The 142,865-nt window shown below is 45.9% G+C and overlaps 5 protein-coding genes across 8 annotated transcripts in view; 1 reads left to right on the top strand and 4 right to left on the bottom strand.

The window, feature by feature from the left end:
• Positions 1 to 17,930: 17,930 nt before the first annotated feature.
• LOC142890683 (cholecystokinin-like) lies at positions 17,931 to 21,239 on the bottom strand. The gene is made up of 4 exons (XM_076029890.1): positions 21,094 to 21,239; positions 20,398 to 20,521; positions 20,148 to 20,297; positions 17,931 to 18,410 (listed from the first exon to the last, which is right to left on the bottom strand). The coding sequence occupies exons 2-4, from the start codon at positions 20,519 to 20,521 to the stop codon at positions 18,283 to 18,285; spliced, it is 402 nt and encodes a 133-aa protein (XP_075886005.1). The 5' UTR covers positions 21,094 to 21,239; the 3' UTR covers positions 17,931 to 18,282.
• A 30,823-nt stretch (positions 21,240 to 52,062) lies between these two features.
• Positions 52,063 to 87,627, bottom strand: trim71 (tripartite motif containing 71, E3 ubiquitin protein ligase). Its single transcript, XM_076030380.1, has 7 exons — positions 85,615 to 87,627; positions 71,183 to 71,350; positions 65,304 to 65,438; positions 61,197 to 61,439; positions 59,997 to 60,494; positions 59,510 to 59,650; positions 52,063 to 57,795 (listed from the first exon to the last, which is right to left on the bottom strand). Exons 1-7 carry the CDS (start codon positions 86,359 to 86,361, stop codon positions 57,223 to 57,225), a joined length of 2,505 nt encoding a protein of 834 aa, XP_075886495.1. The 5' UTR covers positions 86,362 to 87,627; the 3' UTR covers positions 52,063 to 57,222.
• Positions 87,628 to 89,470: 1,843 nt separating this feature from the next.
• Positions 89,471 to 101,494, bottom strand: topaz1 (testis and ovary specific TOPAZ 1). Of its 3 annotated transcripts, XR_012927162.1 has the most exons (21): positions 100,659 to 101,494; positions 97,347 to 99,996; positions 97,217 to 97,266; positions 96,882 to 96,982; positions 96,529 to 96,578; positions 96,379 to 96,440; positions 96,217 to 96,275; positions 95,784 to 95,870; positions 95,460 to 95,517; positions 95,230 to 95,381; positions 94,018 to 94,110; positions 93,844 to 93,944; positions 92,990 to 93,053; positions 92,731 to 92,902; positions 92,556 to 92,656; positions 92,236 to 92,401; positions 91,350 to 91,502; positions 91,003 to 91,206; positions 90,694 to 90,880; positions 89,983 to 90,239; positions 89,471 to 89,786 (listed from the first exon to the last, which is right to left on the bottom strand). XR_012927162.1 is itself a non-coding variant. In XM_076030378.1 (19 exons), exons 1-19 carry the CDS (start codon positions 101,338 to 101,340, stop codon positions 90,041 to 90,043), a joined length of 5,304 nt encoding a protein of 1,767 aa, XP_075886493.1. In that variant the 5' UTR covers positions 101,341 to 101,493; the 3' UTR covers positions 89,471 to 90,040. The 3 variants fall into 3 exon arrangements, 2 of the variants coding, with proteins under 2 accessions (XP_075886493.1, XP_075886494.1); XM_076030378.1 differs by lacking the exon at positions 95,784 to 95,870 and having other exon boundaries at positions 89,471 to 90,239; positions 100,659 to 101,493; XM_076030379.1 differs by lacking the exons at positions 95,784 to 95,870; positions 96,217 to 96,275; positions 96,379 to 96,440; ... (3 more) ...; positions 97,347 to 99,996; positions 100,659 to 101,494 and adding an exon at positions 95,648 to 95,712 and having other exon boundaries at positions 89,471 to 90,239.
• Positions 101,495 to 123,681: 22,187 nt separating this feature from the next.
• Positions 123,682 to 127,349, top strand: LOC142890986 (1-acylglycerol-3-phosphate O-acyltransferase ABHD5-like). 2 transcript variants are annotated; one of them, XM_076030375.1, is made up of 7 exons: positions 123,682 to 123,806; positions 124,499 to 124,581; positions 124,980 to 125,382; positions 125,463 to 125,614; positions 126,398 to 126,509; positions 126,592 to 126,772; positions 127,020 to 127,349. In XM_076030375.1, exons 1-7 carry the CDS (start codon positions 123,763 to 123,765, stop codon positions 127,152 to 127,154), a joined length of 1,110 nt encoding a protein of 369 aa, XP_075886490.1. In that variant the 5' UTR covers positions 123,682 to 123,762; the 3' UTR covers positions 127,155 to 127,349. The 2 variants fall into 2 exon arrangements, with proteins under 2 accessions (XP_075886490.1, XP_075886491.1); XM_076030376.1 differs by having other exon boundaries at positions 123,686 to 123,806; positions 124,980 to 125,370.
• A 7,350-nt stretch (positions 127,350 to 134,699) lies between these two features.
• The window catches only part of LOC142890983 (SNF-related serine/threonine-protein kinase-like), an 18,338-nt gene continuing 10,172 nt past the window's right edge, over positions 134,700 to 142,865 (bottom strand). The window contains exons 5-8 of the mRNA XM_076030370.1: positions 140,360 to 140,501; positions 139,433 to 139,645; positions 139,001 to 139,135; positions 134,700 to 137,826 (exon numbers count right to left, since the gene is read on the bottom strand). Of these exons, the coding sequence (XP_075886485.1) occupies positions 136,503 to 137,826; positions 139,001 to 139,135; positions 139,433 to 139,645; positions 140,360 to 140,501 (1,814 nt within the window). The 3' untranslated portion in view covers positions 134,700 to 136,502. The remainder of the gene's footprint in view (positions 137,827 to 139,000; positions 139,136 to 139,432; positions 139,646 to 140,359; positions 140,502 to 142,865) is intronic.

Here is a 142,865-nt window from a genome sequence, read left to right as displayed (position 1 = left end):
CCACAGCAAATTTGGGGCTTCTAGTACTTGAGGAACCCTAACCCTAACCTTAACCCTAACCCTAACCCTAACCCTAGCTTCAGCCTTATTTCAATGCAAGTCTAGGGGTGAAATTTCAACTTTGTCCTAGAGACATGGGGCCACTTGCTCATCAGGAGCCCCCAAGAAGCGCCCACAGCAAATTTGGGGCTTCTAGTACTTGAGGAACCCTAACCCTAACCTTAACCCTAACCCTAACCCTAACCCTAGCTTCAGCCTTATTTCAATGCAAGTCTATGGGGTGAAATTTCAACTTTGTCCTAGAGACATGGGGCCACTTGCTCTTTCATCAGGAGCCCCCAAGAAGCGCCCACAGCAAATTTGGGGCTTCTAGTACTTGAGGAACCCTAACCCTAACCTAACCCTAACCCTAACCCTAGCTTCAGCCTTATTTCAATGCAAGTCTATGGGGTGAAATTTCAACTTTGTCCTAGAGACATGGGGCCACTTGCTCTTTCATCAGGAGCCCCCAAGAAGCGCCCACAGCAAATTTGGGGCTTCTAGTACTTGAGGAACCCTAACCCTAACCCTAACCCTAGCTTCAGCCTTATTTCAATGCAAGTCTATGGGGTGAAATTTCAACTTTGTCCTAGAGACATGGGGCCACTTGCTCTTTCATCAGGAGCCCCCAAGAAGCGCCCACAGCAAATTTGGGGCTTCTAGTACTTGAGGAACCCTAACCCTAACCTTAACCCTAACCTAACCCTAACCCTAACCCTAGCTTCAGCCTTATTTCAATGCAAGTCTATGGGGTGAAATTTCAACTTTGTCCTAGAGACATGGGGCCACTTGCTCTTTCATCAGGAGCCCCCAAGAAGCGCCCACAGCAAATTTGGGGCTTCTAGTACTTGAGGAACCAACCTTAACCCTAACCCTAACCCTAACCCTAGCTTCAGCCTTATTTCAATGCAAGTCTATGGGGTGAAATTTCAACTTTGTCCTAGTGACATGGGGCCACTTGCTCTTTCATCAGGAGCCCCCAAGAAGCGCCCACAGCAAATTTGGGGCTTCTAGTACTTGAGGAACCCTAACCCTAACCTTAACCCTAACCCTAACCCTAACCCTAGCTTCAGCCTTATTTCAATGCAAGTCTATGGGGTGAAATTTCAACTTTGTCCTAGAGACATGGGGCCACTTGCTCTTTCATCAGGAGCCCCCAAGAAGCGCCCACAGCAAATTTGGGGCTTCTAGTACTTGAGGAACTCCTAACCTAACCCTAACCTTAACCCTAACCCTAACCCTAACCCTAGCTTCAGCCTTATTTCAATGCAAGTCTATGGGGTGAAATTTCAACTTTGTCCTAGAGACATGGGGCCACTTGCTCTTTCATCAGGAGCCCCCAAGAAGCGCCCACAGCAAATTTGGGGCTTCTAGTACTTGAGGAACCCTAACCCTAACCTTAACCCTAACCCTAACCCTAACCCTAGCTTCTGCCTTATTTCAATGCAAGTCTATGGGGTGAAATTTCAACTTTGTCCTAGAGACATGGGGCCACTTGCTCTTTCAACAGGAGCCCCCAAGAAGCGCCCACAGCAAATTTGGGGCTTCTAGTACTTGAGGAACCCTAACCCTAACCTTAACCCTAACCCTAACCCTAGCTTCAGCCTTATTTCAATGCAAGTCTATGGGGTGAAATTTCAACTTTGTCCTAGAGACATGGGGCCACTTGCTCTTTCATCAGGAGCCCCCAAGAAGCGCCCACAGCAAATTTGGGGCTTCTAGTACTTGAGGAACCCTAACCCTAACCTTAACCCTAACCCTAACCCTAACCCTAGCTTCAGCCTTATTTCAATGCAAGTCTATGGGGTGAAATTTCAACTTTGTCCTAGAGACATGGGGCCACTTGCTCTTTCATCAGGAGCCCCCAAGAAGCGCCCACAGCAAATTTGGGGCTTCTAGTACTTGAGGAACCCTAACCCTAACCCTAACCCTAGCTTCAGCCTTATTTCAATGCAAGTCTATGGGGTGAAATTTCAACTTTGTCCTAGAGACATGGGGCCACTTGCTCTTTCATCAGGAGCCCCCAAGAAGCGCCCACAGCAAATTTGGGGCTTCTAGTACTTGAGGAACCCTAACCCTAACCTTAACCCTAACCCTAACCCTAACCCTAACCCTAGCTTCAGCCTTATTTCAATGCAAGTCTATGGGGTGAAATTTCAACTTTGTCCTAGAGACATGGGGCCACTTGCTCTTTCATCAGGAGCCCCCAAGAAGCGCCCACAGCAAATTTGGGGCTTCTAGTACTTGAGGAACCCTAACCCTAACCTTAACCCTAACCCTAACCCTAACCCTAGCTTCAGCCTTATTTCAATGCAAGTCTATGGGGTGAAATTTCAACTTTGTCCTAGAGACATGGGGCCACTTGCTCTTTCATCAGGAGCCCCCAAGAAGCGCCCACAGCAAATTTGGGGCTTCTAGTACTTGAGGAACCCTAACCCTAACCTTAACCCTAACCCTAACCCTAACCCTAGCTTCTGCCTTATTTCAATGCAAGTCTATGGGGTGAAATTTCAACTTTGTCCTAGAGACATGGGGCCACTTGCTCTTTCAACAGGAGCCCCCAAGAAGCGCCCACAGCAAATTTGGGGCTTCTAGTACTTGAGGAACCCTAACCCTAACCTTAACCCTAACCCTAACCCTAACCCTAGCTTCAGCCTTATTTCAATGCAAGTCTATGGGGTGAAATTTCAACTTTGTCCTAGAGACATGGGGCCACTTGCTCTTTCATCAGGAGCCCCCAAGAAGCGCCCACAGCAAATTTGGGGCTTCTAGTACTTGAGGAACCCTAACCCTAACCTTAACCCTAACCCTAACCCTAACCCTAGCTTCAGCCTTATTTCAATGCAAGTCTATGGGGTGAAATTTCAACTTTGTCCTAGAGACATGGGGCCACTTGCTCTTTCATCAGGAGCCCCCAAGAAGCGCCCACAGCAAATTTGGGGCTTCTAGTACTTGAGGAACCCTAACCCTAACCCTAACCCTAGCTTCAGCCTTATTTCAATGCAAGTCTATGGGGTGAAATTTCAACTTTGTCCTAGAGACATGGGGCCATTTGCTCTTTCATCAGGAGCCCCCAAGAAGCGCCCACAGCAAATTTGGGGCTTCTAGTACTTGAGGAACCCTAACCCTAACCTTAACCCTAACCCTAACCCTAACCCTAACCCTAGCTTCAGCCTTATTTCAATGCAAGTCTATGGGGTGAAATTTCAACTTTGTCCTAGAGACATGGGGCCACTTGCTCTTTCATCAGGAGCCCCCAAGAAGCGCCCACAGCAAATTTGGGGCTTCTAGTACTTGAGGAACCCTAACCCTAACCTTAACCCTAACCCTAACCCTAACCCTAACCCTAGCTTCAGCCTTATTTCAATGCAAGTCTATGGGGTGAAATTTCAACTTTGTCCTAGAGACATGGGGCCACTTGCTCTTTCATCAGGAGCCCCCAAGAAGCGCCCACAGCAAATTTGGGGCTTCTAGTACTTGAGGAACCCTAACCCTAACCTTAACCCTAACCCTAACCCTAACCCTAGCTTCTGCCTTATTTCAATGCAAGTCTATGGGGTGAAATTTCAACTTTGTCCTAGAGACATGGGGCCACTTGCTCTTTCAACAGGAGCCCCCAAGAAGCGCCCACAGCAAATTTGGGGCTTCTAGTACTTGAGGAACCCTAACCTTAACCCTAACCCTAACCCTAACCCTAGCTTCAGCCTTATTTCAATGCAAGTCTATGGGGTGAAATTTCAACTTTGTCCTAGAGACATGGGGCCACTTGCTCTTTCATCAGGAGCCCCCAAGAAGCGCCCACAGCAAATTTGGGGCTTCTAGTACTTGAGGAACCCTAACCCTAACCTTAACCCTAACCCTAACCCTAACCCTAGCTTCTGCCTTATTTCAATGCAAGTCTATGGGGTGAAATTTCAACTTTGTCCTAGAGACATGGGGCCACTTGCTCTTTCAACAGGAGCCCCCAAGAAGCGCCCACAGCAAATTTGGGGCTTCTAGTACTTGAGGAACCCTAACCCTAACCTTAACCCTAACCCTAACCCTAACCCTAGCTTCAGCCTTATTTCAATGCAAGTCTATGGGGTGAAATTTCAACTTTGTCCTAGAGACATGGGGCCACTTGCTCTTTCATCAGGAGCCCCCAAGAAGCGCCCACAGCAAATTTGGGGCTTCTAGTACTTGAGGAACCCTAACCCTAACCTTAACCCTAACCCTAACCCTAACCCTAGCTTCAGCCTTATTTCAATGCAAGTCTATGGGGTGAAATTTCAACTTTGTCCTAGAGACATGGGGCCACTTGCTCTTTCATCAGGAGCCCCCAAGAAGCGCCCACAGCAAATTTGGGGCTTCTAGTACTTGAGGAACCCTAACCCTAACCTTAACCCTAACCCTAACCCTAACCCTAGTTTCAGCCTTATTTCAATGCAAGTCTATGGGGTGAAATTTCAACTTTGTCCTAGAGACATGGGGCCACTTGCTCTTTCATCAGGAGCCCCCAAGAAGCGCCCACAGCAAATTTGGGGCTTCTAGTACTTGAGGAACCCTAACCCTAACCCTAACCCTAGCTTCAGCCTTATTTCAATGCAAGTCTATGGGGTGAAATTTCAACTTTGTCCTAGAGACATGGGGCCATTTGCTCTTTCATCAGGAGCCCCCAAGAAGCGCCCACAGCAAATTTGGGGCTTCTAGTACTTGAGGAACCCTAACCCTAACCTTAACCCTAACCCTAACCCTAACCCTAACCCTAGCTTCAGCCTTATTTCAATGCAAGTCTATGGGGTGAAATTTCAACTTTGTCCTAGAGACATGGGGCCACTTGCTCTTTCATCAGGAGCCCCCAAGAAGCGCCCACAGCAAATTTGGGGCTTCTAGTACTTGAGGAACCCTAACCCTAACCCTAACCCTAGCTTCAGCCTTATTTCAATGCAAGTCTATGGGGTGAAATTTCAACTTTGTCCTAGAGACATGGGGCCACTTGCTCTTTCATCAGGAGCCCCCAAGAAGCGCCCACAGCAAATTTGGGGCTTCTAGTACTTGAGGAACCCTAACCCTAACCTTAACCCTAACCCTAACCCTAACCCTAGCTTCAGCCTTATTTCAATGCAAGTCTATGGGGTGAAATTTCAACTTTGTCCTAGAGACATGGGGCCACTTGCTCTTTCATCAGGAGCCCCCAAGAAGCGCCCACAGCAAATTTGGGGCTTCTAGTACTTGAGGAACCCTAACCCTAACCTTAACCCTAACCCTAACCCTAACCCTAGCTTCAGCCTTATTTCAATGCAAGTCTATGGGGTGAAATTTCAACTTTGTCCTAGAGACATGGGGCCACTTGCTCTTTCATCAGGAGCCCCCAAGAAGCGCCCACAGCAAATTTGGGGCTTCTAGTACTTGAGGAACCCTAACCCTAACCCTAACCCTAGCTTCAGCCTTATTTCAATGCAAGTCTATGGGGTGAAATTTCAGCTTTGTCCTAGAGACATGGGGCCACTTGCTCTTTCATCAGGAGCCCCCAAGAAGCGCCCACAGCAAATTTGGGGCTTCTAGTACTTGAGGAACCCTAACCCTAACCTTAACCCTAACCCTAACCCTAACCCTAGCTTCAGCCTTATTTCAATGCAAGTCTATGGGGTGAAATTTCAACTTTGTCCTAGAGACATGGGGCCACTTGCTCTTTCATCAGGAGCCCCCAAGAAGCGCCCACAGCAAATTTGGGGCTTCTAGTACTTGAGGAACCCTAACCCTAACCCTAACCCTAGCTTCAGCCTTATTTCAATGCAAGTCTATGGGGTGAAATTTCAACTTTGTCCTAGAGACATGGGGCCACTTGCTCTTTCATCAGGAGCCCCCAAGAAGCGCCCACAGCAAATTTGGGGCTTCTAGTACTTGAGGAACCCTAACCCTAACCTTAACCCTAACCCTAACCCTAGCTTCAGCCTTATTTCAATGCAAGTCTATGGGGTGAAATTTCAACTTTGTCCTAGAGACATGGGGCCACTTGCTCTTTCATCAGGAGCCCCCAAGAAGCGCCCACAGCAAATTTGGGGCTTCTAGTACTTGAGGAACCCTAACCCTAACCTTAACCCTAACCCTAACCCTAACCCTAGCTTCAGCCTTATTTCAATGCAAGTCTATGGGGTGAAATTTCAACTTTGTCCTAGAGACATGGGGCCACTTGCTCTTTCATCAGGAGCCCCCAAGAAGCGCCCACAGCAAATTTGGGGCTTCTAGTACTTGAGGAACCCTAACCCTAACCTTAACCCTAACCCTAACCCTAGCTTCAGCCTTATTTCAATGCAAGTCTATGGGGTGAAATTTCAACTTTGTCCTAGAGACATGGGGCCACTTGCTCTTTCATCAGGAGCCCCCAAGAAGCGCCCACAGCAAATTTGGGGCTTCTAGTACTTGAGGAACCCTAACCCTAACCCTAACCCTAGCTTCAGCCTTATTTCAATGCAAGTCTATGGGGTGAAATTTCAACTTTGTCCTAGAGACATGGGGCCACTTGCTCTTTCATCAGGAGCCCCCAAGAAGCGCCCACAGCAAATTTGGGGCTTCTAGTACTTGAGGAACCCTAACCCTAACCTTAACCCTAACCCTAACCCTAGCTTCAGCCTTATTTCAATGCAAGTCTATGGGGTGAAATTTCAACTTTGTCCTAGAGACATGGGGCCACTTGCTCTTTCATCAGGAGCCCCCAAGAAGCGCCCACAGCAAATTTGGGGCTTCTAGTACTTGAGGAACCCTAACCCTAACCTTAACCCTAACCCTAACCCTAGCTTCAGCCTTATTTCAATGCAAGTCTATGGGGTGAAATTTCAACTTTGTCCTAGAGACATGGGGCCACTTGCTCTTTCATCAGGAGCCCCCAAGAAGCGCCCACAGCAAATTTGGGGCTTCTAGTACTTGAGGAACCCTAACCCTAACCTTAACCCTAACCCTAACCCTAACCCTAGCTTGAGCCTTATTTCAATGCAAGTCTATGGGGTGAAATTTCAACTTTGTCCTAGAGACATGGGGCCACTTGCTCTTTCATCAGGAGCCCCCAAGAAGCGCCCACAGCAAATTTGGGGCTTCTAGTACTTGAGGAACCCTAACCCTAACCCTAACCCTAGCTTCAGCCTTATTTCAATGCAAGTCTATGGGGTGAAATTTCAACTTTGTCCTAGAGACATGGGGCCACTTGCTCTTTCATCAGGAGCCCCCAAGAAGCGCCCACAGCAAATTTGGGGCTTCTAGTACTTGAGGAACCCTAACCCTAACCCTAACCCTAGCTTCAGCCTTATTTCAATGCAAGTCTATGGGGTGAAATTTCAACTTTGTCCTAGAGACATGGGGCCACTTGCTCTTTCATCAGGAGCCCCCAAGAAGCGCCCACAGCAAATTTGGGGCTTCTAGTACTTGAGGAACCCTAACCCTAACCTTAACCCTAACCCTAACCCTAACCCTAGCTTCAGCCTTATTTCAATGCAAGTCTATGGGGTGAAATTTCAACTTTGTCCTAGAGACATGGGGCCACTTGCTCTTTCAACAGGAGCCCCCAAGAAGCGCCCACAGCAAATTTGGGGCTTCTAGTACTTGAGGAACCCTAACCCTAACCTTAACCCTAACCCTAACCCTAACCCTAGTTTCAGCCTTATTTCAATGCAAGTCTATGGGGTGAAATTTCAACTTTGTCCTAGAGACATGGGGCCACTTGCTCTTTCATCAGGAGCCCCCAAGAAGCGCCCACAGCAAATTTGGGGCTTCTAGTACTTGAGGAACCCTAACCCTAACCTTAACCCTAACCCTAACCCTAACCCTAGCTTGAGCCTTATTTCAATGCAAGTCTATGGGGTGAAATTTCAACTTTGTCCTAGAGACATGGGGCCACTTGCTCTTTCATCAGGAGCCCCCAAGAAGCGCCCACAGCAAATTTGGGGCTTCTAGTACTTGAGGAACCCTAACCCTAACCTTAACCCTAACCCTAACCCTAACCCTAGTTTCAGCCTTATTTCAATGCAAGTCTATGGGGTGAAATTTCAACTTTGTCCTAGAGACATGGGGCCACTTGCTCTTTCATCAGGAGCCCCCAAGAAGCGCCCACAGCAAATTTGGGGCTTCTAGTACTTGAGGAACCCTAACCCTAACCCTAACCCTAGCTTCAGCCTTATTTCAATGCAAGTCTATGGGGTGAAATTTCAACTTTGTCCTAGAGACATGGGGCCACTTGCTCTTTCATCAGGAGCCCCCAAGAAGCGCCCACAGCAAATTTGGGGCTTCTAGTACTTGAGGAACCCTAACCCTAACCTTAACCCTAACCCTAACCCTAACCCTAGCTTCAGCCTTATTTCAATGCAAGTCTATGGGGTGAAATTTCAACTTTGTCCTAGAGACATGGGGCCACTTGCTCTTTCATCAGGAGCCCCCAAGAAGCGCCCACAGCAAATTTGGGGCTTCTAGTACTTGAGGAACCCTAACCCTAACCCTAACCCTAGCTTCAGCCTTATTTCAATGCAAGTCTATGGGGTGAAATTTCAACTTTGTCCTAGAGACATGGGGCCACTTGCTCTTTCATCAGGAGCCCCCAAGAAGCGCCCACAGCAAATTTGGGGCTTCTAGTACTTGAGGAACCCTAACCCTAACCTTAACCCTAACCCTAACCCTAACCCTAGCTTCAGCCTTATTTCAATGCAAGTCTATGGGGTGAAATTTCAACTTTGTCCTAGAGACATGGGGCCACTTGCTCTTTCATCAGGAGCCCCCAAGAAGCGCCCACAGCAAATTTGGGGCTTCTAGTACTTGAGGAACCCTAACCCTAACCCTAACCCTAGCTTCAGCCTTATTTCAATGCAAGTCTATGGGGTGAAATTTCAACTTTGTCCTAGAGACATGGGGCCATTTGCTCTTTCATCAGGAGCCCCCAAGAAGCGCCCACAGCAAATTTGGGGCTTCTAGTACTTGAGGAACCCTAACCCTAACCTTAACCCTAACCCTAACCCTAACCCTAACCCTAGCTTCAGCCTTATTTCAATGCAAGTCTATGGGGTGAAATTTCAACTTTGTCCTAGAGACATGGGGCCTTCTAGTACTTGAGGAACCCTAACCCTAACCTTAACCCTAACCCTAACCCTAACCCTAACCCTAGCTTCAGCCTTATTTCAATGCAAGTCTATGGGGTGAAATTTCAACTTTGTCCTAGAGACATGGGGCCACTTGCTCTTTCATCAGGAGCCCCCAAGAAGCGCCCACAGCAAATTTGGGGCTTCTAGTACTTGAGGAACCCTAACCCTAACCTTAACCCTAACCCTAACCCTAACCCTAGCTTCTGCCTTATTTCAATGCAAGTCTATGGGGTGAAATTTCAACTTTGTCCTAGAGACATGGGGCCACTTGCTCTTTCAACAGGAGCCCCCAAGAAGCGCCCACAGCAAATTTGGGGCTTCTAGTACTTGAGGAACCCTAACCTTAACCCTAACCCTAACCCTAACCCTAGCTTCAGCCTTATTTCAATGCAAGTCTATGGGGTGAAATTTCAACTTTGTCCTAGAGACATGGGGCCACTTGCTCTTTCATCAGGAGCCCCCAAGAAGCGCCCACAGCAAATTTGGGGCTTCTAGTACTTGAGGAACCCTAACCCTAACCTTAACCCTAACCCTAACCCTAACCCTAGCTTCAGCCTTATTTCAATGCAAGTCTATGGGGTGAAATTTCAACTTTGTCCTAGAGACATGGGGCCACTTGCTCTTTCATCAGGAGCCCCCAAGAAGCGCCCACAGCAAATTTGGGGCTTCTAGTACTTGAGGAACCCTAACCCTAACCCTAACCCTAGCTTCAGCCTTATTTCAATGCAAGTCTATGGGGTGAAATTTCAACTTTGTCCTAGAGACATGGGGCCACTTGCTCTTTCATCAGGAGCCCCCAAGAAGCGCCCACAGCAAATTTGGGGCTTCTAGTACTTGAGGAACCCTAACCCTAACCTTAACCCTAACCCTAACCCTAGCTTCAGCCTTATTTCAATGCAAGTCTATGGGGTGAAATTTCAACTTTGTCCTAGAGACATGGGGCCACTTGCTCTTTCATCAGGAGCCCCCAAGAAGCGCCCACAGCAAATTTGGGGCTTCTAGTACTTGAGGAACCCTAACCCTAACCTTAACCCTAACCCTAACCCTAACCCTAGCTTCAGCCTTATTTCAATGCAAGTCTATGGGGTGAAATTTCAACTTTGTCCTAGAGACATGGGGCCACTTGCTCTTTCATCAGGAGCCCCCAAGAAGCGCCCACAGCAAATTTGGGGCTTCTAGTACTTGAGGAACCCTAACCCTAACCTTAACCCTAACCCTAACCCTAACCCTAGCTTCAGCCTTATTTCAATGCAAGTCTATGGGGTGAAATTTCAACTTTGTCCTAGAGACATGGGGCCACTTGCTCTTTCATCAGGAGCCCCCAAGAAGCGCCCACAGCAAATTTGGGGCTTCTAGTACTTGAGGAACCCTAACCCTAACCCTAACCCTAGCTTCAGCCTTATTTCAATGCAAGTCTATGGGGTGAAATTTCAACTTTGTCCTAGAGACATGGGGCCACTTGCTCTTTCATCAGGAGCCCCCAAGAAGCGCCCACAGCAAATTTGGGGCTTCTAGTACTTGAGGAACCCTAACCCTAACCTTAACCCTAACCCTAACCCTAGCTTCAGCCTTATTTCAATGCAAGTCTATGGGGTGAAATTTCAACTTTGTCCTAGAGACATGGGGCCACTTGCTCTTTCATCAGGAGCCCCCAAGAAGCGCCCACAGCAAATTTGGGGCTTCTAGTACTTGAGGAACCCTAACCCTAACCTTAACCCTAACCCTAACCCTAGCTTCAGCCTTATTTCAATGCAAGTCTATGGGGTGAAATTTCAACTTTGTCCTAGAGACATGGGGCCACTTGCTCTTTCATCAGGAGCCCCCAAGAAGCGCCCACAGCAAATTTGGGGCTTCTAGTACTTGAGGAACCCTAACCCTAACCTTAACCCTAACCCTAACCCTAACCCTAGCTTGAGCCTTATTTCAATGCAAGTCTATGGGGTGAAATTTCAACTTTGTCCTAGAGACATGGGGCCACTTGCTCTTTCATCAGGAGCCCCCAAGAAGCGCCCACAGCAAATTTGGGGCTTCTAGTACTTGAGGAACCCTAACCCTAACCCTAACCCTAGCTTCAGCCTTATTTCAATGCAAGTCTATGGGGTGAAATTTCAACTTTGTCCTAGAGACATGGGGCCACTTGCTCTTTCATCAGGAGCCCCCAAGAAGCGCCCACAGCAAATTTGGGGCTTCTAGTACTTGAGGAACCCTAACCCTAACCCTAACCCTAGCTTCAGCCTTATTTCAATGCAAGTCTATGGGGTGAAATTTCAACTTTGTCCTAGAGACATGGGGCCACTTGCTCTTTCATCAGGAGCCCCCAAGAAGCGCCCACAGCAAATTTGGGGCTTCTAGTACTTGAGGAACCCTAACCCTAACCTTAACCCTAACCCTAGCTTCAGCCTTATTTCAATGCAAGTCTATGGGGTGAAATTTCAACTTTGTCCTAGAGACATGGGGCCACTTGCTCTTTCAACAGGAGCCCCCAAGAAGCGCCCACAGCAAATTTGGGGCTTCTAGTACTTGAGGAACCCTAACCCTAACCTTAACCCTAACCCTAACCCTAACCCTAGTTTCAGCCTTATTTCAATGCAAGTCTATGGGGTGAAATTTCAACTTTGTCCTAGAGACATGGGGCCACTTGCTCTTTCATCAGGAGCCCCCAAGAAGCGCCCACAGCAAATTTGGGGCTTCTAGTACTTGAGGAACCCTAACCCTAACCCTAACCCTAGCTTCAGCCTTATTTCAATGCAAGTCTATGGGGTGAAATTTCAACTTTGTCCTAGAGACATGGGGCCATTTGCTCTTTCATCAGGAGCCCCCAAGAAGCGCCCACAGCAAATTTGGGGCTTCTAGTACTTGAGGAACCCTAACCCTAACCTTAACCCTAACCCTAACCCTAACCCTAACCCTAGCTTCAGCCTTATTTCAATGCAAGTCTATGGGGTGAAATTTCAACTTTGTCCTAGAGACATGGGGCCACTTGCTCTTTCATCAGGAGCCCCCAAGAAGCGCCCACAGCAAATTTGGGGCTTCTAGTACTTGAGGAACCCTAACCCTAACCCTAACCCTAGCTTCAGCCTTATTTCAATGCAAGTCTATGGGGTGAAATTTCAACTTTGTCCTAGAGCAGTCAGGAGCCCTAGGAACCCTAACCATGCAAGTCTATGGGGTGAAATTTCAACTTTGTCCTAGAGACATGGGGCCACTTGCTCTTTCATCAGGAGCCCCCAAGAAGCGCCCACAGCAAATTTGGGGCTTCTAGTACTTGAGGAACCCTAACCCTAACCTTAACCCTAACCCTAACCCTAACCCTAGCTTGCAAGTCTATGGGGTGAAATTTCAACTTTGTCCTAGAGACATGGGGCCACTTGCTCTTTCATCAGGAGCCCCCAAGAAGCGCCCACAGCAAATTTGGGGCTTCTAGTACTTGAGGAACCCTAACCCTAACCTTAACCCTAACCCTAACCCTAACCCTAGCTTCAGCCTTATTTCAATGCAAGTCTATGGGGTGAAATTTCAACTTTGTCCTAGAGACATGGGGCCACTTGCTCTTTCATCAGGAGCCCCCAAGAAGCGCCCACAGCAAATTTGGGGCTTCTAGTACTTGAGGAACCCTAACCCTAACCCTAACCCTAGCTTCAGCCTTATTTCAATGCAAGTCTATGGGGTGAAATTTCAACTTTGTCCTAGAGACATGGGGCCACTTGCTCTTTCATCAGGAGCCCCCAAGAAGCGCCCACAGCAAATTTGGGGCTTCTAGTACTTGAGGAACCCTAACCCTAACCTTAACCCTAACCCTAACCCTAGCTTCAGCCTTATTTCAATGCAAGTCTATGGGGTGAAATTTCAACTTTGTCCTAGAGACATGGGGCCACTTGCTCTTTCATCAGGAGCCCCCAAGAAGCGCCCACAGCAAATTTGGGGCTTCTAGTACTTGAGGAACCCTAACCCTAACCTTAACCCTAACCCTAACCCTAGCTTCAGCCTTATTTCAATGCAAGTCTATGGGGTGAAATTTCAACTTTGTCCTAGAGACATGGGGCCACTTGCTCTTTCATCAGGAGCCCCCAAGAAGCGCCCACAGCAAATTTGGGGCTTCTAGTACTTGAGGAACCCTAACCCTAACCTTAACCCTAACCCTAACCCTAACCCTAGCTTGAGCCTTATTTCAATGCAAGTCTATGGGGTGAAATTTCAACTTTGTCCTAGAGACATGGGGCCACTTGCTCTTTCATCAGGAGCCCCCAAGAAGCGCCCACAGCAAATTTGGGGCTTCTAGTACTTGAGGAACCCTAACCCTAACCCTAACCCTAGCTTCAGCCTTATTTCAATGCAAGTCTATGGGGTGAAATTTCAACTTTGTCCTAGAGACATGGGGCCACTTGCTCTTTCATCAGGAGCCCCCAAGAAGCGCCCACAGCAAATTTGGGGCTTCTAGTACTTGAGGAACCCTAACCCTAACCTTAACCCTAACCCTAACCCTAACCCTAGCTTGAGCCTTATTTCAATGCAAGTCTATGGGGTGAAATTTCAACTTTGTCCTAGAGACATGGGGCCACTTGCTCTTTCATCAGGAGCCCCCAAGAAGCGCCCACAGCAAATTTGGGGCTTCTAGTACTTGAGGAACCCTAACCCTAACCCTAACCCTAGCTTCAGCCTTATTTCAATGCAAGTCTATGGGGTGAAATTTCAACTTTGTCCTAGAGACATGGGGCCACTTGCTCTTTCATCAGGAGCCCCCAAGAAGCGCCCACAGCAAATTTGGGGCTTCTAGTACTTGAGGAACCCTAACCCTAACCTTAACCCTAACCCTAACCCTAACCCTAGCTTCAGTCTTATTTCAATGCAAGTCTATGGGGTGAAATTTCAGCTTTGTCCTAGAGACATGGGGCCACTTGCTATTTCATCAGGAGCCCCCAAGAAGCGCCCACAGCAAATTTGGGGCTTCTAGTACTTGAGGAACCCTAACCCTAACCCTAACCCTAACCCTAGCTTCAGCCTTATTTCAATGCAATTCTATGGGGTGAAATTTCAACTTTGTCCTAGAGATATGGGGCCACTTGCTCTTTCATCAGGAGCCCCCAAGAAGCGCCCACAGCAAATTTGGGGCTTCTAGTACTTGAGGAACCCTAACCCTAACCCTAACCCTAGTTTCAGGCTCATTGTTAACCCTGGGGTGAAATTTCAACTTTTTCCCTGAATGTAATGTAATTAATAATTCGGTACATTTGTTACAATAAAACAGAAAAAACCTTTGATAGAGTTTTTGTATTTTACTTCAAATTCCACAGTCCTGTCCACAGCTTTGACAGCACGCTCCACTGCATCTTCTATTGCCGGTTTTCTCCTTCTCCTTGCAGACAACACAGGTCCTAAAGCCAAACACAAAAACCATTACAATTTCACATGATATGTCTATTCATTTTTTTTATTTTTTCTTAATTGGATGATTTGCATTATATAACACAGGATCATTTTAAGCACACGCTGTCTTTGTTCGTTTCAAACTCAAGTCAATCAGACAAAATCAAACTCAATGACTAAAACATATTGTATTTTGTATTTCCAAATACTTGGTGAATGGCAATGATTGACTGATACATTTACAATTCCAGTGGAGAAATTACATCTAAATATTTGCTCTAAATTATCAATAAACCTCAGCTGCGCCAGGGGGCAATAATTTAATTTTTCTCTCCTACACCAGAGGAAGTGGTTTCACCTCATGAGCCAGGCTTCCTGCAGAAACAGACACTTCGGCATCGTTCCACTTTCTACGTGGTCAAAAGGAGACCAAAAACAACGTGGTGTCATGGATGCCACAAGAGGAAGCAGTTTCGGAGAAATTATTGCAACGGGAGCAAACAACGTAAAATTAGTTTGAAACTGAAAAGGTGCAATAGTGTTTGCCACATTTTCTTTTTGGCTTTACTACAACTAATGCAACACCTTTCATTTGCTTTTTAATAGGATTTGGAGAACACTGCTGATTTTTTTTTTTTTTAAATGTCCCTTTCTTTGCTTTTACACATCAGTGGTTTTGTTTTTGATGGCAGTGAAAAGGCCTTTGGATTGACTGGAACTGCTCTAAAGTTAAAGAATGGCATTTTTTGGCGGTAGCTAGTCAAGAGAATTAAAGGCAATGTGCGGAGCCAGATCCATGACAACAGCCCTAGAAGTTTCTGGGCCATCTGCTTGTTATTGGAACTTCATTAAAACCACACTCTGGGAGTCTTTTTTGCTTTTTGTAAATTAATGGATATGTGGCTTTAACCCATTAGCACACAGAAGCAGAGCAGTTATACATGTATGAGCTCTCCAACACAGGCACATGAACCGTTGCGAGCGGTGAACTTTTACCGATTTTTTTTCTTTAAATTGCATCACTGAAAATCCTGCAAGATCTCTACGTTCACTGGTAAACACACACACATACACACACACACACAGGAGACATTCAAACAATCTGCTCCCTTTCAGCCTTTCTGAAACCTTTACTGAGCCTTTAGTGCTCAGAAACTCAAAGTTGGAGTCAATTCCCACGGCCCCACCCAGAATGTCAAGTCTCTGTAAATTTCCGATTCCAGTGCGGCCTCAGTCAGGAGGCTTTGAGGCCTGTCACACACGCACGCACGCACACACACACACACACACACACACACACACACACACACACAAACATATTAACACACAGCAAAACCTTCTTTTCCCATAGGGCATCCAGAACTACTTCTCTGAATAATTCACCAGGCCCGCTTTGTTCATCGATCCTTTTCCAACACCCCCCTCTCTTTCTCACTCTCACTCTCTCTCTCTCTCACGCACATACACACGCATGCATCTTTCACTTAACATGCAGGACCTGAAGCAGCATAATATCCTGCTTCATCGCAATTAGCCTCCATCATAGCTTTTCTTTCTCTGTTTTTCGTCGAGAGCATCTACCACTGCAGGACTCTGCACACAAGTTGGGCATTCAGTTGTTTTTTGGGTTGTTTTTTTTATTATTATGTTCAATATATGATTGAACGATGTCATCGAGCCCCTCGGCGGGCCTTTGACAACAGGGAGCAGAACTTTATTTTCGCAGCACAAAACTTCCTCATACCTTTGTTGAGGAAGCACTAACTGGGTTTTTGTAAAACATGTCGACAGAGCAAATCCAAGAGCGTTTTTTTTTTCTTCTTCTTCTGCCGCTTATCCGGGTTTTTTTTTTTTTTTTTTTTTTTTAATTCCACTGGGCGGGTGGGGGAGAGGGGGTGATGTAGTTTGAGCCGGCTTAAATTATTTAATCAATATCAGTTTCTCCAAACGCTTGAAGCTCTTCCAATATTTAGCACACGCATTAAAGCTCCTAATGATCCCGCCGTTCTTTTGAAGATATTTTCGAACACTCCTTGGCCACCTTCCTGAATGATGCATTCACTGACTTTCATCTGCTTCGTGTGGCTGCGCGCCGCCCTCCTTTCGTTCCCTTCCTTCGGCATCAGACGTTTCTCCCTCGTCATCTTCATTGAGGAAAAAAAAACAAAAACAGCCTTGTTGTCAGTGACTTGCCCTTAGCCCAGCTAATCATTGTTGCTCTCTCCCTCTCCAGGCTCGGGACTTCAGGAGAGCCTCTGAACTCGTGGACAGTGTTGTTTCCACAGTGCCTTGTTTTGTAGGCTGAACGCAACGTTGTTTCCTTAAAATGTATTTAATGTCAATAAAAAAGATCAAAAACATCAACATAGCGTTGAGACGGCACACTGAAGACTGATTCTGAACGTTTAGACACTGAATGTGATGCAGACAGCTTTCAGAATTGCACAACACCTAAATATCGCAATTAAAAACTGGAAAGGCCTAAACTTCGGGGAAAAAAACTCCCAAATATGGCTAAAAGGTTTTGATGCTCTCATGAGGTGGTTTTTCACACATATCGATATGGACGTATATTGCAAAAGTGTCATGGAAACAATTTTTTTCGCGTTTACACGTTAGCGGACGGCAACAGCAGTAGTGACAACTGAAAAGGCTGCTCCAAAACACAAAATGTTTTGTACCTCCATCCTCCTCAAAGTGGTCTCATGGGACGAGATTTGATGGGAATTACGGCTTATGCACTTCATCAATGGAAACACCTGTAAATCGCAATTGTACTTTGTCAAAATATTAGAAATATCGCTTTTATTTATGCAAAAAACTGTAATGGAAACGCAGCTATTGATTATTTTGAGACCAAAAGGTGCAAAATCGTACACAACAGGAGTACGACGTTATCAGAACAGGTGGCCCATTTACAACGACGGGAAAAAGCAAAGAAGCTGCTAATGACTGAGCTTCTCTGATTCTGCTTTCCGGTGTCCAGCTGTTCCACATCATGAAATGCTTTCAAGCAGCATTAGATGCTAGTGGGAAGAGTTTCTCTAGTGGAAATATTTAGAATTTCAATTCACAAAGTCAGCTCTTTGGACAAGACAAGATTGCTCATCTGAATCTGGCCTGTAAAATGGATCCATGAGGTTGAAAGCGACAATCAAAATCACTTAATATATGAGATGAGTTACGCACGAGATTATCATATTTTAATCCTCCTGACGGTTGTGGCAGTGGTCAAAGTAACATGGTGAGTGTTGAGGACTGATTTCAATTTTTTTCTTCATTCAGAGGCCTTTTTTTTTTAAACTTTTAATTACTTTCTGCAGGTGCCCAACGAAGATTCCTCTCTTTACGCCCCCTTTTAGAGGAAATGGTTCTAATTGTAGCCAAAAAATTCCATGTGTAGGAAGAATCAGTGTATGCAGAGAGTCACATTTCTCATCTTTATTCAGTCAAAGTCAGTTTCGGAGGATCCTGACACCATTCCAAACTCAACCTTCACTCTATCTGAAATGGACTAAAGAAAAACCCAGAGAAAAAAACGGAAACAAAAACCAACGAGGGACAGTGAGAGCAAAATTTTGGCATATGTATATTGCATCGTTACAATTTTACAAACAAATGTACAACAATTACATCATCAATAAACTCTTGATATGAGACGGTGAGGAGCCAGCTTCGCATGTTAGTCGGGGAGGGTTGGGTTGGTTTTTTTTTTTCATCTTTTTCTTTTGTGACAGTATGGAGGAGTTGTGAGCGGTGGCGGCGGGCAAATTCTTCTCTACGAGGAGTACTCGTACTCCTCTGCGCTGCGGCGGCCGAAATCCATCCAACCCAAGTAGTCCCTGTCCGCTATCCGGTGGTTGGCGCTGCCTCTACTGTTCGCCGTCGAGTTCCTGCGCACAGAGCCTTTGTGGAGGAGAAACAGGGGAGGCGACAGAAGGAGCGGGAAGAGAAGGAGGAGGAGGAGGAAGAGGAGAGCAGAGGAGGACAGCGGATTAAAAACTCTCCAGTCCAACTCTTCTCCTCTATTTTTCTTCAACACGGAGCCAGAGGACTTTGAAATATCTGCACAAGTGAGAGTTTTCTGTGATTGTGGTCGATTTTTTTCCAACTTCAGATCACCGGGACTATTTGCATGAGAAATGTAGCCTGTTTGCAGTTTTCACCATTTGATGCTGATGAAAAGAATCATTTGCAATATTCTGATTGATGATTTTAGACTCTTTTTTTTTTATGTTTCGAGCTTTAATGCTGAGTTTTAGATTAAAAAATGTTATTGCATAAAATCTTATTTTTTTTCAATATTTCTTTGATTTCTTGCTTTTTTGCTTTTTGTTGCCTTCTACAAACCCAATAAGCTACGGAAGACGTTACAACACAAGCTGGACATTATGGTGACAATGTGTAATTAGCCCTTCTTCCGTTGTGTAACAACCCCGTGTTTAAATACACATAATGAGGCAGTCTTTTTCCACGATTCTCAATTTTTTTTCAATGTTTCCCATTTTTTTCATTTTTTCCATTTTTTGAAATTACAGTTTTTGATTTTTTGTTTTGTTTCGTTTTTGTGGGGATTTCAAATGCGGTTAAAACAAGATCACTGTCTGTTTGGGAATCAATCCGAGGGCTCTAACAGGGATGCAGTCTTCACTTCACCCACACCCTCCCACACAACACACACGCAGGCGCGCGCACGCACGCACACACACACACACACACACACACACACACACACACACACACACACACACAGTGTGTTTCAGCTCCCTGGTGTGCCGGGAGGATTGGCTGCAGAAGGCTCAACGACACCTCCTACACCGAAACATGCAAGTGAACAGCGAGTGCAGACTCCCACGATGGGAAAAAAGACATGGACGCGCATGCACTTCGACGTGACTTTTGACATTTTATCGATTTCACTGTCTGAACAAATTCTCAGTCTGTTGTTTTTTCGCCTGGAATGTTTTGTGCTGAAGGTAGTTCAAGAATATTTTCTTTATTTTCCTTCAATGAGAATTAAACTGATAGTGTGAATGCAAAAATGTATTTTAGTGCTAAGTTTAGTGTTAATTAAAGCAAAACCTTTGATCTGGCTGATCTTCACTAAGTGAGACTTATAAATCAGCCATTGACGAGACAAAAGTTATCTTTTTTCTGGACTTATTTCTACTGCCAAGGAAAATGTTTGCTGCGCAAGTGTTGGGTTGGTTACCTTCACACCCCAGTTATTTCTTTCCTATGTCGAAGGAAGAACAGCAGGTCGAGGGTTCAAAAAAAGGGATAAATTAGGCACCTCGGAATGGGAAAATCAGGAAAATAGCCAAACAAAACGTGGCAACAAAAGATGCCCAGAAGGCTGCACATTGTCATACTCGCACTTCCAAACCACAAAAGCTTTCCAGAGCCACTAACTCGTTTTACAAAGCAGCCGTGCACTGATTCCAGTAATTAGCAAAACCGAGGGGAGGAAATGGCGGGGGAAAGCACTCGTCTCGGGGAAGAAAAAAAAAAACAGGGTTGCAAATGCCGTCGTTGATGACTCCTCTCCCCGAGCTCGCTCTTATCCGTCTGTGCGAAAGGGGGATAAATGAGGGGACACGCAAATACACACACACAGACACGCACACACGTCCTCACGCGCACCTTTCCTGGAGGAGATGAGTCTGGCCAGGAGCTCGCTGAGGTTGGCGCGGGAATCGGCGTCGTCCAGAGGAAAGGCTTTCAGCTGGGGGGCAGAGCGTCTGTGCTGGACGTGGGACTCCTCCACAGTGTGGACGTCCGCCTCCAGGAGAGCTGCTCGGCGGAGAGAGGACAGAATTTTATGGAGGGGAGAAAATTAAGAGCAATTAGGAGGCGGGCGGCATCTCTCTGTGGGTTCCTCCTGGTCTCTTACCTTCAGAAGGGGCTGAGGCGGAGCGCTGGCCGGCCCCGTGGAGCTGGGTGGAGGAGAAGGGGAGCCCGAGGCAGCTCGCGCACAGGACCGCCAGCACGACACACACACACAGCCCGGCAGTCATCTGTAATCCATGGGGGCGCACGCACAGGCACAGGCAGAAGGAAGCACAGAAAAGTTGGATGAGAAGGACGACGGGACAGCGTTCAGCCCCGAGTTCTCCGACATACAGCGTCCATGGCGAGAAAGTACAACAGAGACCATCTGCTGGGCAGCTACCACTGCTACCCCGGCTGGAGGGAGGCAGAGGACGAGGCTCAGCGCCACCATCCTGAGGACGCAACAGCTCCCTGACAGACGGAGACCCAGGAGACTCAGCAGACCCAGGAGCCCCAAGAGCTCAGGAGCTCAGGACCAACAACTGACTGGGCTCCCTGAGGAGAAATGTTCTCATTTCCACTGTCACGTCCATTAACATTTCCAGAAATGCATGCGCGAAGCGGAATAATAGTTTTGGGAAAATAAATGAACAGCCAAACATTGAACATTTAAAAAAACTACAAGAATACAACCAAGAATACAACCTTTGTCTTTCTCCTTTCAAGGTTAATTTCCCTTCCCAATATTGAAACTAAATCTGTTGCACTTTGTTTTTTGTATAAAGTGAGTATCATCAAATATATGTGGTTTTCTTACCTTGAGGAACGAGGTTTGACGTGTTCGAGGAGTGTGTGACAGTGAGCGGAGCACTTGTGTTGAGTGGGAAGGATGCTCCCTTTTATACTCCCCGCTCAGTGCCCTGCCAGTGGTCGTGTGTGCGTGCGCATATTTGTGTGTGTGCGTCTGTGTGTGTGCATCCTCCCGATCCCTCGGTGCGTCTAAACGAGTAAATGTACTCAAACCTCAGTAGTAAAACTGGTGCGCTACTGGAGATTTATTTTTTCCTCCCTCCACCTCCATCGTCTATTTGCTGATCATAAAAATTCAACATCCGCCGCAGCCGCTTCCACCAAGTGCGTGAACAAACGTTGAGTGCATGCGTGTGTGTGTGTGTGTGTGTGTGTGTGTGTGTGTGTGTGTGTGTGTGTGTGTGTGGCTGTGTGGACAAGACGTGCGTGGGTGTGATGTATCTGTGCCCACTCAAACATGTATTACAAGATGTTCACACAGAGTTTTGCTCACTTAACAACAGGTGACGAGGTCGGATTGAGACGTCTCGACTTCACACACACACACACACTCACACACACCCTCTCTGCTGTCACTCAAACACCCCTCCAGCTCCTCTCTCCCCTCAACAACCACCCAGGATTAACCCCACCCCCACCCCCTCAGCTGCGGTGATGCAGGTGGGGTCAACGGCCATCGATCGGCTCCAGTGCGTCAATGTTTTCATTAATGAGGCCCGCGGCTCGGCGACGCATGGCAGGATTAGGATCAGAGACGACAAGGGCGGGAAAAAGCGGAACATCAGCGCGGCTGCTGGCCGAGGTCAGCAGCCGCCGGGGGAATAACGAGGAAGGTGCTCGGGCTTGCTTTTCTGGCGCTCGGGGCTAATTAGGCGAAGCACAGTTTGAACGAGATCCCACTGTCGCACTTCCCCAGAGCGCTGACGTTTAATTAAATACAAATCAAGCGCATCTTTTGTTTGTAATGCCAGATCTTTTTTTATTTTTCCAAAAAAATGCTTCGGTGACATATTTCTGTCACAATGGGTAACTTTCTGCCTGTTTCTGACTAATTATGATGAGGTTTAGCGCAGCCACAGGTAATTAAAGCAGCAAATTTGAAGCCACAGGTGAAGAGTTTTGCCAAAAGTAAAAGTGTTTTTCAAACCTCTGATTGGCCGCAAGTTATTTTTTAAACCACAAAGCAAACATTGTCCGGCGACGACCCCTCGTTTCTCTGAAACAAGGTTAATTTTTCCCAACTTTTATTCACAGCACAATAGCCGTTCACAAAGGTTATGTAGAACAGATTTCTGGTTGAACATTTGCAAAAATGCCTCGTACTGGCATCCAGACACCATTGTGCATCATGTAATGTAATGCATGAAAAATTAGTCAAAAGTTGATAAAAATACAATTGTGATTCGAGATTCACCACAGTGTCATTTTTAAAACCAGAAAGAATATCGTTTTTAAGATTTCAACTGGGATTTTATTGCATGCAAGCATCTAAACAACAAGAGCTTCTTCTCTTTTGTTGTTTTCTCTGGTGACTATGGAGCAAATACATCAGTCGCAATGTTGAGGCTAAACAAGCTGCGGTGAAACAGTTGTTTGGGTCCATGCGAATGCAGTAATCACAATCAGGTCCCACTGGACACTGGCCACAAATTCACAAAATCCCCTCCTTCAAAAGAGCCCGAAGAAGAAGAAAGACACTTTTTCCCCAAAGAAAACTTCTCTAAACGAAATTTAAAAAATGCAACTTGTGACCAATGGACAGACTTTGTGTTGACACATTTTGGTCGGTTGACTGTTTGGCCTGTGTGAAATCCAACTAAGCAAGAGAGGAATGGACCAATTCCACTGACTCTCCATCTCATCCAGTCAAAAACCAGTTAGCAGAGAAGCCAAAACATTTGCAATGGAGAAGTTTTTGCTTCTCTTCTTTTGTTACCTTTTCCCCTGTCGGGTCAGAACAAGGACTATAGAAATTGTACACTGTTCACAACTCGTAGTATTTTTTTTTTTTTTTCCTGGAGGTCACAAGATGGATGAGTGAGAAGTGAAAAACCTGAGTCATCCAGCTGCCGTGGAAGGCGAGCAGGCAACACCGAGGTGGCATTCTGAGACGGCTTCTCACTGAGGGAAAAGTTGGACGGCGGTGTCATGATCTCATTATATCCAGAATTTTTGCAATATGGTGTTTTCTATGTCCAAATCGTGAAGCTACCTGTTAACAAAACCAATGACAAAAAATGCAGGGTTGCTTCTCATTTCAATGCAAGAGGGAATCAGGCAGTGACAGAGTGAAATATTCCCTGCCCCACTTCATTCATCCATAGGCAATAAATGATTTGGTCGCACATGAAGCCAAGACCGATTTTTTTTTTCCTCAACAGGGAGGAAAAACTGGACCCATTATTCACTTTTCATGTTTCTTTTAAATATTAACCATGACATTAAAGTGCACTCTAAACGCTTTACAGCCTGCCAAAGTTGAAACTCATTGAAACTCCATTCATTTGCATTTTCCAAAGTTCCATTCTTCACCAACTCTGGTCCGGCAGTGAACCTGTCATTTAACATTTCGGACACAGCAGCAACTTTTCATCCCTCTATTTGACCACTGCTGTTATTTAGCCACAGCTTTGTACCGTGTCAAAAGATATTTCCCAACAGGAGGCTTCAACATGACTTGAATGATAATGCAACACTGTGTGACATAGCAACAGTTTTCTTGTCATATTGACAATTTCCAGCTTTATAAGGTGATAAACATTGGTGTCAGGGAGCGCTTCTATCGTGTTATGTAGCCAGGTTGTGCGCCTGCTGCGGTTTTGTTCGAAATTTCCCGCTATTAAAAACCACCCAAATTGGATTCCACTGCCCCTGGCTGGCTTGCGAAGTTGTCCACACAAACATTGAGCCATACCTCCCAGCTGCCAGTCAGGAGCGATGAGGCCACTAGCGCTTCGCATCAGCTCACTTTCACATCGCCTCAGTCGGCGCCTATCTTTTCCTCCGGCGGAGACAACGTTTCACCACCAGGCCTCCGAAGGCACGAGTGTAGGAGGTGAGGCCACGGCCGATCAAATTAGAATTAATTAGCCGGTGTGGTGTGGGAGGCGTGCAAGTGTGCAAGATGAGCGTGTGTGCGTGCGCTCGTCTTGAACTTTCTGCAACACAATTTCTTTTGCAATCCTCACGTACAGAGGTGGAGAAAAGTTCTCAGACACCACTTGCATGTGTGATCTCTTGCATTAAGAATCACTCCCGAGCCTTCAAGAGCTCATTTCTTTCTTGTACAATCGCCTGCAACCCACATGCTCCCTTCAACACTTGCACTGTGTGTATCCGGGTCAAAACTGGATTTTTCAGCAGGATAATTGCCCTTAATTGCCACACATCCAGTGCGGACAATAGCACACATGTCCAAGAATTTTGTTTTGTTCTTCTTTTTCTTGGCAACAATAAGCAAAAAAAAAAACCTCTCCATTCATTTTAGGTGGTCTGAAGACTTTTCCACTAATACACATGTATTGATTGGAAGGTTATCTTGCACGGAGGCTGGATCACTTGTATTTCTAATATGGTCTGAAACTCACTCATCTCTCTCGCCAAGCTTCAAGAGAGTGTTTTCAGTCAGCTAAATTTTCATAGTCTAGAAAACCAGTCAGCTTCCTTCACTGATCACGTGTTGGGAAAGGCAAAAGAGGCAAAAAAAAAACAAAAAAAAAAACAAAAGGTGACAGCTTCAAGTTGCAGACACCACAAAAGAAGAACAGGAAACAAATAGATCCAGCCTCTCTTGCATGGATTTTGCTGTTTTATCAAAAGGAAAATCTTAAATATTTGCCCAGTTCAGTTTTGTTGAAACAGTATGGTAGTGCTAGCCACAGAGCAGTAGCTAATTTAGGCACCAACTCAACTGCTACAATGCTGGCTAAATTAGCAGTAATCTGATTGGTATGTTCAAAGATGACAGGTTGACAGTCCATCTAATCACCTTTCAAACTTTTCCTTTTTCCAAAAGCATTCCATGGGCAACAGGATAGGTGAGGTAAAACAAAGCACTGAAATGGATCCTGTTAAGAAAACTAACCAGAAACAACCTCTACTGGATGAGTGAGAGAAACACTTGTTTTAATGAGGCCTGCACAGCTCAGTTCTCACTTGCAGAAAAGCTCAAATATTCACCATCCTCACAACGAAAACAAGTAAAGAAAAATGAGCCTGTCAGCACCCTGAAACTTACTTTGAGTCATTATTAGTTTAGTCATCCTAGTGTCAGTTGCCACAAATTGACAAATTCTGCTATTTCATTTTTACAATAACACAAGTTTTCCCAGAAGAAAACTTTTACGTCCGAAATAAAAACATGCAATTTGTGACCAATAAACAGAATTTTTGTTGGCAGATTTTGGTCAGTTGACCGTTTGGCCTTGTGAAATCTAACTAAGCAAGCGAGAAATGGACCAATTTCACCAATTCCACATCTTGTCCAGTCAAAAACCAGTGGAGTGAGCCAAAACATGTGCACTTGAAACGTCATAATTTCTCTTCCTTTATTACCTTGTCCCCCGTTGGGTCAGACCACAGACTATAAAAATGGTACCCGTTGGCTCCCTGCTTGGCACTCAGAACTTGGGGTTGGACATCCAGTGGGGTGTGAAAATCAGTGTGACTTTGACCGTTGGTTTGTTTGAAAGGGACAGTAAACATCAAAACCATTCCAGTATTTAAGTTCTTCATTTTGAGTTGTTTCTCAGATACATTGTACATCAACTAAACGCCATTGGTGCGAATTACTGCTTGCTGACTGCATATGCTTCCACGCTGCTACTCTTAGCAGCCAAGCTAAGTCACAAAGATCTTCTCATGTGCACGTCTTGGCGGGATGCCATCACATTCTAACACAGTCAGGCTCAACGGGAGTCTCATGCCATCAGGACTGTTACATACTGCACACCCATCTGTTGGTTTCTATAAGAGAACAGTGCACGTGAGAGTGTTTTTTTCTTCACCGTTCACGTGCCACTTGAACTGTAGTATTTATAATTATGTGATGTTAAACACAACTGAATAACAAGTCGACTATTTCTCTAAATGACGTGAAGGCTGTGTGATCTTTACAGCAGCAGTAATCAGTGTGGATATTCAAAAGCAGAGTGTGTGACCCACTGGTAACTGAATGGTGGTGCTCGAAACTGAGCCACTGACAGCAAAAAACACTGGAGGGAAAATGTATGAGCGTGAACATTTACAAAGAAATGTGTACGTGGTGAGCTAGATGTGTAAAATCAACAAAAACAAACAAACAAAACAACAACATAGCTCACTAATCCCAAACAAAATGTGAGAAGTTATGGGGCAGTTTGTCCGGAATGAGGAAATAAGAAAACAGCAAAGCGACAGCAAGTATGATCTGTGTTTCTGATGCATGCAATGCAATAAATACTAATAGGATTGCAAAGAGTGCTATATCATTCCCGCGTGGGGGAACATAAACACAAAACATGACAAGATAGCGGTAATTTGAGAACAAAACTCTTGCCTATCCTAGCGCCCCCCTCGAGAGGAAGCCATAAAGCTCAAACACAGCATTTGCGATGCAGCTGTAAGCCAATAACACTGTTAACTAAGCGTATGCCAGTAAATATGAGCGTGCATGTACGTGCGCGCACACACACACACACACACACACACACATTAGCGCCTGGCCCCGGTGGTCTCTGGACACAGAGGTGGTCCAGAAGCACTTGAGCCCCAATGAATTCAGTTTCAAGTGTTATGTGAAACCCAGATACGCAGCTGCATTCCAAGAAGGTCCATCCTTCCTCCCAGTCATCCCAATATCTCTCACACAAAGGCAAGCACCAGGATAGTTGAAATTTCAGCCGTGGATGCAGGACTTAACATTCAAAACTGACTGCAAGGAATTTTAATGAATGAATCTAATCTGTTTTCATATATATATATATATATATATATATGTATATATATATATATATATATATATATATATATATATATATATATATATATATATATATATATATATATATATACATACATATATCATATATCTTTAAATAGGGCGACACGGTGGCACAGTGGTTAGCGCTGCCGCCTCACAGCAAGAAGGTTGTGGGTTCGATTCCGGGGCCCGGACCTGGGACCTTTCTGTGTGGAGTTTGCATGTTCTCCCTGTGTCTGCGTGGGTTCTCTCCGGGTTCGCCGGCTTCCTCCCACACTCAAAAAACATGCATATTAGGTCAATTGAACATTCTAAATTGTCCATAGGTGTGCATGTGAGTGTGAATGGTTGTCTGTTTCTATGTGGCCCTGCGATGAACTGGCGACTTGTCCAGGGTGTCCCCTGCCTTCGCCCTAAGACAGCTGGGATAGGCTCCAGCAGACCCCCGTGACCCTGACCTCGGGACTAAGCGGGTATGGAAAATGGATGGATCTTTAAATACCCCATATTTGACAAAAAAAATCTTCACTATTTATCCCAGAATAGCAGTGAAAAGCCTTGTATGGTTAATATAATTGGAATTTTACAAGCCAAAAAAATAAAAATAAAATGTTGGCCAAAAATGTAAAAGTGAATTTTGCAATTATTTTATCTCACATTTTATCCCACAAATCAAGATGCCTTTCAACACAATCAATTGAAAATATGCTATCGAGATTCATCTGAAATTAAAAATTCCAACTGAAAGACAAGAAAGTTAAAAGAAAAAAAATCCTTGCAGAATTTCTCAGCGTCCTTTCAACTCATGAAACTTTTCCATTTTCTCTCCTGGGCTGAAGCCGACTGTGTGTGTCATGCGAATGAACTCCCTGGAGTTCGGCACCCGCACGGCCAGGACAGGAAGACCTATTACACCCTGTGCCTCACATCAATTGTTCTGACACATGGCTTGATGAGACCAAACTTACATCACCAAAGCAACAGGAACCATTATGATGGAGCCAGTCACACATATTATCATGTGCAAATTGCTCAGTTCTTGTTCTGGAGGGCTTTTTTTCCCCTTCCTTTTTCCCCTGTTCTACTTTCACCGTCTTGGCGAGCCTACAAAATGCACAGCTCAGAGAAAAGAAATAGATAGAATTAGATCAGCTTCAGAATGTTGAACAATCACCCCCCATCTTTTTTGGTGGTTCAAATTTAAAATGCATGGAATGAAATTTCGGGGGAAAAGCAAAACTCTGTGTTAGTATCCGCCTGACGCGAGGGTGAGAAACACATTGTGGAAGCTAAGATTTAAATATCAAGTATTGAGAATTTCAATAATTCCTTTAAAAAATTAAGAGGAATGACATGACAAATAAAATGTAAAAGATTTGTTCAGCAGAGTCGATATAATTAATTCCCCCTTGATTAAAATGTGGTTTCACCGGGACTTTACAAATCTCCAGTTGTCAAAAGATTTTTTTGCAAATTGCAGAAATTTGCATTTTGCAAACAAAAATCTGTCTCTACCCCTTTCTAAAGCCAACAAGAGCGCAAATACAAATCCCCCACGTGAACAACTTCCTTTCTGCCTGCTATTAGGAATCCATTAGCACCACATACACATCTGTCATCATATAGAGTGCACACCAGGGTTACACTAGATTAGATTTAGGTGACAGTCTGAACAGCACGAGGTGCAGTTTGTGTTGTCCGTGCTCCAAGTTGAGGCGATAGAGCAGACAGAGCGTAGTCACCCCCCAAGTGCCCTAAAACCTCCAGAATGTCTCTCACACCGAGCAGCGCTCGACATTCATCAACTTTCCCTCGGGACTTCCTTGGACAGCCAAGTCACACCAATGGATGGAAGAACAGAAATGTTACCCCACGTCTTTTAGGCTGTTGAACATTAAACCAAGTTGTTGAATACATGCTACAAAATGTGGCTGGATATTAGTTACCGTAACCCAACACACCAGATTGGATCCTTCCCCAAATCTGTAGGATATAATTCACATACCCATGTGGGAAAGAGCTCATAAAAACTGTTTGGGATGAGGATTCCCACTCAAAAAGTTAAAAAGATGCTTGTACAATCTTTCTGTCTAGTGTCTTACCTAACTAACATAGCACGATCCGTTTAGCAACATCAAGTTGTCCCGATGCTGTCGTCCCAAATGGGAAAAAAATGTTTCCATGACACTTTTGCGGTACACCTCTATATCGATACGTCTGAAAAACCACCTAATTAGAGCGTCAGAACCTTGTAGCCATATTTGAGAGGTTTTTTGAATTCCATTACCAATTTTTTTATTGCGATATTTAGGTTTTGCACCATTCTAGGGGAAATGGAAACACAACTAATGACGAACTTGTGTTTGACACAGAACTCTGAGAAAATATGTAAGTGGGATTGGTTTGTTTAATTTGAACTCACTTTGGTTAAGTTAAACTAAACGCTTACTGCAAATCTGGCTAAGTGAGTGAAGAAGCCAAAGTTTGAGCTCTGTCAGGTGAAGGTTCAATCTTGCAAGAGGAACAACAGCAGTGTTCCCGCTGGAATGTTCAACACATGCAAAGATGCACAATTTTTTTAGTGCATTGAATAAACATGAGAATGTCATGAACAGACACATATGCATGTTCCCTCACCTGGAGTACCTCTTCCTTTACCAAGGTGAGATAAGAGGAGGCCGCAAGAGGGTGTCGTCCTCGCAAGGGGTGACATCTATAGATATATACGGACTCTGACTCGCACTGTAGCCATTGTTTCAGTGCGAGTTCACATAGGAAAACCAGAAACCTTGTTAAAAACAACATAAAACAACATGAGAAACAACATCAGCGCTGATCTTTCCACCACAATTCTGTGTTGGAGGTACGTCCGTCATTGATAGTGGTCCCCATGGAAACACTCGCATTGTCGTTTGTTCCTCTGCAGCGTGTTTCATCACTTGGAGTGTGCTTCTCTATTAGGAGTGCATGTCATGCTATTTGCATGTGCAGTGCAGTACACATCAGAACATTTGGAAAGCCCAATAGTAGCCTGTGTATGTTTCAGCACGCTTTGTTTCTCCTTCTCCTCCTTCTGAATCTTTTGACCCCGCCGAGACAAGCAGAGAGCAGATCTTTCCCTGCTGCTAAACACCACTCGCTGCTAAGGGCAGCGCTTAGTGAAAGCTGATCAATACTTCTGTCACAGGCACTTAAACAAGACGTCCAACCGAGGAGATGTCATCTTCTGAGTGACACTGCGTTTCAATTACGGACGGGGAAGCAAGAAGAAGCGGCAGCAGGGAAACTCCCGAACAGTCGAAGTGCACCTCCTCCGTTGCTGCTCCTCCATGCTACGGCCGCAAAAGTGAAAAACTTCTGATGCGGGCAGCAAGCACGCAAAGATGAAAATGGTTTGGGGAAGAAGGATCTAAGGTGGCGCTTCTCAACTGGTGGGTTGTGACCCAAAAGTGGGTCACAGAACTGTTTCATTGGATTGCGGCTGGGATGCATGGAACTAACAATATAAAAGGGATTTTTATATCTATATATCTATGGAGAAAACATTGGGCATTGTGATACTGCGCAGTGGTTAGTGGTGCCGCCTCACAGCAAGAAGGTTGTGGGTTCAATTCCTGGGGCTTTTCTTTATGGAGTTTGCGTGTTCTTCCTGTGTTCTCCCTGTGTCTGCTTCCTCCCACAGTCTAGCGTTCTTATTTTTGTGGAATAAATTTGGATCACGACTTCATGAAAACTCAAACGCCACCGGTTGGGAACCACTGATCTAGGGGATCTATTCTCAGGCAGGAGACACCTGCTGTATCATGGGGGATGCGCCCGTTTGTGCATTCGCGGCAAACATCGTTTAGCATCTGCGTGACAGAAAGGTGTAATGACCCGAACCCTCCCCCCCTTCTCCTGCAGCACTTGTCAGAAAGCTGTCAAATGTCACCACTCGTGTGTGCGTGTCTGCGTGCGCGCCTACACGTCCGTGGACAAGCATACGCGGGATGGATTGAGGCAGAGAGGCTCGTAATTGTTGCTCGGCTCCGGTGTCGTCTGCAGAGGAGCCGGCCGTCAGCCTACTCAGTCTTAGCACTGAATTATAAATGACCCTGTGATGTGTTGCTGCTGACAGACCAGAGTGGATGGCGGCTGCTCAAGCTGAGCAAACACGGCCGTCGCGCAGGCTCAAGACGTTTCTCTGAGAAACTTTATTGCCTCGGTCTCTTGCAGAAAAATCTGACCTGTTTGAGACAGTGGTGGAGCACAGCTTTTTAGGGGTTGGGAAAAGCTGATTTAAAGATTCATGTTGATTTTATTTTTTAATTAAAATGTCACAATGAACACTATATAGCGGCAATTAGCTTATATTCACATAAATGTATAGTGACTAAAATTGACTGACCGCTGCTGAAAGTATTTCAATGAGAGACAAAAAAATGAATCACAAAAAGAGAACAGCTTCAGCTGAGCATTAGTGCCAGAAATAACCAATCTGTCCTTAATAACCAACTAAAGTGAATCACGCGATGAGCTTTGATTTTGGCGGGGTGGTTGGTTTACTCCCTTTAATGGTTCAGCAGAGGCATTTTGTGAATCTATACTTTACATGACTTTTGGATTGTCAAATGTTTCCCATGCTTTTGCCACTGATTATTTCCTCTTATTTATATATTTATATTTATATATATTTATATATTTAAATATATCAAAATGAGGCAAACAGCCATTTGGTGAAACACATAATTCGGCAGAGCTCTCTGTGGACCGCTCCCACACAACCACAAATGTATGAAGTCTATCCAGACCATTTCCGTTCATGCTATTGGGCACAATATCCAATTAGCGAAAAGTTGTGTTCATGATAAACCAATGGACTTCAGTCTTTGCATTTCCTATTCACCCCAACTGGTGGGAGCAGATAGCCAGAGTCGGGGTCTGCTCGTGGTTCCTTCACACTGGGGAGTTTTTCCTGGCCACTGTCACTTCATGCATGCACTTCCAGACGCCTATGGATGTAATTTAGCCCTTTGTAAATACGAGTTGATTGATTGATTGATTCACTGGTCTTTGGGGTCAGACAGGCTTCGATCTGAGCCTTGGTCCCTTGAGAAAAAGTGTCCTTAACCTCCTGTAATCCTGTACCTTCTGTTCTAGATTAAAAAACAGAAAGAAAAAGGAAGTTCCTGGCATCCCAGTTGATCAAAGCAAGTCGCTGGAAAATCCAGAATATCCTCTTTAGGATAACTGCAGAATTCACAAGGAAGGACATAAGGCTTGCTATTCACCCTTGAGATTGATTCAAGGCTGACGGAAGCCAACAACTGAGGCCCCGATATGTTCTTGCGTGGTTGAAAAACCCTGTCCAGTGTTTTTTCTGCTGCAGGAACCTTTGGAGGAACTCAAGAAGGTCCGACTGCTGGAACCCGGATCTAAACTGAGGTGTTGGATGCTTTTGTTTGTCTCTACCTTTCAAAAATATACGTACTGCGGTGTTCTCCCTACTTACTGAGAATACACTTACAGTCACACTTTTTCATAATACATCCTTCCAGCTTCTGGAACCAACCGCAGAAGCTGTTTTGCGTCGGTCGACCTTTGTGACGTCCCACCAAAGCCCCTGCATTAGCATGTTAATGCGGCTCCATAACTCACATCACGGCAGTCAAGTACAAATCCATTAGACAAAACGAATCATTAAATATTAAAAACGGGCCATAATCGTCATTCAGATTGATGACCGCCGACCGTGTGTTTGCGCAGATGAGGCGCACGCTCAGCGTTCCTGTGCTTTGTGTGGCTTCTCGCTCGCTGCAGGAAGGAATTGGCCAATAAAAGAAGATAAACAGCCACCATTATCTCTCATCGGGGCAAAGCCATTACCTGACACCAAACTGCCTCACATAGAATCTCTATTGATCTCGGACCCAGTGTAAATATCAAACGGCTTTATGGTAAAATTACCAAATATTGGTTATCTTGAAAACAGCAGCAACCAGATACTGGCCGAAGAATAACATGTTTTTCGACACTGATGATTGAAAGAGTGAACTGCATTTATTTTTGGATTAAAAGAACAAGGCCAAATCCTATCTGGGAAAACAGGCATATGGTAAAAACTTGACAATGGGTGGTATTCTGGTGTTTTCTGTATGTGACAGCAATATTTTAAATACTCTACCAAAATGACCATGAACAATGACTTTCTAACTGTAGCTGATAGGTTTGTATCTACCTGAAAGGTATTAATCAACAAAAGTCAGAGGTGATAAAAGTATTCGTACTCTGTACTTGAGTAAAAGCATGGATACTTGTGTAGAAAATGTGTGGTAAAACTCAAAGTACAGTGACCCCAAAGCCGAGGTACTCTAAAATAATCTTCCTGTAAAATATTGTCCACTTTTATATTGAACTAAACAACAGCAGAGTTTAACTCCACTTTAAGCAACTACAACTATGATAAATCAATGAATTACTTTGAAGAGAATTTGTATCTTTTGAAGACTTTTAAACAAAAAGGTAGCAAGTATGTTTTTGTTGTAAGGAGCAGAAAGTGCAGACATTTGTTTTAAAAATGTATGAAGTACAAGCAAAAAGTCTCAGTATAAATAGTATAAATACTCAGGTAAAGTAAAGATACCTGAAAAATCTAATGAAGTACAGTAAAAAAGTATTTATACTTCCCATCTCTGATGAAAATTAATGTGTCGTGATTTTTTGAGAGAAGCTGGATCTGATCTGAAACTTGCTGGTTAAAATCCCTGGACCAACAAGAGATTTAAGTTGGAATAAGTGGCCACTGCTTGTCCACAGCACTTATCATCACCACCAGTGAAAGCCCTTGAGCAAGGCACTGAATGCCCTTAGTTCGTACATCAGGTTTACAATGAATAGGACGGGTTCAACAGGTTTCAGAGAAACTATTTGTTCAAAGGGATTCAAGAGACACGTTGGATTTCTTCAGTTTGCAAACCATTACCGCATTAAACTGCACCAGTTTGAGTCTTCGCAGCGAGCTGATGCCGTGTAATTAAAATTTAATGGACGTTGACGCCTCAACATTCTGACGGGGCCGAATCCATGTTGCAGTTTTCAGCGGACAAATTTTATTTGCGCGTCTCAACGCTGAGGGTTTTCGACCGGTTCAAATCAAAGTGGAGCGCCTGCTGCGCAGGGCAGCCGCCTGCTGCTCCGTTATGCATCGCTCAGTCTGTGTCACAGCGTTTCCCTGCCAGATCTGCAAAGATTCAAATGAGCGACGGTTCCCGACATGTTTTCTTGCACGTCTGACACTTGTGTTGGCGAAATAAATCAGTGCCAGTCACCTAAACTCCTCACTTTTTCCTCCCTCCTCCTCGTTCAGGGCTTGTCATCCATTTTTAAACACTTGTTGAATGCAGAAGACAGAAGGGGATTTAATGATTTTGAACTGCGGGCAAACGCACGCACACACAGACACACAGACGCACATGCACGCACTCCCTTGGCTCTGCTTCCTACTGGATTTATAATTCATTAGGCGTTAGTGGGCTTTGGCAGCTGCTGGCTGTGCGAGCGTTCCGAGCTGTAATGCAACATAAAAACTGGCAGCTGATAGAAAGAAGACATCCAAGCGGCGCTCAGGAGGAGGCAGGCACTTTTCAAAAGTGGCGAGGAAAAAGATTACAGGTGTTTGTCAAGGTTCTGAAGCGACTTAAAGCCATCCATTTGTTGCATCTACCGGGAATGAAGGCAGAAGGTTGGCATTGGGAGTTCAGAAAACGTCTTCATGTTGGGCTCATGCACACTGAATGCTCAGAAAGTGCGCGCTGGAGCTCCCACTCGAAACCAGTCCCTTTGTGATGTCACAAAGAGGTCACACACCTCTCCAAGGATAGTGATAATAACCCACTCCAGCTGCTCGCTCCACGCTAAGACCAGGTTGTGTTTGTGACCGCTCTAAACAGAGGGGTAAGTATGCTGCAGTCGAAAGAACTATAGAGTTTCTCCACGTATATCCGGCTGCTGCTTGAGATCTGGGATAAAAAAAAATGAATGAAAATCTAAAAAAGTGTAGAATCCAGGACTTTTAAATCAAGTCACTGCCTTGAGATTATTCTGTTAGAACTCGACTTTACAGCAGAGTCTAGGGTCTAAAACTAAAACTATCCTCTCTGCTATTGCAATGTGAAAAAGTTTGAAGAAGAGTCATTACAACACTTGCCAATTCAACTGGCAGAGATTAAAACAAATATTGATGTTATAAAGACGTATATGTATATCTGGTGATAACAGAAAAAGGCAGTCGTTTTGAACAACCATCTATGAGCTTCCTTCAAAGCAAGTCACCAAAAATAACTGCGTGACTTAATTGTACTTGAACAGACTGGAGCTGCTCCACATCTCAGCTCAGTTTTTGGATTAGATCAGAGTTGGGAGCAAAGCACTGCCAAGATGGACTTCCCACCATCTCAAATCATCGTCTCCACTGGGCTCCAGTTTTCCCTCAAACTATCCAAATTCATTCAGATTTCTCAGAGGACTTGCAGTCTATATTGGGTTCAAGTTTTCAGGGAAAAAGTAAAGTTCTTGATGAAGATCATGTGATGCTACTCGATGACAACTGCTAAAGGGACCTTTCATTCAAGTCGGGTTCGATTAACTTATTTTCACCAGTACCATTTTTGTGCTACTTCATTATGAAAGTTTAGGGAGGGGTAAAAACAAATCACCACAAACCCCAGAAAACCAGAAATATTTTACAGGATAATGTTTCCCATTCTGTGCAAGTTCCAGTGTGTAATGAGCAGAATGAAATGCTTAAGGCGTGTAGAGGCTTTTGCTACGTAAACTGAAAGCATTACTGATGGAACACAAACACTTATCTCAGGATTGGTCTTATGCCAGGGGAAGGCTAAGGGGACTGGACGGTGAGCAGATCTAACAGAAATTAGTCACACAGCCTCAGTCTCACACACACGCACACACACACACACACGCACACACACACACACAAACACACACACACACACACACACTAATGGGAACATTGCAAACGGACATACCCAACATTCAGCTCAGTTAAAACACAGCATGCAGGTCATGCTGGTGCGTCTATGAATCATAATGAACATTTTTCATTGTCGGCATGCCTTGTCTGGACAAGCACATGGTTCCTCTTCTGGCTGCCTGCTGTGCATCTGAGCCCCACTCACGTATTCAACATTTAGGAACAACCCTCCCCACCCCCACCCCACCCCGATTGATTCATTCCTGTCTTACTTGCAAAGCTACAAGTCAAATATGCTGCTGGTCTTGGGAAGGAGGGGGGTGATTATGCTGAGTAAAAATGCCTTGATTCACATTATTCAATAACATAAAGATGCTGGCGATTAAAACCTAATTTAAACCTAGTTTAAAAGGTTGGTGTGCAAATAAATAAATAAATACAGACTTCACCCCAAGACTGTGAAATCAACCTCTTAACCACAAACCAAAAGGTCAAAAGTAAGAAAACTGCGAAGCCTCCATTTGTGTTTCCGAGCACAAAGTGGCAGCGTGGCATCTATTAACAAAGATATATCCCCCTGTGCAGAGTCACCATCTATTCAATGGGCACCCCATTAGTTGTCCATGTGGTGTGCTGCATGCCAATGTTTTTTTTTTTCAAAGAAGGCTTAAAAAAAAAAAAGCTGCCTAAATCGACAGAGAATCCTGCAGAGACGAAGCCAAATGCAAGAGACGAGACGAGCTGAAGCTGCAGACGCCGCGAGAGGAGCCAATCCGCCCCTCTCCCAGATGGCTCTGTCGACAACAGCGCAGAATTCCTTCAAGCACAAACTGAGGTTTTTATCTTGAGGTGAGGATTCTGCTCGAACGCGGCTGTCTGACGAGTCTACGACTTGTCGGCTGGTTGGCGGAGGCCCCGCCCTGTTTGATCGATCGCTGTTTTGATCCGACGTACTGCTGTGTGACAGCTCCAGCTCAGCGCTTAGAAACTTGCGACGCCGGTCCCTGCTCGCGTTTTGTCAATTGCACACCTGAGGGGATTTGTCCATCCCCGAACAGACCCATCAACCCGGGTTGTTGATCGATCAATCATCCAAAGTGCTTTATCAAGACTGCAACTTGGTGAGCCAGCTGGAATGTTTCGTGAATCCTTTGAATTTGTCTCACGTATTTGGTGAAGAATAGTTCAAAGAAAGTCTTTGGGGAAAGGTGAGGCCATGGATTTGTTCCCACTGTCTGCATTGGGTTGCCACAGTTCAAGGCTTCCTATAGGTGCAGCAGGTTGGATCAGTGACGTTTCTCTTGGCCTTTTGAATCAAGAGCACAAGCTTCAAAGCCAAATGTTGTTGTTTTTTTCCCAAAGCCAGTAAAAACATCTTTTCACTCGTGGAAATCCTCACGTACGTTGGTCTCCTTCTAATGTGAAAAGATCATCTTATCTGACAAAATCCTCCAATGTCTTGAGATTGTTGGCTAGCCTCACAGTTGCTTTGTTTCTTTCACCTCTGTAGATTGCAGCTGTTCTTTTCTACTTTGTCACAAATAAAAGGAGACTAATTGGGTCTGAAATACTTAATTAAACGTGTCAAATTGGAACTTGGAAGGGTAAACATGCAATAATTGGAGCGATCCAGCTGCTTGTTTATCCCCATTCACCACTTCGGAAAGTTTGTTTTCCATGTGCTTCTATTTTCCATCCATGCAAATGAAAAATAAATCTACCGTTCTTGGTTGAAATAAACAACGAACAGAGCACATCCCGTAGGAGTCATGTCACATTGCGTCCAACTATTACTTCATTGAAATCTGACAGGCACAATCACAATTTTTGCACTTGCGGAGGTGGGACCTGGCAAGATCACACAACGCTATAGACAAAACCAGTACGGCAAACAATGGTGAAGGAGCCAGTCAGCAGAAAGAAAGTGGATTCTTATCACCATCATTGATGATCACAGGTCATAATTTGGCCAACTCAGATTGCCAAACAACTTAAAAAATTGCTACACATGCACTGACATGAGTAGCATCCCTATCTCCTTCACAGTTTGCTGTTTGCCACATCAGGGCCCTCTACCATGAAAAAATTTAATCAAATCTGAAAACAGACAGATATAGCCAGTCTGACAGTGCTGGACAGATTTGAACATCATCAAATAAACGTTTAGACTTCAGTTTCCCCTTTGGCCAAGCAGGAAATCAACTGGCCAGAGGTCAATTACACACTACAGCGGCGAGATGACAGTTTAAATTGGACGTCTTCCTATAATAAACTCGGCTCATTTGGCGGGGGGCACCTCCTGCGTGGCCTCTGAAATTACCCCCCAATAATGAGAAAATGTCTCCAAATCTTTCATGCTCCTCGGGGAGAACCCCCTTCTGGACCAGGTTGTTTGTTAAACGAGCCAAAGTCCTGTGCTGTGCTGTAACAACAGTCGTGATTATCAGCCCACGTCGAGACAAGGGAGGAGGAAATTGAGCACTTAAGGCTAAACTCAATGCGTTCCCGGGTTTGTCTGTGAGCTGGTTAATTAGAGAGTGGCAGCGGCAGCGATAGCATCTCTGTCTGGCACCGCTTCCATTTCTGCCCCTCTACCTTGTTGTTTTGTCATGTTTGTTTCCTTTTCCCCGGAGTTTGTCTAAGAGCACTACATCAAAAAAGCACACACACATAAATGATCATCAGAGGACTGACATTGTTTCAGACTTTTTATCTGTCAGTTTGAACAGAAAAAAAACACAGTGAGGGAATCAACAGCACAGTCCCTGCGGTGAAATTAACTTCAGTTATCTTAAAAATTAAAGGCGCAGTTTGACGACAAAATGGCATCACGGAGGACAGCAGCTGTATAAAGGTAATTAAAAGTCATGAAAAATAAAAAAAACTTCCACTGCTGTATGTACAACAGCCCAGAACATGGATCTGATCATCACAGCTGTTGCCAGAGATGCGGAATCATGAGGAACGTCACAGTACATGGATCAGGAACATATGTTTTCAGACTGGATGCTACTAAATCTGTCAGGCCTTTCAAGGTTTCTGGCCACACGTGGCACTGTTCAGTCAAGGTGTTTTTTTTTTTTTGTAGGTATCTAAACTTATACTTGCACACTGGATCATGGAGATATTTGCTAATAAAAGCTGCTTTTACAAAAAATAAATACATTTAACCTTTGCTTTTTTCCTATCTAAGAATTTGCAGCTCAACAAAACTGTAATCAGTAATAGTTGTGACCAGTGAGCCATTACTGAATGTTCACACTTTTGATAACAATAACCAAATGTTATTTTCTGCATGTTTATTTTTCTGTGTACTGAAAAACCTACTGAATAAATACCCGAAAGCCGAGGTACCCGAAAATAATCTCCCTTAAAATATCATCCAGTTTTATACTGAACTACACAACAGCAGAGATCAAATTGCTCCACTTCAAGCAACAAATATGATAATTGATGAATGCAATACTTTTAACAGAATTTCTATAATTTAAACACAAAAGTAACATGCACCGTTTTCCAATGTAAGGAGTAGTATGTGCAGATATTTGCGGACAAACGTAGGGAGTAAAAGTCAAAAGTCATTAGATAAAGACATACTAAAGTAAAGTACAGATGGCTGAAAAATCTACTTCAGTGTGATGACAAATTATTTGTACATTATTACTTCCCACCACTTATAAATATAAGTGAAATGCAAGAAGTGAGTTTGAGTGCAGGAATATCTGTGTACATTCAGCCTCAATCTAACAACCGTTGCTGCATGTTGTCTGGGAGTCGTGGAGAAGAGCAAACCACGCAGCTGCGTCTGACTTCAATCACTCACCACAGACTCCGGTTCTTCCCCCACCGCTATCACGGTTTTTCCCCCACTCCATGTCCTTTATGTAAATGCGCAAAACGCTTCCCCTCAGCAGCCATCGACAGCAAAGAGAGACTAATTAACTACATTACGGCGTGACTCAAACCGCAGACAGGTTGAGAAATGACAGCGAGAGAAAAACAGGCCATTTAACCCCCAAATGGGCACCAACACACAAGACCAACAACAACAACAAAAGTCGACGTAGAGCTTCTCCTGCTTCTAAATGATTCGTGATAAGAAGATCAGAATCTAAGTGTTTATTCCTCTTGAACTGCCGGTTTCTAGCTCCGCCTCCCCCCATCGCTCAACTCACTCGTTCCCAAGCACATCATCACCCAAGAAGCCTGGAGTACACACTCAGTTTTGGCACGTAAAGTCATTTTCATTGACTTTCTATTTAATGTGACTGCAAATTGTTTGGACTACATCTGCGAGCAGGGTGATTCCTACCTGGCACGTCACATGGAAGGTTTCTAATATCCTCTGGGTTTGTTTAATGTAACCATCTGGGGAAGAGCCCATTGAGAGCATTTGAATGGGGAGCCCCATTAAGATAAACAAATTACAGTGTGATTGGAATAAACTTCTGCCCGTCTGTTGAAAACCAAATGGTAAGATTTTCAAACTAGCACTCAAGGACGAATTGCAAATTTGTGCATTCTTATGGTGCACTGATCATTTCTTTTAAACAAACTAGAAAGACGCCCCTCAAAAAAAAAAAAAACACAAACACTTGAAGAAAATGACTCTAGTCGTCTGGAACAAATCACAAAACTGGCTGTCACATCGTCTGTGCAACTTCTGGTAAGTGACGGCGAGGATCGCTGCAAGGAAGCGTCGACTCTGAATACCTGCGCTGTTTGCTTTGATGGATGTATCCATAGTCGAAGCACATCAAGACGTGATCGCTGCCAACAAATCACAGCAGCATATGGTTCTGCCGCAGCGTCGGGATGATGGTTTCCGCACATAGCGAAGGCTGGGAGTTTTTTTAGAGTTGCGTTGTGCATTCGTTCAATCGCAGAAATGACAAAAAAAAAAGGAAACTTCTCAAGTTAAAAGAAAAAGAGAAAAAGAACCATCACGTTAATGACATTTATCCAAGGTGAAAGCTCTTGCCGTCAATCTGCTTTTATTAATGTATGCCCACGAACCTTTATGGTGATGTGCCATTATCAAGTCTCTCTGGTCTTAATTAGTAGGGTTTTTTCCCCCAACACACACACACAGACACACACAACTCTTTTTGTCAGAGGGAGACAGAGGGAGAAGAAAAGGGAGTGGAAAAAAATAAGTTCTCTTGGGGGAACAGTCTGGGCTGGGGTGGGGACGAAGACGGCTGAGATGAGAGAAAAAAAAGAGGCTGGATTTGCACTTCAAATGCAAACGTTCTCATCAAGCGACCCGCACAGCTCACTCTAAATTCAGAGATGTTTTCGTTAAGAAATGCCTTCTGAGTTGGCAATCGAAGGGGAACGGATGTCACTTGAGGTGGGCGAAAGGCATTTCAAACATGTGCAGTTGACCACTGAGGAAGCCTATGGTGGTGGACTTACACTTTATACGTAAAATAACAACCAAAGAAAAATCCGACGCCTTACCGTTGGTCTGGTTAGACTAAGTGTTAGTCATCCTCCAATGCACCTACACATCAAGATGTCCAGCAGGCCATAGTGGATATTGTAGCAGAAAATATAGTTCTCATGTTGCTGTTTCAAGACAAATTGGACTGCCAAGATTTGGGGTCTTTTCTAACACTTGTCTTCAACTGTATGAGCAGTCTGTATACATGTTGTGTTTAAATGTCATTGTTTCATCGCCATTGGATGGATATGTGCTTCTTGAGAACTTAAGAATAAATTAAACGGTTGACAAAATGTCGCTGGATCCTCCATCGACATCCAGATCTGTGAAATTTAGGAAACTATTCCTTGAAAGGAGAGGGAAAATGAAACATCTATCATCGGTCAAAACACTTGAAGCTCGTCGATTTGAAACAGACAGGCTGAAACAAAGAGTGAAGGTGTCCCTGGATGGACGTCTGCGAGACGGCTCACTCAGAAGGACGGCTCGGCATTATTAACAGTGCATTTTAAATCAGAACACTTTCAATATTTGATGGGCCAGGGAAAGCTTCACAGACATTGTGATGTTTGCTGACATATGTTGACTTTGTTGCCGTGGATGAAAAACCTTGTCTCGGCACTAATGGTTGTGCTTTGGCACATCTACAATCAGCATTTTAACCTTTAAACAGGAATAGAGCCACAAAACAAGGCCAGCGGATAAGCAGTCGCGGCATCTGTCTCTGCAAGTCAATTTGAATTTGATTTCAAATTCAATGTTACCAGGCTGGTTTTGACATACACCATCAAATAGAAGATTAGAAGATGTTGTTTCCCCCAAGTCTTGTCTTCACCTGTCCCATCCCAGCCAATTAAAAACACCACTTTATTAAGATTCTACAATTAAAGGACTTTACAGATGCAACATTACCATTGACCTACATCCTTTAGACTGAAGCCAAACGTGTATTTCTACACACTTCTCCTCCCACAGCACCCCCTGCTATTGTCTGGCCACTGTGATTCACCCTTCCAATCAGTTTTACATCACTTTCCAATTTTCTCTCATCCTCATCTGTTTTCTCATCTGTTCCCTCCCCATCAGCGCGGTTATTCTTTCTCCACAGAGTGGAGTTTCCAAACACAAAACCCATCTGTCCGGCAGCCACCGAGGAAGAGCAAAGAGAAAAGCAGCGCCTCTTTCCTGTTTTGGCTCAATAATCGATGATGCACCTCCACTGTGCCGTGAATCCAACCGCAATTTTCTGCTTGAAATCCCACCTGATGGCAGAGCGAAAGGGGAAGCTGCCGGGGGAACACCCTCCGCTCACTTCCACTAAATTCTTGAAATTTACTTCATCCTTCGAGAAACCCAGAAATATATCCAGACTGGAATACGCAGCCTGCTCAAAACCCTCATGAGATGTGTTACATAACGTCATCACAAATCAGTAGCTGTTTTGCCAGGCGCCTCATCGATCAGCGATCTGCTGTGCCAATAAAATTGTGTTTGCTGTACTCAATTTCTATTGACTAAATCATTACCGCGGGCGAAGCTGTGACGCCTTCCCGGCCTCTTATCTCGCCGTCGGGCGGCTTTGGAACGTTGTGCACACGTCGTTCAGCCCAACGCAGCGTGAGTGAGACCTCGGACTCGCTCTCACACTCTCACACGTGTTTCCTGCAGATCATTTACACCACTGCTCGGTGCCAACACTTAAGTGTGTGTGACACGTCCAAACTTAACTCTACCCCAAGGAAGAAATTGGAAGCAGCTGGCAGCGCACTGGATCGCTTCCAGAAAGACAGTTTCTTTAACCCAGCAAGACAGTTTGATGAATAAGATTTCAAGCCTTACTTGTCCATCTTGCCAACTTCCAACAGAAAGCGTTTTTTGGTCAGGATTCCATTATGGATCGGCTTCTTTTGTTGTTGGAATGGGAGCAGGGAGCAAAATGTTCCACGCCAGCCTCAAAAGTCACTGGAGAAGATTAAAAAGGGGAAATACAGAATGTGTGAATCCCGCTTTTGTAAAAAATAGTTGAATCAGTGTTTTAGGATTGAAAGAAGACCAAAGAACAGCTTCAAAACATGTTTTAATGTACTTGCAACTTACTTTCATTGGTAAAAGAAAAGTTCAGCTTTAACAGGCAGTTTAAATTTTTATTAATCTCCTTCAGTTTGGCAGACAGAAGGTGGTTCAGTCCTCAGCCAAGTTCTCCTTTTGAACTGGTCCTGCCCTTTAAAACACTTTGTATGGGCTCTTTCCCACAAGGATATATGAGATAACGCCAAAAAGCTTTATGATGCACTCCATCTTGCATGCGGGGTCAAAGTTTGGACTGAGTCAAAGCCAGTGCTGGAATTGCCTTTTCAGCTTGAGGACATGAAAGTGTCTGGTACCTTACTTTTCTTTCTTTCTTTCTTCTAAAACAAAGAGCAGCCAACATCATGGTTCACGACTCCTGGGACAGCCAACAAACGGACAGGCAGGTAATTTGAGTCGTGTCAGAGATTTACTCCAGGAGAGACACTATTTACCAGGTGCATCTGGAATATGATTCCAAGAATACGTAATACAACATAGAAAAAATGTGTTTATCCTGATAACTTTACTACTCTTACCAAAAGCCAACAAATGAAATTAGTTGGTGGTTTTGTGTTTTACACCAAAAATAAAATCTCCCCCTCATCCTGTCCTACACTTGGTCTCTTCCAGAACTTTGTCAGGGTGCTCATACCTGGGCAACTTTTTTGTTGGCTGACACTAAAGAGGGCTGATAACTGATTGTACACACAACAAAAGCAGACACTTTGTACATCAGAGCATTGAAACTCCCATTGTGAATCCAGTGCTCAACAGTATTTTATCCCTTCCAGACAGCCATGGTTTGCATAATATCAATAAATGACAACGTTGCAAAATCAATAAATTGAAGTGTTAGAATGTGATATAGAATATGTGAAAACAATTTGTGCGGAACCATTCTGTGAGTGGCACTGCTAAAACGAGTGTCAATTGCATTTGTTTACTTTAAAGGGTACCTGTGTATTATTTAGAGATGCTGAAGAAGAAACGGCGACATCAAGAGGTTACATTTTAGATGGCAGCATCTTTCACTATTACGAATATGAAGCTTATTGTTAGGCAGGCAGAGTTGTCCATCCCCGGCTTCCTTACAAATATGGCGGTGCAAGACGGGAGCTAACTGGGAGTAAGACTCTCACTATATATGTGAACTTTTATGAATGTATTTATGGGCAGTATGTTCAGTCTTTACCAAAATAAAAATTGTAAATCAAGCCAAATATTACACACGGGACCTTTAAAAGCTAAAGCCTGAAAATTAATTCACTCACCCCCGATGTGCCACATTTTTAATACAAATCATTCTGTTCCAAAATACTCTCCATTAACGTTAAAGTTAACCGCAGCAAGGCAGAATGTGTGTGAATGAGAAGAGAAGAACTAAAGGAAATGTGTAGAGGATCAGAGGGTTAGACAGAGGCAGGTGATTGGCTGTGGCCTGCACTGGAGGAGAGAATCAGCCCAAAGCACAAGCAGGGGAAGAAGACAGGGAGGAACAGAAACAGCGAGCAGAGCGCCAAGTCAACCACGTGGGCTGTTCCCCCCGACATACGGCGCATCTCTCTAAAGTCACTCGGGGAAAACCGGGATCTGAACCCGACATGAAACAAATTTCTGTGTGCTTCACTCCTTGACAGACGAGGGAATCCTCCTCATGGAGACACGTTGGGAGAACAGGAAGTCGTGCCGCATGAGTGGGAGGTAAAGAGGGGGGAACACAAGTAGGAGTGACGCACAGAGACAATGGAGCTGCTGCGTGAAGAGGTTGTCGGTGTCGCACAATATGTTACAAGTGCTTCATTGTTTTGTTTTTTGTTTTTTTTTGCATGTGATGACATTTCTCTGTGTGAGCTTCTTAACCTCCAGTTGATCTTTTCTAGATAAACATTTACCTTTTCAGGGTAAAAGTGCACCTCCTGCAATCCCAACAGTACCAGCAGTCGTGATGTGGTCCCACTTTACTGTTGGTAGGATGATTTAGTTGAGGTTGGCTCATTACCTGAAGATACATGAACAAGGGTACGTATTATCGACCTGTGTGTGTGAGTGTGTGTGTGTGGAGAGAGGAAAAAATCCAGTTCCTGTACATTGATTTCACCGAGACGAGCATAGACTGAATAAATAATGAGACCATCATTGAATCATACTGACAACAGCAAAACACTGCAAAGCCTGACAGACCTGTCGAAGGCAGAGCTAACAAACAAGAGAAGTTTTAAGGATTAAGCAAATTGGCCGATTAAACTGAGAGGAGGCAGAGAAACACAGGGTGGAATTAAACTGGCCCCCGAGGAGACGGAGAGCCACTCTGGGCACAAAAACGAAGCCCGCGAACAACAAATCAATAGATAAATATTCATAGTTAAAATGAGAGGATATAGGTGTTTTTCCAGAAACAAGCTGTTGAGGTGTTTAAATCAGTTCAGGTGCTACTTTTAGTTGTTTTTCCCCCTTCTAATCTTGTCAAAACTTCAACGATGGAGAGGGAGCAGCATTGTTGACACTACAATTACTAAAACAAAAAAAACATCAAAGCGCCAGCTTCATTAACCTAATGAACCCGAACCCGCACTTCCGTTCAGAACCGAAGTGCGTGTCAAATTATCCCAAAACGACCGATGACATGATCGCAGAGGCATTGCAAAACTCCAGTGCTGCGTCGTGTCGGCCACATTCTCTGAAAAGTGCTTCATCCCACCGGCTGACATTGTGAAGGAGGTGTTAAAGAACAGCAGACACATTTCTCGACCGTCCAAACACGTCTGGAGAGCAACAGGAGGAAAATCCACTCTGGGGAGACTTGCATTTGTACCAGCGAGGGTTCGCAATCAAAAATTAAGCTGCAGCTTTACAGCAAAGCTGCTCCAGTTCCTCCGTTTATTGTCTTACTGGGTTGTTGTTGCGCTCTGAGCATTAATTGTTCATAGGCAGGCGAGCGGTGAGCGGTCACGGTGCGAACTGCTCCTCCTATGGTATGTGATTACGCCGCCAACCGCTAGCCCCAGGACCAAGCTCCACGTCCAGAGAGCTGATTGAATAATTTATTAAACGAGGCTCGGCCGGAGTCCGAGACAAAATGCACATATCATGAAATTGCAATACATTGCAGCCTTTAAGTTCTTTTTTTTTAAATTTAGTTAAAGAAACAAGAAAGTTCCCAACGATCAGAGAGGCAGCGAAGCAACGACGGGGGAAAAAAAACAAGAGGTTCCTCCCTCCAGAGTCTCTCTGCGGACCCTCCTGGATTAATTCATTTATCCGTCATGACATATTTGGACGGGAACAGGTTACATCTGGGTACTGTGAAACCTTTCCACGGTTTCATTTAGCAGGGGCGAGGATGGATGGATGGATAGTCATTGGCGCCCTGAACCCAGCGGAGGTCAATGAGCGTGAGACGGTTCCGTCCTGTGTCTGCCACTTCGTATCGCCATCACTTCACCCGCCTGCTAAAAATGGTGTGTGTGTGTGTGTGTGTGTGTGTGTGTGTGAGTTGGGGTGTGGTTGGGGTGGTGGTCGGCGCAGACAAAACCGGAGCTCACAAGGTCGCACCGAGGCTGTAATCCAGGCATGGGCAAACTACGGCCCAGGGGTCCTATGTGGCCCATTAAGCTTCTTAATCTGGACCGCCGAACTTGAAGAAATGATATTGACAGTAAGTAAGTCATAAAATAACTGTATTTCATCCATTTTTTTCCGTGATTCTAGATTCATTTCAATAATGAGCTAAATACCATGCGCTTCAATAGACATTAAAGCACGTTTTCTACATATCCCATGATATATTTGTTCCTGCTATTAGGTGGGTCACCAAAACAGTCCATCCATCTGCTCCTGCTCAAGCCCCCTAGGTCAAATTTTAGAACCCACTGTGGCCCACCAGTCAAAAAGTTTGCCCATCCCTGCTGTAATCCCATTGGTTTACACTCAGCTCCCCCTTCTCCCCTCCCCTCAACACCTATTCACTCCTGCTAAACCTCATTCTGCCTGGCGACGCTGCTCTAGGGGGGCTGCTGTGACTCAGTGGTGACCAGGGAGGGAAGAGGAGGAGGAGGAGAGGAGAAGGAGAGATGAAGACGTCAAGATTCGATTCGCCTGCTGGAGAAAGAAAAATGAACAATCATTCTTGGGGCATCGCGGTGAAGTCGCAGCAGCTGCGTCAGCACGGCGTCGTCCTCGTCATCCTCGAAGAGGGACTCGCCAAAGTAGATACATAAATAAAAAAATAAACAATCAGAGCTCCTGCCTTTGAGGCAAACTATGACTCAGCGTGTCACCTCGATCTGCTTCGGCGAGACGTGGGCATCATCGGCCGCCAACGGGAATGGTCGCTGTCGGCGGACATGAACAGCGCTGTGGAATAAATTTGGGTTGCAAATTCATCATAGGGTAAAAAATGTGGGTCCTGAGACTCCACCAGTTGAGAAACCACTGCATTGGAGTGATGTGATTGGTGCGAATTCTTGCTTTTCGTCATTCGCTGCACACAACGAGCGCATCACAACGCCTTGAGAAGCTTCTGAAGAGGACGAGTTAAGACTCTGCCTCTCGGTTTCCCCCCTCACCTCTGTCGTCACTGGCTGGCGCCCTCCTCGTCGTTATTCCCCGCCACTCGGAGGAGTCCTCTCCTCGGGGCCTTTTTACAACAGAGTCAGTCTGAAGTGTCAACCAACGTCACGCTGGGGAGCACCACATCAGCGGGTTAATCTGCCAGGAACAAAGAGGGTCAGGTGGTCACGTCTCTGACGCTGAAGTCGCATATGTTCTCTTCCCACCTGTCAAAAAATGTAGGGGGAAAAAACTGGTGATGAGGAACGGAATTATCTCTGCATCATGACGACCAATGAGGAAAACCGTCACGGCTAACGGTGCGGTAGAGGCAATAATGGCTAAATAAGCTTTTGTTTTTTTCATCTTAGATTGTCATTAGCTTCGTTTCCATTACAGTTTTCGCAAAATAAAACCGATATTTCTAAAATTTGGACAAAGTACAATTGAGATTTGCTTTTCAAAGTTTTGCAGTTTCCATTACCATTTTTTTATTGCGATATTTAGGTTTTATGCAATTCTAGAGATAATGGAAACGCAGCTAGTAGCGGCTAAATTAGCTAAATGCTAAACTTGAGGTTTTTCTGCTTATATTGTCACTATCTCCTCCTTTCGACAGCGAAATGATGTTTGTGGGAAAACTAGATGACACAATAGGGTTGCACCGACAATGCTATATCCAGATGAAGTAAAAGGCAAACCACATTATCATAATTTCCTTTTCTTTTTTGTTGATTTAATAGCCCTGATTTTATTGTTCCTTTCCCCGTACACCCCCCCCCCACACACACACACACACACACACACACACACTTCTCCGGAGGTCAGTGGCCCTTGGTGTATGTGAACTCTCTTCGTCAATGCTCGGCAAAACAAACAAACAAACGAACAAACGAACAAACGAACAAACGACCGAGCGGCGAATGTATGCAGATGAGATGCGGCCCTGCGGTGCGCAGAGGTGAGTGACGCTTTGGGTTGATTCTGGTCTGGCAGCAGCCCTACTTTTAGCAGCGAGGCAATCTGGATGCGAGCTCTCTGCGGTGCCTCCGCAGTCTGCTGCAGCCTAATTGGCCCCTCTGAGAGCCACGCACGCACGCAGACGCACATTCCCCAATCCGCGGGAGCGCACGCACGCACGCCCGCACCAGGGCGGTTGAGGGGGATGCTCGAGTGGCCCACCAGCTGTTCGGCGTTTCCCGCGCCATGTTCCGTCACCCTGAATCTTAGACACACACACACACACACACACACACACACAATATTAATTAATTTGACTATATATATTATGCTGCTCTGACTCACCTCCGTGTCTCATCACCTCTTGCCCCCCTCTCTTCAAGCTTGAGGTCTCAATAATAACAGCTTGCACCGTGCTATAATTCACAGAGTGATGTGGTGGGGATCACTTATGAATATGCTGAACTGCACGAGCGCTGCTGTGACATAACAAGCCATAAAAAGTTTCGTTTTTTTCCACCCGCCAAGTGGTTCGACGCCGAGGCAGTTCGCTGCTGACATCAAGCGGTGGTGGAGGAGAACTACAACTACAACATTCCAACTGGTGACGATGAGGTTGTCATTTAGTCATAAAAGGGTCAAAGTCGGTCTCAGGAATCGTATTACTGAGCATTTCTGGCGTTGTTCTTGCTTTGGATGTAAAGAGAATGAGGGGAAAAGAGTTGTAGATGCAGTTTTAAACATTTCTAGAAGATATTGGAGCGTGTTCAAACGTGGTTGCTAAGTTCTGCAATTTTCTTAATGCAGGGGTGTCCAAACCTTTTTCACTGAGGGCCACATACATAAAAATATAGGAGGGGCTGGGCCACTTACTAGAAATTAGGTATATAGCCTTAACTTTAGTGTATTAAAGTTAGAAAAATCAATTAAAAGTGGTCAAATATGATATATTGTTGAATATAATTAAAGACAAAACTGCCTTCATCACAGCTTTCCATAAATGGATCTTTATTGATTTATTCAGAAAAAGCTTGTAGCTGGTAGCTCATTCTCAGAACAGCAGCCTCAGATTTCTTCTTAGACAGAAGATTTACAGTCCAGAGAAAAAACAATAAAGGGGAAAATGGGACGGGTAAATTTCAAGCTTGTTATTTAAGTTATTAGGCTTAGCAACACAGCTATTGACGTTCGTTTGAAACGGTTGTCAACATTAACAGACTGAACTGGACTTAATAACAGGAGTGCATATAATTTTAGTAAATTGTTCTGGTGAGTATCAGCTGCGCTGGGTGTGTAAATTGGGCCATCTAGCCGACGCCACTCGTGCCAAAAATCCGGACAAATGTCACTTGATCAAGGACCTAAAGTGGGAACGGCATTGCACTCAGTGGGAGAAGCTTCCCCTGGTGTTAAAACTAAGAAGTGCAATACACTCTGGCAAAAGTTGCGGGCCATATTCTATTCGATTTATAAAAATTTCTTGCGGGCCAATTAAAAATGGACTGTGGGCCGCAGTTGGCCCGCGGGCCGTAGTTTGGACACCCCTGTTTTAATGTATCATTCCCTTTATATTATTTCATAAAAAATAAGCATCTTAAACCATGTTCCTGTCACCAATCTATGACTATTACATTAACCCATCATGTTTTCAAACTGCCCAGGCAGTATTAAGCGCTATGTTGTCACTCCACTGCATGCGCATGACACACAGGTTTGCGTGCGCAGGGGAAAATGTGCTTCGCAGGCTTTGTCAGCTGACACGACGGGAATGTTTTCAGAGAGGTTTTACAATGTTTGGACATGTGTCTGGCTTTTCCGGTGAAACTTTCCAACCCTAAAGGCTGCAGCCATAAAGACTGTGGGAACCCCTCACACCCGCCACCATCTCCACCAGTTACAAAGACAGTGTTTTTGTCTTTTTCAGTCGATCTTCGATCTGAGATGCTGCAATTTCAATTGTTTCAAGGCAAAATCATGTGGCTTTCACTGTCTCACATGCACCATCTGGTCAAATCCTTGAGCTCTTTTGCTCTTGCGAATATGAAGGAATGTAGAACTGTGCTGAAACGCACGGGTCTACAACTCAGCCCGTTGTGATGTCACAAAGGGCACTGAGACCTCTCCCACGGTGACCCCACCCTACTTCGAGTCTTCAAGTGAACTTTTACACCCTCTGAGTCATGTGGCTGCCACGTTTGTCTCCTCATTAACACAGAAAGGAGCAAAGCAGCATCGTTTTCATTGAGCAGCTAAAATCAAGCGGGGTTTTTCGGTAGCAGGTCGTAAACAGAGGGCTAAGATTGCCGTTTTCTGAAAAGAAAATTCTTGAAAGAAAAAGTTGGGGTGCGATGCAACAACTTGAGTGTTGGTGGCGTTGGCTGACAAAAAGGAGGCCCACAGGTGGTGAAGTCAAAGAAGTACAACTTTATTCTTTTGAGTGTAAACCAAAAACAAAAGCAAACAAAAAATAAAAATAATAAAGGAACTGCATAGGAAATGTTTAAAGTCCACAGAGTACAGAGAGAGCAGCGGGCAGCCAATATATTATAGTCTCCTGTGCCTTATTTAGACTGAAGACCTGACATCTGCACTTGCAGCTCAGCACAATGCGGGAGTGTGTTCAAAAAAGAAGACGGAGGGGAAGGTGTGCAGGCATTCGCACAAGACGTACAAAGGGAGGGGGCTGGCTGACACACACACACACACACACACACACACACACACACACACACACACACACACACACACACACACACACACACACACACGGACACAGAAACACACAGGTGGGCATGGCTGAGGGAAGTGCCAGCAGCACCCATCTAAACTCAGCTGGCGCCCGCTGGCTCGCAAACCGCCTCTTGGACTGTGAATGGATACATTCAGTGGATTTCTCTGCTTTCTTGACAACAACGAGGGTTTGCAGCGCACAAAGACACAACGCACTCGACACGCCGACAATGTTCAGCGCCGGGCGCTCCAGGGGAGGGGGCGGGCGGGAGAAACCATGTTGACGTTTAGGTGTTTTTTTTGTTTTTTTTCCCCTTTCTCCTTCCCGCGCGAACCCCGGCAGCTGGCCAACAGTGAGCGAGCACATCAACAAGACCTCCCACTCCCCCACCCGCTCGAACCCTTTTCTTCACAAAATACATTCTAAAAGGGTCGGCGAGAGTCAAGTGGAGAGGCGCGTTTGTGCATTTTTTCTTTTTTTTTGTGAACGAGGAACCAAAAATCAAAGCCGAAATCTAAAACAAAAAAGAAATAAAATGAAATAAAATGAAATAAAACAAACCAACAATCAACAAAAAGGTAAAAGGAGAAAAAAAGAATCAGGGGGAAACTAAATGAAAGAATTCAGATTTAGAAATAATTTGTTTAATATGTAAATGGGCACACTAAAGAATTTGGACTAGTATTGAGAATTCCTAAGGGGGGAGGGGAGGGGGGTAAAAGAGTCACTACATCATCACAACTGGACACATTTCAAAGAGATGCCTGCAGGGGAGAGCCTGCAGGAGAGCTACCTGAGTTTTCCATTTTTCCTTTCTTAATTCTCAAACCATATTTTTTTTATCCTTTCGATCTTTCTCTTGAGTATACAATCATTGAAAAGAGGAGGTCTAAGACCCGTGCACACACCGCCTGCCTGGTGCACTTTTGCTTCTTCTTCTGCTTCTTCTTTCTGTCTGCGTCGTAAAAGTCGCGTGAGGCCAGAAATAAAAGGGATGGACAAACAGCACAGGGGCCCGATGAGGGGGGGGGGATAAAAAAAAAGGGACAAAAAGGGACAAAAGAAATCAATCCGACAAAACTGGGAAGGGGAGAAAAGCAAACAAACGAACAAAAGTCACACAATCACATGCTCAGCAGCCGACCGCACGCGCGCGCGCACGCACGCACGCACGCACGCACGCACGCACGCACGCACGCGCGCGCGCACGCACGCGCACACGCACACGCACACGCACACGCACACACACACGCACACACACACACACAAAAAAAAGGCAGCTGATTGGTAGTTTGTGCTGGAGATGAACTTGATGAGGTCACTGTTAAATGTGGCTGCCTTACTTGATTTCACCGGGGTTTTTTTTCACAGACGGAGGTTTTACAGTTTCCACCTGGTTCCAGAGCTCGGGGCGTTACGTTACGATAGTTCATTCTAAAAACTCTAAAAAGGTCTGAAGGAAAATATATTTTGTCACAATGCCAAATGGTCTGCATCGATCGATCGTGGGTGGGTGGGGGTAGGGGGGTCGGGGGGGGGGGGGGGGTTCTGCCACAGTGGCTTCGCCAGTGAACCGAGCCTTGGCTGACTTGAACAGGTTTGTGCTCTGCAGGGCCTCTCGAGGAAACAGGAAATACAATCGCTAAGGTCAAAGGGTCATTCCATCCATCCAATCCTATGACACACATACACATCTTTGGGTAAATATTTTGGTAAAAAGTATCCCGATATGCCCCCCTCCCTCCCCCAATCTGAGTTGTTTTTTTGTTTTTGTTTTTTAAATCCACACCTATCTGAGCGACCGCAATATAATACAAGGACTTTTTAAAGCATGCAACAAAATGAAAAAAAGGTTTAAAATACATTTTTCCTCTTAAAGAGAGAAGACCTAAGGATCTTAAAGATAGAACTCTGCAATCGTAAAAAAAAAACAAAAACGGATGCAACATGAATGAACATTTTATCGAGTAATACTGAAAAGCAAATAATCTTCCTGATGAACCTCAATGTTGAGTTTAAAGCAGCAGTGTCTGTGTGTGTGTGTGTGTGTGTGTGTGTGTGTGCGTGTGTGTGTCTACGCTCAGACTGACTCGCAATCCATGTGCCTACAGCTCCACCTCAGCGATGCGCAGGCCAGTTTGCCGTTCACAGGCCGCTCTGACGGCTCGCGTCTCCATTCGGACGCAAGGAGGAATATTGTGGAATTGTGCTGAAAGTCAACGTGAACAACTTGTGCGTTTAAAAAAGGTGGATTTGTGACGTTTTTACCTCTTTAGGAGAAAGAAAAAACAAAAACTTCTCTTCACTTCGCTGCAAAGTACAAGTGGAATCTACATGTTCATCATCATCATCATCATCATCATCATTATCATGAGGTAAAGACAAGTGGGGCCCAGCCCTTTTTAAGTGCATCCGATCAGTGAGAGCGGACTTAAATCTCACACACACACTGATTTAACATTTGTATCTCTGATATAATGGTCCAGTGATGTTTGTCATCATCATCATCGTCGTCAAAACGGCAAACAAAAAAAACAAACAAAAAAAAAAAACAGCATGGTCCGAATGCCAACCCTGTTTGGCACAGAACGCTCACAGATCAGTTTGGCACAAGGCTTTTTCGTCTGGAATATTTGGTTTCTTAAAGATACAAAGGCATAGACTACCAGGCAAGTGACAGCAGAGGGTTCGGAGCATGGAGAGAGTTGACCATGATACACGCATCACATCAACTGAAGTAAGAGTACCATGATCTTTGGTCCTAGAGCTAGGGGACTTGCCGCTTTGACTGTATTGAGACGTAAAGAAGTAAAAGCATGAGGTAATGAGGTTCTGCAAAATGCATAAACATCTGATGAGGTATGCTTAAATAAAAGAGAAAAAACAAAGAGTGAGGTATTCAGAGCGAGTAACAAGATGAGGTATCTGAACGTTTAAATGCACAGTAGCAAATGAGTCTGAGGTAATTAGGAGTTGAGGTATATGATTTTTTTTTTTTTTTTAAAGGAGGTAAAAACAAACAAAAACGAAAAACGACACAGGATGTCTTGAGATATGAGCGACCGCGTCGATCCCGATCGTGTGCGGACGGGCCCTCTCCTCAGAGGCGAGAGTCAGTCAGAGATCTACTGTACAGGTCCAATGATTCTGTTGCCGGGGCTTCAAGGAAGTGGCCGACGAAGAAGCCCTCCCCCGCGATGCGTTCACTCTCCATCAGGATACAAAAAGGCTGAGATGCTGAGTTTGAGCGTGCGGGCTGCCTGCCGTCACAGAAATTAAAGTGGGAGCAACGTCATTTTCGGATGGGCCGAGGTGATCAATGCGAGTGGGTGTGGGGTTTAGATTTTTTTTGGGGGGGGAAGTAAGGGGGTTCTCTCTTTGGTGCGAGTATCACCTGTTCCCCGCGGGAAGGAACTTTTTCTATTCTGCAGGCAAGACTTCGAAGTGATCTCCTATCGAAAAAAGTAAAACCTGCCGCGCACTCGGGCCTCTGCCTGTCTGCGGGACGCACAACGTGGACCGCCTGCCTCCGCAGTTTTGGCGTTAGACTTAAAATTTGATGAGTCTAACATGGACATGGCTATGAACTCAACTCTGTGAGTTTTGCAAACTTTTTCCCAGCAACCGTGATTATGAACAATAGTGTGTTTAAAGGGGATTTTTTTTTCTCTCTTTCTTTCCTTCCTTCTTTCTTTCTTTAACTGCCAAATCTACCGTTGGCCATTTGTGCAGAAATCCTAAACTTTGGTTGACTCCAGTAAAAAGGTCTATAAGAACTCAATGTCCTTACAGGAATCGTTCCACGAGCACTAACTCTTGCAGGGAGTGGGGGTGGGGGGTGGGGTGGGGTGTCTCCTCATACTCAGGATCAATAAATAGAGCGGGGTCTTGCGAAGTCGCTCGCGCCCTCTCGCTAGTTGCAGACTTTAAACTGAGGCCCCAGGAGCCTGAGAGGGGGGTGGGGGGGTGGGGGAGTGGCTTTCAACCACCGTCTAAATCCCAAGGATTGTATTGGTCGGGGGCCATTAGTGTCCTCGGGACAGCCAACTTAGAGGAGTCTCCCTGTGAGGTTTTTACACAGCATGCCTCACTGAACAAAAACACAAAACTACACGATTAAATACCTACATTTTGGGGGAGAAGGAACAAACCAAAAAAAATCATCAGTCATGGATCCAGATTTTGGAAAATCTTGGCAGGTTCTGCCTTTTGAAGGAGACGCCGCTCTCCTTTCGTACATTGCAATGCGAAAGACTGGACGACGACAGGGTGTCGTAATATTTTGTCGTAAAATGTCGCTTGTTCCAGTTCGACATGAAACGACGCGGGAGAGGGAGTAGCGTCGCGATCGCACATTTTTGGATTATCTTATTCCAGGAATTTTTTTTGGAAGATCGCAAATGCTCTCTGGGTTATTTTTTCCTTTCATATTTGCTTCTTTTTGCGAGTAAAGCTAAAAGGGGAGCCAGGTAAAATCAGCCGCGATCGGTCCGACGCGCAACACCCAGAATAACTTTGATTCTACCGACTTTGCCATCGCCGGCGTGCACTCTTCCCAGGTGCGACCGCGATGCCCAAACAGCCCGAGAAGACTCGCAAACGACGACAAAGAAAACAAGTAGCCTTAAATCGTGTCGAGAGGAAACCGCTGGATGAGGTCTCCCTTCCTAAAGTGAAGCCCTCTGAGTGAGAATGAATCCCCCCCCCCCCGCAGCCTCTAACAGTGGTCTGAGTATTGTCTCAGCAACAACATTCAGGAGGTTCGCTTTTTTTTTTTCTTTTTCTTTTTTTTTTTTTTAACTCATAGTTCAAAGGATGCACAGCAAGAATTCCATTAATCCTGTGCAAATATCAACTGGACAGTCGTATTTTTTTTTGTCTCTCTTAAATAACAAAGTGTAGAGGTAGACTTTTTCTTTTTCTTCTATGTAAAACTTCACGGACTAAAGCCTCTGCTCGGTGACTGTGAGTACATTCATAAAGAGCTAAATGAGGTAGGTATAGAGCAGAGGACACAAAGAGTTCAAGAAAAGTGAGAAATTCCCTGAGATGGATTCTTAAGGAGAGCGTCCAGAGAGAATTCAGAGCAGCTGAGACTGAGGATGGGAAATATGGCTCTTTTTCTTTCTTTCTTTCTTTTTTAAATTCTACTGATTATCAATTTGTAGAGGTCCCCTTTTGTCCTGCACAACATACCACAGATATCTGATTGGGAGAATATCGATGGAGGAAAGAAAAAAATAATAAATCGTCCACAGTTTTTAATTTCCCTTTTGCGGATGCTCTCAATCCTCTCTGAGCTCTCCCCCTGTTGCTGTCTGATTCATTCTCTCTCCTCCATTTCCTTCATCGAGAAACAAAAAAAAAAAAAAAAAAAACTGCAAAAAAGGGAAAACGGAGGGAGAGAATGTTTTTTTTTTTCTTCTTCTTCTTCTTCTTCTTTCTTCTCGTTTAGAATTTGAGGATGCGATTATTCCCGAAGTCAACCACCACGATGACCCCGTCGGGCGTCACGGCCACGCCAGACGGCCGGTCCATCTGTCCAAAGCCACTCCCCTGTGTGCCAAATTTGCATAAGAAGTTCCCGTTGGGCTCGAACACCTGGACGCGGTGGTTGCGCGAGTCGGCCACGATGATGCGGTTCTCCTGGTCCACGGCCACGCCTTGCGGCCGCAGGAACTGCCCGTTGCCAGTGCCCTCGGAGCCCAGGAACCGCGCCGACTGGCAGTCGGGCCGGATGACCAGGAGCCGGTGGTTGTTGAAGTCGGTCACCACCAGGTGGTCCTCGTGGTTGAAGGCCACGCCCCGGGGCGAGTCAAAGTGTTTCCACAAGGCGCCCTCAAAGCCGTACTTGTTGAGGAAGGAGCCGTCAGGGGCGAAGAGCTGCACGCGGTGGTTGCGGGTGTCCGAGACCAGGATCTTCCCCTCGGAGTTGACGGCCACGTCCCACGGGTAGTTGAACTGCCCATTCTTTGTGCCTTTTTCCCCAAACTTCAGCAGGAACTGGCCCTCGAAAGTAAACACCTGCCGGACGGGGCAAAAAACAAACGTCTCAGGGCCAAACGCATTTACTTGAGCGACAGAAAGGCAGAGAAAACACATTTACGGACATGTAACTAGGGCTGCAACAATAATAAATAATAATACATTTTATTTATAAGCACCTTTCTGACACTCAAGGACACTTTACAAACAAACACAATAAAGAACAGATAGAAATTACACGCAGTAAGATAAATAATAATTAATAAAATGGAGTAAAAACTAAAAAAAAAAAGAAGAAGAAGAAGAAAAAAGAAATGGAATAGCGGATTAACGAGCAACGATTAGTCTTTGCGTCGTGTTATTGTTCTTGTAAATTTATGAATGATAAAATGACACTCCGGTCGCGACATGCTCATTTGAAGCTGCAGTGCAATACTGATCACTGAGGGTGGCAGTGTCGCTCATTGTCTACATCCTGCAAAAAACAAAGAAAAACGCCTTCTTCTCTCAAAAGGCTCGAAAATTCCGACCCAAAGTTTCTTAAGTTTCGGAATATTTCATTGAAAATGAAGCAGTGAAACACGCTCGGTGCAAACTCTGTGAAGATCACCAAGCATTCAATGCTAGCCCTGCGGCGATACGCAAACACCTTAAAAACGCCGACACCGCATAGTCGCTGTATCGTCATGCACCGCAGAGAGGAATTCACAAATAACGTCGAGGAAAGATATTTCGTAGATATTTTTTTAAATGACATACTTATCTGTTAATTAATCATCAGCCTATGACGCAAGTACATAATACGTTTTTTTCCGCACGTCGGAAAATCATGGAACAAGCTTGCTTAGCGAACGGTAGTTCACTTTGGTAAATGTGTACTTTACGGCAGCAATTAGTGAATTACAACGACTGTCAATACTAGCGTTTATAATGAATTGTAACACTCTGTCACTTATCAACTGTGTTATTTCGGGCATATTAATTCGACATTTAAGTTGTAAGAAATCTGTTTCAGCTATTTAACTATGATAAACATTGCATGCAAACTTTAAATCGTGAATTATTATACCTATGATGTTTTACATTGAAAAATTCACAAATTGGGGGTGGGGGGGAGGGGGCTGATAGATTAGTCGACAACAAAAATAATCATTAGTTGCAGCCCTACTTTCAAATCAGAACTAAAATCAAAAGTATGAGCATATCAATATGTGGGGTTGACTTGTGGAACAGTCTGGAGCTTGAGTTTAAACAGAGTACAAACAGAAACCATTTTAAAAAGATGTGCAAACAATCTTTCTGGAAGAGGAAGAGTGTTCATTGGGAGTATGTGGAGGATAAATGGAAAAATCTCAAACTTCAAACTCTAGGATAAAATAGAATAAATTGGACATAAATTGTATATTTATATGTACAGTATATACATTTACAAATACATTGACTCATATAGAAGAAAACTACATAAATTGTGATGAATAATAGTTAAAAAGGAGTAGGAATAAAAAAAGAAGTATAGACTTCTTCCTACTCAAATAGGATACAATATGATTTGTTGATCTGTTTCTCTTTTTGTTGTCTTTTTTATCTCTTATCTATGTGAAATGAACAGAATTAGTTTTGTTTGTATACTTAGAAATAAAGTTATTCATAATTACATTCATTCATTCAATCTGTTTCTGAGTGTCTGCAAATGCAGCAGCAGCGACTTTCTTGGGGCAGATGTGGGTTTGTAGTGTGCAAAATGGGCTCATACCTGCACACGGTGATTGTCCTTATCAGCCACTATGATTCGTCTCTGGCTGTCACATGCCACCCCTGCTGGACGATCAAACTGACCGGGCCGGGAACCCAGGGAACCGAACTTGTGGTGGAAAGCACCACAAGGCTTGAATATCTGAGGAGGGACGAAAAAAGCTATGACATCTCACTGACAAGATTATGATACTTTTCCAGGACCTCGCATGAAATTTCCACGGCCTTACAGTGTTCTAGAAATACAGAATTTGATACTTAAAAGACATGTGAACCTTTGCCAATTACCTTATTAAACACAAAGCTAATTGCAGGTGAAATCTGTAAGTGATTAATGAGACGAAACTACATGGGCGGAGCTAATTGGCTCGGCTTAATCTATTCATGCAGTGCAAAGCCTACAGTGGGTGGAACAACAAACAAATTCTGCTAGTTTAGAAGGGGCAAGGTTAAATTTCAGTACATCTCTCTATCTATCTATTATTCACCTGGATGCGGTTGTTGCTGCGGTCCGCCACCACCACGTATCCCTCCTTGTCCACGCTGATGCCCCAGGGGCGGCACAGCTGGCCATCGCCCTCCCCTTCGCAGCCGAACGACGATACCTGGGAGCCCAGCGAGCCGTAGCTCCTGCGGGACTTGACCGTCACCTTGTAGGGGCTGCCCTGGATGTGCTGGTTGCAGACCAGCACCGACACCAGGTGCTCGCCCTCGCACTTGGGCACGTAGCCCACCGTGTATGAGCCGTTCTGGTGGTCCGTCACCTCGGCCGCCGACAGGCCGCCATCCGTCACTGACATGACGATGGCCGAGACCGTGTCGCCGCCCGAGAGGCGGGGCTCGCCGTCGTGGTCGTAGCCAATGACGGTGAAGGAGGCGGGCTTGCCCCGGAGGACGCTCTTCAGGCCTTCGCCATGGGCTTTGGTGACCGGGGCGAAGGCCCCGCTGCTGATGAGGCCCATGGATTGGATGGCGATGTAAAGGGCCTGTGGGAGACATAAAAAAAAAATACAATTTAAATCTTCTGTGTGTTGCTTGTTTCAGGGTTCCTATTCATTTTCACTGACAATACTTCCTTATCATGAAGTTGCGAACCAAATGTATTCCACAGCACTTAAACGTATTCCACAAAAATAAAAACCACAAAAATAAAAACATGAGCCTACTTTCTATTATGTCGAGTAAAAACGTGTAGTAAAACGAGGTGAAAAGACAAACCACGTAAAAGAGGTGCAGGTGTCCTTTGTGAAATCACAAGCAAAGTAAGCAATTTCTAGTGGTTTCTAAATTGTTTTTCCTACCCTTACAACAGATCTTATTCATATATCAGAATATACAAATCAAAGGTCTTGCTCTCAAGTTAGCTGCCATCTTGCATTGCCATATTTCTAAGGAAGACTGGTGTGGACAGTCCAGCTTGCCTAAAAGCGCGTTTGTAATTATGGCGACTGCTTGCGTCTTCAGATAAACCAACGAAGAAGAAGGTGGACCTGGAAGGTATCCAGGTTTGTGTGCACGGGCTGAGAGGGGGAGAGTAAAAGACACTGCAATCTAAAATGTAATCACTTGATGTCGCCGTTTCTTCCACAAAATTTCCAAATATTACACACTTAACCTTTAAAGCTACTTTTATTGACTCGGACATCGTGACAGATTTCATTTAGTGGTTTCATGAGCAGCGAGCCCACCTGGTCGGGAGGGGTGAACATGAAGCGGTCGTCCTCCTGCGGCTGCAGCAGGCCCCGCAGGGCCTTCAGCTCGTGGATCTGGGTGAGCATGCGCTCCCTGGCCAGCAGCACGTCCAGGTGGCGGCCCTCGTCCAGCACCTGGCTGACGGCAGCAATGGTGCTGTCTAGCTTGGTGAGGCTCTGGTGCAGCTTTTCCACCTGCAGGTACAAAGACTTGGCCTTCACCTGACGGATCTTCTCCACCTGGAGAGGAGGCACAGACACGTAGAACGTCAACACGTGTGTCGAAGCACACAGCATTCACAGATTTTTCTTTTGAATTCTCACAGATTTAAGGTGACGTTTGATCGATTTTTAAAAGAAAGTTCACATTTAAGAATTTAACTTTAGGGTGGTTGTGAGCCTGACTAGTGTCTACAAGTGACCCTGTTTGCACTTGGTCACTTGTAACTGTTTTGGGGGATTGGATCACGAGAACGGATCTCGAAGCATCTGTTCGCACGTAGCATTAACATGCGTCTCGAGCGTGCCATTTGTGATCGCATTACACACACCCCTGCCGAACCTATGCAAATGCAACATGCGTCATTTCCGTTTTTAACGACTGGGGGCAGTAAAGCGCGAAACCACGGCGAGTTTTACATGACAGCGAATAAGAATCAACTTCCTGTTTGCGGACGATATCAAGTCACTCGTTTTAATTCTACTGCAGCTCGTACGGATCCGAACGAGGAGTAACGACTGGTGGGACAGAGTGGTGACGACTTTATTTTCGGATGCAACGTCGCACATTTAATCACATATGTGGGAAACTGCGACCGCTGCTCCGCTGACAAAATGCGCTAATCCGGAATGAAATTTATTAGCATGCTAATAAACGAGCCTAACAAAAATGATTTGTTTTCGCTTCTTGTTTGTAACTTTATAATGACGACGCCGGGAGGTGGGGCGCCGACCAAGTACGTACACGGGAGAGGTGAGTGGAGTAGGCGGTCTTTAATGTGGACTGAGCTCACATTCTGTTCACACGTCCGTGACGAATGTGTTTTTATGCGATGCGACTACCGGGTGGAGGAGAAGGAGCAGAAGCAGCAGAAGGAGGAGAAGCAGCAGCAGCAGATGGGCTTCTCCTCCACCTACCTTTTGGTATTCGGATGACAAAACGGATTTGGACTGTTTGCACTTGGTTACTTCATGTGTTTTTTGCCGATCGGAATACGAAAAACGCATGAAATGACCAAGTGCAAACAGGGCCCTAGATTCACAACCTTATGTCTGTAGTCCCACTCAGACTTCAGACTGTCATTTGGGCATTTGTCCACAGGGTGGCAGCAATGTAAACCTCATACCAAGTCTTTTCAGGGGGAGAAGAAGAAGAAAAAGCAGTGACATGCAGTCTACAGCTTCTGAGGGGGGTTCCAGATAAACATCTGTGAGTCAGACATCCAGCAGGAAGAAAATTGAGGGGAAAAAGACTGAATGAAAGCGGTGGAGGTTTTTACATTTAGGAATCCAAACAAATTTTCACCAAGGGATTCACACCCAGCAAAAACAGTTCACATCCAGCTGTGAAGCCATTGTTATTTATTTATTCGTTATAATTTCGCCAGAGGGCAACAAATGCGAAGAAAAGAATGAGAAGATAACAGCAAAAGGGGTCAGGAAACTGTTAAGTTTCTCTTAAACAGTTTTCTCAGTTTTTTTTTTTTTTTTTAAATCATGCCTTCACCGGGACACATTGCCTCTGTTGAGCCAAAAGCCACAGATAAAGTTACAGTACAGTGGGTGAGAATAAAGCGTCGGAGCAAGTGGCAGAACCTGAGAAGCAGGGATTGAGGTCTTACTTACCGCCGGCGAACAAAGACGAGAACACAATAGCCCGTCTGACTCTTTGGTTGGAAAGACACAGGGCAGGACAGAAAAGAGACAAAAGGCTCCTCGAGAGAGGGCTCCTTTGTTAATCCTCGCCGTGAGTGCAACAGAAATTTGCATCTGTGAGGCTACTGTTACACTTTATGGGCCGCAGAGGACAAAGAATTTGCTTTTTTCCCCCTCCTTAATAGGGAGATAACTGCACTGAGTTTGTCAGAATAAAAAAAAACACGGCAGAGTTGTTGTGAGTTTTACCCAAATAAAAGGAAGGAAAAAAGAGATTTTTACAACTCCTGCACTACATCACATCAAAGACACAACCAGGTAGCATGTTCAACTCTTGAGCCACATCTATTTTTTCATTTTATTTTTACAAGTTTTCTCATCTTGCGCTGACTCACGACACGTAAAACCTTCCTGGACGGAAGGTGAGCACGGCAAGAGAAACCAGAGTCATCGGCGCAGCAATTCTCGGAGGAGTCATGCAAATTAAGAGGAACGACTAACAATGTGACCGTCTCGCACTTGAGGATTTCCAGTCATTAATGGTCACATGTTAATCAGATGTTTCGTTTCATTCGACACTCCAGTAGAAACGCCTTCTCGCGACAACTCGTCCAAGAAACAACACATCTGAGGAAAACAGCACTTTTAATTCGGCTCAGATTTGGCAGGGAGGTGCTGAAGAAAGCAGCAACATCACAAATGCCTGATTTCTCAGAACTGCATGCTGTGTTTTTTTCTGAGTAAAAGAAGTCGAGGACTTTTCTCATTTCAGGGGACTAGACACACGTGATACTGATGGAAAAGATCGTCTGCGCAAGTCCGTCTGCCAGCAGCGTGATCTGATTAGTCGCACAAAACAACCACCAACACTGGATGAAGTGAGTCTGCACAGACAGTGGACACCAGGAGTTGTAGATTGGGAGCCAGTGTGTGGATAAAGAAATATTCAAACTCACTCGCAAGTGCAAGCATCTTGAAACTATGGCACGTAACTTCAACATGAGTATGTTTCTCTCACAATGCGTCAAACATTGGCTGTTACCACTATAGTTTTAAAACTGGTTTAATATCTGCAGTCACCGGTCTGAAAACTCCTCAAGCGGCAATTAATATGCTGCTAGAATCCACATATTAGAGGATCAATAAGCTGATGTTTGACACAACAGTGTGATCGTGAAGCACTGGGGCAGCAATTCATCTTGCCCCATCTGCCATGTTTGCACACATGAACATACAGGTCGCTTCAAACCAGTTCAAACACCCTACTGCAGGGTTTTTTCTTAAATCAATAATAAGAAACAAACCGCGCTCAGAGTAAGAATAAGAACAGAAAGACAGAGACAGCTGGTTGCTATTGAAACCACTGCAGACAAAGGACAAAGTGTGGCTCGAGTGACGGTGTTAGAAAGCATTAAAACGAAAAAACTTTCATTTGTGACACTTTGAACCAGGGGGCCTGCACAAAAGCGCACGCACGAGCTGGCACATCTGAGGGGAGCGGAATGCGAGGGGTAAAATTGTAGAGTGAGAGGGAGGGGGGCAGAGTGAGCACGCTGCGCTAAAGTTACTGCCTCCGTTCCGTCGGGGCCCCGAGCCTCAAATCTCCACATGTGCACGAGCTCGCGGGGTGTCGCACACGCACATTAACGCTATCTGGTTTCAGCGCTATTGAATGCGACGCCAACACTGCGAGCGTTAGGGCAGCGTGTACTCGGAACGCTGCACAATGTCGGGAAGAATGTTCTCCGTTTCGCGTGGTTACTCATTAATTAGCCTCGGTTTTCAGGGATTTGGTAGCACAGCTGAGCCGGACGTGAGGCCAGAGGAAACCTTACACCTGCCTAAGCTGTGGGTCAAATGCTATTTCTGACAGCTTGATACTCGGTTTGATTTAAGGAGGTTAATTAAATATCCACACTGTGTGATCTGGTAAAAGTAAGCACTGACTGTATATATTTTCATTGATATTTACCTTTATTGTCAGTTGGTAGACATGCAAATTGGTGGATTCAAGTCCTCCTTCAAAATGTTAAGGGCTTGTATTAACTCCTGCGTTATATCTAATTGCAGATGGTATAAATGTTGCCTTTTTGTTTTCTACATAGTTACATGAAAAGAGAGCTATTTGTGGTTCTGGTTGTGACAAGACGATCTCCAAGTAAAAAATTAAACCCGCTCAGACAGAGGATGGACTCGTCTTTTGTACTTTATCCGAGCGCTTCAGCTCACCTTCCACAGCAGCTCGCACTCTCTCTCCTCCAGGGCTTTTTTGTGTCGGAGGACGAGAGCCTTCACTTCAGACTGCACCACCTTGGCTTTGATCTCCACCTGCTCGGCCATGGCCTGGACCTTCTCCATGCTCAGCTGCGAGAGAGAGAGAGAGGGAGAGAGAGAGAGAGAGAGTAGTGTTGTAAAGTAGTGTCTAGCAGTTGTAAAGCAGGCCTGGCATAGGTACCACATCATCTTCATCGTTTCCAATGTATCCGTGTAAACGCGATTTTAAAAAAAGAAAGAAAGAAAGAAAATATGGATTCGTGTAAAAAAATAAAAATTTCGAGAGCGTTTTCGAAAATGTGCGGTTTCAAAAAAAGAAAAAAAAATATCTCTGTGTAAACTGCCCCTTGGTTTTACGGGATACTTGATTTGAGTGTTGCTCAAGCTTGAGGATAAAGATGGGTATCGGACTTAAGCCTTTAATGAAGACGCTTTGCCTGTCTTCAAAATTACAAATGGGGAAATCAGGGGCCAAGTAGCTGCTGGTGGCTGCAGAGTGACATCCACACGTCCACGTCTCACTCAAGGGCGTAACCAAGGGCTGAGCAGGAATGCTAAATACTTAAACATGCCACTGGCTAGTGGGCTTTACGACTCTGATGGGAGGGAAGGCTCTCAGAAACAGGATGCAGAGGACCAGGAAGCTTTAAAAGAAAGGATGTTACATACGCCATCTTCCTGAGAAATTACTGGGCAAGCACCTGCTTGGTTTTTTGTGTTGTGTATGCCTTGCACACATTTTTCCGGCTCCTTTAGAGGGCCAAAGGAAACGCAGGTCAAGAATAGGAAATCACTTCACGCTAGATGTGATGATGTACCTTTCCGCTAGGCTTTATTCACAACCTCCCCTGATATTGAGACTCGTTATCGTGGGTCAGAAAAAAATACAAACGTTCCAAGTAGAATGAAGGCTTAACAAGTGTTAAGGGGATAAGCCGTTACGGCACACATCCTCACGCTAAACCTGGCATGCAAGAAGTGTTGCCAACTTTCATTCAGAAAAATAAAGGACGCCTCCCGCAGTGCTCGGGGCCATGATCATCACCAGTAGAGGTAAATCATAACTTAAAATAGGGTTTCAAAAAAAAGTAGATGGTTCACATAGTTTGAACTGCTATGTTACCAATAGACATTAGAAATAAGATGAATGTTTAAATTGTATTGAAATCTTTTAGTTGAACATATTTTCACACAACAATCAATACAGTGCAGGATGGATGAGTTTTACAAAGGAATTAAATAACTCTTAATAAGAGTTGGCAACTCTACATGCAAGTTAGAACGTTTCCTAAATGCTTTGAGTGTTATCTCAAGTAGCCATGTGGCAAGATTTTGCGAAGACTGACAAGCAACTCGAGGAAGCATCATCCGATCATATTAAAGACAACAAACATTTTTTAACTGGTAGATTAGCCAGGAAAGACAGATCAAAACAACCTATTGGTAGGTGCAGCAACATTAGCCACACACTGCAGCTCTGTAGCAGCTAGCAGCTTTTGCTTCATGGGTTTGTCACAAGTCAAGGAAGCCAATGGATGTGCAGTAATCTTGCAGACTTTCATTTGAAAGTCTAAATTCAACAAATGAACTTTGTATTTTTTACCGTGTTAATTAATTTATTTATTTCCTCTCCAGGAGAAGTGGATTCACTTGAACATATTCACTCATTATTTAATTTATTTTTACACTCACTTATTAGAGTAGTCACAGTTTTGAAATATTTATAAGGTCACACCTTATAATAATGTATTTACCTGTATTTTAAATCACTGCCTCACTATGAATACCTATTTTTCTTCCAACACTGAGTTGGGGCTGTGTCTGTCTGTCTGTCTGTCTGTTTGTCAGTCTCCATCTAAAGACCACAATTGTTTCTGATTATTTAACAAATCTGACAATTGGCCTAGTCAGACCAACTCCTGCATGACCTTGATAATTACAGGCATTAAGTGTCAACACAACGGCAGCAAGGTGAACAGCTCCAGTCGGGGGGGATTTGAGCTTTTTACAGCATGTAATTTAAGGCTAACCACACCCCTCCCCCGCTCATTTTATCTGCTCTTTTTTTTTCCTCTGGCGTTTTCTGGGAGGTCACAGGGTGAGGCAGACCTCACAGGGTCCAATAGGAGGTGGGATAAGGCTTCTTTGTGATATCGGCCACAGGGATCAAAGGTCAACCAAACCTCTGCGGGTCATGATCTGTAACCCTTGTCCTAAGGAACATACTGCCCACCCCCACTGCAGCCCTGCAGGAACAAAGGCTGGCAAGCAGTATGCGTTTCTCTCTGGCCCGGCCACAGGAGGTGGGCGGCCATGGAGAAGGCAGCAGGCAGGAAATCACGGAAGAATCAGCAAGAAAATGGTCAAGCAAGCTGAATGAACAGGAAAAAAAATTGCATTTATTCTTTATCAAACTCCAATGTTCCATTTCATGAGTTATTAGCCCTCCTTGTAATTATTGCTTTTTTTCTTTTTTCTTGTTTTCTATGCCCATTGGGAAGTAATCACTAACCAATTTTCTCTCTCTTCACATCGGCTCCAATTCTTTTATTCACCTCCCCAGCAAAGAATCCAAGGAGGACTCAGCTTTGGCAACAAAGCCGCTGGCGAGTCACGTCGCAGGCGTAAAAGAGCCCTGGCCAAGCAAAAGGTCACGAGTACGGGGTCAGAGGTCACGCTAGATAATGGACGTGGAGTGGGCGGAAATTTCCGACCTCAGGCGTGATGAGTGTGTGCGCGTGCGCGTGCATGCGTGTGCGTACGTGTGTGTTTACACGTATTATCTGGCGTCAGCATTTATTCCCATGGTGACCCGGCACAAAAAAGACGGACGAGCGACAAACACAGCAAACCTATTGCCAGATGGCAGGCGGCGCTTGTTATGACTCAGCTGGACGGAGGCTGGGTGTTTTTCCACTGGGCAAATGATTGAAGTTGTTGACTTTAATTGCACTAAAAAGCAACCGATGGCCTCGGCGCTCGGCTTTGAATTCATCTCGGCCGCGCGGCTCCTGAAGTCGGAGCTTTAGTTTAAGCTTTAGCGAACTCACGTCGCAATACTATGGAAGCGCATTGTTGCCACCCTAGAAAAAAACTGTTATAACGTGGAACTATCATGTTTTGAAAATGATCACGTTATAACGTGATACTGAGCCCTGTTTCTATCTGGTGTGGCAGCATACTACGAAGACGCACCAACTCAAGTTGATTAAACAGGAACCCACAATAAGACAGCAGTTCAAAGGATTTTTGGGCTTCCAGAAATCTCGTCAAATCGAGTTCTATCAGCTGTGTACAAATACAATAAAGGCGACAATCTAAAAACGCCCCTCAGTATCACGTTATAATGTGAACATTTTCCCGTTATAACGTGAAAATGATCACGTAAAAACAAGTTTCATGTCATAACGTGATCCTAAGCCCTGTTTTTTTTGTTTTTTTTTTAAGTGCGGCACCAATGCCCTTCCGTACGAACAGCATGAGCTAGTCGCTCAGAGAGTGGATGCCAACATTTCACACCACGCATTGCGACGGGTTCCACTTATTGACTCAGGGGTGTTTCCATGTAAATCTTGGAGGCGATGCATCTACATGCATCCTTTTAAGACATTTCATGAGACAAAAGGGCTTAGAAAAGGACAGCTTGTCTTCATTGAATAACAACTGTGCTTTGACTATTATGGCAGGCGCAAAAAAAAAGTGCAGGTGTGCACTGATTAAAATTCAGCAGTGACGATGCGTCGTTGTTGGTCTGTCTGACACGTCACCACTTTTATGTCTTCACGTGTGAGCGAAAAACCCAAATGCTTCGGCACGTCAGGCTTAAAATTTCGGTTCGTTGTAATAGAATAGAATAGAATAGAATAGAATAGATACTTTATTGATACCAAATTGAGAAACTAAAAACAATGCAAAATACAAATGACTTAATACATGTGTTAAGTCAGCAGACTAATAATACACGTCAGTGGGACAGGCAACCACACTGTTAAGATGAGGGCCAGCGAATGCACCTCTTGCAATTGTCCCTCTAAATCATGCGAAAATGAGGAAAAACCTGTTTTCTTTTATCACCTTTTAGGTGAAAATGTAAAAGCTGCATTCTGGGGAGGGGCTATGCCGTGGAGACCTTGGAGATTTTCCATCCAATTTATATGCACATAATAGGGGCCAGGCGGTGTGTGTTTGTGTGGAGGTGAGAGCGGGAGGTGGGGGAGAGAGTGTGTGACTTAACAGTGGTTCTCCTCCTTCAAAAGAGACAGGGAGGGCTCTGTTTTTTCCCTTTTGCGCTAAAACCCCCGAAATATCTTATCTCCCATCCCCCACTTCTACTTGGCCAATGCACCCTGCCCCCTTTGACCTCCATCCCCAACCCCCACCCCAGGCCCTGCCAGACCTTTCTCCTGCGGCCAGGCCCCCTTTCAGGGCCAGCTGGACACCTCTAACCTCAGGCCTCCCTGGCAGCCGCGGACTGGTCACTCTCAAACGCATTCAAGCCAATCGCCTCCGATGGCCCTGTGCCGGGGGACGACTCAAAGACACATCTGCTCTCCTCGGCCTCTCCCTCCGGATGAGCGGACGGATTTGGCGGGGTTTGACCTCCGCGGGGATGGGCCTTTAACGTTTGGGGATCCGTGGTGGAGAGCATGCGGGGAAGCACTCGGGGCTTTTGTTTGAGCGGAGGCTAAAAATCAGTTTGACCTGATTGAGCCGACGGTGGCTCGATCTCTTCAGACTTTTTTATTCATTATTATTATTTTAAAGCACTGCCCATCATCCCAACCTGGGTCACCAGATGGAACCTTTCCTAAATCCTTCAGATTTATTCCCCCACACTTCCATCTGGTAAAGCGCCCGTAAAAAGCATTTGAAAAGGGGAAGAAAAAGTTGGTGGGGTGAAGAATTTGCCCATTACAACCAAGCACACCAATCAGGAGGTGTTTCTTTTGCTGTACGACGTGAACATCACAGGTCCAGCGTGTAATATTTTTTAAGGAGGTCCGATATTTACGGTAGGCCGTCCGGCAGCCAGTTCCGTATCTCGGCCACTGTCGACGGGCTTCCTTAAAAAATGGCAGTTAACGAGGACCAAGGGCCTTATTGCTCTATGCATATTCTCATATACAATACCAATCTAAAGTTTGGACACACCTTCTCATGCAATCTTTTTTTTTATCTTCAACAACTTTCTACACTGCAGATAGATACTGAAGACTCTGAATATGCTTTTTATGAAAGGTGGCTATTTTGAAGAATTTAAATGTAAAGCGCGTTCCATTGGTATTTGTAGTTTTGATGCTTTCTGTGAGAAACTGCAATGTCAACAGTCATGAGAATGAAAGAAAAGACGTTACATTCATAGGGTGTGTCCAAACTTTTGACTGGTAGTGCACATGAGAACCGTTCTATGGGGCAGAAAAAAACTAATTACGTTTATTGTACTGCGGGTATACGCTAATTAATGTACTCATGAGCAGTACGTTTAGCTTTTACTAATCTAAAAATGATAAATCAAGCCAAATTTTACACACTGGACCGTTAAGAACACGTCACTGTCTCGTGCCTGGCCGCTGTTCGCTCGTGTGTTTCATGGTATTTTTAATACAACTCAGGCCCAAAGCTAGTCTGGAGTTAAGCAATGCTGTTCAGTGATAAAAAAAAAAAAAAAAGAAGGACTCTTTAATGTCACCGACATCTGGTTCTACTAAGAGTGTCACCACAGCTGAGCTAACGTCCTGATGGAATCCAATAAAATGTGAAGACGCCAAGAGGGAAGAAATGACTCAAGAGGATTTTTTTTCCCCGTCCACTGGTGGACGTGTCTCAGTTCTCACCTGCACTGCCTGCCGTCCCTGCTGTGCGTCCGCCAGCAGCTGGATGGTGATGGCCCGACAGTCCTGCACGGCGTCTTGCAGATACACAAAGGTGTGGCCCATGTGACGGCCCATGCTGCACTCCCTGCAGATGGGCATCGAGCAGGTCTCGCAGAAAAACAGGAACACCTGGGCGATACAGAGACGGAGGAGGGACGCGTCAGGCTCGGGCTCAAAGTGGAACTCATTGACGTGGCGGCTACCTCAGAAAGTGACCATTTCAAACCATTAAGATCATTTTAAATCCAAACTACATTAAACAATAGAACAAAATTGATCTTTCAAAAATCAAATTCATATCCCTCAATCCTCCCGAAAAAAAATGATTAAACAAGGACACAGACTTTCCAAAGAACAAAATGCCAAACTGAAGTTAAAAAAAAGATTGCCATTGATTTTTAAAACAAAACGGATTTCTTTGTATTTTAATGGGCTTTTTTTTGTGTTAGGGGGGTTGATGACTGCAGCTGCTGACTAATTGTGACGGCAGAATGACACACAGGGGGGACAAAGATTGCATACAGTTAAGAACCATTCTCTTGCTCCCTCACGCAACACAGGAACACCAATGTAATTAGGAAAAGACCATGAATGATAAGCGAGTCATTCATATGCATGCCTTAGCGGGGGTGGGGAGCGGCGGAGCGAGGGGGTGGGGCGGGGGTCTTATCAAGCTCCCAATGCCCCAGAGAGCTTCTACTTTTCCAAACAACAAAAAAAAAAAGGCAGCAGAAGGTGAAGAAGCAACAACAGAGGAATAAAAAAAACAGGATCAATACTAATTCTCTAGCTTCTTCCACTCTGTGCGGGGCCACTTTTTCAAAACAATAAATTACGATAGCTGCGTTCCCATTACCCCTAGAATTGCGCAAAACCTGAACATTGCAATAAAAAACTGGTTATCGTACAACTGGTGATGGAAAAACCTTGCTAATATAAAGGTTTTGACGCTCTCATGAGGAGGTTTTTCAGAAGTATGGATATAGAGCTAAATTGCTAAAGTGTCATGGAAACACTTTTTCCGCATTTACACGTCAGCGGACGTGACGTGACGTACGTGGTCATGTGAGCAGTTCACTTCAAGTGAAGAGACGGAATATTTTTTACAAGTCATCAAAGAGAAAAATATAACAACCATTCTCGACAGCAAACAAACATAATTCTCGTAAAATCTCGCGAATTACACCTGGTGCATTTTACACCATTCAATGGAAACAGCTGCAAGTCGCAGTTGTACTTTGTCCAAGTTTTAGAAATACTGCTTTTATTTTGCGAAAAACTGGAATGGAAACGCAGCTTATGACTGGGCCACCATGATTCTCCAGTCAACGGTGCATTAAAGCCTCAAGTTGATGGACCGCAAATTAAATCTATGCTGCAGCAACAGGTTCGCCGCTTACTTGTGAAAATGTCAAAACCGAATCACCAAATGAACAGACGGTGTCTGTGGGTGAACCAAAAGCAATCAAGGCAGCCTTTCGGAAAGGAGGGGAAACGCATCTTCAACTCCGAGGCCAGACCTTTCATTCACAGCGGCCGCTTTGGATGCTCACGGTTTTGCGAGCGAGGGGCTAATTAAATATGCAGAGGCCTTCATATCCCAAAGAGACACTAGATCAATGGGCTCCAATGGCAGGGGACCACAGAGAACAGGGAGGGGCCGGCAATCAATCTATCAATGCAGGCCGTTCCCTTGGGGAGCTGTATAATCTAATGGCACACACACACACACACACACACACACACACACACACACACACACACACACACACACACACACATACCCCACCCCACCCCACCCCACCCCCGCCTCCACTGACTTCCTCCTCCTTTCTGCCTTCTCCCCGAGTTCCTCTCCTTCTCCTTTCTTCTCATCCTTTTCTTGCCATCTCCCTTTTCGGGTGAGCCCCGTCTTCTGTGACAGTCCCTGCACCTCTCTGTCACTCAGTGCCCTCCTCTCCTCGCCTCGCACCCCTCCCTCCCCCCCTCCCCCTTATCCCCCCGCCGGCCGCTGCCAACCCCCCCGCCCCACGACATCGCTAAAATTCCAAGGGGACAGCGCACACAAAAGCAAAGAATGCAGCTGGAGAGGAGGAAGGTGGGGAAGACGAGCAGCAGCAGGAGGAGGAGGAGGAGATGAAGGGGGAGGAAGAGGTGGGGGAGGGAGAAGAGGAGGAGCAGGACAGGCAGATTGATGGCACAAGGACAGAATGGAATCTGGAGGAGATATGAGGGGCAGTATTTAAAGGCGAGATTGACAGCGCTCGGATCATCACAGGCGACCCAATCAGAGTGAGAAGCAGTTCATAGAAGACGTGCACCTTTTTTTAAGAGATGTGTGTGTTGACACCATAGACCCTCTATCAAAACACTGACTCTCTGCTGAGGTGACGCAATCAGAAATCCAGGAGCGTACGCAAGAGTGCTTAACAATTAAACCCAAAAGTAATCTTAGAAAAATAAATGTGGGTACATTTAAAAATTTACATTCATATTAATCAATATTCCCAAAAAGTTTTGTTTGTCTTTAGTATCTCCTTAAATTGATACTTCTGGACACTGATATTGTCCAGAAGCATGAGGCCGTCAGGTCCCCAAACAGATGCTTCCAAACGATTTTGTTGCCACCTAGCGAATAAAAAAATACATCCCTTCCAAATTGACAATTGAAGTCCGTGAAAATGTTAAGCGTAAACTAGCGAGAGAGGAAAAACAAAAACGACAATGTTGCCAAGGGATAAACTTTCCTTCAGCACGAGCAGATTGGCTGGTGGCCGGCGAGGACAAAGGCCTCGGCTACCTTCAGTTACCGACTCCAATTGTTCACGCTCGCCAAGGTGAAACGCACTCACGACGCACACAAGGCCGGCCATGGATTACGTAACGCGTCAGAGCTCTCTTGGAACCCCTGTCAATATTATTGACCGGCGCAGGATACTGCCTCTTCCCCAAAGGTCTTGGTGGAAGGATCCTTTTCGCCGTGCGCCCGCCTGCCTCCATCTTTCTCAGCTCCACTCCCCCCCCTCCCCTCCCCTCCCCCTGCCCCATTACTCAACAGGCTACAGATGATTAGGTAGAACTGGCTTGTTTGTTGCTGAAAACAAGGTCCTGCAAAAAAAAAAAAAAGAAAAAAAAATGCTGCTTCTGCTCTGTTACACAAGAGGGCACATGGGCAGGCCAGGCTTTTTTTCACAGTTGTACACATTGCAAGAGCACGGTGGAAGCCTCCATGTGGCGCTGGATGTGGGTGGGTGGGGAAGCAACTTGAAAACATGTGAAATAAGCGCGGCGTCGTGCGAAAGGGAAAGAAAAATGTCGTAAATTCCGCAACCGACACCCCCGTAGATTCTTTCGAGGGTTGGAGGTCCCTTAGCAGATCTGAGAGAGGAGGGGGGGGGGGGAGTTAAGTGCTCAAACATTGCCGCGGAGAGCCGGCCGGGGTGGACAACACGTTGTCATGCGTGCAAAGAGCGCAGCAACGGCCTGGGCTCGTAAAAAAAAAAAACGGCGCTGGTTGAAGGGCGGAGCAGAGCAGAGCAGAGCTGGGACAAACACACCACGCCACTGCACGGGCCATAAAAAAGCTCCGAGCAGAAGGTCTCGGCTACGTCGGGGGGGGGTGGGGTGGGGTTGGGGTGGAGGTGGGGTGAGTTATTGTATTTCATTAGCGCACCGGATGCTTCTCATTCGGCCTCGCTCGCCCATTACACCCCTTTCATTAGGAGTTTACGCTGGTGTAACACGCTCGGAGTGCTCTCGAAAATGAAAACGTTCCCGTCGTAACGACGTTTTTGCGTACACCCCCCCACCACCACCACCACCACCCCCACTACCCACTCCCCTTTTCCTTAACGCTCCCGTCGCAAATTGATTCCATCCAGGGGACGCAACTAATTTGATGGAGGAGCGATTACTCAAATCCGATTTAATAATCCATAAAAAGACTGACTGCGCGGTTTCAAAACAGTTTCTATTCGAATGTCATTGGATTATGGGTATTTAGGAGGAAGGACAGAAAGATTTACGCCGCGGCACCCAAACTGAGCGCTGGAACCCGACCCCTAATTCCACTAATTTGAGGGGGTCCCCCCACACCCCCCTCCCCCACCGCTTTGCACAGAAATAAATACTGAGTCTTAGAGAGTCTTAGCCTCATTAACAATTACGCACACTTGTGGAAAAGCTCTATGTCTAAATGAAAAATGGAGTGTTCAGAGAAAATCAGGATTTTATTTTTGTGTATATTGAAAAAAATCCCATTTCACACCAGTAACCGGTAAAATTATTAAATTACACTTTTAAGCCTAACAGTGACAATACAGTCTTAATACTCACTCAGTGTAAAAGCTGGGCCTGTTTAGATGCACACAAAGCTGATATCCTGAGAGGAAAATAGGCTCAACTGTCATTTAAAGCAGTCACTCCCTAATTGAAGGTTTGTTTGTTTTTTTAGACTAATTAAGTGAAATTGGATAATTTTTTCACAGTACACCTGACATTGGTCTTAATGTAATAAATAAAATAAAAACCATACAACCACAGCAAGCATGGTGAAAAAAATCCCTAAACAAGGGATGAAAGATTGATGAAACAGAGCAACCGAGCAGAACCGAAGAATATTTTCATGGCTAACCTCATAATTACCTGCATGGTATGTGCTCTTTTTGTGTTGGTTGTCAGCAGGAGAATGAACTAATGTGGATTTCTGCAAAGACTCTGGTGGCAAGATGTTGAAAACCCTTTTTTATTTTTTCATTTTTATCGCATGAGTCGCAAAAAATGCAAACACTAAATGATGACAGCAAAAGTGGAGCGGAAGAACCCGCGGCCTGCATGCCCGGACGACACATTGGCGTCTTCAGCGGAAAAGTGTCACCGCAGTCTAAACTGGCAAGCGGCAAACTGGGAAGCGCTGAGTGGAAACAGGGTTTATTGAATAAATTTAACGGCTGTGAGCCCGGCCTTGCTGCTCACATGTGCTCCTCTGCCCTGCCTCCCTCACTCACTCCCTCCCCCATTACGTACTGGGAACTGGGGGAGAGGGCACGAGCTCAGCTAGCCAGTAATATCACTCGGCGGAGCACACGCTGCCTGCGTGCACACCAGGGCGGGGGAGGGGAGCGTGTGGGCCGCGTAATGTCACACGGCGACGCCAGGAAAACCGGGGCTGCTTTGGGAAACGCGCGAGCACGCACGCATGCACGCACAGGCCACGTTCTCTCGGAGAAGTCGAGCGGGGAAAAAAAAGAAAAAGAAAAAACTGACAGTGAGATGCTCCGACATCTGCGGCGCGCCGCCGTGCCCGAATGCCGTTTTGTCGTTTTGTCTGCCGTTTAGCTGGAAATAGATCCCCGAGGGCCTTTGAAGTTCACACACAAACGGGCAGCGGAATGAGAATGAATTGTTGATATTGAATTGAATGCCGCTTATTTAAAAAAAAAACAAAAAAAAAACAACTCTTTATTCCGTCACTTCTGATTGTAAAGGTACTGCAGTTTCATCAGTAGTTGTGTTTCCATTACAGATTTTCACAAAATAAAAGCGAAATTTCAAAGATTTGGACAAAGTACAATTGTGATTTGCAGGTGTTTCCATTGAATGGTGTGACGCGCATTAGCCATAATTCTTGTAAAATCTCACAGGACAAAATTTAAAAGGATTACGTTTGTTTTTCTTTGTTTACTGTCAAGAATGGTTGTTATATTTTCCTTTTTGATTACTTGTAAAAAAAAACAAAAAATACCGTCTCCTCCTCTGTCCCAACATAATGCACCATTTTTACTTCACGCGACCCCGTACGTCACGTCCGGTGACGTGTAAATGCGAAAAAGTGTTTCCATTCCATTTCACACTTTTGCGATATAAATATTCACATGTCAGTTTGTTCTTACGGGGTTTGGGCTGCCTTTCAGAATCACTACCTGCCTGACTGCCTGCCTGCCTGACTGCGCCTTCGACCTATTTGCGCTATGCTTTTACCTGAGTGTCAACAGATGGGAAACAAGAAAGGTCAGAAGGGTGTGGCCACAAACACACACAAACACAAACACACTCTCTTACACACACACACACACACACACACACACACACACACACACACACACACACACACACACACACACACACACACACACACACACACACAGGAGGGGCATTCCTCGAGGTCCATGTCAGATGATGTTTGTTTAGGGTCTAAAAACGTCTAAAAATTAAAAAAAAAAAAAAAAAAACTAAAAACCACACGTCAGCATCACAATGCTACTGTCATCGCGTGCTGCAAAAGCGCGGCGACTCTCGCAGTTAGTTCCGGTCTGGAGGGGCGGACGGACGGAGACGTTTTCCACTTAAGTCGTCCAACAGGCGGCTTGTGTCGCCTCACGCCGCCTCGGTTGCAAACACAGAGAGCAGGTTTGCTACGATGGAAATTCCATCGCCTCAAACCCTCGAGTCAAGTCGCGCCCCGACGTGGAATTATACCAAGCAAGGGTAAAGGAGTAAAGGATAGATGTGCCGCTCCTAATAACCCCAAAAAATGAATAAATAGAAAAACGGGCCGCAACACTCAAGCATCCTCCATCTCCAAAATCTTTAATGGTTTTACTAACAGGCACCTCGGTCCAAACATAAACTCATTTCGACCACGTCTTCCTCAGTCTGTCAGTAATACTATGAAAGATTTTTGAGATTGCTGCGGACCAGTTTTTCATCTTTTGGATGGAATTCCCCCCCCCCCCCCCCTTTTCCCCATCCTCCTCCTCCTCCTCCAGTCTCTCCTCAAACTGTAAAGGGCGACGAACATTAGCTAATGGACTCGGACCCCCAGACGGCAGACAGCAGCGCTTAACCCAGTCGGGATTATCCCAGTAAAACCTCAACTTCCAGCGTCATTCCCACTAATCCCTGGGAAACACCATCTGCCGGCCAAGCGCTCCTTTTTTTTAAACTGGGCACCTCACACTCTTCGTCTTTTACCAAAACAAGCCGCCGCGTCTCGTTTACACACAGGTCACTCTCTCCTTCCCCTCGCCGCCGCCACCGCTGCCGCCCCGCCCTCGCACAACTCGTAACTCCTCTTGGCCCGTTGCCACTGACACAACACGGACATGCCTGCTGGTGTTTTGAAACTCTGCCAGATACGGCGGCGCATGGGAGTGGGGGAGGGGGAGGGGACAGAGAGCGAGCGAGAGAGAGAGCGAGAAAGAAGGGGGGCGGTGGCTCTCAGACGGCAAGCTGATTGGTCGGCTCGGGGCAGCGGGGAAGGAAAACAAACGGCCGTCAGCTGGCTTACTTACCCCAGCGAGCATGTGACGCGACTGTCCTGTGTTTAATACTGGAGCGGGGGAGGGGAGAGGAGGGCAGGGGAAAAACAACAAGAGTAGTCGTCGTCGTCGGGGAGAGCGAAAAGGTGAGCGCGGGAGGAGGCGAATGACACCGTCCGAATTAGAAGGAGCGCGTGTGAATAGAAAAAGGAGGCTGCAGACGTCAACTGTTACACAACAGCTCCGTTCCAGGGGGGGGCGTTGCCGGGTTCTTTTTTCAAAGGGAGACCAAATGTCTGGCAAAACATGTGAAAGGAGGGCAGGAAGCGACGAGACAGCGAAGCAAAAATAGTCATTATTTATGAAAAGATTTGAGTCACAGGATTGTGTGAGAGGACAACACCACCGCACGAGCCGCCCTCACACTATAGCTCCAACATAAAGGAGCTCAAGAAACCGCAGCCTCCCGGTCAAACAAACAAAAAATACTCGGAGAGGTTGTGACTATGAAAAGAATGGCAGTCACAGCAAGGTTACAACTGAAATCTGATTTTATGATAAATGCTCTCCAGCAATCCAGGCAATGCCAGGACTGAGCAAAGGTTCCTCTATTGTTAGTTCCTTAATTTTAATTGAATTCATTTAATTTTTTTGTATCCGTATTTTATTTGAACACACTTGTTCGGTTCAAAACAACCACATCTACTCGTCACATATGGTAAAGTGTACAAATGTTGACACATTCCTGGAGAGATACTGTTTTGGTGTCTGTGGAGTCTTGAAGCTATGTGTAGCTATGTAGCTTGACTCAGCCGATGGAACTAAATTTAATAATACTATATGGGTTTATACATATATAACAGGCACGACTGAGTTAAGAACTTTTGTGAAGGACTTGTATTAAAAAAAAAACTAAAGCAAGCGATAACATTATGGTAAAGACATAAGGACTGGTAAGTGTCTGTATGAAAGCATCTCCTCAGCCTTTATGTTAAAGTACATGTGAAATTAAAATAAAGTTCCAAAAGAATGACAATAAAAGAGATGTAATAGGCATATCTATGAAGGGCTTTTGAAATGTGCATTTATTTTGGGTTTTACGTTTCTGCGTAAAGCATTTTTGTGCATTTTTTACGCACCGGCGAGGACGTCAGCCACGCAAACGCAAAAGAGCATGTTGTTGTTGTTGTTGTTGTTGTTGATGTTGTTGTTGTTGTTGTTGGAACAAAATGGAACGTGGCGGAGGGGTGGACGTGACAAATGGGCGTACGCGCAGGCGGCGGCAAGCCGGTTTATTTTTGGTCGCGGCGGGATTAGACGGGATAATAACTCGGAAGTGTCAGGGCCGTCGGTCCTCGTCAGACAGGGGGGAGCTCTTCTGATTGGCCGCTTGCCGCTTCGAACGGCGACGAACACTGCCGGTGCTCGGAGCTTCCGCTCAGACGTCAAGACGTTTACTACGGAGGCTATTAGTCAGCCCCAGGCCGAACGAGACAAAACCAGAAATGACTGGGGGATTGGTGGTTGGAATGAAGCGGCTCCTGCAGCAGCAGCAGCAGCAGCAGCAGCAGCAGCAGCAGCAGCAGCAGCAGCAGCAGAGGCCGCGATAAAAAAAGAAAAGAAAAATGGAGTTAAATAAATGTGATAAATGCCTTCCTTTCTATCCATTTACTTTATATGGCTCAAAATCCTCAGATGGACATCAAAGCTGACACACACACACGCATGCATGCACACACACACTCCACTACATGAAACACATTCACAACGCACAGGAAACAGGGAATGCTCCCTAATTACTGGGCACATGTTGCACATTAAAAGCCTGGAAGTCCGACTTCATATAATCCAACTCTGCTGGCTGCATGGAAACACACACACACACACACACACACACACACACACACACACACACACACACACACACACACACACACACACACACACACACTATAATCCTCTTCAAGGGATAACTAGCTACAGATGGGAGATGCTCTTGGAAAGGAAAAGCGCTGCTGCCACCGCCACACACTCACATGGATGGTTCCAGCAGTGATGAAACATAATCACTGGGCCCTCAGCAGTCACAGCTGCTTAATCATATTTGCGGGGGGGGGTTTCTTCTTCGTTTTGCACGCGTGTTCACAATGTCCATTGTCTCTCCCCCGCCGAGCGGAGGGCGAGCGCTGATGAGAAAGGCAGGAGTCAACGGAGGAAATAGTCAGTATGTGTGAGAGGGAGGGAGGGAGGGAGAGGGAGAGGGAGAAGGGGAAAAGAGAACCCAGGAGGTATAAACTCAAGTTACAGGAATTCCTCTGGCCTTGTATCAGCGTCAGTGTTGGGTTAGGTTTCCTTGCAAACATTCACAGCCAGTGAGAGAAGGAGAGGGGGGGTGGGAGGGGGTGGGAGGGCTGGTAGGGGAGGTGGGGGGGGGGGGGACAACTGGCCAAGCGGTTGTCCACATCAGAAAGGTTGGGGAATGTTCAAAAAATGTTCAAAAATTCAATCATTCAAATAGTAATTCGCACTTTACGCGGCTCCAAAAGCAGCAAACGCACACAAACACACAAAAAAAAAAGACACGAGGGAAGCGCTCGCCAGGAACCCCAGTAGGCCGCCAGACTGATTAGTTCAACCTCACGTCACGCTGACAATCGCGAGGCGTTCACAATCCACAGAAGGCGGACGGCGCTCTGGGTTCTATTCAGCACCACCCCGCCGCCCCGTGTGGTCGCGGTGACAACAATTCCATCTGGAGCACAAGAGTGACATTCTGCGGGGATTATGGTGTCACTCCAGGCCTAATGGACGCCGGGCGGGCGCCGTTATCTGTTTCCACGCTTCACAAGCGGAGGGCAGCGTTTTTGATGTAATCCAATTTTCCATTCGCACAAAAACACGCTGATGACGAGCACGGCTGACATTCATGTGCGGCTGGAGTGGGCCGCCGCACCCCCGCCACACACACACACACACACACACACACACACACACACACACACACACACACACACACACACACACACACACACACACACACACACCCCCGCCACGAGCGTGCGCGTAGCCAATAGGCTCTTATCAGCCGGCCGCTGGCTCCCTCCGCTGCTCAAGGAGTCTTATCTCCCGACTGCTGAGACCCTTCCATTTCTCTCCAACCCCTCCCTCGACGTTCCTTTCACTCAAATCAATGATTTCAGTTCCTCTGCACCGCCCAACGGTCGCGAACTCCAGCGAGAGTGTGAACAATGGCTTCGCAACAGATCGAGGTGCGTGCAGAGGAGCGGCAGACAGCTCCAGCCAACCCAAATACATTCGATATTCGCTCTTGGGCCGCCATAAGTTAGAATAACACGGCTCTTTGGCTTCATCCCTCCAGCGGAGCCTTGGAAATATTCTGCGTGCCCCTCCTAAAAGAAACTTTTTTTCCCTTCTCACTTGGCTGAAGATGCGTGTGTCTGAGTCAGGCATCCTGGGTTTAAAGGGGTGACATCAGCCGCTCGCGAAAGGAGAAGCAGGATCAATGAAATGAGCTGGAACTGTCCCAAATTCCATACACACTGTTGAATGTGAATCACACTTTAATTTGCATTTAATGGGCTAAAGTCTGAGCAGAATTGCGGGTTAGCCCTTGGCTCTCTGCATACCATCCAGCGGCTAAGTATTTCATCAGCTGTTTGTTCATTTTGACCAGTTTCCTTCATTTGATCCCTTTATTTTTTGCTGATGTAAGCGGTCCTGTGATGACGCATCGCGAAAATTCATTCAGACATCACCAATTAGATCCAGATCTCGTCTTACTATAAATCTTGTGTTATCTTATTCCAATCAGATTCCTTCTCAAATATGTTTTTTAGGGCTGACTGTCCACACTGTTTATAGCAAGTGTCCAAATGGGATCTGGCTCTGTTCAGACCGGGCCACATTATTGACCCATCTGACAGGTTGCTGTAGCAACGACAGCGCGTGGAGTGTGTGACGTCATATCATTGCGACAGCGGCAAAAACTACATGGACTTGTTGCAATACATGGCCTGGAGCTTGGCTTGAATGCGGCTACAGTATCTCCCCACACACTGATGAGCCAATGAGGTTCCTCCTCTGTCCAGGGACTGCTGTTTTCTACTTCTTCTGTCTGCTCCATTACATTACAGCTCCGCACCTGGAATGGCGCTCTCTGGTCTGGCACATTGGGTCTCGTGTCGCGTAGAGTGACGTCACGGACAGTCAGAACCCATCGGTGTATTTGGAGCTGTTCACAGCGAGACGCATCTGTCCAAATGCGATTCGAAAGTACCTCCCGAAGACGGTTTCAATCCGTTTGGCAAAAATCGGATTTCATGTGATTTGTGACTGTTCACACTGCAAAAGAGCCACGCGGTTTCAATCTGGATGGGCTAAAAATCGGTGAGACGGGAAAACAATCTTACCAAACAACTTGGTTTAATTGACCAAAAGCCCTTCTACCCTTTTTATCAATTTCCACAGGGAGTCATACAATGACAGGGACAAGGAAGAACACATATGTGACCTTGCATCAGGCGTTTTAAAGGCAAAGACAACCATATAAATAACCTACAAAAGAGCAGCACTGTTTTTAATAGTTATCTTAAGTCAGTTACTTATCGTACGTCGTAAAACTGAATGTTTGCACGGGTGGACAGATCATGTTTGGATAGACATGGTCTGGAGAGATGAAACAGCATCTCAACACATGGCGGCTGCGGCGCTGGCCGACCAACAATGACTCTCCCTGCTCATCTTGCTCAACAGAAAGTAGAGCCCTCTCCTGTGTCATTGCATCCCTCGGGGCTGAAGCCCAGTGAGCAACTGAAGCATTACTGGGAAATGAAGCCCTTACTGGAAAACCGAATCCACTTATTTACTGGCAACTGAGGGGGAGGGGATCGGTGGGAGGATGGGGGAGGGGGGTCAGAAGAAAAATGGGTTATAGCAAAAAAAAAAATAAAAGAAAGAAATCATAAAATGTTCTTGCATCACTGCAGTCTCAATGCACAGTTTAAAAATTGCAACTATGAACCAGTATTTTCATTGCCAAAAAAAATGCAGTGGCATCGCAGCACCTGCTGCACATCTGAGTCCAAGACCTTGCGTCATATCTCACCTAATATATAACTGTGATTAGTTCTAATGCTTGACATTGAATCATATCTCACCTAATATATAACTATGATCAGCTCTCACGCTTGTAGAAAATATATAACAGACAGATGACAAAGATTACATACCTTCAAAGAAGTGCCAAGTTTAATATAAAATGAAAAAATATTGTGTAAGCTTTTGTCGAACAAAGCACTAAAGTTTGTTCCCCTCAGAACTGCAAATGCTACATCTTGTTGACAAACATCAGCTCACTAAATAATTAAATGCTTGTGATAGCAGGTTGGACCCATTTGGCAAAAATGTATACATTTAAAAAATGTGCCGTCTGAACATGGGCCCTTCTGATTCATGAGACCAAAAACAGCATCAGAAAACAGAAATGTTTTTTTTCCCACAAATTATTGACATAAACTGTGTCTCAACATTAAAAATATTTCCCGCCAGCCTTCACAGCACTGCGTATTAACATCAAAGGATGAGCAGCCTTGTATGTAAAGTAAAGTTTAATGATTAGACGGGTTGTAAACCAAACGCACATGGCGTAAAAATGTGCGAGACTGCGTGAGACTGCAACACTTCTTTTTTCATTTCTAAAAAGAGCTCGTTGCTCTTTTGCTGGATGTGAACACGCCGCGCCACGACTACCGCTGATCAATCTTGCAGACATCTTAATAATGTAGTAAGAGAAAATATTTTCATTTCTACTAATGAGTTCGACAACCATTTTCCACAGCACTTTCCTCCAGCTCAGGGCTCTCCAACAAAAACCAGAAGTGGTCCAAAGAGGACATTCCAAGACCCCCTATTGGCAGTATTTGTTATTCTCTCTAAGCATGTGACTGGCCCAAGAAAAAGTCAAGTTTCCTGTGCAACAGGCGCTTGGATTTCACTTTATCCCGATGATATGGTGCTAAAGCAGAACGCCAGGCCAGGGTTCCGTCGCGACAGCTCGTACAGAAAAAGGCTGGAGAGTGCGGTGATGAAAACGTACGTGATCGTCTATAAAACATATGCGGCGGTGCCGTCGGTGGAAGAAAATTGAGAAGAGGCAAACTACACAGGACCTACTGATCTGCCTTGTGAGTGTGCACAAGCATGCGAGTGCCGCATGCATGTGTGGTAGTGTGTATGCAAATCCAGCTCAGCACACGTGCCTGTTTGTCTCCAGGGAACTAGGTGAAGAGCCACTCAGCTCCCTTTGACCCAAAAGCCATATGGCCCTCAGTATGGTTCGACAGTCGGCTGACTAGTGTTGTAGTCAAGACTGCAACAAGCGAGACCAAGACATTCTCAAGACCAGAGAGCATCGAGATCAAGACAAGAACAGGACTTTAAAAAGCAAAGAAAATAACAACAAAACAGAAAAAAATTACCAGTATTTTTTGGAAATTCAAGTTTGCTTCTAAATCGAACAGCAACATCTTTTATCAGCAAGGTATCTATTAATAATTTTCTTTAACATTTTGCTGCTTTGCCAATCATTTCAAACCATGAAAAAAAAATTGCTTAATAGAATTTAAAAAAAAAGTTAACTAGGAATAAGGGGCTGTGTCACTCTGGGTGTCACAAACAGAGCGTAAAACGGCAGCAGCTGGATTCCGTTCCGTTATTATCGTGTCATTGCAGTGTTGGCTGATTCTTGACTGGTCTGGATCAAAAATACCCAGTCCAATACCCAGTCCGTCCAGTTTGAGACCGAGACAAGACCCAGTAAAAATGCATCCGAGTCCGAGACAATAAAAAGTAGTTACAAAGTGGACCCTTAAAGGCCGATCATGAGACCCAAGACCAATCTCGAGTACTACAACACTAGCGCTGACCATAGAATACAACTGCACTGTCAGCATGTTTTTGTCTGTGTGCATTAATGCCAAACACTAAAGGATAATAACGATAGTGATGCCACAGAGGGAAGAGGCTTGGTGAAGATGCAAAAAAAGACACATTTTCTGAAACACACTTTCAGCTGGGTAGGCAGATAAAGCCCTCTTGACTACAAACACTACTCACCTCATTGTCGTGATGTTGGCAGAAGCTCATGCGGTCTTGGAACAGGGACAGCAGGGCGAAATTGTTCTGCAGCGACTGCGCGAGGGAGACCGACACCCCCGGCTGGCCCGAGTTGCTGTTGGCGTTGGCCCGGCCCAGGTGGAGGCTCTCAATGAAGTGGTCCTTGGTCAGCCGCACCCGCTGGTGCGCCCGCACGCAGTTGTCGCACAGGTATTCCTGGCAGTCGAGGCAGTGGGAGGTGGCGGGGTTCTCCTCGTCGCACGAGCTGCACTGGGGCTCTCCCAGGTGGTGAGGGTGTAGCAGGCCCACAGGGCCGTGGTGGAACCCAGAGGAGCCCCCGCCCAGGCCCACCCGGTGCTGCTGCTGCTGCTGGTGGTGGTGATGGTGGCCGTTCTTGTTCTGGATCTGCTCCTCGGAGCTCACCACCACGTCCAGGAGGTTGCTGAAGAGGAAGTTGGAGGAGGGCAGCGAGTCCACCCCGGCCTCCGAGATGGACACCTTCTGGTCGCAGGTGGGGCACCGCAGCTTGAGCGGGTCCCCTGGACTCCTCTGGCCCTCCAGGCACTGCCTGCAGAAGGCGTGGAGGCAGGGCAGGACGTGGAGCCTCCTGGTGGTCTGGCTGGAGGAGGACGAGGTGTGCGAGGAGGATGAGGAGGTAGACGAGCTGGAGGAAATGGGAGCGGAGGAGCCGCACAGCTCCTTGCAGAGGGGGCAAGTTTGCAGGTCCGAGTCTGGAAACGAAGCCATCTGCACTTTCGCGGCAACACACGGCTCACTTTATAGTAATAATAATAATAATAACAACAACAACACGCGAGGCAAAAACAATGTTGAGGTATTCATTTGGGCGCACGTCGGCCCGGTTTCGTTGCGTCAAAAAAGTTGTCTCTTGAGGTAGATTAATAAGGTACTGGAGCAGTCCAACAGTAGAAACGGCCTTCATCGATTTACAGGGTTTTTCTCTCTCTCTCTCTCTCTCTCTCTCTCTCTCTCTCTCTCTCTGTATTATATAACTGACCTGATGCAAAGTGAGGAGGTAGCCAGTTCTTTCATAGAGTTGTTCCGAGATGGTTTCACGGAGATGGAAACGATATTTAAGACCATATGAGTCGTGTAAGGCGTTTCTGAGGGGGAAGCAGCCGCGTCATTTCTTTCAAATTTAGTCGACGGGGTAGAAGGGGGGGAAATGAGCAAAAACACGACGTCGGTGGTTCGCCGAGTCTCAGAAAATCAACCCCGAAGCGGAGCGACGCTGGGTCGGCGTAAGACTACTGAGCGTTCCGTCTCTCCTGGCCAGGCGACTCGACAACATGACGAGGGGGCTCGACGCTGCAACACAACACCCGGGGGTCGAGGAAGCGAAGCACTCACAGTACGGCTCAGTGATTTCTTCCTCTTCTCCCCAATGTGGCGCTCTCGAATTTTCGCGTTTTGTTGTCGTTATGGCGTCGCCCTCCAGTCAGTCCAGCATCGGGGCCCGCTCGCAGGGCGTCGGACGCGGCCAGGGATCGGCGGGTAGTCGCAGTGCGAGCCTCGGACAGCGACACCGTGAATTATTCATCAAAGCGGCACTCTCGCTGGGTGCGTTCGGGACATTAGGGGTAGCAGCAGCAAAAAATGAAAAACAAAAAACAAAAAAAAAACAGAGACCCCCTTCGCACACACCTACGGGTGCCCCCCCAACCCCCAAGCGACGAGGCCGCTTCCAGCTCTCGGCTCCTCCGCCGCGTCAGTCCGTCGGTTGGTTGGGTCCCCACCACCACCACCACTCCGTGGTTCTCTGCGTGGAGGAATGCGTTAAAGAGTTCCTGCTCGGTGCGCCGCAAACTGAGGGAACTCGGTCCGACGACCGCACGGAGCTCGGGCCGCGTCCTCTCTTTATCGTCGTCGCCGCCAGTCGTTCACTCACCGCCGAGGGAAAAACAGTGTTTTGTTGGGGGGTGTAAACACAAGTTACTTGCTCGGGGCTGCCGCACCGCGAGCTGCTCTGGTCCGACTGAGCGCAAAGCGGAATGACTTCCGCCATGGGGAGGCGGGTGTGTCGGGGGCGCGCCGGACGCGCGCTCACGACGGGGGAGGGCGCGTTCGCGAGACGGGGCCGCTCCAGAGAGGAGTGCAGGCTTATCGATAGGGTTCTTTTGGCTCTGCTCACTAAAAAGAGCGTTATAAAAAAAGAGAGTTATTTTGGTTTTTGGACTATTTATTTTATTTTATTTTGTCGCTTGTAATATTTTATTACCAAATTATGTGCTAAAATTATTGACTAATGTTCATGACATCAAAATATTAAATGTGTATTACACATTCAACACAAGTGAAAGAACATATCAACGAAACATCACAAGATTAAAAAAAAAAAAATAGGAATTGTAAAACAAACAAAAAGCAATCAGATAAAAAAAAAAAAATTGGTTCCTGTGTGCTGTGTGTGTGTGTGTGTGTGTGTGTGTGTGTGTGTGTGTGTGTGTGTGTGTGATTGTGTTAAATATTAAGGTATTTACTATGGGTTGATCCCATTTCTAATATTTATTTATTTTTATTTTGTTTTATATTTTTCTATCATACATTATCATCACTAAAACGCGTTGTAAATTGCTGCAAAAAAATAAACGGCTCCCATTAAGGAGCCGGCTCTTAGAACCGGTTCGTTCGCGAACAAACCCATCACTCGTGCAGAAGCCGTAGCGGTTTTGCCCGAAGCTTTAGGGGCTGACAATTATAACTCACGGCCCCAAACCAAGAGGTGTCTTGACAAATATGACATTGCCTCAGAAAACACAGCTCACAGACCTGATGGTGATGAATCACCTCGGAGTCATCGCCACCAAGAGGGCTCTGAAAGGTTTTTGCATGACAGATGTGGCCAAGGTATGAGAGGTATTCATGTTGAGCAGTTTATGGCAAGGCAAGGCGACTACTCGTGTTTGCAGACTTTGGAACAGGAATAAATATACAATCATAAATAATTGTATAGTTTTGTCAAAAGATCAAAAAGTGTGAAACAATTTGTGTAATTGTAACCTTAAACAGTCAGTCAGTGATGACGCTGTGTCAGATGTGCACACAATTACAACAAATAAAGAGGAACAAAATTCAATTTAGGTCATGGTTGACTATAGATGTGAAAAATATTTTATCTTTAAAGATAAAGTGATCCAGTCAGTTTTGCAGTCCACGGAGAAGACAAATTCAGTGCGTGTGAGTCACTTAAAGTTAATTTGACACAGGTCACAAATATTGCTTCATAAATCTGTGAGGGTTAAACGGAAGAATAACACTGGTTCAGGCGGCCAGATGATTTACAGCAACCCCGCAAGTCAAACAAAGTAGGGCTGAGGCAGAAAGACAGAGCAGCACGTGTCAGAGGTTATGCCGATGCGTCAAAGTGAGAGAGAAAAAAATCCCCCCCCTGAATAGCATGTGAAGCGAGATCACTGAGGGATCTGATGAGCTCTGATGATGCAACAGAATCAAATTGTTCAACTTTGAAGAATCCACTCTTTCATGCAGCACAGCTTTGGCTCTCTTGGCCAAGGTTTAAGAGATTTACAAAATGAGTGAGTCCGCAGGCGATATATGTTGGGTGTGATGGTTAGAGATACTTGAGTCTCAGAACAATGATTCCCAGCAGACAATTTGCGTTTGGTGAGATCCGTCCCATTTAGATATTTTGACTTGATTTACTTCAATACTTCGTATTAAGTGTACATTTACCATTTGTGTCTATTTGGTTTGACGCGGAATTAAAGAATTACAAATTTCACGATATATTTCATATGAGGATAATAACAGGACAAAATGTAATAAAAGATGGTGGGGAAAATCAGTTGGCTATAAAAACATGAAAAAGTTAGCAAACATTTATAGAACTTTGTTTTATTTTAAAAACTTCACACATAGAAATCAACAGCTTTCAAACAAGCAACAGTTAAGCTTTTGTATTTTCAGGAATATTCATAACATAATGTCAAAGATAATTATACATACGCGGTATGTATGAGAGTCTCTTGTATTCCATTATTTACAAGTATTTGTTACAAATGAAACAATGGAAAACTTCACTGGATTTTGCTGCAACAGAGCTTTTCCTTTTTTTCTGAACAGTTCTTCACACAAATGAGTGACACCAAAGACAAACCAGCAAAAAGAAGTCTTTATGGAACAAGGGATTCCTGAAAAGTGAAAAGAAATGTGTATTTAAAAAATAAAAAAAAATGGAGAAAAAACGAATTCTTGCATTATAATCTAGGGTCGCCTTTTCAGCATTAGTCTTTTGCATGTGCTTTCCTTCTTGAGTTGGACCCTGCAAGCAACATCCAACAAAGACACAGCATCTTTGCATCCGTCGACTGGACTTGAGTTACTCACCGTGAGAGCCGATAGATTCAAGTTTGTACAACATGATGTAATGTGGTTGATGCAGCGATCAATTTGCCCACACTTCGTTTGCCCACAGGTGATTATGGCGTAGCCAAGAGCGAGCGGAGGAAGGACATACGGTAAACACCTGCTCCTTCGACGGGTTCACTGCCTTGTACTGAACAATAAGTTTGGGCAGCAGAATGCAAGATGCAGAGAGGAGACGGCTGGCGGCTGAGAGGTACTCGCTCTCAACACTTTGAGTCCTGCAGGAGGGAAAGGCAGTATTATGAAATATGAATTAAACAATCCAAGTCGCTGCATTTCCATGAGTTTTTGCAAAATAAAAGCGGTATTTCTAAAATTTTGACAAAGTACAATTGTGATTTGCAGGTGTCTCCATTGAATGGTGTGAAGGCGCATAAGCCGTAATTCTTGTAAAATCTCGTCCTGCGAGACCCCACTTTAAAGAGGATGGAGGTAGAAAAGATTTTGTGTTTTCGCTTGTGCGTCACGTCCGGTGACGTGTAAATGGCAAAAAGGGTTTCCATGATACTTTTGCGATATTCCTCTATATCAATACGTCTGAAGAACCACCTCATGAGAGCGAAAAAAACATTTTAGCCGTATTTGAGAGGTTTTAAGTGCAATATTTAGGTTTCACGCAATTCCAGGGGTCATGGAAATGCAGCTATTGACAGCCTCAGAGAGACAGGATACCTTTTCAGGGTGATGGTGAGGCTGGGTTCGCCCATCTCGGTGAGATTGCGGATGGCTGAGGCGTTGACGGTGATGAACATCTCCATGGCCAGAGCCAACTCTACCTCTCCCAGTCGACAGGGGACGACCAGTGATGTGGACCCAGGAGGAGCTGACAAGCCCGGGTAGTAGACCTCGCCCAGAGAACCTTGTGGAGATTGAATTTTGATTTAGACTCAAAGCCCGAGTTAACAGCCGGGGGACATTCCTTCAGCTATCATTTTTTTGAAACTGCGCTAATTCTCCATCGCTAAGCATGAAAATACTCACGTCGAAAGACTTCTCTTGCTCTCAACCAAAGGTTCTGTTTCCCCAGTTTGTGTAAAAGTATCTGCAGCATGCCGCCATCGACCGTCATTTTCTTAGACAGCATGAAGTCTGCGGTGTCAGAGGCCACAGGGAGGACTTGCCTGTCCACACAAGTCTGCAGGTGAGCGCTGAACAAAGGGCAGAACCTGGAAATGTCGACCAGCTCTGAAGAAAACAACAACGTCGGACAATATTTGAACATCGATAGCTAGAAACACATGTGGATGGGTATAAAAACATTTTATTAGATTACATTAGATTTTCAGATCTTTTCATAAAAATACTGAGGAGGGCTTTTAGCTCCTCACCATTTGGTTCTTTGAGGCCGGGAAGGTTACAGAGGACTTCCAGAGTGTCTCTGTGTGAGGTTTTCTCTGCCAGACGCATCAACATGTGAATCCTGTTTTCCAGGTCTGCGGTCTCGCACGGCCACAAGCTCGAGCTCACGAACCAGTTGTTTTCTGGGCAAAACGGTCAACACAAAACTAACAGTTCAGTTCTGTAGTATTTGCAAATTCACAAAACTTGTTAAAATGACAATAATCACATTAATTAAGGAAGGGGTATGTGTGTATACAATATAAAAGCCATGCATATTCGATACCAATGTTAAGAAATGCTAACAATACTACAGGTCATTTTTTTCCTTTGACCATAGGTTATGGTCATGAGTCTTTCTGATTGTGCATATCAATTAGACGTCTTGTTCTTGGTTCAAGACTTTCCAATGACTATTCATGCACTGACAAAAGTGCTGACAAATTGCAACAAAATTTTTGAAGAGTTAATTTATCCCTTATTTAGTTACGTTTCTAAAACGTCCAGTGTGTAAAAGTTTTATGGAAGCCCACTGGGCAGCGAGTTTTGTATGTTTTGTATTTTGGGTACTGTCAGACGGGTTTCCTTAAACACCAGGCTTCCTTAGGAAATGGCAGCTAACTATGAGCAAGACCCTGGCTCTATGTACAGTACATTCTTAAATATACGAGAATTGTTCTAAAGGTAGGAAAACAAAATTACTTTTATTGTACTGCGAGTGTCCACTTTATTAATGTATTTATGGGCAATATGTCAAGTTTTTCCCAAACCAAACATTACACACTGGACCTTTAAGTACTTGTAAAGTCTCTTAAAAATAAAATGTGTGTTTATTCCGTGTTACTGTGGCTGCCACCGGTGTTCAAATGCTGTTACCTCGGAGTGTCTTCAGCGCTCCTTCCACGCTGCCGCTGAGGAGCAACAGCTCCGCGGCCACAGTGAGCAGGAAGCAGCGTGATGTGCTGTCTTCGTTCCCGAACAAGCCTTTGAGTGTTGAGTAGTTCATCTTCGATGCAATGAGCACCTCCACTACTTTGCGACCCTGCAAACAAAGGCAAACACACATGGAATAAATCATCTTTACCATTTATCATCATAAATGTGAGCCTCTTTAAAATGCTGCAACTGCTTTTTTGAACGTGTCAGCATTACAAAGTTTCTTTACAATGTCAGAGCATCGTGACGGGCTCGTTCACCTTGGCCCACTGGTGGGTTTTGTGGTATCTTAACATCAAAGAGACTCCAATTCTGCCAAAGAGGCCCCAAACCAGGCTGTTCTCATCCTTATTTTGAAACACTGTGGGAAAAAAACATACCTCCCATGAGAGACGACTCATCCAGTTATTCAAAGTGAGATGATGTATTTGCTACCTGTGTGAGCAAAGGCAGCGTAGGGCAGCGACAGCTTGTCTTTGCTTTCGGACAGCAGCGCGATGGCGATGCGGCCACTGATGTGATCCATCTGGCTGGGCCGGTGGTTGGATTGGCAGATGGACCTGAAAACATCCCCCATGCCCCTCCAGTCCTCATGCCTGGTACAAAGCTGCCAAAGACATTGACGACTTGAGGGGAGAAAGTCTTTGGAAAAGTTGACAGATGTTATTCTGCAAGCGAGGGGAGGGGGACCAACCTCGATTTCTACAATGGCGTGAGCCAATTTCATGTAGTCCGGAGAAGATTCAGCTGAGAAAGCCCTTTTTAAAAGATGAAGAGAAAAACACAGAACTTGTTTCTCCTCAAAGTGAGCAGTCAAAAAGTAAGCTTCATGACTTTGGCACATCAGTGAGGAACTAGAATTTAAAGCAGCGTTTCTTAACGGGTGGGTCGTGACCCAAAAGTGGGTTGTAGAGCTGTTCTGATTGGGTCGTGGCTAAGTAGGCAGTTCCGCTTTTCATTTTTTTGTGATTAAAAATGGATTTTAAAACAAATATTTTTACAGAGAAAATGTTGGGCATTTATTTTGCAGAACACACAATTAAATTCAATCATTTCAATCATTTCTTTACTAGACATGATGAAAAGCTGACTAGTGTTTTTATTTTGGTGGAATGAATTTGGGTCACAACTTCATTATAAGGTAAAAAGAAAATTGTGGGTCCTGAGACTCCACCAGTTGAGCACCACTGCTTTAAGGACATCGGCACAGGTTTAGTAATGTACAAAACTAGTGACAAATTGACACTTGGAATAGAAAAGTAACGACAATTGCACTCGTTGTGTGTTTTTAAACCACTGGCCCTTTTCTAAGACCCAACAGTGGTAAATTAAGCCTGATAAAACAGTAGGTTAAATTGCGATTTGAAAATTACAAAAAGAATAATTAAAGGGATATTCTCTTACTTGTAATATTCCAAACTAATGCTTAACACTATTCACAAAATGGTCAATGTTTAGAACGCGAGGGCATGTACGCTGTAAATGCAGTGCGTAACTACGACATCTAGTGGTGACACTTAGTGAAAAAGAGAAACGCATTCCACTTACATGCCAGTTGTAGAGTTTGAGCCAACTGGTTGCTGGCCATCAGGGGTGTTTTTAATACAGTCAAGGAAATCCAAATTTAGCACCAGGCCTGCACTCACCATCTATCAATACATGCATAGAGTGAATTTTGGATTCTGTGACTGTGCTGCCTGAGGATATCCGTGCTGAAGATACCTGGGATGTGAGCTGCATTAGCCCGGACATATAATTCACATGACCCTTTTCTCTCACATCGTGGAACAGAGTCAAGAGGAAGTCGTAGCTGGGCTACCGAGACAGAAAAGAAGATCTGCAGTTAGTCAATGGAGGATTCTCTTCAGTATCTCACCACACAATAAAAAAAGTTGTTCTGAACCTCAATTCACACCACAAGTGTCTGCAGCGCGGTCAGACCGCAGCCATTTAAGTCAGCGTGCAAGTTCACACCACCAGGTGGTGACTCGGGCGCGTTTCAAAAGCGTCCCAGAAGGGTGAAACTGCGCTGCTTGGGAAAAATACGCGGCTGTTCTATTTTTCGTGCGTCACAACCGCGTCAATTGCAGCAGGTAGAATCGTTCAGGCAGGAAGCCAATGATTGGAAAACACCGTGGATCCGGTTTTCTGATTCCGATTGTGCTCGATTTAGTTTTCATATGTGCTGTATTTTACTCTGAAGCGTGAATGTGACGCATCGGCTTCAACACTGTTCAGTTCGGCTGTCAAATAATAAAGCGTATTTAACTTTAAATCTGAAACTATGATGAACAAAATGCAGGTATACTTTAAAGACCTACATTTTTTAAACCAGCAGTTTCTTTTTTGTTTTTTTGTTTTTTCTTAAACACAGCGATACTTGAGACGCAGTTGGGACGGCAAAAGAGTTTTGTTTCGTTTTTTCTTTAAATACATGCTAAACTACCTGGGTTGCCGCGCGATCTTGAAATCCTGCAATGTGATCAAGCCGGCGCGCCACTGGATGCCGGCGCTCGGGAACTCGTTTGGTGTGAGATGGTACGGAGTGATTTCTGCGCGGCTCGGCACGCGCGCCGCAGACGCTTTTGGTGTAAATTGAAGGTAAGCCTTTGCTTGGCCCGTCCCTGGAATTAAGGCCTTCTCACTTTCCCAAAGTCAAACACACAAGACAAGAGGTGCTCGATGGATACTGGATAAAGAGAACAGGTCAATGCTTCCAGGTCAAGGCAGGCTAGAACAGATATTTGGATCTTTTTTTTTGTTTGGATTTAGCCTGGCTAGCTTTCACGGAAAGTATTCAGGTTTTGCTGGGATTGACGTTATTGTCAAAAGTAACGGGGACGAGGCTTGGCAAAAAGTCAAATGCCCAACCTCTAGAACCACAAAAAAAGAAAAGAAGAGAAAAGTGCTGGATGTGTTTGATGCCACACTGACCACTATCCTGTGGGCAACGCTCACTCTGAGGACCGAGAACACGTCAGAGACCATGCCTGCTTTGAGCTGCGTCCGTAAGAGCGTCAGGAGCACGGGCATGGAGAAATACACTCCGGGTGGATTGTTGTGATAGTAGCTCGTGAAAACCATTCCTGGACACAGTCGGAACGTCAGAGCACATGAATGAGACGTCAGTCGTGGCTTGAATTGGACACTGAAAAGGAACTTACCAGCTTTTTGCAAGCACGTGGGATTTCTGCTGAATCTTCTCACTGTGTCGATGCAAAACTGAAAATCGAGAAGGAAAGTGCCAGTCAGCGCGTGTAAAACGTAGGCGCACACTTACAATGGCACCACAGCAGAGGGCGCTGTTCCCTCAGAAAGCATAAAAACCACCAGGGTTTCATGCTTTCTTCACATCATTTCCACAACTCAAATCCCCCATTGTTAAAACTGTGTTGCTGTGCATCTTGTTGGAAGAAGTGATTTGGGGCTGTAAAATCTCTCTGGTTTAGAAATGTAACAGTTGAGGGAGAGTAACTCTTGAGTCGTACCTTCTCATCCCCCTCCATGGGAACATGCTGGTAGCGGCACATTTTATACCCACAGGAGAGGCTCTCACTGAAGTACATCCTGCAGTACTGAGCACAAAGAGCAGTGTAGTTGCTATATTAATATAATAATAGCGTTGAGACTGCAAAAGAATATTTAAAACATAATAAAAATTGTATTCTCGCATTGTACGTTTTGTATATTTATTCAAATGATAGCCATTTCAATATTTTACAAACATTCTGTTTAAATTGGCCAATTCTGCAATTCTATGATCAGTCAAATCATAAGTGGCACAGATCTGCGAAAATAAAACCTCCTGCACTGTATTTTTATTGCACGTCTGCAGGTTTATCATCGAATAAGACGTGGTAAAAAAAAAAACAAGGAGCTATATTCACAAATTTATTTATGTTTTTTTGCAGTAATACTCACAGAACTGGATTTGTATGGTCTGGACTCAGCTACGTTGGCTGGGATTGTGCTCAATTGTCCTGAGTGGAAATAACAGGAGGACAGTTATTTATTTTGTCATTTACCAGAAAAAAAATAAGTGACACAGGCCAGTAGGTGAAATACAAAAGCAAATCTCCTCACCGTTCTTGCTTATCCGAGCAAAGTGATTGTTGGAGGAGTTCACCATCCTGATTGGTTGTGTTCTAACACGCGACACAAACACAAGGATGATGAAAATAGTGACATATGACGGAGACAGAAGAAACCTTGGCTTGTGTGAGAAACTCCCACCTGTGAGGGATTTCACCGACATGATGGTTCCTGTTATCATCAATCAGAACCTATGGAAAGATAGATTGAACATGGTATTACACATTTCACTCATGCCGGGGTACAGCAAGCATCTGAATGGGATTTAGGGCAGATATAATTTTGCAATCATATATGCCCTAATGGATTTTGCAAGTGACCAAATGTGTTTTTCTTTTCTTTTTAAGACTGTAATGCTGCGGTGCTTCATGTTCTTCAGTATTTTTTTTCTTTTTTGGGCTTTCTTTTTACGAAGTAGGGACTTCTGCACAGACAGTCCCAGGAAGAGTCTTTCTCCTCCACTTTATAACCCCACACAGCAGGCATTACGTTACCATGATTTCAGACAGACTTTCTGGGGATGACAATGAGTTGTTTAGAGTTTTTGCGTAGGTGCTGCGACAGGAAGGTCTCCATGGCCGGTTACTGCTGTCCTCTGTAAAAGACAGATAGAGATGCAATGATGGATTTAAGTATAGTTTTGTACATTTTATATTTTGTTCCGTAACAGTTGAGTCTCGGCTGCCTCCTGTTCAGGCTTCGAAGCATTTCCCGTCATCACTAACTGAATAGAAACCATGTGGCGTATGGAGACGTGCACATCACCGAATCACCATGTGACATAATCTGAAAACTTACTAAGTGGGTTTGACGGCTGCGCTGTCCATACCTGTGTTATCGGGACTGTTGCAGAGGTAATTAATATTGACTGTGGACAACCTGAAACACAAATAACACAGTAATTGTATTAGCAAGGGAACACGCAATCCATCAGAGACAGACCACATCTGAGGACTAACCTTTGCACCAGCGCCGATGATGCTCCATGTGATCTCGGCAACGGTGCGGCCGTTTGAGTCGTCTCCCAGGTCCTCGTCGGGCCCAAATTTATTAAACTTTCCTGAGGAACGTTTTCAAACAGCTCAGGGTCGTCCTGGGTCACACCAATAAGCAGGATGTCACGTTCATAGGCCGAGAACTCATCCAAAACACCTTGCCGAAGATCACAGACGGCTTTCGTGTTTGTCTGCTCAGTTTCTCCCCCTGGTGACGAAGCAAACGAGCTCGATCTGACCGCTCTGCCGTCATCGTCATTACTGCTGCAAGAGGACTGGCGTTCTCGTAAAACCCCGGGGGGATGGGCCGTCCAACCTTCAGGGTCTGGGGCATGCTCCTCAGAAGTCTCACTTTGCTCTGCATTACTATCAAAGTCCTCACTGTTATGAATGAAGGGCAGAGTTCCTCTTGGAGGAACTGCCCGTGTGAAACTTGCCAAGACTCGTTTTAATCCTGGAATAACCTCTTCAGTGTTGTCTGTGGAGGTCTCATATCTTGCGTTAACAATTTCTGACACGTCACATCTGTTTGACTCGATGTGACTGCAGGTGGGCGTCTGGATTCGCTCCTCTTCATCCGAGCAACCTTGGCAAGGGGCCAGAGGTCCCCCCTTGGAGGCCACGGTGTGCGGTGAAGAGATGGGAGAGATCAATGGTGGGAGGGTGAACTCGGTGTCTAGAAATCCGTTTGTGCGCAGCACACACTCAGACAACTTGTCTTTTGTAAGATAAGGATGAATTGGGCTCGTGTGAAAATATGGTTCCAATTTAGGAGGGCCGGTGTCTGCGAGTTCCATACGGCGTAGGTTTGTATCCTGAGGCAGGAGAAGGGAAGAATCACATGACTCACTGGAGTCTGTGCTGTGGGAGGGAGAAAATAGAGCAGCGCACGTCCTCTGGGATTTTTCAGAGTGAAACGGAGGCATTTCCACAATTCGGACCAGACAGCTGGGGAAGGAGGCATCTGCCAAGTCAACGCTCGTTGGTTCCTTTTGTTGAAAGGACGAAGCTGAGGCGGTGGACTGAGATGACAAAGAGGACAGAGTCGTGGCACTTCCCCAGTCGTTCAGGCCAAGCACAGATGGGGGTGGGGTGGACGCAGCGCTGTCAGTTTGAGGTGCGCTGTCTGGCAATAATGAGGCTGAGGTTGAGATAGCAGACAAGTCTGTTTCATCTGAAGCAGGACCAGCCTGGGATCTTTCAGCGACAATTAAATGGGGCGCGAGCTCGACGTTTGTGCTTTCTGGCGAGCACACAGACATATGATCATCATTTCTCCCGTTGTTTTGCGTTTCGCTGCCTTCTCCTCTTTCGCCATCTTGCTTCCCGTCATTTTGCTGAGGATCATGCAGGGCCGGATTAGAGAAGAAGCATTTAGGTGCATCTGAGAGGCTGCCATTAGTCGAGTTTCTGAATGCATCTGGCTCGTTTCGATTTCGCGGAGACTCACTATTATCTGGAGGATCAATGAGCTCTGCTGGACACACTGGTTTCACAGCATGCAATGCAGTATTTTGCAGTCTGTTAGAAAAGGGCCAGGGCATATCTGTGCGTGCACAGGAAAAAACACTTTTCTTTACGTAGGCCTGAACTCTTTGGCAGGTAAAGGACTCAGGTCCGTCCATTTCTCCATTGTCATTCTGAGCAAACACCTCCAACAGCGTTGGTGCGTCACTGGAATTTATTTCCTCGCAGAAACGGTTTTCATTCCCGGCCGCCCCCAAAGACGTACTGTTCCCAAGTGCATACTCTGCACGTGACTGACTTTCATCAGTTACCCAAGAACATGTTTCCTCTCTGTCGCCACAACCGCTTCTTGCTGCAGCAGCATTTTCGAAATCTGGAGTTGATGACAGTGTACCTTTTTTAACACTGTCACCGAGCTTTACTCTTTTTTCTCTGAGATCATCGGGTCCTGTGAGGGGAAATGCTGGCCTGAAATCCTCCCCAGCACCTCTATCGCCAATGTCTGCCCCATAGCCACCCACCATGTGCAACTGTTCACCTGCCGAGAAAGAGGCAGAACAGGCTGCGGAGCCTTCACTTGTTAATTCCTGGGGGAAAGAACACGTGCTATGCCTGGGAAACGTCTGTGCATCTGTGCATTCTCTCAGATGTCTCTGGTGCTCAGTCCCTATCCAAGACGGACAGATGCTGTGTTCAGATTGAACACTTGGGCAACATTCTCTATTTTTACCCGCCGCTTCATTCTCATTTTTATGTGTGTTGTACCCCAAACAACTGGGCTCAAATCGATAAATAGCTCTCATTTTTTGCTTGAAGCAATGTATGACTTTTGTCTTGAGAACATCTGGTAAATTGTAGCTACAATCTTGACTCAAAGAGACCCCATTCTTGGCAATGTCACAAAGTACCACTTTTGGGTACTGGCCTTTCAATTTTCCAATTTTCCAAGATGTCCAAGAAGTGTTTCTTTCTTTGATTTTTAAGTCTAAATAATCTTCTAATCCTTGGCTGCAGCTTTGGTGGCCCTGCTTACCCAAAGTTCTCTTCCTAGGGGAACCATGTTTAGAGTTGTGTCTGAAAACTCTTCTGGTTAACTCCTCTGAATCAACAGGTCGAGTGGGGATCAGGTGAGTTAATCGATCAATGTCTGAAAACAGAATCGGGAAAGAAGAAAAAATCTCAATAACTCCACAGAGACATGCAAAGAGAATGTATTATCATTGCTAAGCAGTATGGTTGCCCACCAACGTAAGATAAAACATAATAATACGCGAAATAAGACAAGAGTTAGACACTGCGAACGTCAAACTTGGATAGAGAATAGCACTGATTCTCCTGATCTTTCAGTTGGACGTGAAAATTTGAAAGAGGGATTCCACATCATTCATTGCTTTTCATTGATGGCTCATTAGGCGGCTAGCTGAATGCGGGCGACTGCAACATCCAGCAGGTTGCAAGAAATTTAACGTTCCATAGCTGCTCTTGTATTGTCTGTAACCTTGTCTCGACTAATTAAAGGACATGGGCAATCAAGAATAGCAAGTTCCATATGTAACAGTCGACATTTTATTATGGACCCGTTTAAAAACAGATTAGCGTTAGCAACAGCGAGCTAGGCCGCTAATCCTCGTGGGAGCAAAACGGTAGGATTTAAGAGGTAGTGACGTTTGTTTTGTTTTGTTTTGTTTTTTTGTTTCAATTATTAGTTCACTTTCAAAACCTAATTGCAATATTAGCCAGAGTTAATCGATAGGTTAACTGATGGACGAACCAGGTTGGTGGGGCAAATACAGCTAGGGTGCATCTTACTTGACAGTCCGGAGGTAATCGAGTGTGTTCCTGCTGCTGGTACTTGTTGTTCCGTGTTGGCGCTTGTGGACTGAACGTCAAACTCGGTGAGACTGGCCTTGGTTCGGCAATGACCGCCAATGTCTGTGCAGCCTTTGGCACCGTGGGTCACATGAGTGTCAATGTTCATCTGTTGGGATTTACATCTACCGGGGTTTACACCCGACACTGTGCGGTCTAGGAATGTTCCATTAGAGGCCTGGCGCTCGCCTTTTAGTTTGAGCTGATACGGCATAATGCTCACTCCGCGGCCCTCGGCCTGTGTCAGTGTTGCCTGCGAACTTACAGTATGTAAACGCCATGTAAACTTCATGCGGAGTTTGCACCGTTTCCCGACTTTCAATCTGCACTTTAACCTGCCATTCGTTCGACTCTGCTGATACCTGCATTCAGCGAACGGCCCCTCCCGTTCCACCTCCTGTCCGCCATTCCCATCGTATGACTTCACATTACTTAACACCATTTTCTGTCGTTGGACACAAATGACTCCCGGGATGTTGCGGGCCCTAACGCGCACATTTCCAGGTGCCATTTGCTGTATTTGGACCAGTTCGTGACCGGTTGGTCGAGGAACCGGCTTTAGCCGGTCAATATCTTCCAACAGAGCTGCGCCAACTTCGACCTCATAAGACGTTGAAGCCATTCCGATAAAACAATAACGACTCTAAGCGTGTACACTGTACAGTATTGACAACCGAATATATAATATCGTATTAACAACCTAAGTACAAGAACAATGGTCTAACCTGTTAAGAATTGTCAAGATTGCCTGCTCTATTAGAAAATACCCAAACACACCGACGATGGAACCAGCCAGGGCGTGCCTGCCTTCATTACGCATGCGCAATGTTTTCTATTACACAACTGAAGAGAACAAAACCAAACAAACTGGGTAACGCAGATTGTAATTCTTCACTGTCTGCGTGAAAAATAATTTAATTCTGTTGCTATTTAAGGTGTCCATAAATTGACATTTATTATCTTAATAAAGTACACAAATTCAAATGGCAACCATTTTTATTTTATAGTTTCCCTTTCCAAACTCCACACTCTAACATTTAAAAACTTTTAAGCACAACATGTTTAATAGTCATGATGATTGGTGGTACAAGCAGGTGTAAATTGTGTAAAGTGTATTCATGCGTCTCCTTTTCATGTTTAATAATCAAGAGGGCTGAGCACATTTTACAAGTCGTGCAACCACAAGTGATAATGTCACTTATATCGAGTGCGGGAAAATGCTGACTGAACACAGACTAAATGCTGACTCCATTCTTCCTGGCAAGATGAGAGGGGTTGGGGTGAGACCCTGGTGTTGGGAAGTAGCCGGTCCCTGGACTGCAGCGGCCTGATTCACAACACCAGCTGTCCCTCCCCACCACGCCAGCAGATGGCAGTGTGGATATATAGCGAGAGATACATATGTGGGTTTTTTCTCTCTTCTTTTTCATTCCAAGGCAGAGAGGTGGCTCCATCTCCCAGCTTCCTCCCGGGGGCAACACAGTCCGCTCTCTCCCTTTTCTAATCTTCATTACATCTGTGACAGCTGTGGAAGAAAAACATGCAAATTAGATTCAAAGGGAATCATCCGCAGTTGTGGAGAGACTTTCTGTGGGTACTCGCATGTTGAGTTCACGTCATAAAACCCAGGCGTGAGGGATTCTGGGGGTCTGTGACCCACCTCTCTACACCTGACAGGCATTACACCACCCACAACCCTCTGCTTCAGCTCTGGAGTCTCGGCACTCCACAGCTCCAATAACATCCCCTATGCAAATTTTATAATCACACCGCAGCAACGAGGGATGCGTGTGTTCGTACAGTGAAGGGGGCTGGGGGGTATAAGCTTTTACTTAGCATATGAAATAAGTTGGGATTAGAATGAGATAAAGAGCGGAGTGAAGAGCAGAGTGTTACCAGAGAGGTCACTCATAATTTTGCTTCTATGGAGCTCTTTAAATCCTCCCGACTGCTCTTTATGGGCAACGGGAATAGCACGCTGGGCTGAGCCGACTGATAAAAGAACTCTAGCAGGTTCACTAGTAATTATGTACTTCAAATTAAAAACCCTGTAGAACATCAGCACAATAACGAACCTATATTCAGGAGTTTTTATTGGTCGGGGAGACAGAATCGCCCGTCGGCTGAAATAAAACTGTTCAAACTGACTGCTGCAAATCATTTGTTTGGTTCACACGCTGTGCTTGAGACATTTAAATGGCAAATCCTTAAATTTAAAAAGGTGAAGAAGAAAATACAACCAAGATACTTATTTTTGAGACAGAAAATACCTTAAGGGTGAACTTAGGCAACAAATGCTTCACTTTTAATTAATGGTTTTAAAGAATTATGGACAAACTCATGGTGACCTACATTAAAATTCTTTTCTTTTGTCATTGATGGCTCACTCCTCATTATTTGGACACCTTGAATACCGTGCTTTCTGTGCAAATCCTCTCCATATCTAATTGTCCTGGAAAAAGACATTACCAGAACAGAAGAATTTCCATCTACAGCTTAATGATGAACGAAAAAAAAAAAGATGAATAAAGCCTGAACAATGGTCTGGTGGTGGACATATGATGAGAAGTTGAGTTGAGAGGAGGCTCAGTTGTCCACCTACATCTGTAGACCAGCGAGGCACTGAGCTGTTAACTCAAACGGTGAAGGCTGCATTAAAACATATACATATATATATATATATTATCTTCTCATACGACGTGACTCTCATTTTCTCCTTTATGCCCGGCTATATGATGAGAAACGCCGCTTTCCTTTGTCCGCTTCCATGATTGCGTTTGGCATGCGGGGTGCTGCTGCGCGTGCACGCCAGTCGTTGTGCGCCGGAATTCATCTCCTCCTCCTCCTCCTCCTCCTCCACTGAGAAACTACCGTCGCGCAGTCGTTCAATTTTGAAATCGCCAATATTGTTAGGACGCCACATCACAGTGGCCCCTTCTGCTGATAATTCAGGCGTGTGCACATCAGCGTGTCATATTTGCATGCGCTCCCACAAGGGAGCGGCTTTTTAGCACTTTGCATTTCTTCCGAGACAAATGTGTGAGTGCGTGCAAGAGTGGCTATTTCGAGCATTTCATGCACCTATTAATTTGTGTTGTATGGGTGAAACAACTGTAATTATACCTGATTGATTTAATTAACACTCGGAGACAAAGAGGGAAGGGAGGTGATTTCGGAATAAATACCAACTAGGGGAGAAGAAAATGCCTGAAAGATAAATTTAACGGGACGGTGTGTCAAATTCGGACTGAAAGCCGATGTAATGAGGCATTTAATGCTGTTCACTTTCGCAAACGAAAGCAGCCCCTTTGCCTGCATTTAAAACCTTTTTTTGCGCGATGGCGCCCGAACTATACGGATCGATTGTTTTTTCTTCCGCGCTAGTATCCATTTCTTTGTCTTTTACTGGACCGGTGTGAAGCTGACGGGAACACAGGCGGCAGCTGAATTCCTTTAAATAGCTCTGCCTGCCTCATCATATGGTTGCTATGGCAGCAGGCCCCTCGTTTCAAGATATCGTCCACGCGCTCGGAGGGAGAGAGAGAGACCTCCTCCACCTGAGCGCTACGGAGCCGCGGCCGGCGCTCACCAGGAAAGATATTTGCCGAGGCTGATGCAGCCGCACAGCGCCGCGACGTATGATTAATGCTTAGTGTGTCCACCTGCCCATTGTGTGCGCAATTTGCGCGGGCATCAACCCCCCCGCCTCTGTCATTGTGGCTTCTCTCGACGAGCAGCTCAAAAACAAGGGCGCTTATGGGGCAAAAAGAGGAAGGCGAGCGTTTTTGAAGGAGGGTGAAATAATGTTTCACAGGTAGAGGAGAAACGCCATCTGACGCTGAACAAAAAAAGGGGATGAGAAGAGAAACAGACGAGTGAGCAGATGGCGCAAGAAACGAGAGAAATGACGGGTGAAAGGTGGATGAACGCCCTGTGATCATTGGGGGGGGGGGGGGGATATCGACACGGCAGTTTAACAGCTGATGTCGACTCTTTCTTTGCCTCCACTTGAAAGTCAAAATTCCACTCGCTGCCTCGTCTTCTCGTCGGTACGTTGCCACCCCCCCCCCCCCCCCCCCGCTCCGTCCTTTGTGTCCTGCCTGCTTTCCTCTGCCCAGACTCTCAATCACTGCCGTGTTTTTTTTTGGTTTTCTTTTTAAGCTGAGGGTCAAACGGGACATTAGCTGCGAGATCCACATGCGATGCACCTCTCAGACTCTCAGACTCTGTCCTGAATCACCCCCCTCGGTGCACTACCGTCGAGTCTCCAACGTGTGAAATCAATTACAGGCGGCTGGCGAGTGGGAGAGGCACATTTTCCACAATATCAGCAGGTTTTTGTAGAGAATTTTTTTTCCTTTTAAAGAGGCCTTTAACGCTACCTGCGAGAGGACTAGGAGATAAATGGATCAATTAAAATATAGACGAGAGAGAGAAATCCAGCGAGCGCCGACCGGGAGAGAGACGCTCTAATCCGCCGGTTGAATCCATCGCGTTGATGTGCGCGGAGGATGCATTAACCTGCTGAATCATTGGTAAGCCATTTTTTTTCCCCCACATGAGGACGCAGAAGCGGCACTCCGGCTATCGCCATCAGCGTTTATTAACATAGCATGCTTTGCATTCATTCGTTTTATTTAAATTTATGTCACATTATGCCATTAATTCACTCTCGACTAAATTATGCCATCAGCGCGAGAATTAAGAATTCAGAAACGGAGTGGCTCCATGAAATAGCTTTGTTAGTTTTAAATTAAAACACTAAAGACGGGGCATCAAACCCTTCTGGTGTGATGAAATAAAATAATGCATCATTGCACACAGAGGCGAGGAGAAACCCCCCCCCCCCACCGAAACACTCAACATTATGTATGCACAGGCATATTTTGGCTTTATGTGGCAGGTGAATCATAAAGAGGAAAATTAATAGAACAGGATGAACTAGATAAAGTTTTTCAGTCTTGTCCTCAAATCAGTTTATTTTTCAGGCGGGCAACATCTGAACACAGCTAAATTTAGATGTGATTGAACATCATCTATTTCCTTCATTTCTGGTTGCCAAAAGGGAGAGCGGAGCAAGTGAAAGGTGACAGCGGAGGGAGAAAAAAAATGTATCTATAAACAGCAGACGACACTTTCATATTATCCGGGCGGCGATAGTGGGCTCAGAACTGAAAAGTCAAAACCAAGTTGATAAAGATGCCACTCTCCATTTCCTCTTGGAAAAAAAAAAAACCTAAACACTGGCAGCCTGATTACATTTAAGGGAGTTGGGCGCGCCTCAGCATCTCTTAATGCGTCCGTAAATTGAGTTGGAAAAATGACGACGCCTGTTGTCTGCGCTTGGGAAGGAAGCCAGCGAGTCGGCAGGCTCCACTGTTGAGAGCTTCTTCTCCATCTTCCCGATTCCGAGATCGACAATTATCTATCGGCGGATACGGCACAAGCTCTCATTATTCATGAGAAATAGAGATAAATAAATAAAACCCCTCACTTAACAATAGACTTCCCTTTAGTCTCAGTTCCCATGCACCCAGGGAAAGTGAAGTATTTTGTTAATGGATTTGAGGAACTTTTTGGGGTAATGACGCATTATTCTCTGTACATTAGCATCTTTTGAGACGGCGCGAGTGGCGTCAAAAATCATTTGGCGGTTTGTGTCCATTAGGGAGGAGCCGCGATGCTGTCCTCCGAGAGCGGCTGCGATAAGGAAGCCGGCTGAGCCGCTTGCCCAGAGTCCATTTCCTCTCGACTCTAAAAGGCGCTTCGTCAAATGCAAAGTGCGCACGCACGGTCGCACACGTCAGGCTTTCCTTATGTTCCCCCTTTAACTCAAAGGTTGAACATCGACATATTTCAAATTAAATAGGTTAACTAAACTAGATTAGGCCTTCACTCTGGCTATTCAAACCAAATGGCTTTCAGAGTTCCGTCTTCACGCCGGCGACGGTGCAGCCAAAGTCCCTTAAAATAGATGCAGTCATTTAAAATGGGCCTCATTTGTATTGGAAATCTTTCAATTTTGCATGAGAAGCTTTGACTCCTTGACCGCTACAGTTTCTTTCTTGTTCCTTTGGCCCCTAAATACAGCGGACCAGTGCCTATTTTTGCCTTTGCCAGACTAGATGAGACTCTATTTACTTGTCAGTGGCAAACAAGGAATCTATTTTTAGATTTAAACTATTTCACTAGAAATGCGCAGACACACCCTTCATTGCCGTCTATTTCTCAGCTGGGCGGTGTGTGTGTGTGTGTGTGTGTGTGTCCCTTCGCCATAGCGCGGCGCTAGAGCTTTCAACGTGTAAGCCCCTGCATGCCCCCCCGAACCCACGGCTGTCAAAATTCGATGCTGGGATCCCGCACGTACTCAGACACGTACGCACTCACTCACCCTACCTCACTCCCTCTCTCTCTCTCTCTCTCTGTCTCTCTCCCTTTCTCTCTCTCCCAGTCACCACGAGCTGCACACCCACACAGCTGTGATAAGGAACGAGCGTCGGCAGTCATTTAGTTCAGCTTTGTCTCGTTTTTTTTTTTCTCCCCCTCTTTGCAGCGTCTCCCCGATGAACTGCGAAGAGAGAGAGAAAGAGAGAAAGAGGGAGGGAGAGGGGAAAAAAACGCTAACACGTGCAGTATTTGAATTATTAGCAAAAAACGGCACAGCTTTAACTTAATCCAGTGACGCTTATAATCTGTGTGTGTGTGTGTGTGTGTGTGTGTGTGTGTGTGTGTGTGTGTGTGTGTGTAGCCTAATATGAAAGGAGAGGGAAAAAGTGGGTATGTAAATGAGGGGAAAGCGCCGCTTATCTCTGCACAGAAATGCGCACGGCGGCGTGTGTGCGCGTGTGCGTGCGTGCGCGCCTCTAAGTAGGTACCCACCTTTTGAAAGGCTTTTCTATTGGGCCGGCGTCACGAGGGAAGGGGAGGGGCTCTTTGGCTCTTTGCGTCAAATTAACGAGGAGAGAGGGAAAAAAAAAAGATTAAAGGACCTTTATCAAACAAACACATTTGCCATCAGTCAACATCTCCTTTAAGATCATAATGAGTGTTTGTTTCTTTGTGCTATAATAAAAACCGCCTGCTGACTTCCTCTCAATCGACTGCGATAAATCAGGGACGTTGGTGTTTTAGCTTTTTTCCGCCTGCCGCCGCCTCCTGCCTTCTCATGTATATTATTTGATTGTCTCTGCCTTTTTTTGGGGGGTGTTTGAGTGCAGATCTATAAATTTACAAGCCCCCCCACCCCTGCCCCCACCCCTCCTTCCTTCGGTGCTTATGGATCACTTTGAGCACAGAGGCCTCGTGCCAAATGCGCACTAACCCTGATGACTCCCGCAGGTTTGCCAGTGACGTGCCAGTCGGTGGTGGGTGTGTGTGTGTGTGTGTGTGTGGGGGGTGGGGGGGTGGAGGCGGTGGGTGGTGGGGGTGGGGGGATGCAGGGCCTCACTTGGCAGAGGGACGACGGGTGGGCGGTGGCTCGCTTGGAGAGCAGGTCCGGACAGCCAGGGCCGCGGTGCCGGTCAGTCAGGGCGGGCTGGCGAGAGCTGCGGAGAAACGACAAGGTCAGCTTTTTTTTTTTTTTTACCCCCCCTTGTTCCTCCTTTTTTTTTTTTTTTTTTACCTCTTTTCTTTTTTTTAAGGAAAAACACATTCAGCTCTTCAATGCTGCTCCTGCGAAAAGCAGACGTTCCGAAGATGGCGGCGGCAGACGCCGGAGCCGTCGCCGCCTAAAAGGCGATGTGCATTTTTTTTTTCCTTTTGTTTTTTTTTTTTGTTGCTGCACGGGCGCTAGGAAACGCAATCTCGCACGACGGCGAGGCCGCTCCGGCATGACGGCGACATCCGTCTACATATGTGGAGCTCGGTAATTATGGATTAGCGGAGAATTCCGGAGAGCGGCGGCGGCGGCGGCAGCGGCAGCTTCCCCCACCGGAAGAAAAGAGCCGAAAGCGGAAAAAGAAAAACTCTGACGGCCCACACGCGTGCAGATCCAGATATATGTATATATATATATATATATATATATATATATATATATATGTATATAGAACTATACAGACCAGCTCCTTCCACAGGCAGGCGCGCACCGCTTTACTCTCCACGCGCTCACTTTGGACCTACGCGCACCCTCATCGGCCATCACGCGCAGCGCTGCCGGCTCGGCAGCCATTTTGCAGGAGCTGCTTCCCAAACGTTCAATTAGGATAATTGTCGCTCGCCGCCGCCACGTCGGTGCCGCGACGGGGGGTGGGGGGGGGCACATCGCGCGGCGACTCTTGATTTCACAGCGAGTCCCGACTCGCCGAACGGGGTCCGACTCATTCGTTCAATCGGCGAGCGCCCTCCCTCGCCACCCCCGCCACCCCCCCCATGCCCCTCCAACCCCGGGCCTTCTCATACATGGCGCTGACGTGCAAGACGGTCCGACACGTCAGTCGCTGTGCGGCCGCGCGTGGTGGACTCTCCACCCGGCCGGGACGCACGCGCGCGCTCCAACGCCTTGCCCATTTGTGTGCGTGTGTGTGTATATGCGTCTATGAGGGGATGGGGGGAGGGGGGGCACGCCCTGCAGATTTGTCAGCGCTCACATATGGAGGAGGGACGATATGAGAGCGTGAGCCTGCGAAGGAAAAAAAACAGAGGAGACGGGAAGAAGGAGATAAAGGGAGTAAAAAAAGGAAGAAACGGAGGAAGGGAGGAGGAAAGGAGGAGGAAGGGAGGAGGAAGGGAGGTGGGGGGAGAAGAGATGTACAGCTCGAAATTTTTTTGGTGGGTGCGCATGCAGACCGCCCTGCGTGTCCATATGTGCACGTGCACGGCTGCTCAGGGAAGGAGGGGGGGAGGGGGGGGGGGCGCCGAGGGGGGGTCCGTCGCTTCCGACGCCGCGTGCCGCCGCCATTTCAGTCGACGTCTGCAAAAAACGAAGACGGCGAGGAAAAGATTAAACCCGGCCGCCTTTGCGCTCCGAACGGCCTCCCGTCGCTGGAGGTGAACGTGTGACCTGTGCGCTCGCCCTCTCAGTCTCTCTCCCTCCCTCTCTCCCTCTCTCTACCCCTCTCCGGCTGCCTGCCTCGCCCACGCGCCGCTGAACGTAAAGTGGCGCAAAATGTAAGGCGAGAGAGAGAGGAAAAAAAAAAAAAAAAAAAACGCAACCGGCTGGAAAATGATGTCTTTCTAAATGCGAAAAGGTCGCAGCAGAAGCGCCCCCCCCCTTCCCCGCTACTGTACAGCACCCCCCACCCCCTCCTCCGACTACGCCGGCATCGTATAGATCGTATAGATTCTGCAATCGCACGAGCTGCAGGATTTGACAAAAGGCCGCCTCGGGATCCGGAGCTCGTCGATGCCACCTTTGTGGTCCGGCGGTGGCGGCGTCGGAGGAGGAGGGCCGGTGCGTCACGGGGGGGGGGGGGGGGGGGGGGGGGGGAGAAGGGAGGGGAAGGGGTGCGACAGCCGGCACCACCGTGGAGCCGGACGGGTTGCGTAAGGTGCGCCAGGTGGTCCGAGCGAAGAGACAGAGAGAGAGAGAGAGAGAGAGAGAGAGAGAGAGAGAGAGAGAGAGCTTCTTTGCGCCTCATCCTCGCCTTTCTCTCTCTCTCTCTCTCTCTCTCTCTCTCCTTCTCTCTCTCTCTCTCCTTCTCTCTCTCTCTCTCTCTACCTCTGTCTCTCTCTCTCTGAACAGGAAAAGGCCATGGGGATGCACGGGAGGGATTTTTTTTTCCTTCTTCTCGCGTGTACGTGACGAACCCAGAACATACGAGCCGCCACTCCCCCCACTCCCCCCCCCTCCTCCCCCCTGCTCCTCCCCCTCCAGCCCTAACCACCCACTTACCCAGCCGCCTGCCCGTCCTCGTGCACGCTCCCTGGGAGCATGACACGAGACTGCACATATGATCCGCCAGCCTCTTTGTCTGGGTTTGTCGGTCAGCAGCAGCAGCAGCAGCAGCAGCTGACAGTTCAGACTCCTGTTCTGTTTTTTTTTTTCTTTTCTTCTCTCCCCCCCCTCCCCACAGTACACGCACACACGTACACGCACTCTGGCAGTCACATGCGCGTTCAGTGACCCCTCCTCACGAGCACGCGCACAACTTGTCTCTGCGTTGCGTTCGCGGTGCGTCGTACAGTAGTGTCATGTTCGTTATCTCCCCCCGCACCCCATTACACACTCACACACGCAGCTTCTGTGTCCTCGGAACACCCCATCCTCCCCATCCACCCACACCCCCACCCCCACCTCAACTACCATCCAGCCAGCGATCATCGGCCGTGTCCTCCCGTCACCGTGAGTCAGGGCTGTTCGACAGCGACGGCTGGGTCGGCCGGCGCGCATGCATGTATGTGTGTGTGTGTGTGTGTGTGTGTGTGTGTGTGTGCATGTGCATGTTCGTGTGAACGCCGGTACCTGATCTGATTCCTTCACACCGACCCGTCGAAACACGGTGGGTCGGAGGAACTTTCCCCGAACCGTCGGCTGCGGGGGGGCGAGCGCCAGACAGAGGCGGACCCCCCTTTGTCTCGCACGCATGGATACTGTACGTCCGGTGCACGCGCACGCACGCTCTCTGTCTCTCTCTCTCTCTCACACACATACACTGACACGAGCGCCACAATGCCTCTGGTGCCACCGGTGGCACATTGTTCCAACCGCGGGGATGTGACAAAAAAAAAAACAGTGACAGTAAGCTGGAGGACGACTGCGAGCGGAACTTCAGCTTGTCGCCAATTAACGCACAAGTCAAATTGTTTGAGTGTGTGTGTGTGTGCGTGTGTGTGCGTGTGTGCATGCGTCTCACCTGGCAGCATCCCGATGGCCGGCAGTCCCGGTTCTGAGTGTGGAGGAGGTCTTTCAGCAGACGAGACACCTGACGTCCCTCCTTCCTTCCTTCCTTCCTTCCTTCTTTCCCTCCTTCACTCCTTCCTTCCTCCTCGCTGCGACTCTCTGCTGTGGTTCAGCATCGCCTGCTGCACCCTACAGCACTGACAGAAGAGAGAGGGGCTGACAGAGAAGGAGGGGGTTCTCATCCAGTCCGGCGGACCGTACCACCGGCGCTCCACCCCCCCGGCAGACGAGACGAGTGGGGGAGGACGGAGGGTGTGGGGAGGGGGTTACAAGCTACGCGTCCCCCCGGCAGCGGCAGCAGCGGCGGCGTGTCGGGCTGCCTCCTGTTTCACCCCACCGTCTGCGGCCCACATGGTCTCTCCCGGCGGAGCGGCTCCTCCGATTGGCCGCCGGAGATTCCTTCTTCATCAAAATGTAGAATTCCAAGACAGAGAGAGAGAGAGAGAGAGAGAGTAGTGCAGCATCAGCGTGTGCACATGTTGGCGTGTGCGTGTGAGAGGGAAAGAAAGACAATGAAAAAAAAAATAAAAATGAAAATTGTTGCCCCCCCCATCGTCGTCGTCGTCTACCCCCCATCACAGAATTATTTGTCACGCGTGTGAGCGTGAGCGTGCCGTGAATGTGAATGTGCGTGTGCATGCCTTCGCCATACTACGCATTGCAAAAAAACAAATGAATAAAAAAAAAATTGTGTGTGTTTGCGCCTTTGTGTGTCAGGGAGACGGCACACAGGATGCCATTGTCTGCGTGGGCGTGTGATAGCGGAAGAGGTAGTCGAGGGAGAGACACAAGACAAAGAGAGTGACAGGAGGACATGGTGTGCGTGTGTGTGTGTGTGTGTGCAGAGGGGGGGGGGATAAAAAGAGAGCAGTGTGTACAGCCCGAGCGCTGTCATCATTAGTCTCTCTGCGGTGGCTGGTGTTGGGCTGCAAAGGGGCACGTCAGTCACTTTCTGTCACAGCATGACACACACACACACACACACACACACACACACACACACACACGGACGGTTCCCAGAGGAGAAAGCGTCAAAGCCGGGAGCCGGTGAGCGCTGACGAGCTGACCCGCATCCCATCCCCTCTTTCCAGCAACCCTTCACCCCGGCGGCCGAGCGCCGCGCACGACCATCGATCTCGGAGAAGAAAAAAGCAGCGCGAGGTGGGAGAGGACACGCGGCGAAGCAGCCGGTGGGAAGAAAGCGGCGAGTGTGTCGGAGAGAGGCGGATGACGGCGAGCACGCGCGTGCACACGCACACACGCGCAGAGGGCTCGGCCCCCTGAGAAATAACCGGTGAAATACTGCTGACTCACTGTACTCTGGCAGGCCCTGAAAGACACACACACACACACACACACACACACACACACACAGACTTTTAAGACTGCACAAATGAGAAAAATCAATGGCTAATAATATCAGCGTGCGGGTGAGTAAACAAGATCACACGACAAAACAGCGTTTTGTTCCCATCCAATTGATCCCCCCCCCCCACACACACACACACCCGCTCCCCTCCCCACCGCGAGGGGGGGCTTATGGGGGGGGTTCATCCTTGCATATGAAACGCACCTCCACCCACCCACCCCTTCTTCTTCTTCCCAGGCTTTTTCTCCGCCTCCCTTCCTCCCTGCCGCTGATTTAATTACCTTCTATATTTATCGGAGGCCCGAGATGCTATTCTGAGGATTTTTTTCGAGACTCTCGGTCGCCGATATCGGGAGGCGACGCCATCCGGCGCGAGGGCACCGGGGAGCCGTCGCACCGGCGAACAATTGTGCCAGTGTTGACCCACAGAGGGGTGGCTGGGGTGGGGGTGGTCGCCTGACCTCCTCGTACGAAGCTGCGATTTTCTTTTGTGCGAAAGTGTTGGAAAGAGAGAGGAAGAGGAGGAGGAGGAGGAGGAAGAAAAATCAGGTCGGTGAGAAGGTGTGGCCCGTCTTTCCAGGGCTCCATTTTGCCGCCTCTGATCGCAGCTGAGCCCCGAGCATCCGGGTGAGAAGCAACGCTGCTCACACAGGTGCACACAGACACCCCGACTACCACCCCCCCCCGGACACAGACAGGTAGGAACGGATACACAAAGGAGGTGCATTCACACACACACACAGAAGAGACGAGGACGATGTGGGTCGGTGTCCTCCATATTTCCCTGGTGATTGATGACGGCTCCTCAATAGAGGCCGCAGTCATCTGGGAAATGATGACCGTATTGATCCGATAAACAGTCCCCATTTACTGCCGTTGTTCGCCATTCACACTCGGATTCAGACTACCCCCCCTCCGCCCCCCACCCCCCAAACTCACACACACACACACACACACATTCACAGCAGGAATAACCCAGCTTTCTGCTTCATCAATTCCCCACCTCCACCGCGTCTGCTTTCCTGCTTCTCTCCTCCTCCTCCTCCTCCTCCTCCCCCTCCCCCTCCTCTTCCTCCCCTCTGGGCCACCTCACCCTCTCCTCCTCTCCACTCGACACACTTTAACCCCTTCCTCTATTTCCGCCGCTCTTCCCTTCTCCCCTCCTCCGCCTCCCACCACCGTCCTCTGCCAGTTGCCTGCCTCCACCAGCTACCAGTGCTTCTCCAGCCACCCCTCCCCTCCCCTCTCGACGGCCTCTTCGGGAGGGGGGGGGGGGGGGTTTCTCCCCTTTTAGCTCCACCTGACTTAATGCTCTCAGAAATTTCTGATATTCACCAAAATACCAAGCGGTATCAACAACATTCTACAGCAAAAATTGGAACTGGAAAATTGCATTGTTTCCATTTGGCAGGTTAATGAACATAAAGGCAACATAACCTGACACTGAACATCACTAGCTGCAAAAAAAAAAAAGTACAAGTGCGTTTTGCAGGTGTTTCTATTGAATGGTGTGAAGCGCATCTCGTTAAATCTCATCCCCCGAGAATTACGTTTGCTTTAGTTTGTTTGCTGTCAAGAATGGTGCTTATGTTTTTCTCTTCGATAACTTGTAAAAACTATTCTGTCTCCTCCTCCTCCGTCCAATCATAACGCGGCATTTTCACTTGAAGTGAACTGGTCACGTGAACGTACGTCACGTCCGGTGATGCGTGAATGCGGGAAAAAAATGTTTCCATGACACTTTTGCAATATACATCTATACGAAAAACCAACCTCATGAGAGCGTCAAAACCTTTTAGCCACAGTTGAGAGGTTTTTCAATGGCGCTTCCATTACCAGTTTTTTATTGCGATATTTAAGTTTTGAGCAATTCCAGGGGTAATGGAAACGCAGATACTATTTACTTCTGACTTGCAGAACACAAGTGAGAAGCTTGAAGCTGCAGCTATGTGGACTGCAATGACAGCAGATACATGCCTCATGTGATACCTATCTCCTGAATTTATTTGATAAAAAAAATTGAATTCAAAATCTTTTAAAAAGGTGTGCTTGAGTGATTTGTTCCAGTTATTTAACAGGAAATACAAAACACTTTCAAGTCAATGGTTAAAAAAAAAAAGCTCAAGGAGAAAACAAAAAATAAACAAAACCCTGACAAATCCTCTTCAATCATCTTGTTAGTGAGGCCACGTCACAGACAGGAGAGAATCACTTCTGTTCACCTTTGCAGAAGCAGACACCTTCCACCAGCTGATAGTTTGTTTAATCTCATCTGTTTAAACAACTACTGCCAAAATGTTGTGAGGAAACTGCCATCCTCCTTCCAGGCCAGTTTTAAATGATTTCTAAAGTCCTTGGGCCCATTACTGCGAATGGAAAAGGACTCCAACAGTCTTGTATACAACGTGATGATCTGTACATTTACAACAGATTTCCAGTCTTTCGAATCAAAGCCTGTTACACACCGCTGACAAACATTCAGTAAAGGCAAAACAGTGATATGTTAATGGGCACTGACAAAAAAATAATTTATTATTTTTTTGAAACATCAAGGCCATTTCATTCTTTAAATACTGCCTAACCCGCAGTCCTCATCAGAAGCAATAATGAACCACAGTAGGGGCCAAAAACATCTTTATTTCATTAGTTCATTCTAGTTTTAATTCAATTTCTGACGTGAAGGTCATGAATTAATCCGGTATTAGCGGCAGCAATGTTTTCCAGAGTTACACTTCTGGTTAATTGGTGTGATGGGTCAAATGGCTTTAATTAGCCCTACCTCTAAACTTTCAAATTAGAGTTGGAGTTTGATGGGAGCACATCTAAAGGCTTCCAAGACAACACTGGGGTCGGATTAAACTGTCTCCGCTTGTATTTTCTTCTTTGGGGTGGGGATGGGGAGGTTTCAAGCATGTGACAAATTTACAGGATCAACCTGCACATTCTGTCGAGAAAGGTTTCGACAATGCACACGCGTGCACAGTCTGGAGCTTTCGGTTTCTAAATCAATCCCACATCCGTAGCTAATGCAGCGCTGGGCCCCTCTTCAGGAAGCATTAGGCCTATTAGTCAAAGCATGTGCGCATTTTCTGCGTGTCCGTGCGCGTGCGTGACAGCGATGCTGGCAGAAGCAGCGGACTCAGCAGCGGCTGATCTCTGCGGTTCCTGTGGGGTCAGCAGGTGCAACAGGGAGTAAGGGGCCATCTTATTGTGTACAAATAAGTGTGTGTGTGTGTGTGTGTGTGTGTGTGTGTGTGTGTGTGTGTGTGTGTTCGTGCAACTTGTGCGTGTGTGTGTGTATTCCCTCTCCTCCACATCCTCTGGGCTCTTTATCGCTCTAAAATTATCCTCCATTTACTGGAAGACACTGGGCAGACTGAGAGAAATACGGACACTCTGGTTCCAATGTCTTCCTGAATCACTTATGGATGCTGGAGCCCAGAGACAAACTTCTGTCCTCGTCCAGTAATCTAATTTCACAAGTGCAGCGGGGTTAAAGAAAGGCGGAGCAAGAGGAAACATTTCGGCTTCGCGGCGCAACGCGAGACTTCTGGAAAACTGCTGCGTGCCGCAAGCGTTCGGAATCTTTCCAAAACTTTTTTCCTTCCACGCGCTGGAACGTTTTCCTGAACACGTTGTTCGCGCTTGGCGTCTGCTTTGACGGGACGACAATGATGCAAAACAGTCCGGTGCTCGTGATAAAGCTTGGGGAGCAAGTCAGTACAGGTTGGTTGGTGTGACACTACACTAACATCTGTGTAAAAAAAAAAAAAAAAAAATAGACTAATATACACACTCAAACAACAAATGTGTTTTCTAAAATTAATCATAATCAATTATGAAAAAAAATTGAATTGTATCAATTGATAGTGTATTGATGTATTTTTTGATTCAATGGGAAATATGTTCAACATCCTATATTGTGCAAAACTAACTTGAATTCAAGATAAGATAAAATAAGATAATCTTTTAATAGTGCCACAGTGGGGAAAGTTCCAGCATTACAGCAGCAAAGTGGACAGCAATGCACATTAGAAACACTGTAAAAACAAGTAATATAGAAAGTATACGTCAACCCTTTAATAACAAAAGAAAAAAGAAATATAAGCAATTTAAATTTTAAATTTTAAATATGAACATATGAACAATTTAAAGTGTGTAAAATTGTAACAAATGAAAAATACACAGTTGGTTCTCAACTCTTTGTGACGTTACAAAGTATGCCAAGATAAACACACACACACACACACACACACACACACACACACACACACACACACACACACACACAGAGGAAGTAAGCTATTTTTAAGAGATCTATATATTCACTTATTGATGTATTTGTGTAGTGTGAGGCTGCCCCCGCTGGACTAAAAAGCAAAGATCTGACAATGAGTGCAGACCTTTAAAATGCCTCCATCCATTTTCATCACTGCCTAACGTGCACTCAGGGTCGCAGGCGGTGCTGGAGCCCATCCCAGCTACTCTGGGGACGCACCCATGACCTTCTAACCACCACTGCAGTGCCAACCACTGCAACATTGCCTTGCCCAGGCCTTTCATTTACATGCGCAAAAAAACAAAAAAAACAAAAAACAAAAAGAAGAGGGTGGGGGTAGTTTTAATTCTCCTTGCTGTCAAACGCCTCGACAGTACGGTGATGCCGCTCGTGAACTCCATAAGATAAATCGACGATTAATCGGCGTAATTAAACACACACGATGGCTGCGTGCCAATATGTTACGCTTAGTGTCGAGTACCGCGATAAGAAGGTGGACTGTGCCGGTGAACCATAAATCGCAGCTTATCATTGGTGCCCATGCAAGACTCACATTAACCCCCCGATACACAGCATAGATTTTATTCCTTGCGCTAATTTAAGCGCATTGGCTTGACAGACAAAGAAGACTCTCAGTAGCCGTTTATCAGGGCTCTGTTAACCCATTTTCCAACAATACAGAATAATTTCTGCCTCTCTCCTGGTGTTATCTCACCATCCAAAGAGTTTTTTTTCCTTCTTTGAACACTTTTCCCAAAATTTGAGATGTACATCCGAATGAAAATTGAGTCAGAGTTCGACTGGCTATTAAAAATTCAAAGAATATTAACCATAATGTTTTTCTGAAAAAAATCCCCTTATTTTGGGAAAAGAAAATAGACTGAGATTAGATTGTCAAATCTTGCTAAAAAAAAAAAAAAACATCTTCATGTGATAATAAATGACATAGTCAGTGATATTAGCCCCTCAAAGCAAGTGATGTTTTTAGTCTATAGATCCACTTAAAATAACCAGAGGTCTTTTTTATCTACATTCTGTTCAAATGTTTAAAAAAAAAAAAAATACATACATAATGTATTCTAAATGATGGGATGGTCTATGACACATTTTTTTATTTTTGCACAGAATTTTTCCATTTCCAATATATCTTTTCTACACGCAATGCGCTGATAATAAAATCCCGGGCCAATACCACTGCAGATGTTTATAGTCATAATTTGGCTCACAGACCTTGCTGATACACTTTGCTGTTGTCAATTGTTTTGTCACGGTAACAACACTACGGTCCCCCTGAACACCACAGACAAAATGTGATCTCGCAAATTAATGAAGTCACACTATAGACACACTTTATATTCAAATTATTGCTCTAAAAAAAAATAAAAAATTGCGATATCATCGTATTCTATTTTCAAATCTTTCAATCACGGCTTAACGTTCTCCAGCGAACAAATGGTGCTCATCTAGATTCCTGCAAAAACTAATGATTTATTGCACCTTTCACATGTTTGGAAGTAACAGGACAAAGGTCTGTCAGAGGACTGAATGACCGGCTGGTTGTAAGAAATAAGTAACCCGTAAGAAGTATCAGTGCCTCTTGTGTGACATCACAAAGAGCTGATTAAATTATCATAAATTTTATGAAAAAAACAAAACAAAGAAGGACCCCGATTTTTCACATTCCTTGGGAACACATTGCCAGGACAGATGCACGTGCAGATTATTGCTAAAGTGTGTTTTGCACAATATGACTTAAAGTAAATATACCGTATATACAACTGTTTGAAAAGCCCGGTTGGTGTTGTTGGACAACTTAAAGAGCAAAACTTCGAGGCCTTTGGCGGCCCATCACAAAGAATTCACGCAGCTCTCTTCGCTAACTCCGGTCATGCAGTGGAAATCATCTCATTTGCCCGGAGGCAGTTCACGAGGTCAGCATCCACCCATATGCACGTCGATACGTTCCTGTCCACAACGTTTCTGTCAAAGCAACAACGTATAGCACCGCAACATTTCTGACTGCATCTCTGTACAGCCACACCCCCTCCGCATCTTATCTTTCAATTCTCCGCCCCTACGTGCCGCGTTTTACCCGAGGACGTTCACGAGCCAAAGTCAACATTGTCCATTTACGTCGGCGCAGGTCACGGCACGCAAGTCAATAATGTGAAAAAGCGCATGCCTGCGCAGACCCACACACAGAAAGCAGCACGCGGCCACAATAAATGCACGACACGTGTGAGGGTTTGAAAATGAGCTCTTGTCGCAGTTGCGGCGTAAAGTCAAGTTGCGTGGAATTTTGCCTCGGCGTGCTCCTGATGGACGCAGGAAGGAACACCCATTTCGATAATAGCCTTTTCTAATGCCAGCAGTAAGTAGTCGGATCAGTCAGACGGGGCCGTTTAATAGATCCATAGAGATGCTGCATGCGGGGGGGAGGGTGGAGGAGTGAGGCCGGAGGATGGAGGGAGCCGATGGAAAAAGTGAGAGGGAGGAGTGGAAGGAGGAAACTAGCAGAGAAAGTGAGACAGTGAGACTGGCCATTATAAATCATATCTGCTGTTGGCGCCGGCCGCGTATCCTAGCAACCAGACAGACCCTCCGGCTCCCCCTCCATCCCCTCTCCATCTTCCTCTATCAGCTCGGTCACTCTTTTTTTCCCCCCATAGACTGCACCGGGCTGTGCCTCAGACACCCGGCGCAGTTTGCACTGTTTGCGTTAACCTTATGAAAATCGGATATTATGGCAGCCAATAAAACACAAAAACAAAGCAGAGCACACAGGCTGACGGCAGGGAAAATATATAGAACGGCAGCGTCGCAAACAGACTTACAAATTAGCTCCAGTGCCGAGATAAAACCAGACTACCGCAGAACTCCCTTGGTATTACCGCCTGTTTTTATGGTTTTGCAAAGTGTTGTATATATTCCAATGTGTACTTTAACTTCCTGTTGAGGTTGGAGTTAAATGCAACTGCACCGAGGGGCGCATGATGAAGCAAAACTCAATCTTGCAGGTGAAAGTCACGGGGGATTAAATTATCATCATTTTAGCAAAATAGGAAGGAGATCCCTAACTGGGTCTTGCGCACGGCGAGTAAGAAAATCTCAGTGTCGCTATTTTTCTTATTAATTGCTTTTTTTTGAGAGAGCAGCGATGCCAGCCGGGCAAACTTCCTTCACTCGCCATCCACCGCCGCTGCCATGCCCCAGTTTAATACTCCTACGTCTAATGCGAATGCAGGGACAATTTGTCAAATCCTTTCCTGTCTGGGGAATGTCAGGTAAACATCGGCTCCTGTCAGAACAAATAGTTGGAAAGAGGTAAATTTGTTTCACCGCTTCACTTTTTTTCCCGAATGGCCTCGTCGGCCATCAGCAAATTGGAGTTTATAATGTACAAGTGTTAGGCTGTTAAAACGTATGCGCACATTTAGACACATGCACGCAGGCATGTCTGTTTAAATTGTTAATGTACAGGACACACTGTTCTTCATGTTCCTAGTGGAAATGGAATCTAACCATTAATCTACCTAACAATTAACCAGGAGGACGCCTGAGCTCCGATCCTGAGCTCCGATCCTGAGATCTCGCTTGCCAAAGTCAAACGACAGAGAGCATTTTTAGGATTCCAGAAATAATCAGGCTCCCTTCAGTGGTGAGAAAAATCTAGAAAGTGACTGCTGAAAGCTGTCCTTAGAAGCCCCAGAAGATGACAAAGAGAAGAGAGAGAAAAAACTAAAACAGTCTACGATGCTCGAGGCATCAGTGTGAATGCTGCAGTTGTGCCAGTTGTAGCAGTCCTGCATTCCATTTTCGCATCAAACGAAACAAAGAAGGGCGCTGCAGTCGTTTCTCGACGGACACTTTGCTTTCGCTTCACAATCGGCTGGCTTTGGTGCCGTGACAGTGGCCTTTGGCTCGTGTCGCTCAGGAATAATCTGGATCTGATCGCTCCCCACTTGAGTGTGACAGACAGAGGGTTTCATTTATCAACTGAGCAAGATTGTATTTTATCACATTTTGTAATTACAGTTTCTCCAAAGAACTTTTGCCTCAGAGGGGCTTTCTGAGCAAACGCAGGTTCGTAGACGGAGCACACCGCCGCTAGCGCAGAAGAGAGCTCTAGCTGCGAGGCTCGGCGAGACGTCCGTCACCGCGATGCAGCTTTACGCCCCCTTTTCTTTTTTTAAAAGCTTCACCCAGTTACTGGCGTCCAGACAGCTGGAGCGCCGTCGCCGCAACTCTCCGGGGCTACAGCCTCACTGCTCGCTTATGAATTTCAGAGTACTCAGCAGAGTGAGCGGACGTTATGTGCACATACAGGACAAGAGCAAAGGAAATGAAGCACTTAGGAGCCACTCAGTCAGCCCATAGTCCAAGAGGCGTCAGAAGTGGGCGGGATGAGTGGAATATCATGTTTGAGGGATGAAGGACAGAGGCGGTGAGAGAGGGAGAGGCTCTCTGGCTTACTTTTAGAGCGCAAGTGCGCCACCTTGTGGATCAGGGTCGGCGGGGGGTCCCTCACAAACGATCCACGCCACGGAAGAGGAGGACAATCACCACTACCACACAAAAATTTGTGTAAATATCTTTACACATGACATTAGATGGAATTTCTATGTTTTCACCTAAAACAACACTACATAATCTTGGTAAAGTAAAATTATACCAATTTTTCACATTTAGTGACACTGAGTGACAAAATAAAACAGACCCACAACTGGGTTCCAACTCTTTTTTGCTGCAAAAATCTTCTAACACAAAAAGTGCATTGTATTAATGTGGCAAATTAAAGCTGAAAACACTGTGAACTAATTAAAAGTTGAGCCTTCAATATCTCCTCTGGCTATAACTGGCATTTTACTGACAAGGTGACACAAACCTTTTGAGGAGGATTCTCATGTCCAAAAATATCTAGATAAACTGCTTCGTACATCTTAATGAGATCCAGTATTAAAAAAAAGAAAGAATCTGTGGTCCAAAAAGTGTTATTCCTGAAGAAGCCAGATCAATCACTGCACTCAAATCTTTGATGAGGAATTAAATTAATTTTCTGTTCAATCTCACGTCTTAGCTATCTTAAATTAGATTTAGAAAAGCTTGCAGATAAGGGAAGGTTTAACCTCTGTGCCATTGTGTTCCCTATTATCAGCAAAGACGTTAGTTCAAGGAGGCTCAAGTCATCTCTTTGTTTGTCATTGAATCACGAAAAACACAAGATGCATTTTTTTCAGCGACCCTGGCAAAAATGAAAAATTCCTGTGGTTTTAATAAGCCTGTAAAGTGCTTTACTAAATTCATTTTTTTGCAAAGATAATGCTATTAAAAATTATTAAATATTTCATATTTATCAGCGCCAACAGCAGTACCGTAAACGGCCACTGGGTGTCATGAGTTTACCATAAATCGATAAAGTTGCACACAATGGGGTCGAATTGTCATTGAAGGGAGCAGTTTGTGGGTTCAATACTAAATTAAACAAGCGTTGAACACATTGAAAACTAACTGTTCATTATCGAGCAGTTACTTTTTACAAAACAGCCGCCAACATTCTCGAACCCTTACCTGGTAAAAGACAGCCACGGACACCAAACCCCGCCACAACCGCGTCGGTGAACTGTAATTGGGTCAATTAGAGCTGATTGAGAGGGACGAACCACGTCGAGACATCTGAAGGGGGAATGGAAAAAAAAATCCAAGTTAAATAGATAAATAATTACATTTTTAAGCCGTTTTCATGTCAGCGCTTTTCCCAGATATTCTTCAATTTCACATTATGTTTCAGAACCACACCCTAGAAACTATTCCGTGTTTTGTTTTTTTGTTTGTTTTAGGAGGAAAGGGTAGCTTGGACGAACTGGACTAACCTATCTAAAACATTATGCCTTCTAAAACACAAAACATATTCTGCTTCAATGTCCCAAAAAGAATCTTCAACTTGCATTACACAAAATTAGATAAGCTTCAAATACAAGGCTTAAACTTACAAGTGCAAACTTTAAAATGCAATGGTCAAACTTACTCATTTTAGGGCTAGCTAAAAACTTGTACTAGGACTTGTATGCTGCATTCTTTTTTTTGCTTGTTTTATTTACGGTATTATTTACGGTATGTTTTTATGCACGAATAAAGAATTCAATTCAACATGTTTGGTTCGAGCCGCAAGAGTGTGTGCTCCCACTTCTTCGTCGTTGCTTGGAACTGCGGGCAAAATACGTCTAAAGTTGCACAAAAAACAAAAGTAACTAATGGGTGTGTTCTTGAAGGAAGAAAAATACGAAATATAGGTGCTGTTGCCTTTCAGTTTCGTAGAAAATATGAACGTTAATATCTCCATGAGAGATTACATGGCAAGAGACCAGCACTGCAAAATGAAAACAGGTTACTAAAATCAGATCAAAGGTGGCCTCAACACATCGAATATTCTGGTTCAAATGGCCAGTATGAGTCCCACTGCCAAATATGGTTGCTCATATCTACAAGATGTCATTAAACGCAGCGTGAGACGCCGCACTCCTAGTGCTGGTCGAGTGGCTTCACGTCGCGTTTCACCATGCGGAGGATGGCGGAGCAGATTGAACCCAACCAGGAGAACAGGTGCATTTTCATACGTTCTAAACAAAGTGTGATTGGTTTTCTTTTTTTTTTAATTCTTTTTTTTATTTCGTAATAGCTAGTCATAATGACGTCAGATTACGCTTCAAAACTTTACCTAATCAACTCCATCAACTCAACGTCTGGACTGAGTTGTGTTTACTGACTGTAAAGTTTACAGTCAGTAAACGCGACTGATGTGTGTGTGTGTGTGTGTGTGTGTGTGTGTGTGTGTGTGTGCGCGTGTGCGCGTGTGCGTTTCGCCGAAAAAGAATTCTCCACCGATCAGATTTGTCTGTTCTGTCAGTACAGCTTCATTTGGGCAACAGAGTGTTCCAGGAAGCAGATCCCTGCTGTAAAATGACACACCTCTGTTGTAAACATTTTTACGGCGTTTTACGTGTGATTTCTGCCCAAATCCAATGAGCCCAGTACAACATGAAAACGCAAACTTATGAGTGTAGATGAGTACAAACGGCATTAAGCCTCCCCGCAAGTATCCTTGCGCTTGTTTTCTGTTTTGACAGGTTATTCTAACTGTAGGATTCGGACAGACGCACCACAGATTACATATCAGCTGTGCTGATAACTGGAATGTCCTGTGGTCAAAGTTCAATTTCGTGTTTTTTTCGTTTTTCTTTTTAAATCTGTAATTGCATGCTTCTTCACCCCCCTGCTTTGCTGTGAACCCGCAGCTCCTGGATGTCGAACTGGCTCCCCTCCTGGTGTCCGACATCTCCTTCTCAGCTGAGAGATGCCGAGGAAAAAATGCTCAAGAGTAAGTGTTTGGTGACACACAGCCAGTTAAGTGTTTGGAATGATCGGAGCTGGGGTTTTCGTTGTTGTCGTTTATGTTTTCAACAAAGAGCTTGAGATTTTGTAGGATCTTGGGGTTATCTGTAAATTATACGTTTAAATATGTGAGTTTTTAATAGAGTAGAATAGAACAACTTTGTTAAACCCACGTTGGGGAAATTTGTTAATTACAGTAACAAAAAGAGTAAGAAAAATGATAAAAACAAGATATTTACATGTTATGAACAGTTTGATTACATGAGTCTTAAAAAAAATGGCAGTAATAATTACAATCATTTGTTCAATTTCTTTCTTTCTACATAATAGTTATTTATAATCCAGTCCCTTTTATTTCTCCCATTATCCTCCTCTCCGCTGCAGTTGTGAGGCTGCCTTTCTCTCGCCAGCACGTCCGGATCTCTGGAGGCAACTATCTTTGGACCCTCGCCTTTTCCACACACACACAGCCACGTTTTCAGCCCATTCTGCCCGCTCAGCCCAGGACCCCTCTGGTTCTGCTGCACGGCTTTGGAGGCGGAGTGGCACTTTGGGCCCAAAACTTGGACTATCTGGCCAGCAGCGGACCCGTCTACGCTCCGGACCTTCTAGGCTTTGGGAGGAGCAGCCGCCCACACTTTGCGAGCGACCCCGAGGGGGCCGAGGAGCAGTTTGTGGCCGCCCTGGAGGAGTGGAGGGAGAGGGTGGGGCTGGATGAGATGGTGCTGCTGGGCCACAACCTCGGAGGATACCTGTCTGCTGCCTACACGATCAAGTACCCCCACAGGTGCCACATTGGTTGCGTTGTGAATGTTGAAAGTAAAAATGATTTCTGATGAACCTAAATGCTGTCGTTTCCATGCACAGAGTGAAACACCTGCTGCTGGTGGAGCCGTGGGGCTTCCCCGCTCGCCCAGACAACCCCGACCACCACGCCATCCCAGTGTGGATCAGAGCCATGGGAGCCGTCATGAGTCCCTTCAACCCTCTGGCTGGACTTAGGCTGGCTGGGCCTCTCGGTCAGCTCACAAACATAGGCACACACACTCGTGCAGCTTGGGGAAGCAGTATCGGGCATTATTTTTTTAGTTTTATTTAAACAGGAAATCAATAGAATTATATCAGATTAATTTTTTGAAAATAGATAAGTGGCCACTTTGTTCAGTTCAGAAATACTTATGAAGCTTTCCCAAGAGCCTCTATTTGAACTAGAGGTGGGTGGCAATAGTTTAAGTCTATTTTAGCTCCTTTGCACCAAATTATACCCTGATTCAGATCGAACATTCTAGACTCTAGTGGAGCAGCCTTGTGCAATTACCACCTAAGAAAAAAAAAACTGGAGCTCTCCTAAAAGGGGCATTTTTAACCCTCTGTTTACAGCCTCAAGGACAGTTTTAGATGAACAGAGAATTTGTTGTTTCAACATGCTTGGAGGGAAATGGGGGGGCAAAGTAATGTTGCTGAAAAACAGCCTCAGAGGGTGTTGTCACTAACCTCCTAGAGGTATCACTGTCCGTTGTGACATCACAAGGGGCAGCTGTTAATCACTGTGCTTTCAAACAATTTCTGAGAGAGGAGCCAACAAAACATGTCAAGCATGGTCTCTTCACACGCACTCTAAAACAATGGGAAAGTGAATTTTGGCTCATGGGGCCCCTATAGATCTGCTTTTTTAATGACTTAATAGAGGTGTCACCCTGTCCGTAAGATAATGTGCATGCACTGCTGGACTGCTGGCTGCTCTCTGTGCGTGAAGTGTTTCGCTCTCTTAATTCTGACATTTGTGTCCTCATTTCTCTTAGGTCCAATGCTGGTTCAGACAATCAGGTCAGACTTCAAGCAGAAATACTCGGCGGCATTCGAGGACAACACAGTCTCGGACTACATCTACCACTTGAACGCCCAGACTCCAAGGTGCAGAAACCAAATTGCGCTGATGTTTGACCTCCTTGCCAAAACCACTGTGTGCTCACCAGGATGTATTTATGCGTTTCAGTGGGGAGACCGCCTTCAGGAACATGACCATTCCATATGGCTGGGCTAAAAGGCCCATGTTAGAGAGGATTGGCCAGGTCCCAACGCACATTCCCATTTCTTTCATTTACGGCTCACGCTCCAACATCGACAGTGAGTCTGGATATGCGTTCAAGAAAACCAGACCGGATGTAGAAATAAAGGTAAGGTTGTTTTTTTTTTCTCCCCCTGTCAAATTGTGATTGTTTACCGTTTAAATACTCAAAAAGTACACTTCCTAAATCAGCTGCTTTGATTTCACATGTTTAAGAGTCAATAGAAAACAGTAATGGAATAACCCATGTGAATAAATCAATAAATGCAAGATGATTGGCTTTACTTGTCCCTGCCCACCAAACTGTTTTCCTGGTGGTCATTCTTTCAAGCAGGTTGTGTTATTGTGTCTCTTAGGTGATCAGAGGAGCTGGTCACTATGTCTTTGCTGACCAGCCGGACGACTTCAACCAAACTGTCCTGCAGATCCTCGCAAGTATGGCACAAACAGCAGAACCTCAATCAACCAGTAGTGGGAATGGTTCTATCTAGCCACCATCCAGGACACAGAGAGGGACATGGGTTTATCCCACATATGACGCACTTTACTCTGAAAAGAGACCCACCATTGACTGACGACACTTTGCCCATTGTTCCACAGTGTAACTCTGCCCAAGGTCAGGGTTCACGAGATACCCGTAGCCTCGTATCAAGCAGTTTTTGTAAATAAATGACAAATGTTCTGCATCCTGTGTGTGTTTCTTGTTTGGGTTTTGAGTCTAATCAATGTGACGGATGTTTGCATTGTGATAGGAGAATAGAGAAGCTAAATAGCTTCTTAACTCTTTTTGAAATGCACCACGGCTGAGGGCAGCCAGCAGGTGGCAGCACAGCAACGGGGTATTCACACGACCGCTACTTATTGGATGATGGGGTAGCAATGAATCCTGCACAAAGGGAGACCAAGACAGTGATGCCTTAAGAGCTTTTTGCCTCGCCACAGCTGAAGTGACAGAATAGGGTCAGATTGTGTGTGGGACTAAAAATAGAACTTCTGTTTTGGCATGAATTAAACAACCTGGCTTTTTTACGTGAGTCTACAAAACCAGACGAAAACAAGAGAGGCGTTTGAGGTGAATGTTATTCATGTTGACATTTCTATGGCCTAACATTTTTCATATGCATGGAAAATATTCATAATAGTAGTACTGTATATGTTTGTGGGTTACTGCAGGGCTTCAGTGTATTTTGAATCTTGCAACCTATATAACTTTCTGTTCCACTTTTTGTTGCTGTGAAAACAACAAAGAACTGGGCCTGAGTGCTATGAGTAAGGAAAAATACTTCATCCTCTCACTTACAGATCATTTCTGGCTGGATTTTAGAAAGAACGAACTCAGAAAAAAAAACAAATAGATTTTGTTTAAAAAGCTTGTGCACTTGTTGTGTCGACGGACTTTCCAGGGTTTTAAATTGCACAAGTCAATGAAGGATTTTGAAACATAATGAAACGCAGCATTCACGAGGGCAATGACTGCTTCTCACCCAAAGTGAAAACCGCAAGTCAAACATTCATTCTTATCGTGAAACCTTGATCAGCGCAGCCCCATCTGGCACTCGCAATACCCGCGATGCATTTCAGCCTCCAACGGCGATCTTCAAAACACATCAAGGTACAAAACACTGGCAGCGGGTCACCGACAGTCGTTAAGTACCTCGGTGGAAAATGCATTAGTGCCGACCAAACCCACTGTGCTGCACTGTGATAGAACGCGTCTGCTGTCACAATGCGAGAAGCAACACTCGAGCCAAGCTGCGAGGCAGCGGAGCGTCGAAATTAGCAACAAGCGACGCCTGACACGTTGTTATTGTGCTAAACGTTTCCATTTCCTGCTTCTCTGCAGGTGAGTGAGCAGAAACAGCTCTCTCTTGAACGTCTCTACGTGAGTGTGTTTATTCGTTTGTCTTTAAAATGCAGTAAACCATCAGCTTTGCCCAGGGCGTGCACTTCCTTCGCCCTAATGCAGGGCAGCGGATTCACCACCGCCCTCTTTGGCCCTGAGTGCAGGACAAGCACTTGCACACAATAGGATGGATGGAAGGTGCATGGATGGAATTTAAGTGCTGAGCTGTGAAATGCAGCAATACGTCGTGTCCAGCCGTTCTCAAAAGCACTGAGAGCTCCAGTCAGAGTTACAGCCTGCGTGTTGCGGCCACTGCAAAATTGATTTTTACCAACATTTTCTGATAGCAAGACCTGTCAGTACACTCAACTCAAAGGAGAAAGTCCATCATTTTCGTCTTTACTTTTAAGTATATGTATTAAAACTAGGGAGGCACAATACCACTTTTTTACATAACAAGTTCTTGCATTTTGGTACTCACCGATACCGAGTACTAAATGACGCTAAGAACAGAATTCCTTAGGTTTTTTTTTCCTTGAAAACCAGGGTGACTGTCACAAATTTCACTGCAGTACACACACAAATTGAACAAAAATGTCACATATACAACTGGTATTGGTGTCGTGGTATCGGCACGTATTTTACGAGTACAAGTAGAGTACTCAACCCTGGTATCAGTACCTATACCCGATATCAGTATGGGTGCATCCCTAATTAAATCACACTGCTCTGGAAAGGAACCCCTTGTGATGTCAAATAGGGCACTGAAGACACTTTAAGGTTAGTGACAAGATGACACGGAGGCTTCGTTTTGATCTCCTTGCCAAAAAAGTTTCCGTGAAACAAACGTGCACAGTCAGTTTCAGCAGGGACAAAGCAGAAGGCTGCAAACAAGGGGCTAAATAAATATGTAGCTTTCTGGAAAAGTAGAAAGATTTTAGGCTAATTAACTTCAATGAACAACAAAGATCTGATAGGGCATAACATATGGAACATATAACGTGAAACATAAATTGTGTGGATTGTTAAGACTCTGTTTATTTTTCAATCACAATCATATCAAAACCCAATGAAACTCCAGTTGCACTTGAAAACAGATGCAAGATCTTTTGGGGAAGAGGAAAAGGAGTTTCAACTGCGTCGACCAACAAAGCAGAAAACCTCCAGTTGCACCCTGGACTTCATCAGTCCAACTGTCCCTCTGAAGTGCTCGCCCAGCCTCCGTCCCGATGTGTCTCCTGGCAACAGGGTAGCCACGGCGACTGAGCCTGTCGCAGGAGGTGATGCTGAGGTTGGAGCGGGGGTAATTATGGGTTGTTTGTTTTGCGGAGACGGGGCTGGCTGCTTGTCAAGGAACATTTTTGCAGCCGCTACATGTGCACACAAGCGAGCAAACACACACACAGTTTCTCCTTCCCCGTTCAGTCACAGGGGTTCGGGGGAAGGTGAGGGGACAGTGAGAACTGACAGACGCCCCCATGCTAAGTTTGGATGCAATGAGATCATGAAGACTTGTCTTATTCCGAGGATGTTAACCAGTGGTTCAGTGATCTCTACGCCAGTGGTTCTCGACTGGTGGAGTCTCAGGAGCCATGTTTTTTTCCTTATCATGAAGTTTTAACCCAATTTATTCCACAAAAATAAAAATGCTAGCTCACAATCAAAACAGCTCTGCGACCCACATTTGGGTCGTGACCCACCAGTTGAGAAACACAGATCTAAACTGTTCACAGCCACGACTCCCTGTCACCTCACTGTTTCAGGTCAGACAGTGCATGAGGCCTCATCTGGGCTCTCAGTTTTAATGTGGTACCCATCCAACCCATCAGCCTCTCCTCCTGTCCAAACAGAACTATTGCAGTCTTGCCCTCCAGTGAATGCTGATATTTGCAGCCCAGATATTTGGGTTGTTTTCCCCCTCCACAGGTGGCAGCTGAGCTGACATTGATCCCATGAAAAGGAGAAGTCGGAGAAGTAGGAGTATGTTACACAATGTTAGACTACACAGGTAACATGCGGAAAACGGAAGCGCCGTCAACGAACGCGTGTATGAACAGGAGACATTTCATCTTCAGAGATGAGATAAATGCTGCCATTTTCCCAGAGTTCCAAAAATAAACCTGACAGTCTTTTTATGCTGCAAGAGCTCTTCCTGGCACCTCAAAGCTCTCTCGTCTCACCGCGGGCGCTCCAGTCTGACGATCACAACCGTGTCAATTCTGACTGAGCACATCTGAAAAAGACGAGCGAGCGAACGAGAGGGGGGCCCCCAGATGCCGCTTGCCAGCTGGCTGGTTGGTTGGTTCGCCCTCGGCAGAAGCAGCACGAGAAAAGATGTTGACGAGACGACTTCTTTTCTTCCAGCGGGGAAGAGGCCTCAGAGGCCTTTTTGCATCGCTGCTCTGACTGAAACTGAAGAGACGCCGATTCGTAAAAATCCTCCCGAGAGGGCAATTTCTCTCTCGTCACTAAAACTATTTGACACGAGCGAATCTTCTCCCTGAGCCACTGACTGTCACCCAGCAAAATTGCCACGCTTGTGCTCAGAAATTTTGCTGACAAGTGAAGCAGCTCTGAAAATGGGGGAGGGGGGGGGGGGGTCTATATTTTATCCACACAAATTGTGGATGTAGATTGTAGGAGGGGAGAGGAGAGGGAGAAAATGGAGAAGAAAGGCAAGGAAATGGGAAGTAGAGGTGAGAAGGAAAGGAAAGGAAAATGGAAGTAGGTGGTAGGTGAGAGGGAAAGGAAAGGGGAAGTAGAGGTAAGAAAGAAAAATAGGGGGAACAAAAGGGGAAGTAGAGGTGAGGAGGAAAGGAAAGTAAGCCATCAAAAGACACAGGGGAATAAGAAATGTATCAAAATCACTTGTGTTTTTTTTTTCTCCCCAATTCCCGCTGTCTCCAAGTCATGTACCTCCCTACCAGGAGTTTTGTCAGGCATGCACTCATTCCGCAAGAGCCAAAAGCTGCTAATGAGTAATTATGGCAGACGCAAACCGTCTGTATCCAGGGTAACGGCCCCCACATAACATATCTTCGCAGCAGCAACAGTCACCCTGATTGCTGAAGCGACTTTGTCACCTAAAAGTCAATGAAGTGCCCCGATAAATGCGACAGCATTTTCTAAGGTATCACTTTCTACACGGATTCAAACAAAAATAATTAGTCGACAAAAAAAAGTTCTCTTACCAGAAATTCAAGCCGAGCAGTCTCTGCGGATGTTTAGTTGAGCTTCGCAACAAGCGATAAGAATGTTTTTACATAAAATCGGCGCCCCTTCAAACCGGCAAGTTTTGCAGGAGGCTCTTGTTTTTCCGCTGAACGTCTCACATTTAGTTTGGAAGCAGTAGCGCCACCATGTGGGGACCCGAGGGAGGACACAGTCACCCCGAATACAGAAGTCATTGCGTCAGAGAAGAATTCAGGGTTTCGTTAAAATACAAGAAGACATCTAGCTAGCTAGCTAGCTAGCTATCTGGAGTTGGAATGAGCCTTTATTTGTCACATGTACCAAAATACATCTATCAGCTAGCTCAACCGTGTGCATTGGTCCAGTCCACACCTGCACTGCCTCACTAATCAAGATCAGTTGTTCGCCATCAACTCGTCACACACAAACATAGACCTAGAGCTACTAGATGCCTCTCAGCTGCTCACTCTTCGGTTACCTCTGCACCACCGCTGCACTGATTTTCCTGCCTTTACTCAGAGTGCAACGGCAGCCAAATTAGTCATTATTCACTCTCTCACTCTCTCTCTCTCTCACACACACTTTTTTATCTGTCTGTCTCTTTCTGGCAGCTCTTCAACTCACATTGGAAGAGATAGGCCAACACAAGCACGCAGCTAAATCGCCACGCTGAAGCAGCCAACCGCCTGCACAGCCACAGTATGAACCAAACACAAAAACACTTTTGTCTTTTTTTGGATCACGTACAAATTGTTTGGCCGTCTCGTGGAATTCATTTCAATGCGACCCATTGTTTGAGCTCCAGGGCGTGACGTATGCGTGCATGTTTTCCACCGGAAGCTTTTCACTCCACTCACACTCGGCTCATCTCACACCTCACGTGACGGGACGGGGACGTGACGCTCCTCGAAGCTGGCAGGGATTAAAAATTTTGCCCTGCTTTCAGAGTTGATAATCTGCAATGAGTTGATGATCATCACTCATTGTGACTCTTGATGACCGAAGCGGAGCGGGCAGCGCTTGAAACGGCCCTTTAAAAAAGAGCTGAATAGAAGACAGTGCTATTTGAATGGGGATGATACAGTTTAGCAGTGTGTCAATACAAAGTGTGCAGCTGATGTGTTCAGCTAGTGCTCGTTTTCACGTCTCGAACCCCTAGTTGGAAATTGAGAATAATAAATGCTATTTGTGCCCCTCTCTTGACAAAATTTGATCTACTTTTAAGTTAAGCTAAATCTAATTTCTCGATAAGTTTCCCCGCCAGTATGAGAGAGCATCGACTGACTCCACAAGTGAAGCATATCAGACCCGTTCGGGCACCGCGACACATCCAACATGTTTTGCACATGCAAAAGGAAACTGTGAATGTAGATCATCAGGTGCAGCCAGATGGTCGTTCGAGGATTTTGCGCGGATGAGAGTCGAGCACACTCACTGTGTCACACATGCGCTCCATTCACTGGGAGAAAAACAAACATTATCCACAGTGTGTGAAATACCCGTCAATATTCAGTCCTCCTGATCTCAATATCAATTGAAATTTCCTTAAAATGCAAGAGGCCTATGATAACCTTACAATATTTTCCTGGATGCAAGCCATGACAGTCTACATAACAGCACATACACACACACACAGGCTCCGCATGGCAAAAAAATAATATTTCATAAACATTGAATATTAGACAGGGTGATACTGAAGACCACACCTTAGTGACCATTAGTGACAATAATATGACCTTTTTTTTTTTTTTAGCTTTTAGAAAAAAAAAGATTCTGACTCTGATTCTCTGCCCTGCAGCTGGGAGGTCGTGGATTCCGATCCCCAGCCGGGTCACGCCAAGAAACTACAAAAATGGTGCTCGTTTCTGCGTTCCAACTCCTAAGGCCTCATGCTCCCTCACTTTGTGCGTTTGACAATGTCAGTGCGTCAGTGCGTGTGCACCCAGGGGACAGTCTGCGAGCCTGCACCCGGGTCACACGGGTTTATACGTCGACCCTGCAGCTCATCCAAGTCTGATGCGATTTCCTCCCAGCTGGCTGATGTGGAACAGTAGCCCAGCTGTGGAAGGGGATTACCGTTGGGCTGCCAGATCATTCAGGAAAACAAACACAAAAGGTTTTCCCCCACTGGCTCGTCTCGTTCTGTCCCGTCTCCGTCGTAATCCCCCACTCTACAGATTTACAGATGACAGACAGCAAAAAAAGCTTGAAAACCGCTTGCTCTAAACAGGGTGGTAATATGAGTTAACAAGTGAAACTGGACCAGACCTTTGCTCTTATGCCCTCGAAATCCCTGAAATGTTACTCAACATAGTATGTCAGTTTTTAGGAAAAAAAGAAAGTAAAAGTTTTAGTTTGCAGCTAACATGGAATGAAATTGCATCATCTGTTTTTTTGGATATGCTGTCGTCACATCTTGTAATCTAATGAAAAGCACTTTCAGCAGCTGTTTGTATTTAACCAATTCTTTATATAGTTTTGTCATTTTTAAATTTTGGGAAAAAATTCATTTTCTGACAATATCCATGCGTGGTAAATGGACATACGATGCTTGAACACAGGGCTGGGCAAACTTTTCGACTGGTGGACCACAATGAGTTCTAAAATTTGAGAGAGGGGGCCGGAGCAGGAGCAGATGGATGGAGTGTTTTGGTGACCAACCTCATAGGAGAAAAACATATATCATGTGATATGTAGAAAACATGTGCTTTAATGTCAATTGAAATTGAACAAAAGCGTTACAAAAAAAATGTGTCTTTGAAGCCCCACGGTATTTAGCTCTTGATCGAAATTATTCTTCAAACACTGAAAAAAATGGACGAAATACAGCTATTTCATGACTTACTTCAAATTAATATAATTTCTTCAGGTTGGATGGTCCACATTAAAAAGCTTAACAGGCTGCATATGGCCCCGGGGCCATAGTTTGCCTATGCCTGCTTTAATGTGCTAGAAGGATACATACATTTTCATTTAGAGATAATAAAAAAAAGACTTGAGAGATAGTTCACCTGTTTTCTTTTTTTTAATTGTAATAGAGCTCTATCATATACATACAGTACAATATGCTCAAGACAGACTTCATGGCACATCCATTTTGCGTTGAACACTTTGCACTCGCTGTTATTGCTGTGAGGCTACAAGTTAGGTGACCGTTGGAGTCATGACGCACGCTCGGGGTTTGACAAAGCAGGTGGACCGACCGCAGTTTGAGGGGGTAAGAATAAGGTTGCTACAGCAAAAACACATGCACCGTCAAGTTATATGATATATTCTACCGAGTGGGTGGGTTACACTTCCAGCTACACACAGCAACACTGGACGAGGGGCGGGTCGGTGTGTTGTTGCCGTCTATTAAATCCCCTATGTTGCTGTTTTTGCCTTGGAGTACGCTACAACAGTGGCTACCGTGATCTGGAAAGCTGTGGGAGGGCGCGTGGTGCCTGTAACCCCGACCCGCCGGTTTGTCGACTTTAGATTCTGAAGAGCTGCCGTCACAGGCTTTAGACTCTCATTTTAAAGGTCCCATATTAGGCAGAGTTTCTGGAAGCTGTGCTTTTTTTCCGATCTTCTCCGCTTTTTTCAGGCAGCGCAATGAAAACAGTTCTGGAAATCAGCCCTTTGCGATGTCACATTGCAGGAAGCTAAGCTGAATGGGTTTTTTTTGCGTGAGGCTGCAAACAGAGGGCTAAATATGTTGGGTTGTTTTGTGGGATCTGTACAGCCTGTTTTGTTTTTTTCCTACAGATTATTAACTGCGTGTGGCTGCTCCACTGTTCTGATAAAATGAGCTGAATATGGGACCTTTAATGTTTCTCCGCAGCCGTCAAACGCGTTGCAGTTTTTTGTTTTTTTCGCGGTTGGACCAAAACTGTGCAGATCCCAACGGGAGTTGAGAAATAATGGTGCGCGAGAGGATCTACTACTCACGTTTTCTACTGTAATACAACTTTACTGTCAATACTACAGGTACAGAGCACTGCTAGGCTATTCACATATATACACACACTCTGCCGCGTGTCTGTGCAGAGGCTTGATGTATGTGTGTGTGTGTGTATGCGCGCAACTTTTATCCTCCCCTGCCCCCCACATCCCGCACTGTGGAGCACGTCTGATATATAGAAAAATAAACCAGTGATAGACTACAAAACGCCGCGTGCCGCCGTCTTGCAAAAAAGTGCTGCTTCTCTGTTCGACCCTGTTATTTGTCCTCTCCTCTGAAATGAAAACACAGTCATAGAATGACTCGTTCAGTCAGGTTACTTAAAAAAAGGGAGAAGAAAACAACTAGAAAAGAAGATAAAATCATTTTATCCACAAAAAAGTTTAAAAATATAGATATTTAAAAAAAAAAAAAAAAAAAAAACAGCAAGGAGCAACAAAAGACCCAACATGACTGCTAAAACTCACCAGCTGGTCAGTTTTCCCTTATATCACCATATATTATTTGTAGCGCAGTGTGCACGACACGTGTCGGTACTTTATATACATTAGACCTGTGCAAAAGTAGAGCATGTGAGCGCAATCCGTATCTTCGTCTCTAAACGTCCCCCTGGTGTCCAAATCTCGTCCGCAGACAGAAAGTGCTTGACATACTTGGCATCTCCTCCTCCAGGAAGGTTTGTCACGTCTTTGAAAGTGCAACGTCGCCATCTGGACTTTATCCCCAACTATCAACTGCAAGTGCAAAAAAAAACACCCGACCAAAACAAACAAAAAACAACAACATTTTGATGCAAATACAGTACGTCGATGAACCGGCGTTGGCTGGAGGAGACGACAACCTTCCCGCCACCGCCGACCTCTAGATGACCTGGCAGCAGCTGTGCGGGGTGGGCGTGCACAGCAGACCCTCCTTGGGGCTCCGGTGGATGTTGACCGACAGAGTCTTGTCGCTCAGCGGCATCTGCAGGACGCGGTTCTTCATGTTGCGCTGGTTCTCCCTGGCCAGGTCCAACTCCCCGAGCCTCAGCGTGCCCCTGCAGGGCCCCTCCAGCAGGGGGTCGGCCAGGGCGTCTCCCGCCGGGGGCCGCTGCCGGTACGGGTTCCCCCTGGGCGAGGGCCCCCCACCGCCGCCCAGGAGGGACACCTTGTCCAGGCTCCCCGTGGAGCCGCCCATGCACATCCTCCACACGGGCCGCTCCTGGTTTTCCCCGGCCAACACCGTTCCTCCCACTCCACTTCCCGCGCTTCCACCGCCACCGCTGCCCCCGGTGGTCAGGTTGTGGAACTGGGAGCTCAGGCACAGGCTCATCAGCTTCAGGCTCTCTACCAGGCCGCTGGTGGCCTTGGTGGTGCCCCTGCCCTGGCCTTGACCCTGCCCCTGGCCCAACCCCGGGCTGGCGCAGCTGGATGACACCCTCCTCCTCTTCCTCTCCTCCTTCCTCCCTTCCTCCTCGCCGCCGTGCCGCCCGGCTGCTGTCGCCGCAACCAGCCGGCGCTGGCTCTCCGTCTCCTCGTCGCTGGTCTCTGAGCCAGGAGTGGCGGCGGTGGCGCTGGAGCTCGGCGTAGATGCTGAAGGGACTCTGGAGTCGAGATTGAGGCTGAGGCTGGGTTTGGGTCCACGTAGCTCTTCCTCCTCCTCCTCCTCCTCATCATCCTCTTTCTCCTCCTCGTGGATCTGGTTCAGAACTGGGGCGCTCATACGGGACGTCAGCCGACTCCCGGCGGACGAGGACGCGGACGGCGAGGATGAGGAGGTCTTGCAGCGGAGGACCACCGGGGTGGGCAGAGCTGACGGTGGCAAACATTTGTCTTCACCGCCCTCTCCCTCCTCATCCTCCTCAACGCTGAAAAGACTGGGGCTACGGGGTTTGCAGGGGCCAGCGGAGGTCAGCGAGCCCAGCCTTAGTGGGTTGGGATGGGGCTTGGTCAGGGAGCGGAGGCCCCTCTCTTGGTTCTGCCGGACTGGCTGCTGCTGCTGCTGCTGCTGCTGCAGGCTGGATGTCTTTGTGCAGCCCTCCTGCCGCTGGCTTAGGTCCAGCAGGGCCGTTTTGGGTCTGGGGCCTTTGTGGAGGCTCTCGGCGCTGCGGGCAGGCGACTGCGGCCCCCCGGGGTGGGAGATGGCCGGACCTCCCAGGCCGTTGCTGACGTCCTGGTGAACATCCACTCTAGTGGGCCAAGACTGCCTGCAGAGCAAATAACACATGCAGAATGGGACATTAAAATGATGAAATAATAACAATGATAATAAGAAAATAAAAAAATAAAAAGGGAAAGGTAAAGGTGTGTCACATGTGTACAAAAGAGGATTCGGGCCACAAGAAGAAAAAAAATTACAGGAAGGAGATATTTTTTTGGTTTGTATTTCGAGTCGAAGTAAACAGGAAACTGGCGAAAACGGAAGTGCTCCACTAGGCTTGTGTGCAGAGCCTTTCGACTTTAATCACGAAATTTCAACTTTATTCTTGAAATGGAAACTTGAAAAAAATATTCCTTCTTAATACTTTTTTTTCTACTCTTGTGGTTTTAATTCTCCTCTGTACATGTGAACCACACACACATGCAGCCATAATGAAATACAGATTTCCTGCCTGCGTTTCAGGCTGTGAAAGACTATGAAATACTAAAGATTCAAGATAACATAGTTACGTCACTTCCACTGCATCACCTATTTGCTGTCCACTGACGCTTTCAAGTGTCCATTGTTCTGTTTTCTATTTTTACACAGTTTTGAGCCAGGAAAATTTTGCACACTTTTGTAGTCTGAATGCACCCCCTGCATAAACACAGACATTCAAAAACTAAAATAATTAAATAAATAAACAAATAAATCAATAAATAAATGCATACAATGCATTTCGGACATAATTCCTAATAATTCCTCATAAATACTTCCTTAAACACACACACACACACACACACACACACACACACACACACACACACACACACACACACACACACACACATTTTTCTTATTCAAAAGTATTAGCTCATTTAGCAAATATTCTAAAGCAAATTGAAGACAGACTTTCACAGCCAAAAGAACACAGCTATTTTTTTGCCGCGTCACAGTGACGTTAATTTTTTTTTTTTCTAAACGCGAAACACCAGAGCTGCAGATCCAAATTCTATTTTCTCCTCTCCGTCTGTTCTTCGTCTTCTGCTGAAGGAGAAAAAAAAAATGCCCTCCCTGCTCGTCAGCTGTCACATGCGTCTTCTGCGAACTGACAATGTGCAGCAGTGCAGAGGCAGCACTCTGTCAAGTCTGTCTTTCCCTGTGCTCGAGCGTGTGCGCGCATATGCGTGTGTTTGTGTGTGTGTGTGTGTGTGTGTGTGTGTGTGTGTGTGTGTGTGTACCTGAACTGGGCCTTGCTGGGGCTGGGCGATCGGGTCTGGCTGTGTTGCTCCTTCTCCTGCTTGTCTCTCAGCATTCGTTCAGCCAGCAGGAAGTAGGTGGCTGTAATGTGGTTGTACTGGTTGGACTCCAGCGCCCTGGGGGGGGAGAAGGCAGACATGAGCAAGCGACCGACGTGCACGTGTACACACACACACACACACACACACACACACACACACACACACACACACACACACACAAGTCACACGTGCAAGTGCCATCACTTTGGCCATGTGTCAAAAAAGAGCAACGATGAGGAAGGAGGTTTTAATTGTGACTGCCAGGTGCTTTCCTTTCATTGAATTAAAACTGTTGATGTTACTTGAGGCTTCACCCAAATTTCCAAACAAAACCTCGTTTTGGGCCAGGGAGGAAGGCGGTCTGCGACGTACTCGGTGATGGCGTCACGGTCGGCGATGGCACCCAGCACCATGCGCTGGATGATGGAGCTGTGCTCCTCCTCCGACAGGCTGCGATGGGACACCAGCGGGGTGGACAGCTTGGTGGCCGGCGACGGGTCCACGCCCTGCAGCCACTCGTGCCGCTCGATCTCGTCCAGCGTCGCCCGCTTCTTGGGGTCCCGCTGCAGCATGTGGGCGATGAGCCTGGAGGGGGGTAGACACCAAAGCAACAGGAGCGCCGTCAGAGAGGAAAACAATCTGACCATTGTTTTTGTTTTTTTTTGTTTTTTTTAACATCATTGGATTTTATTTTAGCCTTCATTTGTCTTTCTCTCTTTTTTTAAAAATATTACACTACATATTTTATGAACCGACCGCATTGCCTATCTATCTATCTATCTATCTATCTATCTATCTATCTCTGCATGTATATAGATGGACAGATAGACAGATATAGATGTAGATAAAGATATTGATTCAATGATATTTTTGCACGAGATTTCCAGACCCACGAATTCAACATGTCACTTTGTGGTTGCAGACGAACTGGGCGCAGATGTGCAAGGAATTTGAAGATGCTCTTGCACGTGCACAGCGGATGGACCAGTTTTGAAACCGGATGTTTGAGCCCGGTCCGGCTCCTCTGCCTCCCCAACCCCTCGGGCCCTGCGGCGCCGCTAAGACCCTCGCTGTGTTAAAAATAGAGGGCCCATTTGAAATGGTGCATTAGATACACTTAACGCACCGCTGCGTCTCTGAGGCTGCTGAGCGCCGAGGCAACAGAAAAAGAAAGTGAGGGCCTCTGACAAGAGAGGGCCGGCCGGACGCACTCTCGTCGCTCTCGTTTTTCTCCTCTTCCGCGTGTCTGCGGACATGAAATATGCAGCGCCCGCGGGGCCGCTCGCCCTCCGTACTCACTCTCGGCATGCGCGGGAGATGTGCGGCGGCACTGTGTATTTGCAGTCCATGATCATGGTGAGCGTCTCGCTGTCGTTGGCCTCCTGGAAAGGCGGCTGACCGCACACCAGCATGAAGAGGATGACGCCCAAGCTCCAGATGTCTGCAGGGACAGGGACACACACACACAAACAAGGCACTGAAGTCGCTGCATTCGTAAAAAAAACACTGAACGTGAAAGGTAAGACGCAAGGAGAAGGAAAGGGCGGCGGAAGTTTAGGGCGAAAGTGTCCTTTCTGCTTCGTGACCCACATTTTATGTGAAAGAGAAGAGAAAAGCACACAAGCGCCGTCTCCCCTGCGGTTCAACTGGAGCACGAATCGCATTCGATCACAGTCAGTAAATACGCACTGGGTCGGGACACATCTGTCCGACCAGGGGATGAGGCTTTGCCTTGCTGTCTGCCGCCGGCGTCTGGCACGCACACACACACACGTGCGCGCAAGCACACCCCCACCCATCCCTACCCAACCCACACACACACACACACAGGCCCGGGAAAGTGGGTTAACGTGTTCATCCCCTCAAAGCTTCACACAAATGCTAATTTCATGGAACAGTTGCCTTGGTCCAATTATGCACTTTAAAAAGAGCATCCTTACTGCTGCAGGCGCTCGCTCGCTCGTTGCCGCGCTGGTCAGTGGGCCAGTCTACTGACACACATTCCAACAGCCGCGCGTCCACACCAAGGCCTGCTTCGTTTGCATGCCAACGTCGACCTTTTTTATGACAACATCAGCAAGATCTGGGAGTTTCAGGTGTGGCGCACCACAAGCCATGAGTGGCGTATTCACAAATGACTCGTTTTAAAATAGAGAATCCTCATTTCCTGGCTGCTCACACTTTTTAGACCAAGTATACCGATTAATTAACTCCATCAATGTGCAGGAATTAATGGCCATGATGCAATAATGTTGGCGTTATTACTGAGTGCTTTTGTTGTGCTTTTATGTGTCTACAATACTGCAATATATAGTTATTTTAAAAGATAATTAAAAAAAAAAAACACCTATGCTGTTCTATAAATATCAGTGTTCATTTAAAAACCTATATTAGTTACTGACTTTTCCTCTTCTATTAATCTCTGTCTGCAAAGCTTACTCACTCTCTTTCAGGCCACATTCCAATTGTCATCTTTTTAACCAAATGATGAGTAAAACAATCTAGATAACTGATGGGAATCTTGGCGAGTAAAAATACTGCTATGTGCTCATACACACTGCACAGAATAGAATAGAACAGATGTACTTGATTGATGCCAAATTGCGACACTACACTGTTGCAACACTAAAAACAATACAAAAGTAAACTATCCAGTCATTACGGTAATTCCAAGAAGCCTTCAAGTCAATCTATATACAACAGAATGATGTGCTAAAGACAGTTGTCTTGTGCAGAGGCAGGAGTAAGCAAGGTTTTATAAACCATCAGAGCAATATTTAACTTTCAGTGCAGATCAAGTCCAGAATATTATCTGTCACACAGCAGGGAAGAGTTCTCGAGGGTGATGCTTATAAGCAGGAAGGATTCCCTGAAATTTGATGTGTTTTAAAGTTCATTCAGCACAAAAGGGCAGTCCAGTGGCTTGAGGTCGACTCAAAGTCAAAAGTCAATGGACAACTCTGCTGCTGTTTCTAAGAACGGTCCAGTATGAAAATAATATATACACAACTATGAAGACATACAAGCGCAAACCGCACTGCGAACAGTGGCTTTCAGGCCGACTCATCCCTGCAAGTGATGCACCATCAAGGCGTCATCATATCAGGATATGTTGGTGGTTTTCAGCCGGCAGCCAGCTTGCTGTGAGCCGGCGACAATCTGCTGCTGACGGAGGGATCGAACGCTGGCGCCACTGTAGCCACCCGCCCGCCTCCTCCGCCGCCGCCGCCACCCTGGCCAGCGTTGCCTAGCAACCGCGACCCTTCCCTGCCGCTTCCTCGCCGCGTCGCTCTTTGCGTCAGCGCTCGGCCTCGAACTTCCTTCCTGGAGAACTTTATTTATAAACACAGATGGCCGACAACGTCAACGCAAGTCCCGTCGCTCTGGTTAATCGCGCGGCAACGGCTGGAGGGGTTGTGAAAGAGGGGGGTGGGAACGCCCCTGACCCTCCCACCACCACCGCCTTGACACTGTGAACCCAGAAAGGAGGCGGCCGAGCGAGCCCACATCCTGTTCTGCTCGATCGTTATGCAATCCCCCCCTACACCCACACGCACACACACATGAAAGAAGCCCTCCCATTTGTGCACGTTCATTATGCACTTTAGCGCTGTGAATTATGCATTGCGTCCAGGGTGCGTTCTTGCGTGCTGCTATTAGGTGAGTTTAACTCCGTCGAGTCGACAGGAACGAGCACAACTGCACGTTTTCAAACTCCCACTTAGCTGCCTCCCAAAGTGCGTCAGAAGTCATTTTTAACGCGCCGTTCTCCGTAATCCAAACGTGTTTATTTACTCGGGAGTTG

This window comes from Nelusetta ayraudi, unplaced genomic scaffold (genome assembly GCF_046127955.1).
Source record: "Nelusetta ayraudi isolate G7.1 ecotype Tasmania unplaced genomic scaffold, CSIRO-AGI_Nayr_v1 ptg000027l, whole genome shotgun sequence".
Classification (NCBI taxonomy): Eukaryota; Metazoa; Chordata; class Actinopteri; order Tetraodontiformes; family Monacanthidae; genus Nelusetta; species Nelusetta ayraudi.
This window is presented reverse-complemented; position numbering and strand designations above follow the sequence as displayed.

Excerpts from the sequence above, each read along its gene's own strand:
- LOC142890683 (XM_076029890.1), bottom strand. The coding sequence starts at position 20,521 with ATGACTGCCGGGCTGTGTGTGTGTGTCGTGCTGGCGGTCCTGTGCGCG. Across the intron at positions 20,298-20,397 it reads CGCCTCAGCCCCTTCTGAAG|CTCTCCTGGAGGCGGACGTC; the intron begins GTAAGAGACCAG and ends TCCGCCGAGCAG. Across the intron at positions 18,411-20,147 it reads ACTCATCTCCTCCAGGAAAG|GCTCTGTGCGCAGGAACTCG; the intron begins GTGCGCGTGAGG and ends TCCTCCACAAAG.
- trim71 (XM_076030380.1), bottom strand. The coding sequence starts at position 86,361 with ATGGCTTCGTTTCCAGACTCGGACCTGCAAACTTGCCCCCTCTGCAAG. Across the intron at positions 61,440-65,303 it reads AGTGCGAGCTGCTGTGGAAG|GTGGAGAAGATCCGTCAGGT; the intron begins GTGAGCTGAAGC and ends CCTCCTCTCCAG. Across the intron at positions 60,495-61,196 it reads TGTTCACCCCTCCCGACCAG|GCCCTTTACATCGCCATCCA; the intron begins GTGGGCTCGCTG and ends TGTCTCCCACAG.
- topaz1 (XM_076030378.1), bottom strand. The coding sequence starts at position 101,340 with ATGGCTTCAACGTCTTATGAGGTCGAAGTTGGCGCAGCTCTGTTGGAA. Across the intron at positions 96,983-97,216 it reads CAACAGTCCCGATAACACAG|AGGACAGCAGTAACCGGCCA; the intron begins GTATGGACAGCG and ends TGTCTTTTACAG. Across the intron at positions 90,240-90,693 it reads CTCACCATCACCCTGAAAAG|GACTCAAAGTGTTGAGAGCG; the intron begins GTATCCTGTCTC and ends TCCCTCCTGCAG.
- LOC142890986 (XM_076030375.1), top strand. The coding sequence starts at position 123,763 with ATGCGGAGGATGGCGGAGCAGATTGAACCCAACCAGGAGAACAG. Across the intron at positions 123,807-124,498 it reads GAACCCAACCAGGAGAACAG|CTCCTGGATGTCGAACTGGC; the intron begins GTGCATTTTCAT and ends GTGAACCCGCAG. Across the intron at positions 125,615-126,397 it reads TAGGCTGGCTGGGCCTCTCG|GTCCAATGCTGGTTCAGACA; the intron begins GTCAGCTCACAA and ends CATTTCTCTTAG.